Consider the following 144,179-nt stretch of genomic DNA (forward strand, 5'->3'; position numbering starts at 1 on the left):
AGAGGTGGGGCAAGAGGGGTAAAGATGGTGTTGCCTGGGTAAATATGAAGGGTAGCTAAATGGAGTCACCCTCCAATAATTGACCAGTGGCCATGGCAAAGCTACTGGAGTAAAAAGGTAACTACAGAAGGTTGTGGTAAATTTTTTAGCTCAAGGGTAATAGTGGAAGGGGCCAAAGTAGCCACTTTGGTGAGTGCACACAAGGTGTTTGATGAGTGTCAGGGCTACCAGCTGGACTTCAATTGATATGAAACTTAACATGATCAAATATGTCACACCCTGTTTTTACCTCACTTCAAATGTAGTTTCAAAATCTGAGTTTATTAAAAAAAATCAAAGCAATGTTCTGAGTGCCATGATTGTCATTGTGTGTTTGTATGCTTGAATGAGAGGATTCAAAACCATATATTTTTATAACATGATTATTCTCAAAAGATTATTTTCTTGTTTTGGCTATTTTAGAACCTTGCTTTGGGTTGCACTACAAGTCCTTGATGACAAGGGAGTGCCTTTACCCAAAGATGGTAATCTGGTTTTCTAACTATTTCAACTCCCCAATATCATAAAATAATTATTTTCCTATTTTATATGCATGTCCATTTCTACCGCCAGGAATGATATTTCTATATGAAAAAATATTTTTCTACCTTAGAAAAATCTGCAAAAATTTGGAGATACTGAGAGGACATATATTTTCCATACATAAGATTTTGAACCCCTATTTATGTTCAAAATATTTAAGCAAACCCTTGAAAACCAACTATGTTTGTTTTCACCTTTTGAAATATTTCCAATAAATTCCTAGAAAATTCTAGCAACCTTCCCAAGCTATATTTGGTGGCCAGACCAAGTTTCACCTGATTCCAAGCTGGTTTGGTTCACTAAATAATCCTAAAACCCTCTTTGTCCAGAATCATGTTGAAGCAACTCTACATAGCAAAGTTTATCCAAATGGCTTGAAACTTTGCAGGAGTGCTCAACACCCCAAATGAGGATTCTCTGCGAAAAATTGTATTTGCACGGGGGTGATCTACCCACATTCTCTTTGGAAGGGCCAGATCTACCTATTTGGGGTGATTTGAAGTTTGCATTGCCAAACATGTCCAATGAAGCTCAAATTTGGTGGAGCATCCTATTTTTGCATCAAACTTAATCCTATTAACTTTCATCACGAGTGGTGAAGTGTAGCTACCCCAAACACATGTCGAACACCTTCTGTCAGATTAGTAAAACAGCTCCTACCTCACTCCACACCCATACACTTTCCACCAAACTCATTGACCAAACAGCCAGCACCACTCCCCAACTGCAGGTGAGTGGCCTCTCCTTGAATCCAAGGAGAAGAGCCAAAAACCCCATTCTAATTTCTGGTTCAAGTCTGGCATCACCTCTTTAATCACTTCCCTTGACCAGCAGGGAGTCTCTCGGCTCACAAACGGCTAGGGATCTTCCAACCAAACCATGGGACACACCAGACACGGCCAAGGCGCCCCAGAGCGCGCCAGCATGCCGTGGCATGCCAAAACTGCGCTCTGGTCATGCTACAGGGCGCACCTGAGGCGAAGGTGGCCAGCCCCGGCCGGTTCAAGCCTCCCCCCATTTCCCATTCATGTCCCCAACAACCCTTCTACATCAGGGCAGCCTCAGGGCCCCTCCGCCCTCGCTCTGTTGACTGGAGCGACACATGCCCGCGCGCGCCAGATTCGGCCAGAAGACCATGGCCACACATCCACGCTCCACCTCTCTCTCTCTCTCCCTGTCAGTGAGTCACAGGGGTCCTAAACCACGTCTGGAATAGCATTGTTTCAACCCCAAGCTCTCAATGCCCCTCCTGCAAGCCACGATGAAACCACCGGATTCCCGCTCGGTGCACCGTCGAGGGCCTATAAATTGGCCTCCCCCTTGCTCCAGCACCCTCATCCCACTTCTTCAGAGCCTAAATTGAACCCCTAGACACGCCATTGGAGCATAGCGAGCTCCAATGCTCGAGATCGATCGGGGCCCCGCCGCTTTGGAGTTCCATCGATCTCGGGCTACAGGCCAGCTCTGACTCTCCTTTCTCCTTCTCCGTGACCGTAGTGCGCTCAGGAAGCTTTCGTCTCACTTCCCCGAGCTAATACCTGCCCGTAGCACCCATTTCATCCATCTCCTTAATCGGCTCCGCCGCAGCCAACACGTCGCCGGCGAACTAGGGCCTCCCTGTCGTTCCCTCGACCACCATCAGGTACGCGACGATGTGCTTGTTCCATTCCTGCCATCAGTTGGGCTCGAGGGTGTCGGTATCACCACCGACATGCCTCCCCTCCCCTCTGTCCAGAGGTGGAAGACGACCCCGACAGTTGTGCCCCACCTGTCGGTGGCTCTTATTTCTTCCCCTCTCTCCTCTGTGCTGTTGACGGCAGGGGCCCGCGCGTCAGGTTTGAACCTCGCGGCACGCGCGCCTAGGCTAGCTGGTTGGCTGGCCAGTTGGGCCGGCCCAAGCTACAGGCCGAGCCAGGCCTGGGCAAAACCCCCTTTTTCTTTTTCTGTTTAATCTTGTTTTATAAGATTTTTGTAAAATTTGTTATCCAATATAATTTGTTTAGTTTTCCACCATAATTCTTCTAAAAATGAGTAGAGTTTAATAAAGCCATTTCACAAATTTCTAAGACAATTTTTCTGTATAGTAATAATTAAAAAGGCTATTTTGAATACTTTAGCTTTTCTTAAAATTATTTTTAAAATTATATTTTCACCAAAACCAGAGACAAATGTTTTCAAAATAGTAACGTAGATTTATCACAATAGGGAAACATTTTAAAAGTGAGTTTGTGCTTTGTTTTTGAGTTAGCTACTTATTATTTTATTATTTACTACGATAATAAATACCACGTTTGACGAAGGAGTTGGACTCGAAGACCCCGGATACTTAGTCGATCAAGGCATGCAGCCCTTTGACCATGTTTGAGCAAATATGATATTGCATGCTAATAGAGAAATTATTCCTGTTGCATATGAAGATGAGTATTCGGTCAACCATCGATATGATGTTTCCAATGGCTCCTCCGGAGAGCTTGCATTTTGAGCATGACCCTACCACCTATGAGGGTCACGCTAATATCATGTTGACAAGTTGATCTAAGCATAGTAGAAGCATGAGCATGATGATGGTAAATATCAAAGGTTTATGAAAACCCCGTAGGGTGCCACTAATGCCCAAGGGTGATGATGAGTTAGGTGGCCACTTGTGAAGGAGTGGTGCGCCGGGTATATTTTCGTGTGAGTGGTTTCGGAAACAGGAATAGATTTATGATGTGCCGACCGTCGCAACCTTACATGTGCGACCACATTACCCCCTTTCTGGGACCAGGCTTTGTTGATTACTTTGGTTGGTGCTAGCAAAGAGCCACATTACTAGTGGCGGGACTGATGTGTGGTCACTCTCATGATGGGGTCGTGCCAGGTAGGACGACTATGCTGTTTTTACGTGTTTCGGGCACACCGTTGGTCCCCACATGGATGATATTATCCAGAGTTGGTGCTCGTAAGACGTACATCATGTGGGCTGGGTACCAATCGAGTGGAACTATTTGTCTAGTATCGTTAGGGGAAAGGCAATGATCGGGTACTTACCTCGGGTATGTTATATATCGCGAGTCGTGGATGACATGGAAGTTTCTCGGATCTTGTGGGTACATCGTACAACCTCTGTTGAGTGTAAAACTATTCGAATAGCCACGTCTACGGTCAGGGACACTTGAGTAATCCTGCTTAAACTACGTCCAGTCGTTTCCGCTTAAACCAAGAGTGTGTGTGTTCAAGGAGTTATCTGAGCAAGAGTGGATATGACCAAGTTTGGTGAATTGGCATATCGGGTGGACCGGAGTGTTCAGCCCTTACAAATATGTTGATATCTGTGACCTGTTCTTCTAAATACCATCTAGCTTATGTTGCACATCCATCTATGATCATGTTTATTTACAAACAAATTGCTATCCACCAATACTACATATTACTTGTTACCATACATAATGCATTATCCATATCATGGGCTGTTTGCGAGTACATTCAAAGTACTCATTGGCTTGCCACTTGTTATGTTATTGACCAGACATGGAAGGACCGGAGTTTGGGGAAGAATACGTCATCAGAGACGGACTTGCGTACTAGGACGCTTCCCAGTCAGAATGCGTGTTGGTGTAGCCTGATGGCATGGGAACCCGCTTAGCCCCAAGATTTCCGCTAGTAGATGTATCAGTGTGATTTGGCCTTATAGGCCCTACCTATATGAACTTGACCTTGTTGGTCATTTGTTGTATCATTGTGGGTGTGTTGGATGTAAGACTCTTAATATTCAGTACATGTGTGTTTGGTGAGCATTGATCCCTGGGATCACTAAGCATGTTCATCTGGCGATCTTGACTCGTAAGTAGGGGTCCCCACAAAATAATAGATGAAAAAAGTTTGGACACCAAATTTGGGATTTGGTGGAGAAGGTTTCCAATGTGGACTTGGGAAACCTATGAAATGGGCAGAGATGGCCTTCTGCTTACAAAACTATTCAAATCAAAACCCACAAATCCAATATTTGGTGTGGGGCTTTATTCGAGCATTAAAGCATGCCCAAAAAGTTTGGGATCAATTGGAGAAACTTTATAATGTAAAGTTTCCCAAAGTCAAAAACCAACAAAGAGGGTTTTGAGGGGCTTGGGACAAGTTGTTCTATGCTCCTTGATGAACCACTTGGTGTGGATGCATTATTGGAGTACCAGAACATGTCCACCAAATTTGAACACAATTGGAGACACTTGGCAATGTAGGGTTGCTCAAATTTGGATCTCGATAGATAGGGTTTTAGAATAATTAAGTGATTCAAATCAACTTGGATTGATATGAAACTTGGCAAGATCATCACATATATCATATGTGACAAGCTAAAATTTTACATGGATTTATGGAGAATATTTCTTATAGATATATTCCAAAAGCTTGAAATAGGCAGGAAGGGTTTTCAAGGGGGTTTTCCCAATATTTTGAACATGACCATGTGTTGAAACTAATATATATGGAATTTATATGTCCACTGAGTTTCCATAAATATTCTGAAATATTTTGAAAGCAATAAAAATATCTTTCCTTCATAAGAGACCATTTCAATCCTCACAGGAAGGTATTTAAATAAAATAGTAAAATAACTTTTAATATAATAATACTGTGGTTTTTGGAAGCCATTTTGATAATCGGTTTTAAATAAAATAATTGGTGCAAAATTAATTCCCTAGTTTGAGGACTTGTAGTACAAATCCCAACTCAGGGGTTTCTTGAGAGCTTAAATCAAAGAAATGTTTTTGGTGAAAATAAGGTTTGGTAGAAATAGTTTCTGGTCCTAAACACATAGCATGATCATTAGGCAAGGGTTTGAGTCAAGGAGGTGAGTTTGGAGAGTAGGAGGAGCATTGGATTCAAACACAAGCAATAGGTTAGCAAGCAAACATCACATCAAGCATCACAAGCATTCACCAAAATTTTAATTGGTCCTAATTTTTGAAATGAGTTAATTTAGTCAGGAAGGCTAAACACAGGGTGTTACAGAAGATCGAGAGAAGGCGGCTTTTATAACCCATTTTGGTGGTTTCTGATATGTGTCTATGCCTTTTGGGCTTAAGAACACGGCATTGACTTACCAGAAATGTGTGCAGAAATACCTTCACTCGCTGATTGGCTGCAATGCTCACGCTTATGTTGATGACATTGTGGTGAAGTCTCAAAAAAGGAAACACTATTAGATGATCTCAAAGAAACTTTTCATAACCTTCGAGTGTACCAGATGAAACTGAACCCCGTGAAATGTGTCTTTGGGTTCCCTACCGACAAACTACTAGGCTTCTTAGTTTCTGAAAGGGGCATTGAGGCCAACCCTGACAAGATAAAGGCGGTAACCTCGTTGTGTAAGCCGGCTAACATAAACCAGGTTCAATGCCTGGCGGGGTGTATTGCAGCTTTGAGCCAGTTTATAAGCCATTTGGGGAATAAGGTGATCCCTCTCTATCAGTTGCTGAGGAAAACAGACAACTTTGTTTGAACTGATGCATCCAATGAAGCCTTTGAAGTGCTCAAGAAGCAGTTTGCTGAGCCACCGGTTCTAGCTGCCCTGACTAAGAAAGAGCCCATGCTCCCATACGTTGCTGCCAGTTTAAAGGAGGTAAGCATTGCATTTGTCATCGAACAGAAGGAGGAAGGAAAGGAATATCCAGTCCAATGGTCGGTTTATTTCAGCAGTGAAGTCTTGACCCTATCCAAGCAACGATACCCACATTGGACGAAATTGGTTTTTGAGGTCTTTATGGCAAGTTGGAAGCTGAAACACTATTTCAAGAGCACCGAATCACGATGGTTTGTTCAGCACCGCTTGGCGATATCATACAAAATCGGGAGGCGAGTGGACGGATTACTAAATGGGAAATTGAGCTTGGCCCACATCACGTAAAATACATGCCACAAACGTCTATCAACTGTCAAGCGTTGGTAGATTTCATCAATGACTAGATAGGATTACAAATTCCAGAGGACATGCCAGATAACACGTACTGGACCTTGCACTTTGATGGGTCCACACAGCTCGAAGGATCCGAGGATGGGGTTGTGTTAACCTCTCCGCAAGGTGATAAGTTGTGCTATGTTCTATGGATCCTATTTCCCTTTACCAACAACGCGGCTGAGTACGAGGCTTTGTTGCATGGGCCAACGATGGATGAGCCTCATCCGTGTCAGGTGTTTGGGCGAATCATACTTAGGGGCACAACAGTTTCAGGAACTTGGGATTCTAAATAAACTTTGATGTTGGCTTATTGACAAATGGTTACTCAGGTGGCGGGTTACTTTCATGGATACCAAGTTGATCACAAAGATCGCCGCCTCAATGAGGCGGCAGATGCTTTGTCACGACTTGGCTCTCAACGGAAGCCTGTACCTCCAAATGTTTTTCTCGATGTCCTTCACAATCCTTCGGTGAAATTACCATCTGAAGAGGATGTAGCTATTCCAGACCTGTAATCACAGTTGGTGGCGGCTCTTCATGCTACCGCAAATTGAGGGTGCCATACCTAACATGTCTCCCTCGAGGAGAACTCCCAATCGAAGAAGTTGAGGCCCTCCAAATAGTTCGTCGATCTAAGTCAATGACCATCATGAGAGGCGAGTTACATCGGCGGAGCAGCACTAGCATTTTCCAACGATGTGTTTCTCCTGAAGAGGGGCAATAAATTATCAATGAAATCCAGGGTGGTCCTTGTGGGCATCACGCCGACTCAAGATATTTTGTGGCGAAAGTGTTTTGAGATGGGTTTTACTGGTTGACGGCTCATGCACATGCCGAAGAAATTGTACGCAGGTGCGATGGTTGTCAAAAATTTGCTCGGTAGGCTAATGTGTCGGCTCAAGAGTTGTGCATGATCATAGTCACATCGCTGTTTGTGGTATGGGGACTTTTTATGGTTGGTCCATTCAAAATGTCTTCGGATAAAAAGACCCACCTACTGGTGGCGGTTGATAAGTTCAACAAGTGGGTTGAAGCGGAACCCGTCAACAATTTTGACGCCGAAATAGAGCTAAAATTCTTGAAGAAGTTGATCTACCATTTTGGTTATCCTCATAGCATTATCGTGGATAACGCTGCCAATTTATCAAAAGGAGCTATGGATCAATTCTGTCAAAAAGAGCATATCCGGCTCGACTTGGCGGCCATGGCACATACGCAATCCAACGGGCAAGCCAAAAGGAAAAATCAAGGGATTTTAAGAGGGATAAAGCCCCGGCTCATGGTCCCATCACACCGTAGTCCGGGTTGTTGGGTTGAGGAGCTTCCTTCATTTCTTTGGAGTATCAATATAACCCCAAACAGTTCCACTGGGTACACGATGTTCTTTCTGGTCTATGCAAAGCTGGCAGAATCACGATTCTCAATCGGATCGGAGCTCCATTGCTAGGATCGTGAATCGTAGACAACTATCAGGATCGTAGAAACTTAGATTCTATGAGAAAAATCGTAGAATCGTACGGGGTAGTTTGGATCGTAAGATCATAAGGTTCTAAGACTTTAGTCGCGATTCTGACAACAATGGGTCTATGGTGCTGAGGCGGTACCGCCAAGTGATATTTTTCATGACTCTCCTAGAGTCTCTACGCACGTTAAGAACAATAATGAACAAGCAAGACAAGATTCTTTGGATGCTTTGGAGGAGGAGCGAGACTTAGCAGCAGCTAGGTCAGCCATATAACAACAAGACCTATGTCGCTATCATAGTCGTAGGATTAAAAGCCGCACCTTTCAAGAGGGTGACTTGGTCCTCCAGCTAATCCAAGATCAAACAGGGATGCATAAACTCTCACTGTCGTGGGACGGCCCGTTTATCATCAGCATAAATTTCAATAATGGTTCATATTACCTGATCGACCTATGACCTCGTAAGAGCACATCTGAAGCAGAAACAAACTGGCCTTGGAACATTGCTCAGATGCGACCTTATTATACATAGAGCCACTGGCTCATTAATTCTTGTACCTCCACTAAATTTCTATACATAATTTTGTGATATTTTGTATCTCATAAAGCTCGTTCTTAGACATAAATTGAGCATGAGCCTGTATAATTGATGTTGCCTGGCCGCTAGAAGTCCAAATAAATTATCATGGTCAATGGAATCAAGCCGACTTATCTGAGGACAAATGGTCCCCGGGTTGTTTAGCAGTAATAGCATTATCTTCTGCAATCCTGCGCTGAGCTTTTCTACTTGATCATTGGTCACTTGGGGGCTTCCAACTCACTGAGTTTCGCTTTCTCATCCTCTTGATCCGGCAAAGATGCCCTAAAATGGTTAAACATGTCGGTATGTTTGATGTGACTCCGATCAGGTGACTCCAGATACTCTTGACTATTCAATGCATTCTGGACCCTGAATCAGCAAGGTTAAAATGTTTGTTTCTCATGTGAGAGCCGGCGTACTGAAAGCCAGGATAAACCATGGGTTATCACACCTGCTTCATTGAAGCAAGACTTGAGCTTCGAAAGTCGGTCTCTTTTCCGCCTCTCAGTGAGCCGGATTATTGTTATTGTGTATTACCAACACTTGATTCTTTCAGGTACAAATATTGTTTCTTTCGGGCTCATAAAGAGTTCCCGTGTTATTAAGTTATAATACTGTGATAACTCAGTAGAGAAAGAATCATGGAGAAAATTACAAGAGCCAAGCTACAACAACTTGCCTCATGTTGGGTCAAGCAACCAGATTTTTGAGTAAGGATGAGTTGAAAGAAAACAGATTAAAAGTTTAAGGCCTATGTGACTCATATGCATGAAGGGTTAAAAGTGAGTTGACAAAGACTCGGCCAGACATGGATTCTTTGCTATTACGACTAGATCAAAGAGTTTCAAAGCGTGCGCGAAGGCACGATACATACAAATAGTTGCTGATTCAAATATATTACAAGGCGCTTCAGGACCAAACAATGGAAATCAGAGTTTTCTTTTATATGACCCGGCTTTGCATTTTTTGGGTTAAGGTTTTTCTTGATCTTTGGTTTGATCCACCTTCGGCTGTTCTTCCACTCGAGTCACCGGTTCCACAATCTAAAGATCGTCAAAATTCCAATTGTAGTGGTCCAAGGCTTCAAACATGTTTCCTCGTTGAAGATAGGTGATGGGTCAACATCAGGGGCAAAGAGTTGCTTACGGTGCTGCAGAGTCAGACTAAATGGTTTAAATTGGGGCAGTTGAATTTGGGCATTTTGTGAATCATAGGCGGGATGATAGACATTCAAGGACATGTCACTTACTAGCTGACTCGAAAATTTACGAGCCGCTTAGACACGTCGACGGTAATCATCAACATTGAAAGATGATCCATATGCCTTCAGTTCTGGAAACCTTCCAGACATTACTGTCAGGTCAAGCTCAAACGAGTAAGTGAGAGCACGACTTGAAACATATGTGGCTCCAGCATGATCGTCTGATCTCTTAAGTTCTCCAATCTATTTGGGGATTGTGGAAAGGAACACCATCACATCTTTTATAAGCTTAATCGGTTCTTGGTTCCCCGTGATGGCTTTGATTGTGCATAAGCTCCCAGTATAGAGTTGCTCTGTTAATACATATACGACTTTAAGTTTTAGCAAGCAATTATCTTGAAGATTGTGTGTACGGGGGCGTGCAAAGAATCAAGCACATAAGTCGCCACATAATTGGCCTTGGCAAATAGGAGTTAAGTGGATTAATGAAGGATCTCGAGACACTTACCAAAGATAGCATAAGTCAGCTAATCAATATGCCTTTTTAACCCAGATAGCTCTTCACAGACAAATTTTAGTTTGTCTTCGGCATCATTGGAGCATTTGTTCAACATGGTTTTCTCACTTTCAAAGGATTCCCTATCTAGTGCAAAACCTGCCTTGATTTTGTTCGTTTGCGCCAAAGATAAACGAAGTTTTTGTTCAAGTTCTGCTCGAGCATGTTGCCCTATTTCAAGAGCTTTTATAAAGTCAACGACTTTCGATTCGGTGGACTTCAAAGTTTCCTATACAAAAATTGAGATGAAGATAAGCTAGAGGCTGAGAAAGATAATGAACAAGTCCCGAGCAGATTTCAAGCAATATACTTAGCACTTGTGGGCTAATGCATGCCAATTTTTTCATTATGACATGATAGAAAAATACATGTCTCATCTCAAGAAGATGAGCCTACCCTTGGGGGCTATAGGTCGAATTCATATTCAAAAAAAATAAAAGATTCGACTCATCTCAAGAAGATGAGCGGGCCCTTGTGAGCTACAGCTCGAATTTATATTCAAAATATAAAAGACCTAGCTCATCTCAAGAAGATAAGCCGGCCCTTGGGGGCTGCAGTTTGAATTCGCCTTCAAACGATAAAGGTTCCGACTCATCTCCAGAAGACGAGCCGACCCTTGGGGGCTACAGGAGGATACATGTATATGGAATACATAGCTTACCTCATATTCCATTTTGATTGTATTTACAAGGCTAGCTTTCGTTTCCTTGCTTGAAGAAAGACGCTCAAGATAACAAGTGTGCAATTCTTCAATGCTAAACGCATCATGCTGCAGAGACTTCAGTTTAGCTTTTCCTTTGTCAGATTGGACAAATTCCTCTTTCATCGTTTCTTTTCCCAATACGTCAGAAGGTCTAGGGTAATATAACTTGACACAAGGATGACCACTTCTACGTTCTTGTCACAAGAAACACATTCACACGGTTTTTGAGGAACTATCGTCTTAATACCCATCGCGGGGTCATTTCCAACACCCGTAGGCGAGACAACAACTTTTTCTACTTCGGGCTGAGGTAGATCAACTTCAATAGCTTGATAATCTTTGATTCCCCTATTGCTCCGGAAGCCACCGTATCTAGGTTTTTTGGATCGGGAGTGACAAAAGAAATGCCAAGATTCCTCTTCTTGGCCCTGGCCCTACAGTATAAGAAGACATGATAAAGTTTCAGAAGTCTCAACAAGCAAACATATGCTACAACAAAACTTACCCTTGATTAATAACAAAAGGTGGCAACTTCGAGGTAGATGCGTCACGAGATGAGGAGAGTGATTCTTGGTAATTTGAGTCAGCAGGATTGAGAGGTTATTTAAAAGGACCAGCCTGGGAACGAGATGGAGTTGGACTATGTGGCAGCTCATCTTGAAGTTTGCGAGTAGCTGACTGGCCAGATACACTCGCTGATGGAGACTAACCCCGAAATGTCGAAGTAGTGGTGACAGCCATACTATTCTTCTTGGAAGGAGCAGCTTTAGATTTGCTAGCCGAGACTTTCCTCTTATTTTTCCAAAATGAAGAAGAAGCCTCCGAGATTTGGGTGAATTAAAATAAAAACAAAGTACCTATAGCTTGGAAAGGTTGTCAAAAATATAATCATGTAATAGCTGAGTAAGTTTCATACAGGAGGAGCCGGGTTGAGAGCATTGAAAGGCTTCAAGCCAACTTGGCTATAGGCTGCTTGAGTCTCCCCAAGCAATTTCTTCACAACCTTGTTTATGTCGTCTTCTGTCAAAATCACTATGCTATATCTTTGAGGGTCGTCCGCAGGACCAGAATACTTGCACATAAGAGCATTTCGACGGCTCAGCAGGAGAATCATCCAGGATGTCAATCAATGGGTCAAGTCCACTCTAGTGAGACCTTGAGACTAGAGAGTTGCCAATTTATGGAATACAAAAGCAAACTTATCACCCCTCCTCTAGAGAAATTTGGCCAGGAAGTTCAAAATCCACTGGAAGGCGACTTGGTCTATAACACGGTAGGGGAAGTTCCTTTGCTGGGGCAGTATTTTGACAATAGAACCAAGTTTTGTTCCACCCTTTGGGATGACATGGCAAAGCAATAGAAGGAAAGCCGCCACTTTTGTGTATCTAAATTGAAATACCACCTTGTTCCTGGCTAGGGCCATCTGTGTACTCAGTCTGGCAGTTCAGATAAAAGAATTCCATGAAAAGTGATATGGTGGGTTCCATTTGCAAGTACACCTGATACAAGACTTGAAATTGACAAAGGTTCGATATAGAAGAACTTTGACCCAGGAGGAGAAAAACCTCTGAGAAGGTGATCTATGAAAACCACAACTTCTCCTTCCTTAGGATTTGGGCGTGCCTCCCCTTGAGGAACCTGCCAACTAATTACTTCTTTGGAGGACAATAGACCTTGATCTACATAGCCTTGGAGTAGCTCTTATGAATCTTGTGAAGGCACCCAATTGCAGATGGAAGTCTTCGACATAATGACGCGCGTGACATCGGTGATGAGATTCCAAAAAACACCCATGTTATGGTCAAATATAGCATAGTACAGACGTTTATAACACAAGAGTCGCCACAGAGATCAGCCGGTACTAAAAAAAACTAGCAATATTTACATGTGGCTGTTTGTGACCATTTATACAAGTCGGCGATGATAAAAGGTGACTTACACCAGAGAGAGGTTTTTTTGATTCTCTTGAGTAAAGGATAATCAGGTTCCTTTGAAAATTGCTACAACTACGGATCAGAAAAAAGGGTCGGAAAGGAAAAATAATTGTTGAGCCTAGAACATAGAAATGGCAGTGGTTTGTGTCGCGAGTTCTTAAGAAAGGATCTGAGCTTGCTACATGTGAAAAGAAATCGATGTGTTCAATACCCTGTTTATAAACATTCAAATCATGCACATACCAACAATGGTGACGAATAGATGGGGTACCCTCGTTTTCTCTGATGAACTTTGAAGGCAACTTTGACAAAGATTTACACGGTAATAGAAATGACATACCTTTGCTGATTGGCGGAGATGCTAAAGACGCTTGAATGAACCCGGGAGGAGGCGGGGAATCACTGCAATCCAAGGCAATGGTCGAAAGCAAGTAGATGAAGCGGCAGGCAATGCCGCAACCGGATGTTCGGGCGAGAGGAAGAAGAAGACGAGGAGAGGCGGTAAAGGTGAAACAGAGGGACCCTCCACCCATATTTATAGTGTTTGAGGTGACAACGGCATAGTGCAAAAATAGAGGAGTTGCGGTAAAAACTTTGAAGGAAATGTCGCCTCGATTTTCAGGATAAACACAGAGTTTGGTCGTGTTGCATCGTGTCCACATTAATTTCTGGCAGTTGATGTCATAGGCGCACGATATAAAGAAGAATTATTGAAGGGAGACGAAACTATAAGTCGGTAATTGAAGCAGTTGAGTAAACACAAACACAAGATAAAAGTTAAACCGCCTGATGAGGGAAAGAAAGATTGACGTGATGAGGGATCGATAGAAGATGTGTCTAGAGGGGGGGTGTATACACTACTTTTCATGATAAAAATTCTAGCCTAACCTAATTTCTAGGAGGGCAGAAATCTAGCATTTTTAACAAGTCTAGGACACCATACACATGAAGTTCTAATAGTGTAGCCGCGGAAAGTAAAACATACAAGTGAAATGCAGAGGAGTAAGGTAGGGAGCTCAAATGCATGAGGTTGACACGGCGATTTTTGGCATGGTTCCGATAAGTGGCACTATCATACGTCCATGTTAGTGGAGACTTCAACCCACAGAGGGTAACAGCTGCAAGAGTCCATGGAGGGCTCCAGACATGGAGGATCCACAAAGAAACGGCCTTGTCTATCCCACCATGGCTTCCGTCCACGAAAGACTAGCCATACTCACAGTAGATCTTCACGAAGTAGGATATCACATTGCCCTTACAAACATCTTGGTTCAACTCTACAATGTGAAGTAGGAGGCTCCCAAGCGACACCTAACCAATCTAGGAGGCACCACCCTCCAAAAGGTAATAGCCGGAGAAGATCAATGAACTCCTTGCTCTTGTTCTTCTAAAGATAGTCTCCTCAACACAAATCGCTCTCTCGCAGAATATGCATGGGTAAGAGAGGTTGATTTGGTGGAAAGCAGTTTGGGGAGGCTAGAGATCAAGTTTCGAATGATTGGATTGGAATATCTTGGTCTCAACACATGAGTAGGTGGTTCTCTCTCAGAAAATGGATCTGGAAATCAAGTGTCTGTTCTGAGTGCTTCTCCCATGAATGAGAGGTGGGTGAAGGGGTATATATAGGCAGCAGCCAAAATCCAACCATTACACACAAAAGAGCAAACTCGGTGAAACCGAAGTTGGAAACTCGGTGGTACTGACTAGCACTAAAGGTGTGAACTTTTGAATCTCGGCGAGACCGATATATATAAATCGGTGGCATCGAAAAGGTGACTAACGGTCAGATGGGCAAACTCGGTGGCACCGATACTCAAACTCGGAAATTTTGATTTTGTGTATCTTGGCAACAGAATGTTGGTCACACTGAAGTCGGTAGCACCGATGCAATTTCGGCTGCACCAATTTGGTGGGAATGGGTAGAGTTCTGTGTGAGGTTGAAACTCGGTGGCTTCAATGTGGAAATGTTGGTGACACCGAATTTGTGAATGTCGAACTTGACAGAGTGGATATGTGGGAAAAATGACTGAGTGTTTTGGTGGCTAACTTTGAGCATTTGAGCAATCAGTTCATTTTACTACCTTACCCTCTTTTAATAGTATTGTCCTTCCTATGGACTCAAAAGTGATTTATCACAAATATAAAATGAAGAGTCTTCTAGCTTGAATCTTGAGCCAATATTATTCCTTTCTTGCATCCAGGGGTATCTCCACATAAACCTTAAGCCATAGCTCTCCATGGACTAATCCTAAAATATCTAGGTAAAAGTGTTAGTCCAAGAGACAATGTATGTTGTCATGAATTATCAAAATCATCAAGGTTGCATATGTGCTTTCAATCTTCCCTTTTTTGGTAATTGATGACAACATACAATCAAAGCTTCAAATAAAGATAATCATCAGGATATGACAGCTTTGAAGGATATATGACTAGTACAAGCTCCCCCTAAATGTGTGCAATCCCTTTAAAGGACAGTTGCTTTGGAATGCATGGGCACACACAAGGTAGAAGGACAAGACAAGTCATAGGAATCTTGGCTATATGCATCAAACATATGTGAATGAAAGACTTCCATGTTTAAGACTCCCTCTTGCAAACAATATGTGCAAGAAACAAGAGGTTGTCATGAACAAGGATATGATGCATATACTTACCTTGAGGATCTTGAGCATCTTGACATAGGAGTACACTTGGGAAAACAAATGTTAGATAACACAAGAGTACCCTATTGTAAAGATGCAAAAGAAATTCAAAAGTACCAAGAAACTGAAGACATAGTTAAGATAGGATTTGATTAAAGAATATGTCTCCAAGGAACAAGAACTTTTTCTCCCCTAAAAATGAGTATGTAAAGATTCCTCTCGCCCTGAATCATGGCATGTAGATATTGGGAGTAGGTAGGTAAAATAAGTTCAAACTAGTAAAGCCAATTTAAACGGTATTTATGTCTCTCCCCCTTAATGTGTAGGGTTTGATACAAATATCTCCCCTTAGTGTTGTTGCTTCCTCTTTTGTATAAGCTTCTTGATAGTATTTGATAGTATTTCTCCCCTATAAATAGGTTCCCTGACTGGAAGCTTTGATTATATTTCTCCCCCTTTGGCACAATTACCAAAAAGGAAAGGTCATAGGGTAAGGGGCCAGTGAGAGAAAAAACAAGGATCCTGGATACTTCTCTCTATTATAAGGGTTCCTGGAATTTGTCTTATCTCCACCTTAGATATTTTGTAATGTTCATTGAATGTTCTCCCCCTTAGGTATGGATAAGAGTTGCTTGAATTATCTCCCCCTAAGTTAGGGATCCTAGAGGATTCTCACTCTTATATTGAATGGGATCACTGAGATTTTTCTCCCCCTAGAGAAGTTGTCTCCCCTTAAGACAATAGTTCCAAAGAAATTATCAGAGCAACAAAGTCAGAAAAATCAGAGTCATCGAGGCATAATGATTCGGTAGATAGAACCGAGATTGATATTTAGGCCTCTTGGAGAAATCAGTTGGACCAAGTTTCCCAATTCGGTGAAACTGAGTTGCAATGATAGTCAACTCTTTAACAGAAAATAGGTTGATTGAAAGATTTGTTTCAGAAAGGTCAAGAGTCCAAAACAATGATAATTCCAACTGAGACAGTTAAACAAAAGTAAGAAGAATAATAGACTTTTTTTTATACACACATATAGATCAGAGTTGAATGATTCCAAAATGTGAAAGCTCAAATGTGAACCATACAATATTCTCCATATATATGTGGGCGGTGACTAGATCACCTACATTAGAGTATTTGACTTGAGGAGTCAAGCAAGGATGCTTAAGCATTTCAATATCTTGATATCACTTAAGTTGCTATACAACATGAATTAGTGTAGAGATTTATCAAGGATATGAGTACATACCTTCGAATGATGTTGATGAGGTGGCATGTAGGTGAACTAGTTTTGGATGCTCAATGTTGATGATGATCATATTGAGTTGGGAGCTATCCATGATGTTTTGGCTCACTTTTCAACTACAATGGTTAGTCATGCAAGGAAGAACATAATATATCCAAATGACATGAGTGAAACTTAATATCATAGAATTGTCAAGGATATGATTTTGTTGTCTTCTTCCTTCATCTCCGAAGAAAAGGTTGTTGATACTTGGCCATGTCAAGATTGCTTTTGATGAGAGTTGATTGCAATCTTGTGGAGTGTATTTCCTCCAAGTATTTACAAAATGTTATATGAAATACAAGGGAGCATAGTTTCCAAGACATAAGATAGTCATATCATTGGCATCAAAGAACATTCAGTCAAGCTCATGCCCTTCCATGCATCCGAGTGAGTCTAGCTCAAGTTTGAAGCATCAATGATGTTCAAGTCACTCCTAAAATGACAGAACACTTTCTCATCAAGTGGAAAATTTCAGCTAATTGTCTGTTAGTACGAACATACCTGAGATCGATATCTCCTTTGGCAACATGACCACGGATGAAATGATGTCACACTTGGATGTGCTTGGTTCTAGAATGTTGCACAGGATTATATGCAATCTTAATAGCACTTTCATTGTCACTCAAAAATGGGACTTTTCTAACAGGAATGCCATAATCCTTAAGCGTTTGAGACATCCATAGTAATTGAGCACCACATGATCCAGTGGCAATGTATTCAGCTTCGGCACTTGATAAGGATACTGAGTTTTTTTCTTGGATGTCCAAGAGACAAGAGATCACCCAAGAAATTGACATGTACACGAGGTGGATTTTCTATCAACCTTGTCTCCAGCATAGTCTGAGTGGGAATAACCAACAAGATCAAATGAAGATCCCTTGGGATACCATATGCCAAAGTTTGGTTTATGTATAAGATATCTCACTATCCTTTTCATAGAAAATAGATGACACTCTTGAGGTGCTGCTTGATAGCAGGGCACACATGCAAACACTTAGTGTGATATCAGGATGAGAGGCACAAAGATATAACAATAATTCAATCATTGATCGATAAAACTTTCGATCAACGGGTGCATCATCCTTAGTGAGGTCAAGATGTCCACTAGTAGGCATGGGTGTTATCATACCTTTGCATTATTGCATGTTGATCTTCCTGATCAAGTCCTTGTTGTACTTCATTTGAGTGATGAATGTACCTTCTCTCGATTGTTTGATTTGCAATCCAAGGAAGAACTCCAGTTCACTCATCATGGACATCTCGTACCTCTCTCACATCAGCTTTCCAAACTTTTCACTAAAATGTGGGTTAGTAAAGCCAAAGATAATATCATCCAGATATATTTGAAAAACAAATAGTTCACCATTTATTCTTTTAGTGAATAAGGTTGCATCAATTTTGCCAATGTTAAAACACTTTTGAATGAGAAACTTCGTTAGGCATTTATACCAAGCTCTACGTGCTTGTTTAGGACCATATAAAGCTTTACGAAGTTTGTAACATGATCAAGTTTCTTAGGGTTCACAAAACCAGGAGGTTGTTTAACATAAACTTCCTCTTCAATTTATCCATTGAGAAAGGCACTTTTAATATCCATTTGGTAGAGAGTTATATCATGTTGATTGGCATAAGCTAGAAGAATACGAATGGCTTCAAGTCTACCAACAGGAGCATAAGTCTCACCATAGTCCATACCTTCGACTTGCGTGTATCCTTGGGCTATGAGACGTGCTTTATTGCGTACAAATTGTCCGTATTCATCTTTCTTGTTCCAAAACACCCATCTTGTACCAATGATATTTTGCTCGCCTTCTGATTTTTCAACAAATGTCCATACTTGGTTCCTCTCGAAGTTGTGTAGATCTTCATGCATGGCATTCACCCAAGCTCGATCTTGGAGAGCTTCTTCTACCTTCCAGGGTTCAATGCCAGATATGAAAGAATAATGCTCACAAAATTATGTAAACGAGATTTACAGCGAGTGATTCTCCTGTTGTTTATGTCGCTGTAGATTTGTTTCAGTGGATGATCTCTATCTACTCTTTCTCTAACTCTTAACCAAAGTTGTCAGAATCGTGACTCAAGTCTTAGAATCTTACAATCTTACAATCCAAACTACCCCCTCCGATTCTACGATTTTTCTCATAGAATCTAGGTTTCTACGATCCTGATAGTTATGATTCTACGATTCACGATCCTAGCAACAGAACTCGGATCCGATTCAAAATTGCAATTCTGACAACTTTGCTCTTGAGAGATTCTTCTAGATGGAGGAGCTTCTTCTTCATCATCGTCATCTTGAGCATTGTCGTTGGCGTCATATTCTCCTTGAGGCGGTGATACGTCTCCAACGTATCTATAATTTTTTATGGTTCCATGCTATTATCTTGTCAAACTTTAGATGTTTTGTATGCCTTTTATATCTTTTTTGGGACTAACTTATTAACTCAGTGCCAAGTGCCAGTTCCTGTTTTTTCCGTGTTTTTGACCCTTTTCAAAGGATAATTTTAAACGGTGTGCATAATTTATATACTGGGCCAATACTTGGCCAATACTGGGGTTGTGCATAATTTAAATTAGTTGTGTGGGGGTGATGGAGCATAGCCAGACTATATGATTTTGTAGGGATAACTTTCTTTGACCTTGTTATTTCGAAAGTTCATGATTACCTTGCTAGTTTGCTTGAAATATTATTGTTTTCATGTCAATAGCAAACTATTGTTTTGAATCTTACGGATCTGAACATTCATGTCACATGAAAGAAGTTACAAACGACAACTATGCTAGGTAGCATTCCACATCAAAAATTCAGTCTTTATCACTTCCCTACTCAAGGATGAGCAGGAGTTAAGCTTGGGGATGCTTGATACGTCTCCAACATATCTATAATTTTTGATGCTTCCATGCTATTATCTTGTCAAACGTTGGATGTTTTGTATGCCTTTTATATCTTTTTTGGGACTAACTTATTAACTCAGTGCCAAGTGCGAGTTCCTGTTTTTTCCGTGTTTTTTACCCTTTTCAGAGGAGAATTTGAAATGGTGTCCAAACGGAATAAAACTTCCGAAAACATTTTTTCCGGAACAGAAGATACGCAGGGGACGTGACAACCAAGGCAGAGGCCACCAGGGGAGGCCACAAGCCCCCTAGGCGCGGCCAGTGGGCCCGCGCCTAGCAGGCTTGTGGCCCCCCTATGGCTCATCTGCCCTACCTCTTCTGCCTAAAATTTCCTGAAAATCCAAAACTGCGCCAGAGATCCACGAAAATACTTTTCTACCGCCGCAAGCTTCTGTCTCCGCAAGATCCCATCTCGGGCACATTCTTGTGCCCTGCTGGAGGGGGGACGTGATAACCAAGGCAAAGGCCACCAGGGGAGGCCACAAGCCCCCTAGGCGCGACCAGGGGGGGCCCGCGCCTAGCAGGCTTGTGGGCCCCCTGTGGCTCGTCTGCCCTACCTCTTCCGCCTACAAATTCCTGAAAAATCCAAAACTGCGCCAGAGATCCACGAAAATACTTTTCCGCCGCCGCAAGCTTCTGTCTCCGCAAGATCCCATCTGGGGCACATTCTGGTGCCCTGCTGGAGGTGGAATTTGGATACGGTGGGCTTCTTCATCAACACCACGGCTTCTCCATTGATGCGTGACTAGTTCACCATAGACCTTTGGGTCCATAGCTAGTAGCTATAGGGCTTCTTCTCTCTCTTGGATCTTCAATACAAAGTTCCCCATGATCTTCATGGAGATCTATCTGATGTAATCTTCTTTTGCGGTGTGTTTGTCGAGATCCGATGAATTGTGGATTTATGATCAGATTATCTATGAATCTTATTTGAGTTTCTTCTGATCTCTTATATGCATGATTTCTTATCCTTGTAATTCTCTTCGAGTTGTGGGTTTTGTTTGGCCAACTTGATCTATGATTCTTGCAATGGGAGAAGTGCTTGGTTTTGGGTTCATACCGTGCGGTGACCTTACTCAGTGACAGAAGGGGTAGCGAGGCATGCATTGTGTTGTTGCCATCAAGGGTAAAAAGATGGCGTTTACATCATTGGTTTGAGTTTATCCCTCTACATCATGTCATCTTGCTTAAGGCGTTACTCTGCTTGTCATGAACTCAATACACTAGATGCATGTTGGATAGCGGTTGATGTGTGGAGTAATAGTAGTAGATGTAGAAAGTATCGGTCTACTTGTCTCGGACGTGATGCCTATATGTATGATCATTGCCTTAGATATCGTCATGACTTGGCGCGGTTCTATCAATTGCTCGACAGTAATTTGTTCATCCACCGTAATATTTGCTATTTTGAGAGAAGCCTCTAGTGAACACTATGGCCCCCAGATCTACTTCACATCATATTTTCAGCCTTACACTTTTACTTCGTTGCACTTTCCGCCTTCAGATCTCACATTGCAATCAATCTTGAAGGGATAGACAACCCCTTTATAGCGTTGGGTGCAAGCTTGTTTGTCTTTGCGCACGTACTCTGGACACTTGGCTTGATTTTCCTAATGGATTGATACCTTGGTTCTCACACTGAGAGAAATTCTTACTGCTCCTCTGTTGCATCACCCTTTCCTCTTCAAGGGAAAAACCAACGCAAGCTCAAGAGGCAGCAGAAGGATTTCTGGCGCCGTTGCCGGGGATGATCAAGTCAAGAATAGTCTCCCGTCAACGTGCCAATTTCTGGCCCGTTGTCGGGGAGCATCAAGTCAGGAATAGTCTTCCTCCAACGTGTCAATTTCTGGCACCGAGGACTGTTCTAAGTGAAGCTTATCCAAGTAACTGTCGCAAACTCATCTCTTGCATTTACTTTTTCGCCTCTCGTTTTCCTCTCCCCCACTTGTGAAAAACAAAAATTTACAAAAATATTTGCCTTTTCCGTTCGCCCTTTTTCTTTCGTTTGCCTTTCCTTTGCTTGTGTGCTATGTGCCTTCAATATTCTTGCATCTTCGCTTGATGAAAATCTAGTGATATGGATCCTCACGCACTTGCTAATCTATTTAAGAGATCCAATAATGTTGAACCAATTGCTAGTGAGTTGAGTGCAGTTGACTTTCTCTATGGAGTTTTGCTTGAGATGCGTGAATCTGAAAATCATGATGAAGAATTTTATATAGTGCACAACATTGCATACATTATTTTTGATCTTGTTGCAATAATTGTGATTGGGGCGATGATTTTTCTTATGATCTTGAAAATTTGTTTAAGCCTCATGATGAATATGATATTTGCAATACTATTGAAAGTGGGTTGGAGAAGTCATGACTTTAGTTGATGATAATCCCACTATTTTTGAAGAGCGTCAACTTGGCATGCATGTGGATCATGAAAATAATATCCTATATGATAGTTATATTGTTGAATTTGATTATGATCCCACATGTAATTGCTATGAGAGAGGAAAATATTGTGGTAGAAACTTTCATGTTACCAATTTACCTCTCGTTATGTTGAGATTGCTATTGTCTCTTTCTTCTTCCTTGCATTTGGTAACTATTGGTAGTCTTGCCAATTTGTTTTCCTATAAAAGTCCTATGCATAGGAAGTATGTTAGACTTAGATGTTATTTTCACATGCTTTATGATGCTCTCGTTGTGCTTCAATTCTTCTCTTTTGTGTGAGCATCATTGAATTATCAATGCCTAGCTAAGGGCGTTAAACAATAGCGCTTGTTGGGAGGCAACCCAATGAATTTATATTTTTCTTTCTATTTTGTTGTGTCCACACCATCATAATTCTGTTATGATTGTGTCTTTTGTGTTTCTTTTTGTGTTTGAGCCAAGCAAAACCTTTATGACTAGTTTGGTGTTGGTTGTTTGATCCTGCTGGAAAAAGACAGAAACTTTCCGCTCACAAAATTATTATTCATTTTTATCCAGAAAGAGCTTTTGAGTTTATTCTTTTTTGCTTCTGGTTGATATGCCATTTTCCCAGGCAGTAATTTTTCAGAATTTTTGAGGTACCAGAAGTATACGAAGTATACAGATTGCTACAGATTGGCCAGTTTTTGACAGATTCTGTTTTTGTTGTGTTGGTTACTTGTTTTGATGAAACTATGGATAGTATCGGGGGGTATTAGCCATGGTAAAGTGAGAATACATTAATATAGCACAAATATAAATGTAAATCAATATTACTACAGTACCTAAAGAGGTGGCAGTTTGTTTTCTTGTGCTAATGATATCATGAGTTTCTGTTTAAGTTTTGTGTTGTGAAGTTTTGAAATTTTGGGTGATGTTCTCATGGACAAAGGATTAAAGAGTGGAAAGAACTCAAGCTTGGTGATGCCCAAGCCATCCCAAGCCAAATTCAAGGACACCAAAAATCCTAAGCTTGGGGATGCCCCGGGAAAGCATCCCCTCTTTCATCTTCAATCCATCGGTAACATTACTTGGAGCTATATTTTTATTCACCACATGATATGTGTTTTGCTTGGAGCGTCTTGTATCGTAGGAGTATTTTCTTTTTGTTGTGTCACAATCATCCTTGCTGCACACCTTTTGAGAGAGACATGCACTCATCGTGAATTTGCTAGAATACTCATTGTGCTTCACTTATTTCTTTTGAGCTAGACAATTTTCCTCTATGTGCTTCACTTAGATCTTTTAGAGCATGGCGGTGCGTAACTTACTAGTTGGCTTGTGCTATGAATGTATTCCCAAAGGTGATAGGCACCCAAAGAGGATACAATAAAACCTCCATCTTCATGTGCATTAAGAGAAGTTTGATTCCTCTCAATTAGTTTTGAGACGTGGATTTCGTCATATTAAGAGTTATGTTAGTAGGGTGTTGTGAATCTAGAAATACTTGTGTTGAAGTTCGTGATTCCCGTAACATGCACGTATGGTGAACCGCTATGTTAGGAAGTCGGAGCATAATTGATCTATTGATTGTCATCCTTTGTGTTGCGGTCGGGATCGCGCGATGGTTTATACCTACCAACCCTTCCCCTGGGAGTATGCGTTTAGCACTTTATTTCGATTACTAATAAAAACTTTCGCAATAAGTATGTGAGTTCTTCGTGACTAATGTGAGTCCATGGTATAGATGCACTTTCACCTTCCACCATTGCTAGCCTCTCTAGTACCGCGCAATTTTCGCCGGTTCACAAACCCACCATATGCCTTCCTCAAAACAGCCACCATACCTACCTACTATGGCATTTTCATAGCCATTCCGAGATATATTGCCATGCAACTCCCACCGTTCCGTCTCATGACTTGTACTGTCACTCTCATATTGACATTGCATGATCGTAAGATAGCTAGCGAGATGTTTCATCGTCATACGCCAAGCTAGATCGTTGCACATCCCGGTACACTGCCGGAGGCATTTCCTACGCAGACATCATTGTTCTGAGCTTTGAGCTGTGAGTAAATAAAAGTGTGATGTCATCATTATTAGATCATTGTCCCATGTGAGGAAATAAAAAAAAAGAGGCCAAAGTTTCCCACACAAAAAAAAGAGAGATATGGAAAGAGGCCAAAGTTGCCCACAAAAAAAAAGAGATATGGAAAGAGGCCAAAGAGCCCAAACAAAAAAATTAAAAAAGAGGAAAAGAGAGAAGGGACAATGCTACTATCTCTTTCCACACTTGTTCTTCATATTAGCACCATGTTCTTCATGATTGAGAGCCTCTCGTTTTGTCACCACCATATACTAGTGGGAATCTTTATTATATAACTTGGCTTGTATATTCCAATGATGGGCTTCCTCAAAATTGCCCTAGGTCTTCGTGAGCAAGCAAGTTGGATGCACACCCACTAGTTCTCCTTTTGAGCTTTCACATACTTATAGATCTAGTGCATCCTTTGTATGGCAATCCCTACTCATTCACATTGATATCTATTAATGGGCATCTCCATAGTCCTTTGATAGGCCGAGTCAATGTGACCATCTCCTCCTTTTTGTCTCACAACCTCCACCACGGTCTATTCCACCGTAGTGCTATATCCATGGCTCACGCTCATGTATTGCGTTAGAGTTGAAAAAGGTTTGACAAAGTAAGAGTGCGAAAACAATTAATTGGCCAATACTGGGGTTGTGCATGATTTAAATTAGTTGTGTGGGGATGATGGAGCATAGCCAGACTATATGATTTTGTAGGGATAACTTTCTTTGACCTTGTTATTTCGAAAGTTCATGATTACCTTGCTAGTTTGCTTGAAGTATTATTGTTTTCATGTCAATAGAAAACTATTGTTTTGAATCTTACGGATCTGAACATTCATGTCACATGAAAGAAGTTACAAAGGACAACTATGCTAGGTAGCATTCCACATCAAAAATTCAGTCTTTATCACTTCCCTACTCGAGGACGAGCAGGAGTTAAGCTTGGGGATGCTTGATACGTCTCCAACGTATAATTTTTGATGGTTCCATGCTATTATGTTGTCAAACTTTGGATGTTTTGTATGACTTTTATATCATTTTTTGGGACTAACTTATTAACTCAGTGCCAAGTGTGAGTTCCTGTTTTTTCCGTGTTTTTGACCCTTTTCAGAGGAGAATTTTGAACGGTGTCCAAATAGAATAAAACATCCGAAAAGATTTTTTCCGGAACAGAAGATACGCAGGGGACGTGAGAACCAAGGTAGAGGCCACTAGGGGAGGCCACAAGCCCCCTAGGCGCGGCAAGGGCTGCCACGCCTAGGAGGCTTGTGGACCCCCTGTGGCTCGTCTGCCCTACCTCTTCCGCCTATAAATTCCTGAAAAATCCAAAACTACACGAGAGATCCACGAAAATACTTTTCCGCCCCCGCAAGCTTTTGTCTCCGCAAGATCCCATCTGGGGCACGTACTGGTGCCCTGCCGTAGGGGGGATTCGGATACGGAGGGCTTCTTCATCTACACCATGGCCTCTCCGATGATGCGTGAGTAGTTCACCATAGACCTTCGGGTCCATAGCTAGTAGCTAGAGGGCTTCTTCTCTCTCTTGGATCTTCAATACAAAGTTCTCCATGATCTTCATGGAGATCTATCTGATGTAATATTCTTTTGCGGTGTGTTTGTCGAGATCCGATGAATTGTGGATTTGTGATCAGATTATCTATGAATCTTATTTGAGTTTCTTTTGATCTCTTATATGCATGATTTCTTATCCTTGTAATTCTCTTCGAGTTGTGGGTTTTGTTTGGCCAACTTGATTTATGATTCTTGCAATGGGAGAAGTGCTTGGTTTTGGGTTCATACGGTGCGGTGACCTTACTCAGTGACAGAAGGGGTAGCGAGGCACGCATCATGTTGTTGCCATCAAGATTAAAAATATGGGGTTTACATCATTGGTTTGAGTTTATCCCTCTACATCATGTCATCTTGCTTAAGGCGTTACTCTGTTTGTCATGAACTCAATGCACTAGATGCATGCTGTATAGCGGTCGATGTGTGGAGTAATAGTAGTAGATGCAGAAACTATCGGTCTACTTGTCTCGGACGTGATGCCTATATGTATGATCATTGCCTTAGATATCGTCATGACTTTGCGCGGTTCCATCAATTGCTCGACAGTAATTTTCTCACCCGCCATAATATTTTCTATTTTGAGAGAAGCCTCTAGTGAACACTATTGCCCCCAGGTCTACCTCACATCATATTTTCAGCCTTACACTTTTACTTCGTTGCACTTTCCGACTTCAGATGTCACTTTGCAATCAATATTGAAGGGAATGAAAACACCTTTATAGCGTTGGGTGCAAGCTTGTTTGTGTTTGCGCAGGTACTCTGGACACTTGGCTTGATTCTCCTACTGGATTGATACCTTGGTTCTCAAACTAAGGGAAATACTTACTGCTCATGTGCTGCATCACCCTTTCCTCTTCAAGGGAAAAACTAACGCAATCTCAAGAGGCAGCAGGTTGTGGTGAGGAAGGTTGAGCAGGATCATCAAGATGTTTCTCTTCCTCTTCTTCATCATGTCGTGTACCGCCTGTGTATGCTTCCAACTCATTTTGTGGTTTGCCTTGAGGCGAAGTAGGAGCTTCCAATTGAGTTGATGTAGTGCTTTCCTTCACATCCATGGGACGAATCTTGCCAATGAACAAATCTTTGATAGATTCTGAAGGTTCCTTATCTCCTATATCAATTGGCAATTGTTCAACTTGCGAACCGTTAGTCTCATCAAACTTCACATCTACTGTCTCTTCAACTTTTCGAGTGAAGTTGTTGTAGACACGGTAAGCATGAGAGTTTGATCTATAACCAAGAAGGAAACCATAATAAGATTTAGGTGCAAATTTAGACCGACGATGCTTATCAAGAATATAGCACTTAGAGTCGAATACTCGAAAGTATCCAACTTGGGGTTTGTTACTGGTGAGTAGCTCGTATGCCCTTTTACCGAGAAGCGTGTGCAGGTAGAGTCGGTTTATGGCATGGCAAGTTGTTTCCACGACTTTTGCCCAAAAGTGTCTTGGATTCTTGTATTCATCAAGCATCATTCTCGCCATCTCTGAGCATCTGGTTCTTCCTCTCAACAACTCCATTTTGTTGAGGTGTGTGCGTCACCGAGAACTCATGTAAGATACCTTCTTCGTCAAGAAAAGTATCCACATTAGTGTTCTTGAGCTCCGTTCCGTTGTCGCTCTCAACCTTCTTGATCTTCACTTCAAATTGTTTTTGAGCTTTTCGAGCAAAGTTCATGAAGATCATTTGTTCCCGCGACTTATCATTGAGAAAGAACACACACGTAAATCTGGACAAAAAACAACAATAACTAGACCATAATAATTTCCACCGAGGCTCATATAAGCGTTGGGACCAAAGATATCCATGTGAAGAAGCTCGAGGGGTCTTCTTGTGGTCATGATGTTCTTCACGGGATGACTTCCTACAACTTGTTTTCCTTCTCGACAAGCACTGCAAAGTCTGTCTTTGTCAAAGATAACATCTTTAACACCAAGAATATGATCACCTTTGTTGAGTTTGTCAAGATTACACATACCAACATGTCCAAGCCTTCTATGCCATAACCAACCTTTAGAAGATTCTGCAATAAGGCATGTACAGGGTTTGGATATCTTAGAGAAATCAACAATGTATAGATCACCTCTACGTAAACCAGTAAAGACGATGTTATTATTGTCGCTACGAAACACTCGGCATTCAACTTTCGTAAATTGCACATCGAAACCAAAGTCTGCTAGTCTAGATACGGAAAGTAGATTGTAGCCAAGGGATTCATCAAGCATGAAATTCTGAATGGAACTGTCATGAGATGGTGCCACCTTACCAAGACCAAGTACCTTACCTTTGGAGTTGTCACAAAAAGTCACATACTTACAAGGTCCACAGATTGATGTAATCTTATGGAACATATCTTTATCGCCGGTCATTTTATCAGTGCATCCACTGTCGAGAACCCATTCCTTACCACCGGCCATGTAGTCTTTAAGGTTAGCCATAAGACTAGGGTTCTTCATGGTCTTCTCATAATCGATGTCAAAGTTCTCATCATCATCATACTAGCCACGTTCCGCATAGTCATCATCGGATGAAGTTTCCTCGTAAGAGACAAAAGTCCCATCAGAAATTTAATTATTACAGTGTTCAAGTTTACGCATTCGAATGGCTTCAACAATGATGTTGTTGATGGTAATGACATTTCCTTTGGCACGCATGAAATCATGAAGCTCAAATAGGCATTTATCGAAGTTAGAATCGGTTGGCTTCATTTTGTTAAAAGCAATGTACTTGTGAACAATGATATCAATATTTTTCAAGGAATAATTTGGATATCTTTTCTCTAAGTCTTTCCACAAGGTATGAGCACACTCAAAATTTTGCAAGTGATTAAGCACATTTCTTGGTAAACCCCTAATGATAAGATTGACGGTGTTGAGGTTACCAAGCATGTTAACATCATCATCATGAGAAGGATGTATGGGGTCAATGCGAGGCGCATAGGGATATTCAATATACTTGCACAAATGGAACTCATCGAATATATGAAGCATTTCGTGTTTCCATTGTCTAAAGTACCCCCCATCAAGAATAGGGACTCTACAACTAAAAAACTCGGAACTGGTCACATTCATCTTCCTCCAATGGCGGTAAAATGGAGGTTTTGGAGACCTTGCTTTGATACCAATTGATGGATCGATAGAAGATGTGTCTAGAGGGGGGTGAGTAGACTACTTGTCAAGATATAAGTTCTAGCCTAACCTAATTTCTAGGAGGGGCAGAAATCTAGCAGTTGTAACAAGTCTAGGTCACCCAACACATGCAGTTCTAAGAGTATAGCAGCGGAAAGTAAAACATGCAAGTGTAATGTAGAGGAGTAAGGTAGGGATATCAAACGCATGAGGTTGACATGACGATTTTTGGCATGGTTCTCATAGGTGGCACTATCATACGTCCATGTTAGTGGAGATTTCAACCCACGGAGGATAACTACCGTGAGAGTCCACGGAAGGCTCCACCCACAGAGGGTCCACAAAGAAGCGGCCTTGTCTATCCCACCACGACTTCCATCCACCGAGGATTAGCCTTACTCACGGTAGATCTTCACGAAGTAGGCGATCTCATTGCCCTTAGAAACATCTTGGGTCAACTCCACAACAGGAAGTAGGAGGCTCCCAAGAAATACCTAACCAATCTAGGAGGCACCACCCTCCAAAAGGAAAAGAGATGGGGTAGATCAATGAACTCCTTGCTCTTGTGCTTCTAAAGATAGTCTCCTCAACACAAATTACTCTCTCATAGAATAAGCATGGGTAGGAGAGGTTGATTTGGTGGAAAGTAGTTTCGGGAGGCTAGACATCAAGTTTCAAATGATTGGTTTGGAATATCTTGGTCTCAACACGTGAGTAGGTGGTTCTCTCTTAGAAAATGGATTTGGAAATGAAGTGTGTGTTCTGAGTGTTGAAGGGGTATACATATGCAGCAGCTAAAATCCAACCGCTACACACAAAAAAGCTAACTCGGTGACACCAAAGTTGGAAACTCGGTGGTACCGACTAGCATTAAAGGTCTGAACTTTTGAATCTCTGTGAGACTGATATATACAACTCAGTGGCACCAAAAAGGTGACTAACATTAAGATGGCCAAACTCGGTGGCACCGATACTCAAACTCGGAAATTTCAATTTTGTGTATCTTGGCAATAGAATGTTGGTCACACTCAACTCCGTAGAACCTATGCAGTTTTGGTTGCACCGATTTGGTGGGAATGTCTAGGGTTCTGTCTGAGGTTCAAACTCGGTGGGTCCGATGTGGAAATGTTCATGACACCGAATTTGTGAATGTGGAACTTGAGAAAGTGGATATGTGGGAAAAATGACTGAGTGCTTTGGTGGCTAACTTTGAGCATTTGAGCAATCATCTCATTTTACTACCTCACCCCTTTTAATAGTATTTTCTTTCATATGGACTCAAAATTGATTTCTCACAAATATAAAATGAAGAGTCTTCTAGATTGAAGCTTGAGCCAATATTATTCCTTTCTTGCATCGAGGGGTATCTCCACATAAACCTTAAGCCATAGCTCTCCATAGACTAATCCTGAAATATCCAGCTATAAGTATTATTCCAAGAGACTATGTATGTTGTCATCAATTATCAAAATCACCAAGGGAGCATATGTGCTTTCACGTGACCAAGTTCAAGTCAAGCTGGGGCCTAGTATCGGGGATATAACACCAAGGTGTAACCCACCATATTGGGCCAGGTCAAACCGTAAGACAAGACAGGAAGATGACCTCAAAGACTTATCCACTGAGCTGCGTGACGGCCCAACACCAGGAAAAGGCGACTCAAGGCCGAGAAGGCAGGAGACGCCAGACACTTTCCTAACTTGGGAAGCAAGATGAACTAGAATTGTAGTAAGTCATGATTGCTTATTCCACACGGACTCTGTTGTAAACTCAACGCTTCCACCTATATATAAAGGAGAACCCTCGAGACAGAAAAATCAAGTAAGAAACCCTCTAAAGCTAGGTTAACGATTCATTATCCTTGTAATCAAGATTACCATCAATATAGACACCAAAGCAGGATGTAGGCTCTACCTCCATTGGAGGGGCCGAACCAGGGTAAACTCGTCTCTCGTTCCCGATAAACGTCTTTAGTCGCCACACCACAACTATGGCCTCGCCATTAAGTTCGTTCATGATGACATCGGTCGTGACAAAACCACGACAGTAACCGCGATGACACTCTTGTTTATACCCTTGCCATTGCATTGTTCCACAAAGCTTACTTGTGTAACTTGCCTATCAAGACTAGCGACTGAGTATTTACGGGCTAAACTACTTGTGCACTTTAGTGATACATACTCCGCATAGCTTTTGTTGCGTGCATATATCATTGTATCGTCTCTTGTGTTACAATAGTACCTGTATATACACAATTGTTATCTTGGTGTGCACGTCCTACATTGTGACCATACAAAATATCATTGCCAAAAGAAAAGTGAAGCGAAACTTTTAAGCAAAAAAGCAAAAGCAATAGCTTCGCGAAATTGCATAGCATACTTGGTCATCTTGGATCACTTGATCAAGGGACATCGTGCCTCATACATACATAGCAAAGTCGGGATAGAAAGACTACATGTTTTCTTTCTTATAGGTTATGCAGAAGTTTGTATCATGCCCATTTGAGCAATCGTGATAGCCTCTCCCTTGTGTTGTGCAATACGAACTTTTTCATAGATTCCACATTTTGTGTTCATTCCTTGGTTGCACGACCCCACTTATTTGTTCGTGTGTGTGTGTTAATGTGTATACTCATTGTTATTGATATATTTGTCGTAGTTGTGAATTTGTGAATCTTTTTCAATGTTATTTAACCATGCTTAATGGATTGCTTGAATGTTTTGCCACTATCCTAAGCAATCTACTCCATAAGCCTTCATTGTGTAGGTGTTAGAGGTACCAATTATACTATTTCCATATTTGCACATTGAGTGATCTTCGATCCATTTTAAATATATAGAATGCCAACTTTGTGTTTTTCTTATCACTCTTACACTTACGTCTACTTTGAATGATATGGATAGGTCAAGCATACCCAACCGGAATTTGAAGAACAAGACGGCAATGCAAAAAACTACGTCTCCAGGTTCCACTTTTTGGCGCACAAAAAGCTATGGATGAATAGCAAGATGTATTGAATGACCGCATCGAGCAACTCACCATCGACTTGCACGAATCTGAGGAGTGTATGAGGGACTACCTCGACACCAAGTTATCAATCCAAATGGACGAGTTTCGTGCCTTGATGGTCAACCACGATTCCTCAATATCCACATCACCAAGGTGGCGCCACTCACGTCGCCACTCATCTAAGTCCTCCTCCGATGCAAGTCCACCTCGAGCTCGACATCATGAACGTCACAAACATCATGACCATCATGATTTGGACAATGCTTTCCATGCAAATGGATCACTTAGTTGACTTCACGAGCGTCAACGTGGTCACCGAGAAAGACAAGAAGATTTCGAACAAGAACGACGATGCTTTGAAGTCGAACATCACCGGGAGGAACAAGCGCTTGAAGCACAATGTGACCTTAGTGATGTAGCAATAATGCAACTTCCAATCACGCAAACAACAAGAAGAACTCTAGCGTGAACAGCAAGAAGATGTCGGTCGCCATGAGGAGCTCTAAGAACAGAGGAACCGGGTGTGTGTGCCTCATCAACTCCCTCAAGCAAATCAAGACGAGCCTATGAAGAAGAAGACCAAGGATAACAACATCGTCATCATCATGACAACCACAATGATGCACCTCTTACAATACAAGGGCATCGTCTTCAACATCAAAATAAAGAACATCATTTTGGCAACCTCAAGTTCATCATGCCTAAGTTTTTCAAAAGCAATGATCCCGAACACTATCTCTCATGGGCACCTAAGGTTGACAAGATCTTCCATCTACACACTATGAAGAGGAAAATAAGATCTCCTTGGCTTTACTTGAGTTCCAAGATTATGTTCTCATCTGGTGGGGGCAAGTGATTGAACAAAGAAAATAAAAGGGTGGACCTCCTTTCATTACTTGGACTCAACTAAAGGACCTTGATACTTGTGATCTATGTTGGGTTTTTACTTAAAGAGGAGGGGATGATGTAGCATAGTATATATAAGCATTTTTCTCAGTGAGAACGAAGATTATCGAACCATTAGGAGAACCACGCAATTTCCCGTCTTCAGCGCCTACACACAAAAGGGCACCCACTTGCACCCAATGCGGGCAAGAGGGTTGTCAATCTCCTTGAACTCCTTACTTGCAAGAAATAAGTAATGATAGATACATAGGTGAAATATATTCAATATAAAAGGTAAATACAAATGATAAAAGGCAGCAAGGTATTCAGAGTTTTTGTAAATATACTTGTGAATAGACTCGGGGGGCATAGTTTTCTCTAGAGGCTTCTCTCTCGTACAAAACCTTACGGTGGGCACACAAATTATTATCGGGAAATTAATAGAAAAGCGCATAGTTATGCAATATTTATTCATGGAAATGATCATTACATATAGGCAGCACATCCGTAAGCAAGTAGACCGTCTCATGTGTGCATCTACTACTATTACTCCCTGCATGGACCGCTATCCAACATTCATCTATAGTTTTAAGTAAAACATAGTAATGGTTGGAGAACAATGACATGATATAGAAAAAGAAAATCCAATTAATATGAATCAACCCCATCATTTTATCCTTAGTGGCAGCAATAAAAATACGTGTCTTGTCCCCTACTTTGTCACTGGTATATAGAGTACCACAAGATTGAACCCACTACAACACACGTCTTTCACTGAAGATAGATCAATCTATTAGGAAAACAAAATCACTAGATTGAAGAGAGTTATGAAGCTATCAGAATAATACATATGATAATTCACAGCAGACGCAAATATATTTTGTGAATAATCAGGATATAAACCTACAATTCATTGGCTCACAACAAACTAACTACACAAAGTGATCACATAAGAAAGATCACCGGAAGAATCGCGGTGATCATGGCAATGAAGAGCATACAGAGAGATAGCCATATAGGTACTAACTATGGACCCATAGGTTTGTGGTGAATTACTCACACATCACCATGGGAGCAGCAAGGTTGATGTCGAGGTCATCCATGATCGACCCCCCCTGATAGGTCACCGGAATAGGCCTTCACATGGGCACACGATGGAACAGAGACTTGTAGCAACGGAAAAAGAGCTTTGGGAGGCTCCTAAGGGGCACCACAGTCCAAGGGAGGTTCCCCAAGCCATGAAGGCGTTGCCACCTCCTAGGCACGGCCTATTGGCTTGGCGCCACCCCGTTAGGCCTCCGAGCTCCTTCTGTAGCTTCTATGTCCGTATTTTGTCGAGAAAAAATCACCAAAAACTTTCGGGGTATTTGTAGTTTGTTTGGTATAGTATTCCTCAAAAGCCAAAAACAATGTAGAAAACAACAACTAGCACTTGGCACTGGGTTAATAGGTTAGTGCTCAAAAATAATATAATAGAACAAGTAAATGCCTAAAAAGCATCCTAGAATGATAATATAATAGCATGTAACAATAAAAAATTATAGATACATTGGAGACGTATCAACATCCCCAAGCTTAATTCCTACTCATCCTCGAGTAGGTAAATGATAAAAACAGAATTTTTGATGTGACATGCTACCCAACATGTAATCTCTTGCAGGTATGATCACTAACAAACAATGAATTAGCAAACATAAACATAATAATGTCTGTGAACATAAGTAACATAATCATCAATGTTCAAAATATATGATCCTTAAAGAATCTTTACCCCCATTCGCTTTCTCATATTAACATGGAATGGCTCGATCTTCACCACATAAATACAAATGTAAAGCACCACGGTGTTAAGCTAGGCAATTGTATTGTACTTTTAAACGCACTTTAGATTTTTATTAATTACCCACTCAATACATGAGTGTGAACCAAGGAAATAGCATATACATGGAATAGAATATGGTGGTAGGCTTCAAAGGGGTAAAAGTGGAGAAGAAGAAAGTCTCGCATCAACTAGGTGGATCAACAAGCTATGGATATGCCCATTAATCGATACCAATGCAAGGAGTAGGGATTTCCATGCAACGGATGCACTAGAGCTATACGTGTATGAAAGCTTGACTAAAGCTAAGTGGGTGAGCATCCAACTTGCGTGCTAATGAAGACCTCGGGCATTTGAGGAAGCCCGTCATCAGAATATACAAGCCAAGTTCTATAATGAAAAAATCCCACTAGCATATGAAAGTGACAAAACATAAGACTTAATGAAAAACTTGGTGCTACTTTGAAGCACAAGTGTGGAAAAAAAGGTAGTAGCACTGTCCCTTTTCTCTTTCTCTCATTTATTTTTTTACTATTTTTTTTCCTTTTCATTTACTATATTTGTTTCTTTTTTTGTTTCTCTTTTTATTCTTTATTTTGCATTTTTTATTTTATTTTTATTTTTTGTCTGGAATCTCATCCCGACTTGTGGGGGAATCATTGTCTCTATCATCCTTTCTTCACTGAGACATTGCCCTAATAATGAATAGCATCACAATTTATTTACTTAAAACTTGATATAAAAAACTACTGAACATTATGACACTATATGAATGGCTCTGGCAGAGCACGAGGATGTGCAATGATCTAGCATAACATATATAATTATGATGAATGGTGGCTTTGCCACAAATATTATTTCAGCTACACGATCATGCAAAGCAATATGACAATCAGTGTACTATCCTGAAGGAAGGAGGTTGGTATGATGTGACAGTAGAAGTTTCATGGCCATATATCTTGGAATGGTTATGGAAATTTCATGATATGTAGGTATGGTGTCTATTTTGAGGAAGATATAAGCTGGCTACAACAGAGAGTATCATGTCGCGAGGTTTGGATGCACCGAGGAAATTCACACCTATCCTTGAGGTGAGAATGGGAAATGCATGGTACCGAAGAGGCTAGCATATATGAGGTGGTCAGAGTGCATACATCCATGGATACAAATTAGTCATAAAGAACTCACATACTTATTGCAAGGTTTTATTAGCTCTCTCAAAGCAAAGTAGTACTTGCATGCCCCTAGGAAGGAGGTTGGTAGGAGTTAACCATCATGCACCCCGGGCCTATACAATACTAGGATTTCAACGAAGAATAAGAACGCTCACACATCATCACCATGCCATAACCAATATTTAGATTAACAACAAGTTAATATCCTTTAAGCATAGATATTTTTACTAACCAACAACCATGCACTCATGCCCTTTCATATTACCACATCAATATCATTAACTCACAATTTTTATTTTATGTGCTACATGTGGTTTTGATTATGCACTCCTTGAATACCTATTATTATTGGAATAGAATTATTACCCATGCAAATTACCATCACTTTTTGTTAATTCTCAAACAAATTGAAGTGAAGAACGAGAGTCCAAATATTTCTATAAAATCTATAGCCCACATGCTCTAAAAGATATAAGTGAAGCATTAGAGCACTTGCTTAGCTTAAAAGATATAAGTGGAGCACATAGAGTATTCTAACGAATCATGGTGAACAGGTGTATTTATCAAGTGGGTGTTTCCATCAAACAATGATTGTGGAAAACTAAAATAAAAGAAAACTATAATACACGACTCTCCAAGCAAAACTTGTATCATCTTATGAATAAAAATATAGCTCGAAGTGACATAACGATGGATTGAGACGAAAGAGGGGATGCCTTGCGGGGTATTCCCAAGATTAGACGCTTGAGTCTTCCAACAATTTTATTTGGTGTGCCTTGGACATCCCCAATATTAGGAATGTTTCTACTCCTTATTCGTTCATCCATCATGATAACACCCAAAACTTGAAAACTTCAGCACACTAAGCTCAAAGAAAACTCGTGTGATTCGTTAGTAGGATAGGAGAACCATAAATGTTAATAATATTTTAAGTTGATTCATATTTTATTATTACATAAGGTACTATATTATAACTTCTCCATGACTTATACCCCCCCCCGATAGTCCATACTATCATCACAACAAGCAAACTATGTGAGAAAAACAGAATTTCTCTAAAACACAGAAGTCTATAGTGAATAGCAAAGACACCGTACTTATGTAATTCCGAAACTTATTTAACATTTCGAATATCTGAGGAAATTTTATACAAATATTGTGTCAAAAACTCAGATAAAAAAGACGTTCCGTTAAAATCAGAGAAATTCTCCACTTGACGCAAAAGTTTTTGTTTTTCCACCGTATCAATTCCACTCATCATTCAAATCATCCCAAAGGCTTTACTTGGAAGAAACATTAATTTAAACATAATAAAACAATAACTACAGTAACTATAATCTTGTTATCTCACAAAAATATATAGTAGAACAAGAAAAAAAAGATAACTATTGGGTTTCTTCCCAACAAACACTATAGTTTTATGTCCCTAGCTAGGCATATTGCATACTTCCAAGTGTTGTCATCCTTCTTGTCAAGATCATCAATAACACAACCATGCTTCTTAGGAAAAATAGGAGGCTTGAAAATAGAGTTTATTATCAATTTTATAAAATTTGGATGCACACTAATCATTTTAAGATCTTCGTTTGTTTTGGTAGGAGTGATACTAGTGTTCTTGGGGACATATATAATCTTGGAATTTTTATTCTGAGAGATAGTAGCATTACTTTGGAGGGAGTGAAAGGAAAACCCACTTTAACAATGACTTCCTCCATTTTATCAGTTCTATTGAAGCCTTGCTCAACCCTCTCATTAATAGTTGTATCTTTCTCCTTGAATGCTTTCAAAGTAATTCTCACCTTGATCCACACAGAGTGATATGATTATTAAGCTTTTTATCCAACTCCTAATTTTTTTCTCTGGTATTCATTTTATTTTCATTAACATCAAGCCTTTCCATTACATGCTCCAAGGTCAAAATAGTTTCATTAATGATAATAGGTGGTGATCGAACTATATTTTCCATGGCTTTGAAAGCATCCGAATGGTGACTCTTGAAGAAATTACCACCGGTAATGGTATCAAGTACAAATCAATACCAAGTAGTAATACCCACATAGAAATTATGATGAAAGATGTTCGGGGATTTATTAATAATAGATTAATTTTAAGAGTTGGAATTCCTATGCCAAGCATTTTTTAAACGTTCTCCTCCCATTTGTTTAAAATTAAGCACCTCATCATCGGGAGTAAAAGGAGCAAAGGAAGAACTAGCCATAGTAACAAGCGAACAAGTAAAATACCAAAGATAAATATTTTTGTACTTTTCATTTTTATAGAAATAAAAATATAACAACAAATCAAAAGTATAACAAGTGAATGATGATTTATGAGAATGTACTTGATAAGAAATTGATGATACTCCCGAGCAGCGGCGCCAGAAATCCTTCCTGATACTTGTGATCTGTGTTGGGTTTTTCCCCAAAGAGCGGGGGGTGATGTAGCACAATATAGATAAGTATTTACCTCAATTATAACTAAGTTTATCAAACCAATACAAGAACCACACAACTTCCCTCCTTCAGTGCCTACACAAAAAAGAGTACACACTCGCACTAAACGCGGGCAAGAGGGTTGTCAATCCCCTTGAACTCATTACTTGCAAGAAATAAGTAGTGATAGATAGATAACTGAAATATATTAAATATAAAAAGTAAATACAAATAATAAAGGCAGCAATGTATTTAGAGTTTTTGTAAGTATATTTGTGAATAGACCTGGGGGCCATAGTTTTCGATAGAGGCTTGTCTCTAGTAGAAAGCTTACGGTGGATATTAAAGCGCATAGTTGTGGAATACTTATTCATGGAAATGAGCATTACATATAGGCATGACGTCTGTAAGCAAGTAGACTGACTCCTACCTACATCTACTACTATTACTCCAGCCATTGACCGCTATCAAGCATGCATCCAGACTGTTAGGTAAAATAGAGTAATGCTTGGAGAACAATGACATGACTTAGACAAATAAAATGCAACTAATATGAATCAAGCCATCATTTTATTCTTAGTGGAAGCAATACAAATACGTGCCTTGTCCCCTACTTCATCACTGGTATATAGAGCACCGCAAGATTGAACCCACTACAATGCACCTCTATCACTGAAGATAGATCAATCTAGTTGGCCCAACAAAATCAATAGATGAGAGAGAATTACGAAGCTATCATAATCATGGATATAAGAATTCAGAGAATACTCAAATGTATTTCATGAATAACCTGAACATAAACCCACAATTCATCGGATCCCAACAAACGCACTGCACAAACTGATTACATAAAATAGATCACTGCAAGAATCGCAATGATCATGGGAATGAAGAACATATAGAGATAGATAGACATCTAGGTACTAACTATGGACCCATAGGTCTGTGGTGAACTACTCACACTCACCGTGGGAGAAACAAGGTTGATGTAGAGGCCCTCCATGATTGATCCCCCCTCCGACAAGACACTGGAACAGGGCTCTAGGTGGGCACATGGAAGAACAGAGACTTGTCGTGGCGGACAAACAGTTTTGGGAGGCTCCTCGAGGTTTTGGGATAAATGAGAATTTATAGGATAGAGAGCGGCACCACAGGCCAAGGGAGGTGGCCCCAAGCCATGAGGGCATGTCCACCCCCTAGGCATGTCCTGTTGACTTAGCACCAACCCATGGGGCCTCCGGTCTCCTTGTGAAGCTTCCAGGTCCTTATTTTCTCATGAAAAACATCAAAAAGTTTCGGGGTGTTTGCACTTCATTTGGTATAGTATTCCTGAAAAGCTAAAAATGTGTAGAAAACAACAAATCGCACTTGGCACTTGGTTAATAGGTTAGTGATCAAAAATAATAAAACAAGTAAATGACTAAAAAGCATCCTAGAATGATAATATAATAGCATGGAACAATAAAGAATTATAGATATGAGAGGTATCAGACCTCATGAGAGATCGCTTTGTGCTGACCCACTATATTCAAGGTATCTTCAAGAAGTTACAACTCCAACAAGTCAGTAGAAGAGTACTACCAATAAATGGAAATATCCATGATTCGAGCCAATGACAAGGAAGATGATAAGAAAACAATGGCACGTTTCTTGAATGGGCTAAACTACCCAATCAAGAAAACTGCGGACTTCCAACCATACTCCAACGTACTCAAGCTAGTGCATCAAGCATCAAAGGCGGAACGCCAAGTGCAAGATGACTTCAAGTACTCCAAGTTATCTTCAAATACCTATTGCTAAAGTACACAAGCTTTTGCAACTTGGGCAACTTCAACTCCAAGAACTCCAATGACTACCGATGACAAGTCAAGTTTCAAGAAAATGATGGCTTCATTGACTTGCCCTCCTTCTATAAGCAAGTACAAGCCAAGAGCTTCATCCTCTACACCATCAGCAGATGCTTCACCTAAATAAGGCTCCATCAAATGCTTCACATATCAAGGTTGAGGCCACAAGACTTTTGAGTGCCCAATAAAACATAAATGATCTTCAATAGTATGGCACCTATGACTCTATGAGTGATGAAGAGATGGAAGCTTTCAAGCATGTGGCCATGCACCGACAAGTCAATGAAGATGAAGATGCACAAATATATTCAACAAAGATTCGAGCCCCACTCTCATCATTTCCAAGGTTTTGACACTTCAACAACAACCAGACAAAGACCAACATTGCCACATATTCCATACTAAAGCCGGCATCCAAGAAAAATCTGTCAATGTCATCATCGACGGTGGAAGTTGCCACAATTTTGCAAGTGAAGACCTTTTTTTTATGCTACAATTGGTCAAGAAGAAACATCCAAGTCCCTACAAGGTCCAACGACTAAGTAATTCTGGCACTCTCCAAGTCGAACACACCGTGCAAGTCTCCTTCAAGATTGGCGCATATGAACACTCTTTGGAGTGTCATGTGGTTCCAATGTGTGTGTGCCATCTCCTTCTTGGAATACCTTGGCAAATCAACCATGGCGACATCCACAACAATCAGACCAATCACTATAGCTTCAAGATGAAGGGCAAGGAGTACATTCTTTGAACAATGCCTCCAAGTCAAGTGACCGGCGATAAACAAAATACAACTCATCATGGATACAAAAGTAAGAGAGTGATCCATCTAAAAGAGAGTGAGCGCCACAAGCCATACTTGAGTGACTCCACGGTGAGGGACAAGAAAGATCTAGTTTGGTAAGCCACCAATAGAGACTTAAGGAATGTGAGTGAGAGCTCATCAAGCGTGCTTCACTTTGTGCTTGTGTGCAAAAATGTGGTCGTGAGGACTAATGCTTCATAACATCTACCTTTGGTTTTGTCTTGTTTGTTGCAATAATTTCAAGATGTATTTCCCGATGAGCTACCTTTGGCACTGCCACCTAAATGCGGAATCGAGCACGACATCAACCTCATACCCAGCGCACCATTTCGAACAAGGCACCCTACTACATCAACCCCGACAAAACTAAGGAGATACAAATGCAAGTGCAAAAACTCCTAGATAACACACATATTCGCCAGAGATTAAGTCCATGTGTGGTTCCGATGATAGTAGTGCCTAAAAAAGATGGTAGTATGTGTATGCATTTGGATTATCACCCTATAAATTCTATAACCGTTAGGTATCGCTAAGGTTGTCAGAATCGTGATTCTGTTGTATGATTCTACGACTTTACGGTCCAAACTAGCCCCTTTGATTCTACGATTTTGATTCATAGGATCTACGTTTTTTACAATCTTGATAGTGAAGATTCTACGATCATGTCATTGGAGCTCTGATCCGATTAAGAATCATGATTCTGACAACCTTGGGTATCACCATCCAATTCCAGGCCGTGATGACATGCTTGATGAACTTAGTGGAACCACTATATTTTCTAAATTAGATAATAAAAGTGGTTATTATGAAATTCGCATGCAAGAGGGCGATGAGTGGGAAACGGACTTCAAAACTGAATTTGGTCTCTATGAATGGTTGGTTATGCCTATGGGTCAATCACGAGAACTAGCACATTTATGTATGTTATGTATTTTGTTTTATGTCATCTCATTGGATATTGTGTTATTTTATGCTTTGCTGACATTCTAGTTTTTCGCAAAACTCTAAAGCAGCATGTTGCACATGTTAGGAAAGTATTGCAAGTTCTTCAGAAAGAGCAACATTATGCACACATGGAAAATGCACTTTTTGTATTGACAAGTTTGTTTCCTAGGATTTGGGGTATCTTCTAAGTGTTTCAACTTGATGAAACTAAAATTGATGCTATTAAAACTTGGGCCACACATACAAATTTGCAACAAGTGCGTAGTTTCCTTCTACTAGCCATATTTTATTGTTGCTTTGTTAAGGACTTTAGCACAATTGCATCTCCTTTACATTCTTTGAGCAAGAAGAATTTACCTTTTGTTTGGCGACCGTGGCAAGACACCATTTTCCATGAGCTTAAAAACTTGCTTACACATGCACCGTTGCTCGCATTACCCAATTTTGATCAAACTTTTGAAGTGCATTGTGACTCTAGTGGTAATGGTATAGGTGGCATGTTAATGCAAGAGAAACGCCCAATTGCGTACTTTAGTGAGAAACTCTCTCGTCCTCAACTTAGTTACCCCATTTATGATAAATAATTGTATGCTTTGGTGAGAGTCTTACGTGGGGGAATTATCTCCATCCATTTGAATTTGTCATTCATACCGATCATGAAACTCTCAAGTATCTTAAGGCTCAAACCAAGTTGAATAGGTGGCACGCTAAATCGAGTGAATTCATTAAATCTTTTACATGTGTCATTAAATAAATTAAGGGTAAAGAGAATGTTGTGTTGGATGCTCGTTCCTCAAATGTATGCTATTTACTCAACTTGGATTTAATGTCACTGGCTTTGAGAATATTAAAGAGTTGTATGAGAATGATGTTACTTTTGCTACTACTTATGAGAAATATAAAACTAAGAATTGTTGGGAGCAATATTACATGAAAGATGGCTATCTTATGTGTGCTAACAAACTTTGTATACCCGAGTCTTCTCTTTTTTTGTTGCTCTTGCAAGAGTCTCACTCTCGAGGACTTATGAGTGACTTTGGACGCGACAAGACACACATAACGCCCTCCAACCAGTATTTTTGGCCCAAGATGTTCTGTCATGTTGCACGCTTCAACAACCTATCATCTACATGTCGTAAAGCTAAGTCCAAATCTCAGTGTCATGGTTGATACATCAACCTTGGAACATATAAGCTTGGACTTTGTGCTTCGGTTGCCACGAACTAAAACTGGCCATGATTCTAGTTTTGTTGTTGTAGATCATTTTTCCAAAATGGTTCATTTTGTTACATGTCACAAGATCGACAATACTTCACATGTGGCAAATCTCTTTTTTAGGGACATCTTACGACTACATGGAGTCCCTAAATCCATTGTGTTGGACCAAGACTTCAAGTTTCTCAGCCACTTTTAGAAGATGCTACACACCAAGCTTGGAATCAAGCTTTTATTCTCTTTGTCCTATCATCCACAATCCAAAGGCTAAACTAAGGTCACCAACTGGACGCTATCCATTCTTCTCTGTGTGTTGATCAATAATAATCTCAAGGAATGGGAAGAATGTCTCCCCATTGCCGAGGACGCCTACAATCACGCTTGCCACTTCACCACCAACAAATATCCATTAGAGGTGGTCTATGGCTTCAATTCATCATGTACATTGAACATACTCCTGCTACAACTCCAAGAGCGTGTGAACATGTTCGCAAGTGCAATGGCAAGATATATCAAGAAGATGCATGAAGATACCAAGCGCATGATCGAACATCAAGTGGAATGAGTCACCACCAAGCGCAACACCAACAAGCACCCCATGGTGTTCAAGACCATTGATCTTGTGTGGCTACACCTTTGCAAGGATCGTTTCCCCGCCAAGCTCAATTCCAATCTACTTCCTGACAGCAATAGACCTTTCAAGGTGTTGGAAAGCTACAACGACAATGCCTACAAGATCAACATTCCACGTGACAAGTACATTGTGAGCGACATCTTCAACATCAAGGACTTATGCCCTTTCCATGGTGACGAGGATCTTGATCCAAGGATGGATATTTCTCAAGAAGGGAGATGATGCAGAGCATCCCACGGTCATCCTCATGGATCCCTCACCAACACCTCAAGCTCCAAGTAGTCTGCTACTTGTAAACTGAGTTGGGAATTTGCCCAAAGAGGAGGGGAGATGCAGCACAGTCGATTTAAGTATTTCCCTCAGTGAGAACCAAGGGTATCGAACCAATAGGAGGATCACTCAAACACCCGTCTTCAGCGCCTATACACAAAAGAGCGCACACTTTCACCCAACACGGGCAAGAGAGTTGTCAATCCCCTTGAACTCGTTATTTGCGAGCAATAAGTAGTGATTGATAGATAATACAAATATAAAATAAAATAACAGTAAATAAAACATAGCAATATTCTAGTCTTTCAAATATATTTGAGAAGACCCAGGGGCATAGTTTTCGCTAGAGGATCCTCTCTTGTAGAAAGCATATGATGGGCAAAGAAATTATTGTTGGGAAATTGATAGAAAAGTGCATAGCTATGCAATATTTATTCATGGCAATGATCATATATATAGGCATCATATTGGTAAGCAAGAAGACTAACTCATGTATGTATCTACTACTATTACGCCACTCAGCGACCGCTATCCAGCATGCATCTAAAGTATTAAGTAAACCAGAGTAACACTTTAAGCAAGATGACATGATGTAGACAAAGTAAACTCAACTAATATGAATAAACCCATTGTTTTATCCTTAATGGCAGCAATAAAAATATGTGTCGTTTCCTTTATTTCACTGGAATTGAGCACCTCAAGATTGAACCCATTACAATGCACCACTCACGATGAAGATATATCAATCTAGTTGGCCAACCAAACCGGTAGATCAGAGATAAATATGAAGCTATCATAATCATGCATATATATATAACCAGAAACGATTAAATGTACTTTCATGAAAAATATGAATATAAACCCAAAAATTATCAGGTCGCAACAAACACATCGCAAAGATGATTACATACGGTAGATCACCTTGGACGTCACGGTGATCTTTTGTAAGTGCATCTAGTGCCCCTTAGTGACTTTGGTGTATTGAATACTTATAGGTTAAGAGACTAATGTGTTTGTGAGTGTGCACAGGCTCTATAAAGTCGCGGAGGAGTTTGAGTTATTTGAAGAATATGGACGCCTAAAAATGAATGTCTTCAACTGAATACTTTGATACTTTCATGGAGATTCTGAAAGTGAGGAAATTGGAACACCATACTATTAAAGTGGGTCGAGGTAAAACTGGGGAAAAGTTCCCAAGTGATGCTCATCTCAAAGCCTACACATACCCAATCCTTCGAGTGAGGCCTTTGGAAATCTTTTACAGTTTGTTCAATTTCTTCAGTGATAGAGACGAAGATCTTATGGTATTTGAGGAAATTTCTCTAACTGAGAAGTTAGGATTTCGTTAGTGTGAATTGGCTATATGTGAGGAACATGAGAGACATGAGGACTTTCATAGCTTGAAAGTTCCGACCGTTGTTGCGCCGCATGCCACCTGTCCCTAAACCTTATCCACATAATAGGCATATCATTGGGGTATTTATGTAAAATCATGTAGGGATTGCTCCCCAGCTATAAATAGCCGCCCCCCATAACCACTAGTTGGTTGGCTGCTCTGAGAGAAATTGACACTTGTCATTTGGGAGGTTCCCATCCTCTAAAGACTTGGAGAGAAAATCATCAATGAGGAAAAACCCAAACACCCAAACCAAAACCCGAAAACCCAAAGTGATTGAGCATCACTAAAGAGACTGTTAGTGTGTGGAACCAATGCTTGTTACCTTTGAAGACTGTCCATCTTCCATATGGTTCAACATCACTGGTCTAGAACATCTAGCAGTAAATTGTGGATGGCCAGGTGACCGAGTTTGTGAGGGTTTGGAAGTATGTCCTGAAGACTTACCACAAGTGTTTGGCAAGGACTTTGTGTCCTTACCTCAAGGAGAATATGGTAAGGACTAAGTGTCCTAGGATTGTGTGCCATTTGGTTTAAATACCAAGCCGCTCCAAACCATACATACGATTGTCATAGCAGTTGGAACTCAGTCATGAAATCACAGTCTTCACCAAGTACCTGGTTCTATTTCCTCAACTCTTCTATTTCCTCATTTGTGTGTTGACGAAATTGATCATTACTGTTTGAAGAATTTGACTGAAGACTTTCTCAATTTTCTCATCTCTAATTTTTCACATCACTTATTCTTAACCATGCTTTTCTTATCTTGAACATGCGTGCTTTTTTCCATGTTACACTTACACTTGAGTATTCATTCCGCTGCAAGCTATTTGTGACTTAGCAATTTTCTCACAGGGAAATTCCTCGGTGACGAATTCATAAAAATCGCCTATTCACCCCCCTCTAGTCAATATAACGCACTTTCAATTGGTATCCGAGCAAGGTACTCCCTTGTTCTGTGTGATTTTGGTATAACCACCTGGAGTGTTAGTTATGTCAATTGCAGGTACGGCCAAGGTATCTGCAGGGTGTCCTACCTTTGAAGGGACGGCCTACCCTACTAGAAGAACAAGATGTGCATGCATCTTGAAGAAATTGACAATGATCTCTAGTATGTTGTGGAAAATAGTGTTCCCACTGACACCCCAACCATCAACGCTATTGATGTGGAGAGATTCAAGCAACTCGACTCTCAAGCGAAGAATATCTTATGTGACCGTCTAAGAAAAGGTTGGTATGGCCGAGTAAGTGCGTTGGGATCTACAAAGCTCATCTGGGACAAGTTGTCATAGTTAACGAAGGTGCCTCTACTCAACGTGACTCTCGGTTTGATGTTCGTTGCAATCTCTTAAATCGCTTCAAAAGACTCGATAATGAAAAATTTCAGCAAAACTTTGATCGCCTCACCAATATCTCCAATGAGCTAGAGGCTCTTGGGGCCACTGACATCACCAACCATGAGGTGGTGATGATATTGTTGAGATCTCTTGATTCCTCATCCGATACACTGGTTCTCATGATTCAATAGCGTGGAGACCACAAGTCCCTAGATCCTGCTGATATTCTTGAGAGACACAATACTCATGAATTCCAAAAAACTGCGAAGAGAGATCTCTATGGCCCATGCTATGGAAGATCTCGTGCGCTGAAGGCAAAGGTTGTTTCCTCATCTGAAGAAGAAGAATCTGATTGCAGTCTTGATGATCCTAAAGAGCTTGGTCAAGAACTTGCAATGGTTCTGAGGAAATTCCTCAAGTTCTCTAGACGGGGTCAGTTCGGAAAATCTTCAAGAAGAGATGTAAGGAAATCAGAATCTTCGGCTGACGACTACAAGAAAAGATCTTGCCATAAATGCAAGAAGTCTAGTTGTCCTTGCTGGGTAAAGGAATCAAAGAAGAAGAAATACAAGGATGATAGTTCTAATGACTCGAAGAAAAATAAGAAATCTTCAAAATCCTCATAATCAAAGTCCTCATCGCACAAGAAGAACAATTTCAGAAAGTCCCGAGCACTTATTGGCAAGGAAATGGGTTCTGAGGAAGAATATGAGGAATGTGATGAACAGGAAGGATGTGAGGAGGAGTCAGAGTCTGGTGTGGCAAGTCCAGCCCTTACTACCACATTCCTCAGCAAGTCCATCTTCAACCTCGAACAAAATGACTACGTCAACAACACTGATGACTGCAACGACAGCTTTGCTACCACTTGTTGCTTTATGGCAAAAGGTGGCAAGGTACCCAAACACACTTCCTCTTTTGAATCAAGTGATACTGAACCCGATATTTATCAGAAACCTAGTAACTACAAACTTGCTAACATTGCCACTAAGCAACAGAATGCTCTTGAAAAGCTTCAGAAACTGCTAGACAAAAGCGATGACTTGTTGAACGAGGAAATGGATCGGACTCAAACTCTAGCTGGTGATATTCAAAGTCTTTAGTCTAAGTTTGATAGTCTTCAAGAACGTCATGACACTCTCTTGGATAATCATGGGAAGCTTTCTTATGAATTTGTTCAAAGTAAGCAATATCTTGAGAAACTAAGAGCGTCTCATGATGATCTTCGAAGTGAAAATGATTCTTTGCTCGCTCAACAGATCAGTTCCGCTCAAGAAGAATCCATTCCACCATGCATGAAATGCATCGAACGTGAAACTGCTAATTCCTCACCTGAAAGTTCAAATGCTTCTATTGCTACAAATTCTTCAACTGTATCTGTGGTCACAAATTCCTCACTTGAAGAACCCACAAATGTCACTAACAAAAATGTAGGTTTGAAGGAATTGTATGTGACAGGCATATACAGAAGTCTCAAAGGGCATCAAACCCTTTGCGATGTGCTCAAAAAGAAAATTCTAAACAGAAACCCTAGGAAAGAGGGTATTGCATTTGAGAGGAAACCTAAGTAGTATCCCAAAAACTCATGGGTTGCTACGAAAGGACCTCTTGTAGATCCATTTACATTATCGTGCTTTGCATGTGAAACTTCATAATCCTCTGATGAGTCATTTGACTCCAATTATAACCTGTTTAAAAATTAGAATGGTGAAGTATTTGCTAGATATGTTGGCACTAACTATAGGAATGGACCACGCTTGAGGAAACTCTGGGTTTCCAGAAGTATCTTGAAAAATCTTCATGTGAATGTCCTCATGAAACCTCCCTTGCAGAACAGGAACCCCCAGATCAAGTTCCTCAAGTCGACCAAACTCTTCACAAGGATCAAAATCCTCATATTGTCAAAATTCTTCTCATACTCGTGCTAATGCTTCCAGTATGCAGGGAAACTACAAGGGTCATGAATAGGTACAGTATTCCTCAAATCATTATGTTCGTAACTCCTCGAAGAATTTCTCTGCATATGCATTCGAGTACACTAAACCCCCCCTCGTGTGAAACAAACTACATTAGCTTCAATGCCTACATTATCCTATGGTGCTCGCAGGATGATGAACTCTTTGCCACCTCTTCAGATGTGGGTGGTGAAGAAATTAAACTAACCATTTATGCAGGTCAGATCTCCACATGAACTTGATCCTCTAATAAATTTGCTGGAGACCTGAGGAAATGCTTGAAAGGATGCGAGCTAATCATGATGAAATGAATATCATTTCACACTTGCTCATATTACCTTAACTCTACACTATGTGATGAAATTCAAGTCTCGTCAATTTAATATCATAATCTTCACTCTCAAGCATATGAGATGGTAAGCTGTACTAATTTGTCTACAGGATGACACCCCCAAAGCCACTTTGTGGGTTCTTGACAGTGGATGTAGTAATCACATGACTCGTGACAAGAGTCTATTGATGAACATTCCATCAACTCCATCACCACTGAAGCATATCACCTACGCATACAAAGGAAAAAATCAAGGTATTGGATCTTGGTAAGGTTGCTATCTGCAAGGACCGACACATGGACAAAGTCATGCTTGTTGAATCCCTTGGGTTCAACCTGATGCCAGTCTCAATGCTTTGTGATCTTGATATAATTGTCATCTTTGGAAAATATCGTTTCATAGTCATCATGGAATGTAACAAATCCAATTATTCGAAGGATTTAGGACAGGAGATTTGTACATTGTTGATTTCTCTACAGGTAAACAGTCGGACACGTGTCAACTTGCAAAAGCTTCAGAGTGCTAGGTATGGCATCGACGACTTGGTCATGCTGGCATGAGGAACTTGCACACTCTCGTGAAGAAGAAGCATGCCATTGGCATCGAGGGTGTCAAATTCCTCAAGGATCGTTCGTGTGAGGCTTGTGAGTCTAAAAAGATGACCAGATCCAAGAACCCCTCAAAGACTATCATTACTACCAGTCGTCCTTTTGAATTGATTCACATGGAGATTTTGGACCTACTCATTATGCCACACTAACCAACGCAACATCTCTATATGGCTTTGTTATTGTTGATGATTATTCACATTACACTTGGGTGCATATTATTTGTTACAAAACTGAAGTGAAGGAAGTCTTCAAACGATTTTTATCAAGGGCCTCTACGAACTTCGATGTCAAGATCAAGCACATTAGGAGTCATAATGGGACAGAGTTCAAAACACTAGTCTCGATGATTATCTTTATGAACTTGGTATAACTCATGAGCTCTCTGCCGCATACACTCCTCGGCAGAATGGTGTCATGGAGCGCAAGAATAGGACTCTTGGTGAGATGGATCGCTCAATTCTTGAAGAATATGAGACCCCTCGCCGCTTCTGGCCTGAGGCAATTAACACCGCTTGCCACATCATCAAGACGGTATATCTTCAAAAATTCCTCAATAAGACCTCATATGAACTCCTCACTAACAAGAAACCCAATGTAAGTTATTTCAAAGTCTTCACTGCAAGATGCTGGATTAGAGATCCTCGGTGCAGTTCTATATTTGCACCAAAAGCACAAGAGGGTTTTAAGATTTGTTACAGAAAGGACTCACATACCTACAGAGTCTTCAACAACTATCACAACAAAGTTGTTGAAACTGTAGATGTGCGGTTTGATGAAACTAACGGCTTGCAGAGAGAGCGCCTGGCTCCTGTGATAGATGAAATGCCTCCTCCATTAGGTTCAAGGCTACTTAAGATATCATCCCCATTGAAGAACCTCTACCCATTGAAGAAGTCATCCCAAACGACGAAGAAATTCGTGATGGTGCACCTCAGGAAATTCCTCCTCATCAAATTCCTCAACCCCAACAATGTCATCAACCTCCGCATGCAAGGGTTGCATATGAAGTGCAAACTGAAAAATCCTCGATGATATCAATGCACTCGGTCCCCTCACTTGCTCAAAAGCTTCACATTTAACTATCTTTTGTGGGCACTCTTCCTTCGTGTCTATCACAGAGCCCTGAAAGGTTGATGAAGCCTTTATGGAGCCTGAGTGGATTTAATCAATGCAAGAGGAACTACATCAATTGAAGATTAATAATGTGTCGGAACTTTTTAAGCGGTCCAAGTGGATCTACCGGAACAAGCAAGATGAAGATGGTCAGGTAGTGAGGAATAAGGCTCGTCTTGTGGCACAAGGCTACACACAGGTTGAGGGAATTGACTTTGGTGAAACTTTTGCACATGTTGCTAGACTATTGCACATTTATTCGTATATTGCTTGCTTATGCTAACCATCACAATATCACCTTATATTAAATGGATGTGAAAAGTCCATTCCTCAATGGTAAGCTTGAGGAAGAAGTATATGTTGCTCAGCCCCCAGGTTTTGAGGACCCAAAGCATAATGACAAAGTCTTCAGACTCAACAAGGCTATCTATGGCCTCAAGCAAGCCCCTTGGGCGTGGTATGACACGTTGAAGGGATTCCTCATGAAGAAAGGCTTCAAACACGGTTCACTTGACCCAACTTTTTTTACAAAATCCTATGACAATGAACTATTCATGTGCCAAATATATGTAGACAATATTATGTGTCACAATATCCATGATGGGGAGTTGAAATTCTTCCTAGGTCTTCAAATTCGTCAACAATGCAATGTCATATTTATCTATCAAGAGAAATACCTCAAGGATGTCCTGAAGAAATTCGGCATGCAAGACTGCAAATGTGTCAAGATTCTAATGCCTACCAATGGCCACCTCTGCACTGACGAAAATGGTAAAGATTTTGATCAGAAGGTATATCATTCCATGATTGGCTCTTTATTGTACCTATGTGCATCTCGGCCACATATTATGCTTAGTGTTTGCATGTCTACCCATTTCAGTGCAACACCGAAGGAATCACACCATAAGGTTGTGAAGCATATTCTTTGATATCTTTCTCACACACCAATGCTTGGACTATGGTACCCCAAGGGCTCGAATCTTCATCTCATTGGATATTCTGATTCTGACTATGCTGGTGACCGTGTGGATCCAAGTTAGCATCAGGCACATGCCATTTCCTTGGACGATCCTTAGTTTGTTGGTCCATGAAGAAACAGAGCAACGTCTCACTTTCCACTACTGAAGGTTAGTATATTCCTGCTGGTTCGTCTTGTGCTCAACTACTGTGGATGAAGCAACCACTCAAGGACTACGGAATCAGTGTGAAGAATGTGCCACTCTAGTATGACAATGAGAGTGTAATCAAGATTAGAAACAATCTAGTAGAACACTCGAAGACCAAACACATCCAGATTCATCATCATTTTCTTCGTGATCATGTACTCAAGGGCAACATCTTCCTCGACCACGTGAAGACTGAAGAAAAACTGGCATATATCTTCACTAAGACCTTGGATGAAAATAGATTTTGCAAGTTGCGGTGTGAGGTAAATATCTTAGAATCTTTGAATGTTCTGTGAAAGGACACACATCCTAACACTTATGCAAAATTGATGACTTAGATTTGTAACACACAAAGTAACATTTTTCTTCAATCACACTACTGGAAAACAGTTTTTTGCCATCTACCTAGTCTTTGCCGTCTGCTAGCTGACGGCAAAGACACTCTTTGCCATCAACTTCAGAAAAACTGACGGCAAAGAACTGGCTGATGGCAAAGAAGGAGAAGGAGAAGAAGAAAATAAGAAGAAAATAAGAAGAGATGAAGAAGAGAAGAAGAGAAGAAGAATACCTTCTCCTCCTTCTCCTTCTTCTCCTCCTTCTTCTCCTCCTCCTCCTTCTCCTTCTTCTTGATTTCTTCTTCTTCTTCTCCTCCTCCTCTTTCTTCTCCTCTATCTTATTCTCCTTACCTTATTTTCCCCAACAATGAGATAATTAGCCCATTTAGCTAAAAAAAATGGCCATTCTTCTCCTCTTTCATATTATCCTTGCTTTAACTAACCCAACAATTACATAATTAGCCCATTTAGCTCGAAAATACCATAATAAGCTCAAAATGGCATAAGAACCTTGGTTAGCTCAGTAATATTATATACTTAGCTAGTTTTCCTCTAAAATGGGATACTTATCCCATTTAGCTCAAAAAATACATAATTAGGTAATTTAGCTCCAACAAGAGGAGAAGAGGAGAAGAAATAGGCAAAATGAAAAGAAAGAAGAAGAAGAAGAGAAGAAGAAGAAGAAGGAGGAGGAGGAGGAGGAGGAGAAGGCCAAGGACCTTATATCCTTCTCCTCCTCCTCCTTCTCTTCCTCCTCCTCCTTCTTCTTGATTTCTTCTTCTTCTCCTCCTCCTCCTCTTTCTTCTCCTCTTTCATATTATCCTTGCTTTAATTAACCAAACAATGACATAATTAGCCCATTTAGCTCAAAAATACCATAATAAGCTCAAAATGGCATAAGAACCTTGGTTAGCTCATTAATATTATATACTTAGCTTATTTTCCTCTAAAATGGGATAATTAGCCCATTTAGCTCAAAAAAGACATAATTAGGTAATTTAGCTCCAACGAGAGGAGAAAAGGGGAAGAAATAGGCAAAATGAAAAGAAAGAAGAAGAAGAAGAAGAGAAGAAGAAGGAGGAGGAGGAGGAGAAGGAGGAGGAGGAGGAGGAGGAGAAGGCCAAGGACCTTCTATCCTTCTCCTCCTTCTCCTCCTTCTTCTTGATTTCTTCTTATTCTCCTCCTCCTCATTTTTCTTCTCCTCTTTCATATTATCCTTGCTTTAATTAACCCAACAATGACATAATTAGCCCATTTAGCTCGAAAATACCATAATAAGCTCAAAATGGCATAAGAACCTTGGTTAGCTCATTAATATTATATACTTAGCTTGTTTTCCTCTAAAATGGGATAATTAGCCCATTTAGCTCAGAAAATACATAATTAGGTAATTTAGCTCCAACAATAGGAGAAAAGGAGAAGAAATAGGCAAAATGAAAAGAAAGAAGAAGAAGAAGAAGAAGAAGAAGAAGAAGAAGAAGAGAAGAAGAAGAAGAGAAGAAGGAGAAGGAGGAGGAGGACGAGGAGGACGAGGAGGAGAAGGCCAAGGACCTTCTAGTCCTTCTCCTCCTCCTCCTTCTCCTCCTTCTCCTCCTTCTTCTTGATTTCTTCTTCTTCTCCTCCTCCTCCTCTTTCTTCTCCTCTTTCATATTATCCTTGCTTTAATTAACCCAACAATGACATAATTAGCCCATTTAGCTCCAAAATGGCATAATAACCTCAAAATGGCATAAGAACCTTGGTTAGCTCATGAATATTATATACTTATTTCATTTTCCTCTGAAATGGGATAATTAGCCCATTTAGTTCAAAAAAGACATAATTAGGTAATTTAGCTCCAACAAATGATATATAGTTCACCACACATATACTTAGCTTGTTTTCCACTAAAAATGACATAATTAGCTGAAAAACATCGTATTTTGTTCTTCTTCTAACTTTCTTATTCACATTTTTGCAGATTGGATATACTACATGCATCGAAGCTGGTATTCATGGAGTTGAACAATGTCAATGGATGAACTTTATATGTATATCATCTAGTTTTCATTTGAGTTGATGAACAATGTCGAACTATATGTATATGTATATATGGATAAACAGTGCAATACTTGGTATGTTAGTTCTTTGGATATATGGGGATGTACATTGGTGAATCATATATGTGTGGTGAATTATATATATGTGTTGGCAAGTATATGTGTGGTGAACTATATATCGTATATGTGTGGTGAATTATATAAATGTGCTATCAAATATATATATATATATATGTGTGTTGTGAAATAATATAAAACAAAAAAACAGGTACTATATGGGCTCTTTGCCGTCTGCCAGCTGATGGCAAAGACCTGTGCCATCAGCTGGCAGATGGCAAAGGTGCCACATGGCACCCAGCTGTGCATCCTGGGGTGTCTATGTAGGCTCTTTGCCGTCTGCCTCTAGGGTGGGCAGACGACAAAGAAGAGGGAACAGAGGAGGGGGGAGGAGGAGGCAGACGGCAAAGAGTGGAGAGAGGGGGAGGGGAGGAGCAGGCAGACGGCAAAGATGGACGGGGAGGCAGACGACAAAGATGGAGGGGGAGGGGAGGGGAGGAGAAGGCAGACGGCAAAGAGGGACGGGGAGGCAGATGGCAAAGATGGAGGGGGAGGCAGACGGCAAAGCCTCCGTTAACCCCTAATGGAGGCAACGCGTGTCGGCTGCCGTCTCGAGCACTTTGCCTACTGCTCCTAAGGAAAGCCGACGGCAAAGAACTTTGCCTGGGCAGACGGCAAAGAAGGTCCTATGCCATCGTAGGCTGACGCAGAAATTTTGCCGGCCGTGAGAATCTTTGCCGTCTACGATACTGTCTTTGCCGTCCGGGATATTGTCTTTGCCGTCTGTGATGGCAGACGGCAAAGAAGCTGATTCCTGTAGTGTCAATGAATACAAACACGCTTAGTGTGAAGAAATTAATGAAGAATTTGATTCTGAGGACCCTATGACAATTTTACATGCTATCTGAAACCATCATTCTTGTACGGTTGGTTACGCCACCAACCATAGTTGAAATTCTTCAAAATTGAGATTTTTGCAAATTCTTCAAATTTTCAAATTCTTCAAATTTTCACATTCCTCAAGATTGCAAATTCCTCAAAAGTTCAAATTCTTCAAACTTTTTTAGCACATGTTCTTCATGGGCAATATACATATATATATATTTATGTTTAAGCTTTCACAGTCCTTAACAGCATTCACTTATTGCTAAGTCTTCAAGTTGGTTTTTCTTCTAACTGAATGTGATCGGACCCGTTCCCGCACTATGCTAAGCTCAACCCAGTATTTTCTAAAATTCTTCATATGCGTTCTACTTGAAACTCGTTCGGAGTATCCACTGAGTCCTTGTCAGCTGAAGAATTTGATAACAAAATCTTCAAAAATATGTTACCAAAATTTACAGTCGTTGCATCTCAAACCACTCCCACTAACCATGTCTTGATAACCCACGATCCCCCAATAACTCCACCTATTTATACGTGGGTGACACATGTCGAGCACAGAGGAAGAGTCAAGGGCAGTTTGTTCTGAAATCTTTGGACTTGACTGTTTTCACATGCGCTATAAATACCCCTTCACCCCCTTTTAGTAACTCTCTTCTTCTCGATCTATCTCTTCATCGCTCGAAGCTTAGACCTAGAGCCTCTAGTGGAAATCATCACCGCCGGAGAGGAAGAGATTCACTGCCTCGACCTCCTCATTGTCGTACTCGTGCCGGCCGCGAACATCTTTACTTCCATGTTGCCGTAACTGTCTTCTGTCGCCGAGTTAGGGAGCAGAAGATCTAAACTGACAAGCTTCTTCTCCACTTCTTCATGTTCATCATGTTCTTCAGCAAGCGTAATTAAAATCTAATTTTACTGCCCATGTAGATCCTTGTGTTTCCATAAAATCTTCAAAAAGTGTTTATTCCTCAATATGTTCATCATATGAACACCTCCTAACCTAAGTTCACTTGATCTATTTTACTAAATTATATTATTCTTCAAAATATTCCTTAATTGTGTGATATTACGGATCTGCAGAGCTCTAGAACCTAAGTCAAGAACACTTAGCGAATTTATTCAAGACATATTTGGTCAAATTCCTCAACTTGATTTACTTTTGAAAATCTTCTGAGAATGCATATGACCTCTTCAAATTTTCGCACATATACTCTGTTCACACATACAAAATGTTATCTGACGAATCTCTAAGTTCTCATCAACATAACTCATTTGCATCATTTCTTGAAGAATATTTACGTACCTCACCAGAATCATCAAAAGCTCAAATTCCTCAAGTGAAGAAAATGGCTGAAGGGAAGAGACCTCATAAAGGAGGCAAGAAGCCAGAGACAAACATTGCCTTTGAAATCCCTGAGGACATATATGATGAATACTGCACACGAGATGAAGAAATATATGGCAGCGAAACCAAAGAAAAGTGCAGAACGCACATACAAAAAATTGAGAGGAGATGGGCCAAAGAGTGGAAGGAGTATAGATATGTGACTCCAAAATACATGAAGAAATTCGCACTTAATCCTCCATGGCCAAGACCTCCACTTGTTGAAGGCCAAGTCGTTCATCCCACAAGCATCATCAGTGTTGAGTAATTTCCTACAAAATGAGCTAAACGCCAAGCAAAGCTACATGAGATTGCAAAAGATGTCGTGAGGAAATTCAACCTGGAGACTACCGCTGCAGCTGTTGCTGGCAGCTCCTGTGCCGCTAGAGCTTCTCATAGTGAAATAGATCTAAAGCAAGCTCTGGTGAAGAAATAAGATGTGCAGACTCAAATTCACAACCCTCAAAGCAAAATCCCGAACCACTTCCAACTACGGCTGCAACTTCCTCAACGACCACCGCAAAGTCCTGAACACCAGTGCAACTGGAAACAAGTCCGCGAATAATGGAAACTGCAATTCCCTCAGGACCCTGTGCATCTGGCTCTGCATATACTTCTTCAATTGCAACCATGAAGAAAAATACGACTTCTAGGTGAGGAAAAATACCAAGCCCTAACAAAGTGGTCTTCAATATTCCCTCATGGTCTGAAGATGATGATGAAGAACTTGCTGAAATAATCAGAAACAAACAAGAGAGGTTTGCTCAGGCCAAAGGCACAAATATTCCTCTGATGCTGGATCCTCGGGTGGTGCTAGACTTCATCAACACATGGTATCAAAATCCTCAAAATTCGCTTGATGATTTGTAGCTTCCACCTAGGCCAAGCCATGTGCTAACGACCTTCATTACCCAACAAAATGGGAAGCTTGAGAAAATCAAGATGGCCAAAAAGGAATAGACTCAGAAGGAAAGGTTTCTAGAGAACGACATCCTCTCTTTGTCTCCTGAACAACTCATTTCCACTCAAGTTGAGATCAAAAACCTTTAGTGAAGAAGACAATCACTATCATGCTTACTAGAAAGGTGCCAAGGTCAGATTCGTCAACGTGGTGACCAAGGCCATCTCACATCATAACACCAAGATTGCAGCTCCAAGGAAACCGTAAATTCCTTAGGCTAGCTCCTCTGCTCAGCCTGCTGAAGAAATAGCCATGCCTGCTGAAGAAATTCATGCGCCCGAGGAAATTTCACGTGGAGAAACTACAAAGCTAGTTGAAGAAACTATTATGCCTCAAGAAAATGCTCCTGGCAGGTCGACTGCATGAGTCGTGCCTAAACATTCTGCACCAACCACAAAATCTTCAAAAGTGAAGAACTTGACACTTCCTTTTGCATCAGAAGTGAAGAAAACTAAGGTTGCTAAAAAGGAAGCCGCTAAGAAGCGGAAAGCGTCAACTAGCACACATTCCTCAGAAGCCAAACGCTTGAGGACTTTGAGAAGTTCCTTAAGTGCACCAATAGATGCTACTCCTATCAGTACGGTACCCTCTTACGAGATGGTGTCATTTGGTGAACAACATGTCATCCTTGAAGTGGATGAAGAAAATTGATCTGCTGCTTCCATAGAGGCAATCGATGAAGAAATTGAAGTGGAACCAAATACTTCAATCCCTCAAGCATCATCACCCCTGCCTCAGTTCTCTAATGAAGAGGCAGACGTTGAAGAAAGGGAAGAAGAAGTGGATATTGGCTGCCACACACCAGTCATCAATGATGAATATTGGGAAGCAGCACATCCCAATTTGCCACTAGCCACACCACTTCCTCAAAATCCTCAGTCCCCTGCTATTACTGAGGAAATTCATACTAGATCTAATGAATGTCACACTCCGACGAAGTCCATTCCGGAGGAAATACCAGCTGCGTCATCTCAAGAAACTATGGATCAAACTATGATTGAGGATATTGTTGCATCTGATCCTCACACTACTACAAGCCAGATTGTCATTGAAGAATCTGTAAAGCTCATTCCTCAGACTGAATAACTTGTGGCTGAAGAAACTACACCTCATGTTGAGGCTGCTCCTGATGAGCCCATAGTTCAAAATCCTCACTCGGCAGTTGTTGTGGCTCAAGCTCCTCAAACTAAAGAAGAGCTGAGAGAACTTCTTCGAAGATATAAGCCAAATCTTCAACCCAAGATTCATCAGCCATTTAGAGGTACAAATAGACCCAAATTCCTCAAGGACAACTTTTATGATGAACATCATTTCTTCGCGGGTGCAAATCCATATGACTCTCCGAGCATATGGCGCAAGAGGTTCTGGACTACTACGCAAATGAATGTCTACGATGATGTGTTGTTTGGGAAGAACAAGCTTTTCCAGCACCGACAAATTCCTAATATATACATGGAGTTCATTCCTTGCTTCATGCTAGTCCTCGGTGTTCTTCATGATGCTGGCCTATTGCTGTTGTGCATGGATATATGTAATTGGAATGGAGAGTTGATTCTTCAATTATATGCAACCTTGCATCTGTATGGTGATGCACAAGACATAAACACATGGGTTCTTGACTGCATGATAGAAGGCACACACTACACTACTCCCTGCAACAGAATTGCTTCATGTGGTCTCAATTGGAATCCCCTAAGATGGAGCTAGATGCATCTATGATGAACCTGAGCTGCCCAATCACATGATGTAAGTGTTGATGAAGCCTTTGGCTCCAGCAAAGCCACCAAAAACCACATTCCTCGTCAAGGACCTGCTGTATGTGCTAATGACAGTGTACCTCATTTTGATCAAAACCCTCAGTCACATCAAGGGTCACAACTCCTAACAAGAAGACATGGTGGGAATCATGAAGAATTTGCTATTCAACATCATTCATGGGATTCCCGTAAATCTTCATGATTTCTTCATGAGGACTTTGGCCATTATTACTATGTCACCTTTTGAACTGAAGCCTTATGCACCATGGATCATGAAATTCGTCAGGGCCACATCCTAAATTCCTTACAATACTGATTTCCAGAATCACTTCAATTATCTACCACCACTTAAAGGCCTCAAGAAAACCTTCAAGTAAATTGAAGACAAGGGCAAAACTGCTATTGATGAAGGATCTTGACCCCTTGATGGACAATTTCGTAAAGCTACATCCTACTCCACCAATGATGACATTGCATCACAAGACTCTATTGCAAAAGCCTCGGCTCAAATTCCTCGTGAAACTGCCCCACACGTCATGACAGACCATGAACTTCTGGTAAGTCTTCATCAGAAAGTCGATCGCAATCACAGGTGGGTAAAGCGTCAGTTTGGTGCAATTTTGCGTGATCTGATTGTGACGCATAATGTTGTGTGGAAGAAGCACTACTATCTTCATGAAATTTTCGATTGCACATGGGCCATTTTGTCAAACCTCAAGACTCCTGAAGAACCAAAGGAGATGGAATTTCAGCAGGACTTTGATTGGTCGTGGCCGCCTAAGAAGAAATTCAAGAAGGTTCAAGTTCCTCTGCTAGTGATCAGTTCATTTTGTTCCTAGCGCTCGACTGATGAAGCTAAGGATCTTGATGACATTGCTGTCAACCCTTCATCAAGAAACGACCCCGACAACGATGGCGCTCCTCCACCACCAACAAGTTGAAATTCTTCAGGGGCGTTAGTCCTCAATTTCGTCACTTGATGACAAAGGGGGAGAAAATTGAGTTAGTATTCAAGCGGGTCTACCTTATGGGTTATATTTTTGTTAAGTTCCAAATCTCGTTCTTCTGAGGTGTTTGGTTGCATGAGGTGTAAACTGAAGTCTGGTGGTGCTTTGACACTTTTGAACCGTTTTCCTCGCATGCTTATTCCTTACGTTGATTAATGCACGAATGTTGAAATTCTTCAGACGCCACTTTCCATCATGCATTTCAACTTCCTCATGATATATGTTAAATGTGTCTATGGATTACAAAATATAGGGGGAAATCTTCATGGTATAAACCTACAATGTGCATTTAAAGTCCAAAGCAAATTCTTCAAATATGCACATCTTTAGGGGGAGTTTCTCTATATCTTGCAATCAAATTCCTAAAACATAAACTTACACTTCATATATTTATCCTCGTTGAAAACTTAACATATGTGTCATCAATCACCAAAAAGGGGAGATTGTAAGTGCATCTAGTTCCCCTTAGTGATTTTGGTGTATTGAAGATTTATAGCTTAAGAGACTAATGTGTTTGTGAGTGTACATAGGTTTTATAAGAAGCTGATGAGTTTGAGTTATTCGAAGAATATCGGCCCCTAATAATGAATGTATTCAACTGAAGACTTTGATAATTTCTTGAAGATTTTGAAAGTGAGGAAATTGGTGTGTCCTTGAAGATATTGATGCAAGGACTTTGAAGCATGAAGACTTTTTTTCATAGTTTCATTTCCTTTCTTTTGATTCATAGGAACATTGTATTGTTAAAGGGGGTCGAGGTAAAACTAAGGAAAATTTTCCAAGTGATGCTCATCTCAAAGCCTACACATTCCCAATCCATCAAGTGAGGCCTTTGGAAATCTTTCATAGTTTAGTCAATTTCTTCAGCGACGGAGACGGCGATCTTCTGGTCTCTCAGGAAATACACTAACTAAAAAGTTAGGATTTCACTAGTGTGAATCGCCTACAAGTGAGGAACATGAGAGACATGAGGACTTTCACAGCTTGAAAGTTCCGACCGTTGTTGCGCCACGCGTCAGCTGTCCCAAACCTTATCCACATAACGGTAATAACATTGAGGCATTTATGTGAAATCATGTCGGTATTGTTCCCGGACTATAATTAGCTGCCCCCATAACCACTAGGCGGTAGGATACTTTGAGAGTGAACTTAACAATTGTCATTTGAGAGCATACCATCCTTTGAAGACTTCTAGAGAAAATTGTCAGTAAGGAAAAACCCAAACACCCAAACCAAAACCCAAAAACCCAAAGTGATTGAGCATCACTGAAGAGATTTTTCTTCTGTGGAACCGATGCGTGTTATCTTTGAAGACAATGTATCTTCGAGACGGTTCAGCGTCACTGCTCTAGAGCATCCAGCAGTAAATTGTGGATTGCTAGACGAACGAGTTTGTGAGGGTTTGTAAGTCTGCCCTGAAGACTTACCACGAGTGTTGGGCGAGGACTGTGTGTCCATAGATCAAGGAGAATACAATAAGGACTAAGTTTCCTAGGACTGTGTATCCTTTGGTTTATATACCAAGACGCTCCAAACCAGACGTACGACTGTCATAGCAGTTGGAACTGGCTCATCAAATCACTGTCTTCACCGAGTACCTCATTCTATTTCCTCATTTACGTGTTCATGAAATTGATTGGTATTGTTTGAAGAATTTGACTAAAGACTTTCTAACTTTCCTCATCTCAAATTCTACACAACACTTGTTCTTCATGTTCTTATCATGAACACGCTACTCGTCCTAAGTGTGTGTTTAATTTCATCATGATTACCATGCATTTGCCATGTTACACTTACATTTGAGTATTTATTCCGCTGCAAGCCATTCATGACTTAGCAATTTCCTCACAAGGAAATTCTTGAGTGATGAATTCATAAAAATCGCCAATTTACGCCCCCCTCTAGTCGATATAACGCACTTTCATCTTTGGATTCAAGAACATAGAGAGAAAGATAGCCATCTAGGTACTAACTACGGACCCATAGGTCTATGGAAAACTACTCAAACATCGCCATAGAAGTAGCAAGGTTGATGAAGAGGACCTCCATGGTTGATCCCCCTCCGACGGGGCACCGAAATAGGGCTCCAGATGGGATCACGAAGGAATAGAGACTTCTAGCAGCACATAAAGTGTTTCCGGTGGCTCCCTGGTGTTTCCCCATGAAATAGAATTTATAGGAGCAGAGTTAAGTCAGGAGGAGCTGGGAGGTGGACCCAGGCCAACAGGGCGCGGCCACCCCCTGGACGCACCCTATTAGCTTGGGGACACCTCATGTGTCCTCCAGTCTTTCCTTCAAGCTTCCATGTCTTATTTTTGTCCAAACAAATCATCAAAAGTTGCTTTGCGTTTGGACTCCATTTGGTACTGTTTTCCTGAAAAGCCAAAAACACGTAGGGCACTCGTTTAATAAGTTAGTGCTCAAAAATAATATAAAACATTGTATAAATGCATATAAAGCATCCAAGATTGGTAATATAACAACATGGAACAAACAAAAATTATAGCTATGTCGGAGACGTATCAGCATCCCCAAGATTAATTCCTTCTTGTCCTTGGGTAGGTAAATGATAAAAATAGATTTTTTTTGATGTGACATGCTACCTATCATGTAGTCTTATTCAGGTATGATCATTGATAAATGATGAGTCAATAAACATCAACATAGTAATATCCATAAACATAAGTAACATAATCATCAACTTTCAAAATATATGATCCCTAAAGAATGTTTATTCCCAATTCTTCTTATCATATTATCATGGCATGGCTCCGACTTCACAACATAAATACGAATGTCAAGCACCAAAGTGTTAAGAAAAGTAATTGGATCGTACTTTTTAACGTATTTCACAATTTTATACCTCAATCAATACATGAGCGTGAACCATGGACATAAGATATAGGTGGAATATAATATGGTGGTAGGCATCAAAGGAGTAAAACTGGAGAAGAATGTCCGCATCAATTAGGCAGGACAATAAACTATGGAGATGCCCATCCATCGATATAAATGCGAGGAGTTGGGATTTCCATGCATCAAATGCACTAGAGCTATAAGTGTATGAAAGCTCAATGAAAGAAGAGTTAGGGTGCATTGAACTTGCTTTCTCATGAAGACCTCGAGCATTTGAGGAAGCCCATCAACAGAATATGCAAGCCAAGTTCTATAATGCAAAGTATCCACTAGCATATGAAAATAACAAAACATGAGACTCTCTATATGGAAAACATGGAGCTTTTTCTAAGCACAAGTGTGGAAAAAGAAAGTAGTAGCACTCTCTTTTTTTTTCTTTTTTTTTCTTTTTTCTCCTTTTCCTCTTTCTTTTGTTTATTTCTTTTTTTCTCTCTTTCTCCTTTTCCTTCTCTTTTTTTATTTTTTGTCCAGAGTCTCATCCTGTCTTGTAGGGGAATCATTGTATCCATCATCCTTCCCTCACTCGGACAATGATCTAATAATGACAAACATCACACTTCTAGCTACTTGCGACTTGATATGAAAAGCTACTAGATGAGATGACTCTATATGAATACCTCTAGCAGTGTACCATGATGTGCAATCATCTATCATAACAGGTAAACAATGATGAACCGTAGCTTTGCCACAAATACTATGTCAGGTACATCATCATTCAAAGCAATATGATGATGAACACACAAGTCATGAGACGTAATGGTGGAAGTTGCAAGGCAATATATATCGAAATGTGTATGGAAATTTCATGATAGGTAGGTATGGTGGATATTTTGAGGAAGATATAAGGTGGCTTATGTGCAATAGAGCTTATCATGTTGCGGGGTTTGGATACACCTGTGAAGTTTGCACTGATCCTCGAGATAAGAATGGGCAATGCACGGTACCTAAGAGGATAGCAAATATGAAAAGGTAAGAGTGCATATATCCATGGATTAACATTTGTCATAAAGAACTCATATACTTATTGCAAATATTTATTAGCTTTCTCGAAGCAAAGTACTAGTCGCATGCCCCTAGGGAGGAGGTTGGCAGGAGTTAACCATCATCCCCCTTGACCTAAACAACACTAAGATTTAAACGAGGAATAAGAATGCTCACACATCATCACCATGCCATAACCAATATTTAGATGAAGAAGTTAACACCCTTTAACAATCGATATTTATACTAACCAACAACCATGTACTCACGCCCTTTCATATTACCACACCAATATCATTAACCCACAATTTCTCTTTTATGTGCTAAATAAAAGTTTTTATTATATCAAACTTGATACATATCCTTTTTGGACTAGTATTATAACCCATGCAAATTATCATCGCCCCCTATTGGGATCTCAAACAAATATAAGTGAAGAATAGTAGTGCAATCATTTCTATAAAATCTACATGCCACCCTTCTCAAAAGGATATAAGTGGAGTACTAGAGCAACTGCTTAGCTCAAAAGATATAAGTGAAGCACATAGAGTATTCTAACTAATCATGATGAACATGTTTATCTCTAAAGTAGGTGTGTCCAACAAACAATGATTGTGGAAAACTAAAACAAAATCAAACTATAATACCCCTGACGCTCCAAGCAGAACACATATCATGTGATGAATAAAAATATAGCTCCAAGTGACATCCGATGGAATGGATTTGAAAGAGAGGATGCCTTCCATGAAAGCAACATATGGTGGGAGCCATAGTGTTCTCTAGTGGCATCTCTCATGAAAGAAACATATGGTGGGTAAACAATTTATTGTTGGGCAATTTGACTAAACAGCGGATAGCTATGCGATTTTCACGGCTGTCGGGTCCATGGGACACGGGGTACCCAGGTCCGTTGGCCTACGTCCCGAGACGCGACGACGCTGCACAAGCCTGGCTTGGCCCATCGGCAAGTTGAAAGCAAAATTGCTCCCTAAGGTGGTTTTGGTAATTAATCACAACATATGCATCATAGGACTAATAATATTATCCAAGTATATTTAGAAAAGTTCAACGATGCCTTGGATATAGGATTGTCAGGAGATACCCCTTGATGCAAGGAAAGGAATATGATTGGCTCAAGCTTCAAGCAAGAAGACTTTACATTTTACATTTGTGAGAAATCACTTTGAGTCCATAGGAAAGCCATCAGGAAAGGAATAGGATTGGCTCCCTTTTTATGGTTTTTGGAATAAATGTGAATTTTTAGGCGAGAGAACGGAGCAAGAGTGGCCACCAGGGAGGTAAAAAGCCATCAGGCCCCCCTCCCCCTAGCCACGCCATGTTGGCTTGTTCCTACCTCGTGTGGCTTCAAGTCACCTCCCAAAGCTTCTGGGTCTTCTTTTTATCCACAAAAAATCATAAAAAAGTATCGTGCCAATTAGACTTAATTTGGTACTGAAAACCTGAAAAACAAGAAATACGTAGAAAACAACAACTCAGACTGGGAAACTTCTTAGCTCAAAAGATATAAGTGAAGCACATAGAGTATTCTAACAAATCCTGATGAACATGTTTATCTCTAAAGTACATGTGTCCACCAAACAATTATTGTGGAAAACTAAAACAAAAACAAATTATAATACACGACGCTCCAAGCAGAACACATATCATGTGATGACTAAAAATGTAGCTTCAACTCACATTCGATGGAATGGAGACGAAAGAGGGGATGCCTTCCGGGGCATCCCCAAGGTTAGACGCTTCAGTATTCCTATTAAATTACCTTGTGGTTCCTTGTTCATCCCCAAGCTTTGGGTCTTACTACTCCTTATTCCTCCATCCGTTGTGATCGCACCCAAAACTTGAAATCTTCAGCACACAAAACTTAACAGAAACCTCATGAGATCCATTAGTACAAGAGGGAAATCATAAATTTAGGTACTGTCATAAATTGATTCATATTTAATTATTGCATAATGTATTGTATTCTAACTTCTCCATGGATTATGCCCCTCGATACAATCCATAGCATCATCAAAACAAGCAAAATACGCAAGAAAAAAACATAATCTGTCTAAAACAGAATAGTCTTAGTGATCAACACTTAAACCATACTTATTTAACTAAAAAAAGCTGAAAAAATAGGAAAGCATGTATAATTTGTATACAAGTACTATGTAAAACATTCAGATCAAAAAGGCGTTCTACTAAAATCAAAGAAATTCTACACTAAACGTAAAAGTTTTTGTTTTCCACCGTATCAATTCTACTTATCATTCAAATCATCCCAAAGGTTGTACTTGGAACAAACACTAAATTAAACATAAAAACACAGTCATTATAGTAGCAATAGTCATGTCAACTCACACAAGCAGAAAGTAGAACACAAAAATTAAGATAACTATTGGGTTGCCTTCCAACAAGCGTTATCATTTTACACCCCTAGATAGGCATAATGTATGGTTTCAAGTGATATCATCCACCTTAGCTACTTTAGGGTGACCCATATCGGATCTCATAGGCTCCTTCTGTTTATCCATAACCTGTGAAAGTGAAGTCACCAATTTCTCAAGTGACTCAAGTTTTTTATTGGAAGTAGTGAGGAAAGAGTTCATATGATGAAGGCTAGGGCCTAGAGTTTTAATAGGTTCATTAACCTTTTTTATCGCACTAACATTTGGATCCCCTCAGGTGTAAAATAAGATATTTGAGGTATTGGAGGAGTTACTACCATCTGATACTTGTGATCTGCGTTGGGTTTTCCATGAAGAAGAACGGGTAATCACAACACAATGAGGGTAAGTATTTCCCTCGATTAAGAAACTGAGGTTTATTGGACCAATAGGAATATCAATCATCAACCTTGTTCAACGGCTGCACACAAAAGAGCAATCAACTTGCACCAAACGCGGGGAAGAGGATTGTTAATCCCCTTGATCTCGTTATTTGCAAACAAATGAGGCGTGTAGATAATTGTAACTTGCAAAATAAAATAAAAGACAAATAATAATAGCAAGGAAATTATTTGTTTTTCTAAATATATATAAGTGAATAGAACCGGGGGCCATAGTGTTCTCTAGTGGCATCTCTCATGAAAGCAACATACGGTGGGTAAACAAATTATTGTTGGGCAATTGACTAAACAGCGGATAGTTATGCGATTTTCATGGCTCTCGGGCCCATGGGACCGGGGGTACCCAGGTCTGTTGGCCTGCGGCCCGAGGCGCTACAATGCTACACAAGCCTGGCTTGGCCCATCGGCAAGTTGAAAGCACAATTGCTCCCTAAGGTGCTTTCGGTAATTAATCAAAACATATGCATCATTGATCTAATAATATTATCTAGGTATATTTAGAAAAGTTCAACGATGCCTTGCATATAGGATTGTGAGGAGATACCCCTTGATGCAAGGAAAGGAATAGGATTGGCTCAAGCTTCAAGCAAGAAGACTTTACATTTTACATTTGTGAGAAATCACTTTGTGTCCATAGGAAAGCCATCGGGAAAGGAATAGGATTGGCTCTCTTTTTTACGGTTTTTGGCATATATGTGAAATTTTAGGCGAGAGTATGAAGCAAGAGTGGCCACGAGGAAGGTACAAGCCATCAGGGCGCCCCCTCCCACTAGTCGCGCCATGTTGGCTTGTTCGTCCCTCGTGTGGCTTCAAGTCTCCTCCCAAAGCTTCCGGGTCTTATTTTGGTCCAGAAAAAATCACAAAAAAGTTTCGTGCCAACTAGACTTCATTTGGTAATGAAAACCTGAAAAACAAAAAACACGAAGAAAACAACAACTCGGACTGGGCACTCGGTTAATAGGTTAGTGGTCAAAAATAATATAAATTGGTGAATTATGACCGAAAAAGTATCCTAGGATGATAATACAACATCATGGAACATTTCAAAATTATAGATATATACATTAAAGGCATATCACCATCCCTTCTACTATTTCATAAGCCGCACTAGGGTGTGATTCGATACAATTTCCTTTTGTAGCAAAGTAAAGAACTTGTCTATTGGACATTCCTGGCCCTACATAAAAAATACGAAGAAGGATCTTCATATCATTTTTGTAGTGTCATTACAATGAGACTCAATTATACATTACCAAGCATCTTTCATATTGTCACCCTATTTTTGTTTAAACTAGAGTACTTCCAAATCATGGGAAACATTAACTAACGGTCCGGACATTATAACGACCAAAGCAAAGAAGTAAACTAGAAAAGATAAATATTTTTTGGTTTTTGATATTTTTGGGAAAGCAAAGATAAATACAAGTAAAAAGTAGAACAAGTGAACAATAATTTGTGTGAAGGTATTTGATAGGATTTTAGTGATACTCCTCGGCAACGGCGCCAGAAATTCTTCCTGGTACTTGTAAACTGTGTTGGGATTTTCTCCAAAGAGGAGGGGAGATGCAACAAAATAGAGATAAGTATTTCCCACAGTGAGAATCAAGGTTATTGAACCATTAGGAGGACCACACAAATGCCCGTCTTCAATGTCTACATATAAAAGAGCACACACTTGCACCCAACGCGGGCAAGAGGGTTGCCAATCCCCGTGAACTCGTTCCTTGTAAGCGCTAAGTAGTGATAGATAGTGCATATAAATATAAAACAAAACAACAGTAAATAAAAGGCACAAATATTTTTGGTGTTTTATATATATTTGCAAAGACCCCAGGGCCATAGTTTTCGCTAAAGGCTTCTCTCTCATAGAAAGCATACGGTGGGTAAACAAATTGCTGTTGAGAAATTGATAGAAAAGAGCATAGTTATGCTATATTCATTCATGTATATATATATATGGATGCATCAAGGTTGATGTAGAGGTTGTCCATGTTTGGTCCCCCTCCGACAGGGCGTCAGAACAAGGCTTTAGATGGGATCATGACGGAATAGAGACTTGCCGTAGCGAAAGAAGTGTATTCGGTAGCTCCATGGTGCTTTCTCCATGAAATAGAGTTCATAGGTGTGGAGTTAGGTCAGGAGGAGCTGGGAGGTGTCCCCAAGCCAACAGGGCACGGGCACCCCCCTAGGCGCGCCCTCTTGGCTTTGGGGCACCTTGTGTGTCCTCTAGTCTTCCCTCGAATCTTCCAAGTCTAATTTTTGTCCAAAAAATCATTACAAAGTTTAGTTGTGTTTCGACCCCGTTTGGTACTATTTTCTTGAAAAACCAAAAACACACAAAAAAATCAACAACTCGGACTGGGCACTGGGTTAATAGGTTAGTGCTCAAAAATGATACAAAACATCATATAAATACATATAAAGCATCCAAGATTGATAATATAATAGCATGGGACAATAAAAAATTATAGATATGTTGGAGACGTATCATGGTCCAATGCCAAGAGCCCGCGCATGTGCCATCAAAATCGAGGTGAAATCTCTCCTTAACGATTCACCATTTGATACCCTCTAGACATGGATAATGATGAGGACATCAATACCATTGTTACACCCACATCCCCTGCTGCTATACATAGTGGACAAATTACTAGAGCACGCACACGCCAATTGAATTACCAGGTACTTTCCTTTTTTGGAAATCCTTCTAACGTTCATGAATATATGTTGTTGCCTAACTTAGATGCTTTTGTTTTACTTATGAGTGAAGGACCTAGCATGGACAAGAAGGATGACCACTGGAGCGGGACCAGGCATGGAGAATAAGGTGCACACGTGGGAAAGAATAATGGAGTTTCTAGTGGTGATTTTCGCACAATAATGGAGTTTCTAGTGGTGATTTTCGCACTTTGAAGCCACCATAAGGAGAGCATGAAGGCTTGGACGAAATATACAATATGTCACTTCATAAATTTTGTCCATAGGATATTATAGGTGTTGTGTCACCTTATTTTTGGGCCAAGCCCATGTAATTTCGAAATACCACATTATAAGTTGTTTTAAGAGTCCGTATGTGTGAGGAAACTGAGTTAGGGTTGGTTTCGGGCCCCTCCTCCGAGGGGTCATGAAATTCCCCTCTATGCCCCCATATATACAACCCTTAGGGCGCCATTTAGACTTGAGTTTTGTTTAGATTACAAGTCCGCCATAGCTGCAACTTCGCGTTCATTGTTTGTGTTCTATAACCACACCAAGATGTCACACAACCCCACTTCATCAATAAAGCTTTCCTCTTATATTCGCAATATCCAGATTGCAATTTCAGTTTCTTTCTTATTCTTCATTTGCATGCAGGAAATAAACCTTCTTGCCCAGGTTGATAATGCTCCGACATGGTTAGTAACCTTTCAACGTTGGTTTAGTGATTACTAACACGCGATGTCCTCGCATGTTCATAATTGGATCGTCAAAGTCTACTCCACCAAAATGTTTAGCTACCATATGATACGTCTATTTTGCATCATGCTTTTATATCATTATTTATTTCATTATGGGATATTATTACACATTATGTTACAATACTTATGCCTTTTCTCTCTTATTTTACTAGATTTACATGAAGAGGGAGAATGCCGGCAGCTGGAATTCTGGACTAGAAAAGGAGCAATTTGAGAGATCTATTCTGCACAGCTCCAAAAGTACTGAAAACTTACAGAGAACAGTTTTGGAATTTATAAAAAATAATTGGTGAAAGAAATATCGGAGGAGATCCACCACGTGGCCACAAGCCCAAGGGACGCAGCCTACCCCCTGGCCATGCCCTACAGGCTTGTGGGCCCCCTGGAAGGCCTCTGATGCCCATCTTCTCCCATATCTAGGGTTTTGATCTAGAAAAAATCATATCAGGCCTTTCGGGATGCGACGCCGCCATCTCTAGGCGGAACTTCAATAGAACCAATCTAGAGCTCTGGCGGAGCGATTCTTCCGGGGAAACATCCTTCCCGGAGGGGGAAATCGAAGCCATCGTCATCACCAATGATCCTCTCACCGAAAAGGGGTCATTCTCCATCAACATCTTCATCAGCACCATCTCCTCTCCAAACCCTAGTTCATCTCTTGTATCCGATCTTTGTCTCAAAACCTCAGATTGGTACTTGTGGGTTGCTAGTAGTGTTGATTACTCCTTGTAGTTCATGCTAGTTGGTTTATTTGGTGGAAGATTATATGTTCAGATCCTTAATGATTATTAATACTGATCTTATCATGAATATGAATATTCTTTCTGAGTAGTTGTGTTTGTTCCTGGGGACATGGGATAAGTCTTGTTATAAGTAATCATGTGAATTTGGTATTCGTTCGATATTTTGAGAAGTTATATGTTGTCTCTCCTCTAATGATGTCATGTTAACATTGACTACATGACACATCACCATTATTTGGGCCTAGAGGAAGGCATTGGGAAGTAATAAGTAGATGATGGGTTGCTAGAGTGATAGAAGCTTAAACCCTAGTTTATGTGTTCCTTCGTAAGGGGCTGTTTTGAATCCATATGTTTAATCCTATGGTTAGATTTATCTTAATTCCTATTTCATAGTTGTGGATGCTTGCGAGAGGGGTTAATCATAAGTGGGAGGTTTTTCCAAGTAAGGGCAGAACCCAAGCACCGGTCCACCCACATATCAAATTATCAAAGTAATGAATGTGAATCATATGAGCATGATGAAAACTAGCTTGACAGAAATTCCCATGTGTCCTCGGGAGCGCTTTTCTTTATATAAGAGTTTGTCCAGGCTTGTCCTTTGCTACAAAAAGTATTGGGGCCACCATTTTGCACCTTAGTTAAAATTTTTACTTGTTACCCATTACAAATTACCTTATCATAAAACTATCTGTTACCAATAATTTCAGTGCTTGCACAGAATACCATACTGAAAACCGCTTGTCATTTCCTTCTGCTCCTCGTTGGGTTCGGCGGTCTTACTTATCGAAAGGACTACGATAGATCCCCTACACTTGTGGGTCATCAAGACTCTTTTCTGGTGTCGTTGCCAGGGAGTGAAGCGCCTTTGCTAAGTGGAACTTGGTAAGGAAAAAATTGTATATTGTGCTAAAATTTACTGTCAATTGTCATTATGGATTTTAATCCTTGGAGGATCTTGTTCGGGGTATCTTCACCCCAACCGGAAGCACACAAAGATGCTCCTTAACCTGCTGCACCTACTGAAAATATTTTTTATGAAATTCCTTCGTGTATGATAGAAAAAACTTCTAGCTAATCCTTATGTAGGAGATGGAACACTACATCCTGATTTGCACCTAATTTATGTGGATGAAGTTCACGGATTATTTAAGCTTGCAGGTCTGTCCGAGGATGATGTCAAGAAGAAGTTCTTTCCTTTATCTTTGAAGGAAAAAGCGTTGACATGGAATAGGCAATGTGATGATACTGGATCATGGAATTACAACCTATTGAAATTGGAATTTCATCAGAAGTTTTATCCTATGCATTTGGTTCATCGTGATCGGAATTATATCTACCATTTTTGGCCTCGTGAAGGAGAAAGAATCACTCAAGCTTGGGGAAGGCTTAAGTCAATGTTATATTTGTGCCCCAATCATGATCTCCCAAGAGAAATTATTATTCAACATTTTTATGCTCGGCTCTCTCGTAATGATCAATCCATGCTCGACACTTCTTGTGTTGGTTCTTTTATGAAGAAAGATATTGAATTCAAATGTGACTTATTGGAAAGAATTAAATGCAACTCCAAAGATTGGGAACTCGAGGAAGGTAATGAGTCAGGTATAAGCCTTAAGTTTGATTGTGTTAAATCCTTCACAGGCACCGATGCTTTTTGTGATTTTAGCACTAAATAAGGACTTGACTCTGAGGTAGTAGCTTCATTTCGTGAATCTTTTTGTACTCATGTTGATCTCCCCAAGGAGACACTACATGAATTAGCTTCTTTGCCGTCTGCCATCACAGATGGCAAAGAGGACTCCACCGACGGCAAACGTCTTTGTCATCTACCACCTGTCGGCAAAATTCTGCGTCAGCCTACAACGACGTTGTAGCTTCTTTGCCGTCAGCCTCACCGAAGAGGACGGCAAAGAGCTTTGCCGTCAGCTTTTCATAAGAGGAGTCGGCAATGAGGTCGAGACGGAAACCGACAGGCGTTGCCTCCGTTAGGGGCTAACAGAGGCTTTGTCGTCTGCCACGCCCTCTTCTTTGCCGTCTGCCTCCACTTCTTCCCCCCCCCCTCCACTCTTTGCCATCTGCCTCGCCATCTTCTTTGCCGTCTGCCTCCACCTCCTCCTCCCCCCTACAATCTCTGTCGTCTGCCTACCCCTCCTCCCCCCTGCTATGTGCCCTCTTCTTTGCCGTCTGCCCCCCAGGAAGCAAACGACAAAGAGACTATAAGGACAGCCAGGGAGCACAACTGGGTGCCATGTGGCACCTTTTCTGTTGGTCAGATGGCAAAGAGCCTATATTGTCACATTTTTGTTTATTTTTTCTATTTCACAGCACATATATATATAATTTATAGCACATATATGATAAATAGGTCACAACACATATATGATATACATATAAAGCTCATTAATGCCATTTGTTCATCAACGTACATCCCATATATCAAAAGAACCAACACATACAAAGTTTCATCCATATATACATACATATAGTTGCACATATATTGTTCATCCATATATACATATACATATAGTTCCACATTGTTCATCAACTCAAATAAAAACGGGAACTAAAGCACTCCAATGCCAGGTTCCTTGCATGTAGTACATCCAATCTGCAAAATGGGAATAAGTAAGTCAGAAGAAGAAGAAGAAGAACATATATATGACAAATAAGCTAAATTGAAGAAAAAAGAGAAGAAGCAAGAAGAGAAGAAGGAGAAGAAAAAACAAGAATAAGGAGGAGGAGGAGGAGGAGAAGGAGAAGGAGAAGGAGGAGGAGAATAGGAGAAGAAGAAGGAGAAGAAGAGGAGAAGAAGGAGGGAAGAATAAGGAGAATAAGGAGGGCTCCTTCTCCTCCTTCTCCTTATTCTTCCCTCCTTCTTCTCCTCTTCTTCTCCTTCTTCTCTTCCTCTTCTCCTCCTCCTTCTTCTCCTTCTCCTTCTCTTGTCTTTCTCTTCTTCTTTTTGTTCTTCCTTTTCATTTCTCCTCTTCTCCTCTTCTTGGAGCTAAATTAGCTAACTATGTCTTTTTGGAGCTAAATGGGCTAATTATGTCATTATAGAGGAAAACAAGCTAAGTATATAATATTAATGAGCTAACCAAGGTTCTTATGCCATTTTGAGCTTATAATGTCTTTTTGGAGCTAAATGGGCTAATGATGTCATTGTTGGGGAAATTAAGGCAAGGAGAATATGAAATAGGAGAAGAAAGAGGAGGAGGAGAAGAAGAAGAAAAAATAAAGAAGAAGGAGGAGAAGGACGAGGAGGAGGAGAAGGACTAGAAGGTCCTTGGCCTTCTCCTCATTCTTCTCCTCCTCCTCCTCCTCCTTCTCCTTCTTCTCTTCTTCCTCTTCTTCTTTCTTTTCATTTTTCCTATTTCTTCTCCTCTTCTCCTCTTCTTGGAGCTCAATTATCTAACTATATCTTTTTTAGAGCTAAATGGGCTAATTATCCCATTTTAGAGGAAAACATGCTAAGTATATAATATTAATGAGCTAACCTAGGTTCTTATGCCATTTTGAGCTTATAATATCATTTTGGAGCTAAATTGGCTAATCATGTCGTTGTTGGGGAAATTAAGGAAAGGAGAATATGAAAGAGGAGAATAAAGAGGAGGAGGAGGAGAAGAAGAAGAAATAAAGAATAAGGAGGAGAAGGAGGAGGAGGAGGAGAATGACTAGAAGATCCTTGGCCTTCTCCTCCTTCTCCTCCTCCTCCTCCTCCTCCTCCTCCTTCTCCTTCTTCTCCTTCTTCTCTTCTTCTTCTTTCTTTTCATTTTTCCTATTTCTTCTCCTCTTCTCCTCTTCTTGTATCTCAATTAGCTAACTATGTCTTTTTGAGCTATATGGGCTAATTATCCCATTTTAGAGAAAAACAAGCTAAGTATATAATATTAATGAGCTAACCAAGGTTCTTATGCCATTTTGAGCTTATAATGTCTTTTTGGAGCTAAATGGGCTAATTATGTCATTGTTGGGGAAATTAAGGCAAGGAGAATATGAAAGAGGATAAGAAAGAGGACGAGGAGAAGAAGAAGAAGAAATAAAGAAGAAGGAGGAGAAGGACCAGAAGGTCCTTGGCCTTCTCCTCCTTCTCCTGCTCCTCCTTCTCCTTCTTCTCTTCTTCTTCTTCTTTTTTCTTTTCATTTTTCCTATTTCTTCTCCTCTTCTCCTCTTCTTGGAGCTCAATTAGCTAACTATGTCTTTTTGGAGCTATATGGGCTAATTATCCCATTTTAGAGGAAAACAAGCTAAGTATATAATATTAATGAGCTAACCTAGGTTCTTATGCCATTTTGAGCTTATAATATCTTTTTGGAGCTAAATGGGCTAATTATGTCATTGTTGGGGAAATTAAGGAAAGGAGAATATGAAAGAGGAGAAGAAAGAGGAGGAGGAGGAGAAGAAGAAGAAATAAAGAATAAGGAGGAGAAGGAGGAGGAGAAGGACTAGAAGGTCCTTGGCCTTCTCCTCCTTCTCCTCCTCCTCCTCCTTCTCCTTCTTCTCTTCTTCTTCTTCTTCTTCTTATTTCTTTTCATTTTTCCTATTTCTTCTCCTGTTCTCCTCTTCTTCGAGCTCAATTAGCTAACTATGTCTTTTTGGAGCTCTATGGGCTAATTATCCCATTTTAGAGGAAAACAAGCTAAGTATATAATATTAATGAGCTAACCAAGGTTCTTATGCCATTTTGAGCTTATAATGTCTTTTTGGAACTAAATTGGCTAATTATGTCATTGTTGGGGAAATTAAGGCAAGGAGAATATGAAAGAGGAAAAGCAAGAGGACGAGGAGAAGAAGAAGAAGAAATAAAGAAGGAGGAGGAGGAGGAGGAGGAGGAGAAGGACTAGAAGGTCCTTGGCCTTCTCCTCCTTCTCCTCCTCCTCCTCCTCCTCCTTCTCCTTCTTCTCTTCTTCTTCTTCTTCTTCTTCTTTCTTTTCATTTTTCCTATTTCTTATCCTCTTCTCCTCTTCTTGGAGCTCAATTAGCTAACTATGTCTTTTTGGAGCTATATGGGCTAATTATGCCATTTTAGACGAAAACAAGCTAAGAATATAATATTCATGAGCTAACCAAGGTTCTTATGCCATTTTGAGCTTATAATGTCTTTTTGGAGCTAAATGGGCTAATTATGTCATTGTTGGGGAAATTAAGGCAAGGAGAATATGAAAGAGGAGAAGAAAGAGGAGGAGGATGAGAAGAAGAAGAAATCAAGAAGAAGTAGGAGAAGGAGGAGAAGGACTAGAAGGCCATTGGCCTTCTCCTCCTTCTCCTCCTCCTCCTCCTCGTTCTCCTCCTTCTCTTCTTCTTCTTCTTCTTCTTTCTTTTCATTTTTCCTATTTCTTCTCCTTTTCTCCTCTTGTTGGAGCTCAATTAGCTAACTATGTCTTTTTGGAGCTATATGGGCTAATTATGCCATTTTAGAGGAAAACAAGCTAAGAATGTAATATTCATGAGCTAACCAAGGTTCTTACGCCATTTTGAGGTTATTATGGCATTTTGGAGCTAAATGGGCTAATTATGTCATTTGTTGGGGAAATTAAGGCAAGGAGAATATGAAAGAGGAGAAGAGAAACTTACCGTAGTGGTCATCAAGGAGGAAAAACACCACGGTTGCTCGCGGCGTCTTCGTTTGGAGACGATTGCCGTGGAGACGGGTCGTGCGATGCTGCTCGGAAGTTATTCTGCACAAAAGATATTTTGCAATGTCTGAGTTAGCATGATGACACTCAATTATTAATACTAGTTTATAATGAAACTCACCGTGCCAATCGAAGAGAAGACGGGCATCGGCGGAGGGACCTGACCGCTCTTCTCGCACAGACCCTGAAGAGTGGGTCGTATTAGTTAGTAATGAAACGGACATTACACACATGATTTGGCTAATGTGGAAAAAAACTTACCACAAAAAGCTCGTACAAGGCCCGTTGAGCCGCCTCATTCTGGGCCCTCTCCTTGTCAAGCAATCGTGTCGTGGTGTGGTCCCTCTCATGAAGAGCAGCCTGAAGAGCAGCCTGGCTTGCCAATCTCTCTTTCTCAAGAGCAGCCTGGTTTGCCGCTCTCTCTTTCTGAAGAGCAGCCTGAAACACCATTCCTCGTTACCACAGTAATGAGCTATGGTGACACACATAATGAAATGGATGAAAGTTTTCTGAGTCCGTACAACTAACCTCGATGGCAAGATCGACTGGTCATGGACGATGCGTTATCTCAGGACAGCTGCTCGACTGGCGCGCCTTGATCTCTGGGAGAGTGAGTGGACAACGTATTATCCCATATCAAATGGCTATCGAGCCATGGGGCCTCCCGCCACCAGATATCATCACCAGCTCTGGATCCAAAGGTTCCTGGCTTGGGTTAAAGTCATCCCCTTTCGTAGCCTTCCCCGTGTCCCTGTATGTCACGAGCTTGTGGTGGGATGATATGTTGGTGAAGTTATTTGGATCATCCAGGTCAGACTCAGAGAATGCCTTCGCCTTCTTGTACGAGGAAGTATGGGCCATGCCATAAAGGTCGTACAAGTGTGGCATCTCCGTCTTATTGTGATGCGCCTAAAAGAGAAGAACAAAATATTAGCATGAAGAATGAATTGCATGAATCCTGAAGCAAATCACATACCCAGTTTCGTCCGAACTGAAGTAAGTTGGCGCTGCCTTGTTGGTGTGGCACACCAACCATTTGGCTACGCCGATCCTTTGCATTGTCGTGGATGGCTCGCCAGTTGCCTGTGCACCACTCATCAACCAACGCCTCCCAACAATCCATCTTACCCGCACACCATCTCGGGGGCACCTGTAAGTTATTAGAATGAATTTTGAGCGCTACGCCTATGAAAGAAATCGAGAAAACTATGTAGAAGGACTTAAGAATAGGTAATTACCTTCTTGTATTGCTCCTTCTTCAGAAACTTTCCGCGGCAATCCTTCTTCTTCTTCTTAATACCACGCGTGGCGTAGTAGTCTCGAATAGCCTGCGGCCGAGCCTCCTGGCGTAAGTTCTGTAGTAACCGCCTACACCCGGCCTCGAGAACCTTGGCCGCCTCCTCCTCATATCCATCCTCACACCTATAGAAGGTCTGCAATCAAACGTGAAAACATCGATTAGTACAATAATTAGCTATATTGTTAATTTTAGATTGTGTAAAAGGATAATTTACCCAAAAGCTCTTGATCACCATCTCGGCCCTCGTGTGGCACAAGACACCATCTATAATCTCCTCCGGCGGAGCCTGCGCAGCCTGGTAGTGCTCCCAGGAAAATCCTAGTGTAGGAACCTGACCCTCACCAGGCAACGTGACAAACCCCGGGAAATTTGTCCGGCAAAGAACACCAAGGACGGAGTTCGGCTTGCGGACTACACGAGGGTGTGCCCATCCCCTGCAGTATGATAAGGTCAACGCATTAGATATTTGAACAAACTTGAAGGACAAAGCTAAAAAAAGAGTAAATGTACTTACCTATCTCCTTCAGGTTTAATCACCGGCCTCTGCTCGCGGGTAGCCGGCACGACCGGGAGACGTGCACTACCACGCTTGTACACAGTGGCCCCGTCCACCTGCACATCGCCCTCACTATCTGTAAACTCATCCCCGCCATCCCCGCCCCGTGAGCCACCCGGACCTTCGGTCCAATCCGGCAACTCGGTCTGATCCGGCCAGGAATCCCATCCGAACCTCTCCACGTCGGGTGAAGCCTCCGGAACCGTAGTCTCGTGGGCCGAATGCACCTCGACCCGAGGCTGATCCTGGACCGGAGTCTCATGGGATGAATGCCCGTCAACACCAGGCTCCTGGACTGGAGTCCCTGTAGCCTCCTCCGCAAACGGTTCGACCATAGTAGTCCTATGCTCCGGTGAATGAGCTGGTGGTGGTGGCGAGGACGGCTCAACAGTCCTCCTGGATCTTCTGCGGCCACCACCTCTCCCTGTACCCTTCCCCTTCTTCCCTACCCGACCAGCACCTCTCCCAGTGGGCAATGCCGCCGACGAAGAAGAACCCACGGGTGGTGTCGACAGACTGTCTGCCAAGGCTCTACAGAGAGATAGGGGTGGAAGGGAAGTACCACCCCTCATGTGGGGCGCCTGGGAAGAACCCGTCGAGCGATCTGGACCAGCCCCCACCATCTTTCAACACCTGGTGACCTGCCATGATAAAGATTCAAATAAATTAGTACAACGTAAAAAAATTGAATAACTGACATGAATAATAATATGGACATGAATAATAAAGATTAAAATTATGTATAATTTAAGTTGTGAATCTTACAAACTAATAATCATCATCAATAAATGCATCATCATCATCACTATCACGCATGTCTTCATGAATGACGTGCTCGTCGGGTTCAACGGCGTGAAGTTGTGAAAGGCCTTTCTATAATCGGTGAAGCATTGACAGGTCATCCGCATCAGTAACCTCTACGAGTTTTCTGGTTCCGGCTCAGGGGTGGATTCAGATTCATTGTCGATGTCTACTTCCATGTTCTTGGGTGAAGCACGGCGGTTCTTGAAACGTTTCTTGGAAAGATGTGTTTCTTGGAAGAATTCATCATCATATGTGTCTGGGTTAATGTGAGGTTCATTATCCTGTTCATTTGGGAGAGGTGGTCTGACATGTGGTGGCACTTCATAAACAACATACCAACCTTCCAGATTCTTACCCGTTTGGCATGCCCACGGTAGATAGAAAACTTGGGTCGCCTGTTGAGTCGTAATATAGACATCGGGAACATCTAAATGGGTGTTTGGATTGATTTCGACTAGTCCTATATGTTCATGAGTCCTTCTAGTCTCCGTCGGCTGGAACCAATAACATTTGAAGACTACGACGTTCGGTGAGTTTTCACCATAGAATTGAAGTTCATAAATTGCTTCAACTCTTCCATAATACTCGATAACACCTTCGCCGATAGCAGAGACACCACAATTTGTAGATTTCTGGTCGGGCATAGATAGCTCTTTGCCAAAGGTACGAAAGAGATACCCGTTGATGTTGTATTTCTCAAATGAACGGAACTTATAGTCAAAACCATTAGCGACTTGTCTCAATTCGGCGTCCATAGACTATGAATTAGCCTACAAGTTTAATATGAAACGATTGTTGCATTAGCCGCAAGTTAGACCAATAAATGAAATGGTCCATTATTGATAATTACCGTTTGTTTGAACCAAGAGATGAAACCGGGATAGCCGCCTCCTATCTTTGACAGAAGCTCATACTCTTCGACGGAATCATTTTCGATCACCGCTCCATCCGAGAATTTGGCGACGTAACGGCTGTTTGAAATATCCGGGAATAAGAGCAGTTCAAAGGAATTAGAAGTTACGGGAAAATGTGTTGAGAACTCAATCGATGTACGGTCGCACTTCTGTTAGGTTGTTGAAGGTATACAACGAAATGTTCCGCCATTCTTCAACATCCAACGTTATTTGTTTCGAAGCACCGGCTGGTGCGAGCTTTCCTTCGAATAGGCTGAGGTTGGACCCATCTTTTTTAGGGTCTGCATCATTGTGTCGAGGCTTCGGATTATGCAAATGATGATTTTTGGCTTCCTAGTATGCTGTCACAAAGTTTGCCACCTCCTCAGTAATGAATGCCTCAGCCATCGATGCTTCAATTCTACGCTTATTTTTACATTTAGCTCGAAGGGTCTTCTGCATCCTCTTAGTTGCATAGCACCAACGATTTTGCACGGGCCCACCCAATCTTGCCTCGGTCGGTAGATGTAAAATCAAATGCTGCATTGGATTAAAGAAGCCCGGTGGAAAGATCTTCTCTAACTTGCACAACAACTCCGGTGCAAACTCCTCCATGTCTTCTACAACGCCAGGCGACAATTCTTTCGCACAAAGAACACGGAAGAAATAGCTCAGCTCCGCCAGTACTAGCCATTCATCCTCAGGAATAAAGCCACGTAACATCACTGGCATTACCCGCTCTAGCCATATGTGCCAATCATGACTCTTGAGACCAAAGATTTTTAATTTTTCAAGACTCGCTCCCCTCTTTAGATTCGCTCCATACCCATCGGGGAACATCAAGTGCATTTTGACCCACAAGATAATTTCCCTCATAGCTGGCCTTCCAAGATTGAACCAGGCCTTTGGCTTCGACCACTTCTGCTTTCCTTTGCCTTCTCGCATGTTTTGTAACGGTCTATGACATAGTGTCTCTTGATCGACTCTAGCCTTAGTATTATCCTTTGTCTTCCCATCTATGTCAAACAATGTACCAAAAATAGCTTCTCCGATATTCTTTTCAGTGTGCATCATGTCGATATTGAGTGGAAGAAGGAGGTCTTTGAAGTAAGGCAGATCCGAGAAGCATGGCTTGTGAGTCCAGGCGTGTTTTGAATTATACCCCTTGAAATACCCTGGACGCTCTGGATCAGGCTCGAGTGCGTTTAACTGATCCAGGATCTGTTGGCCTGTCAACGCAGGTGGTGCCATGTTTTTGACAACTTTACCTTTGGTAAAGTTCTTCTTGTATTTTCTGAACTGATGGTCAGGATCCAGGAACTGTGTATGCAAGTCAAAGCAAGAATACTTCCAACCCTCCTGCAACCAATGAAACTGAAGAGCTTCCTTGCATTGGGGGCACGGGAACCTTCCATGCACACACCATCGAGAGAATAGTGCATATGCCGGCAAGTCATGCATAGAGTACATGTACCACACATGCATTTTGAAGTTTTGTTTTCTAGCGGCATCGTATGTCTAGACCCCATTATCCCAAGCTTCTTCCAATTCATCCTTAAGCGGCTGCAGGTACACATTCATATTCTTCCCCGGATAATTGGGCCCTAGAATTATCAATGTCAGAAATATGTTCTTTCTTTGCATAATCTGTGTGGGGGGAGATTGAGTGGAATGACAAATACAGGCCAACAACTATATTTGGTTGCCGTCATGCCAAAGGGATTAAAACCATCCGTGGCGATGCAGACTCGAGGATTCCTTGGATCAGCCGCTTTATCCTAATGCAATCCATCGAAATGTTTCCATGCTTCCCCATCCGATGTGTGTACCACCATCTTATTCCCATCCGCATCTAGTTCGGTTATTTTTCCCAATTTGTGCCATCTCATATGTCTGGCTGTCTCTTCGACCATGAAAAGACGTTGAAGTCTTGGTACGATTGGCATATACCAAAGAACACTAACTGTGATTTTGGCCTACCTCTTCTCACCCATACCGTTGTCTACCACAAGATACCTGTAAAACTCGCAATTGGGACAATAGTCCGAGTGTGCATACTCCTTCCTAAATAAGACACATCCTTTCTCACATGCATCTATCTTCTCATAGGGCATCTTAAGTACATGAAGTATTTTGTTCGACTGGTACAGGTTTGCAGGCATGACATGGCCTTTGGGTAGGAAGCGTCCAAATAGTGTCATCATCGCGTCGTAGCATTCTCTTCCCAAGTTGAGCTAAGCCTTTAGAGCCATTACTTGTGCAATTGCATCCAGCTGACAGAGGTCAGTGTGCTCATGGAGAGGACATTTTGAAGACTCCAACATTTCATAAAAGGCCTTTGTAGATTCCTCCATCTCATCTTCCGAATCTCGAGCATCATCAAAGTCTTGCACCATGTCTTTGATCCCGGTACCATGCTCGTCGGTGCGACGATGGACCACCTGAGCTCTTGTGCGTTGTATAGACTCACCATGAAATGTCCACACCGTATAATTAGCCTTAAAACCCCTCCTCTGTAGGTGTTTAATCATTACAGCCTATGTCGTCTTTTTATAGTTGTCGCATCCAGGAGAGGGGCAATAGTTTCTTTCCTGGCCATTTGCGAATGTGGCTTTCACAAATTCCTTTATTTTTACAAACCATTCTTTCGTCATCTCTTTCTGACTAGGGTGACCGGTATACATCCACGCACGATCACTCATCTTGCCTAGCTACTAAAGACAGAAGAAATATATTTATATATAATTTAGCATTTATATTCATCGGTTAATCAGGTTCGCAATTTTTATTACGTCCAGGCAACCTACACGCTAATAGGTAAAGATAGGTCCTAATCCCACCCGAGTATGTGTAGATTGGGTTCATTTTCCCATGCTCTGCTCTGGATCCAACGCAAAATTTCGGCAACACCTCCCGTTGTTCTCCTGATACACGTCTCCGCAATAAACAGAGAGGATGTGCATCAGGAGAACAACAGGGAGGCACTGACGAAATTCCGCATCGGATCCAGACCACAGCATACGGGAAAACGAACCCAATAAACACATACTCGGGTTGTCCATGGATAATGTTGGACAATTCAAAAGGATGGCGGTTATAAATATGCAAAGACATGAATATTTATAGATGTTGCCCTTTCGAACGGGAGACGCATACTGGTCACGCATACTGATAAATTAATTTAATTACCTAAATCTAGAAAGTTTCATCCGGAAACCGAGCCACAGTAAATGAAGGGGCGAGGAGGAGATGAAATTTATACTGACCCACGAATGCAGGGGCGGAGCTCGTACAACGCACGGGGAGGTCTTCGCACAGCAGACCTCACAAGGACGAGACAACTATCACATGTAAATCCACCCGATCAACACAAATATTCTCATTATGTCTAATTATGTCATTTTTTTAGGAAAACAAACTAAGAATATAATATTCATGAGCTAACCAAGGTTTTTAGCTTATTATGTCATTTTGGAGGACAATTAGCTAAACAAACTAAAAAATAAGATGGAGGAGAGAAGAAGGAGAAGAAGGCGAAGAAGGAGGGCTCCTTCTCCTCCTCCTCCTCCTCCTCCTTCTTCTCTTCTTATTCTTTTCATTTTTCCTCTTTCTTCTCCTCTTCTCCTCTTCTTCTTCTTCTTCTTCTTCCTCTTATTTCTATTTCTATTTTTCTTTATCCGCTTCTTCTACTTATTCTTTTTTTTCTCTTCTTCTACTTCTTATTTTTTTTTCTTCTTCTCTTCTTCTCCTTCTTTTTTTTTCTTCTCTTCTTCTTCTTCTCCTCCTCCTCCTCCTCCTCCTCTCCTCCTCCTCCTCTTCTTCTTCTTCTTCCTCCAAAAAACTAAATAACAACAAGTTAATTTCCCATGGGGGGGTGGGGTGTGGGGGCTCACCGGCAAGGGCGGCTGTGGCATCGTGGGCGGCGGGGCCGGGGGTGTTGGGGCGGCGGCGGCGGTGTTGGGGCTGCGGGGCGGCGCCGGGGGTGGTGGGGCGGCCGCGTCGGGGGGCTGTGGGGAACCGGGGCGGCGACGGTGGGGCTGTGGGGCACCGGGGTGGCGTCGGGGGTGTAGGGGTGGCGGCGTGACGGTGGTGGCAGCGGTGGGGGTCGGGGGAGAGGAGGGGAAAGAGTGGACGTTTGAGAGAGAGAGAGAGGGTCCGGGTTGATCGGGACGGATGTTAGTAAATTCAGTAGCTTTGCCGTCTAACGGCGGACGGCAAAGGGTCTAGACTCTTTGTCGTCTGCCTCAAGACTCTTTCTTGTCCGCTAGGAGACGGCGAAGAAACGACTCTAGTTTGACCTACCCTTTCCTCGGCTAGGAGGGACCAGCCCAAAACTTTGTCTTCTATTGTCCTCATCTTTGCCGTCTACGGCTGACGGCAAAGAATTGACTGATGGCAAAGACCTTCTTTCCCATCAGCCAGTTCTTTGCCATCTGCTTTGTGGGAGCTGACGGCAAAGACACTCTTTGCCATCAGCTAGCAGACGGCAAAGATTTGGCATACGGCAAAAAACTGATTTCCAGTAGTGAGAAGTGGTTTAAATATCATCCTCCCATTGAAGTTAAAGTAGCTGAACCTATGAAAGTTGAAAAAGAAACTATTAGTTATAATGTTGATCATGTTATTCCTACTGATTGAAGATATCTTGGTTGATAATATATATGGGCATGTCATTCACTTAGTTGATGAAGCTGCTAGAATTGCTAGACCTGATACTAAGGGTAAACTTAGACCTATTGTTGGCGTGCATGTTGTTTCTGTTAAGATAGGAGATCATTGTTATCATGGCTTATGTGATGTGGGTGCTAGTGTGAGTGCAACTCCCTTTACCTTATACAAAGAAATTACGAATGATATTGCACTAGCCGAATTAGATGAAATTGAGGTTACCATCAAGCTTGCTAATAGAGATACTATTTCACCAATTGGGATTGTAAGACATGTTGAAGTGTTGTGTGGGAAAAAATATCCTACCGATTTTCTTGTTCTTGGTTCCCCAAAATATGATTTTTGTCCCATTATATTCGATAGATCCTTCTTGAATACTGTTAATGCTAAGATTGATTGTGGAAAATAAACGGTTACCGTAAGTTTTGGGGATGCATCTCATGAGTTCAATTTCTCCAAATTTCGTAGACAGCCCCATGACAAATAATTGCCTAGTAAAGATGAAATTATCGATCTCACTTCTATTGTTGTGCCTCCTACCAATCCATTGGAACAATATTTTCTAGACCATGAAAATGATATGTATATGAATGAAAGGAATGAAATAGATTGGATTTTCTTTGATCAGCAGCCTATTCTAAAACACAGCCTATCTATTGATATACTCGGGGATCCTCCTCCACCCAAGGGTATCCCGTGTTTGAGCTTAAACAATTACCTGACACTCTGAAATATGCTTATCTTGATGAAAAACAGATATATCATGTTATTATTCGTGCTAACCTTTCAGAGCATGAAGAAAAAAGAATATTGATAACTCTGAGGAAGCACCATGCTGCATTTGGATATACTCTTGATGATCTTAAGGGCATTAGTCCCACTATATGTGAGCACAAAATCAACCCAGAACCTGATGCTAAACCAGTTGTTGGTCACCAATGAATGTTAAATCCTAAAATGAAGGAATTGGTAAGAAATGAAATACTAAAGCTTCTGGTGGCAGGTATAATTTATCCTATTGCTGATAGTATATGGGTTAGTCCCGTTCATTGTGTCCCTAAGAAGGGAGGCACTACTGTTGTTCCTAATGATAAAGATGAATTGATCCCGCAAATAATTGTTACGGGATATAGAATGGTAATTGATTTCAGGAAATTAAATAAAACTACTAGGAAAGATCATTACCCTCTACCTTTTATTGATCTAATGCTAGAAATATTATACAAACATACACATTTTTGCTTTCTAGATGGTTATTCTGGTTTCTCTCAAATACATGTATCAAAAGAGGATCAAGAGAAGACCACTTTTACTTGCCCTTTCGGTACCATTTCTTATAGACGTATGCGTTTTGATTTATGCAATGCACCTGCTACCTTTCAAAGATGTATGATGTCTATATTGTCTGACTTTTTTGAAAAGATTATTGAGGTTGTCATGGATGATTTTTCCGTTCACGGAACTTCTTTTGATGATTGCTTGAGAAACCTTGATCGAGTTTTGCAGAGATGTGAAGAAACTAATCTTGTTTTGAATTGGGAAAAGTGCCACTTTATGGTTAATGAAGGCATTGTATTGGGACACAAAATCTCCAAAAGAGGTATTGAAGTTGATAAAACTAAAGTTGATGCTATTGAAAAAATGTCGTGTCCAACAAATATTAAAGGTATAAGAAGTTTCCTTGGTCATGTTGGATTCTATAGGAGATTTATTAAAGACTTCTCTAAAATTTCTAAGCATCTCACTAATATTTTGCAAAATTATATTCCATTCGTTTTTTATGATGATTGTGTACAAGCATTTGAAATTCTTAAGAAAGCCTTGATAACTATACATGTTTCTCAACCACGTGATTGGAACCTACCCTTTGAAATTATGTGTGATGCTAGTGATTATGTTGTTGGTGTTGTTCTATGACAAAGAGTTAACAAGAAATTAAATGTTATCCATTATGCTAGCAAAAATCTAGACAATGCTCAAAGAAACTATGCTACCACTGAAAACGAATTTTTAGCAGTTGTGTTCGCTTGCGATAAGTTTAGACCTTATATTGTTGATTCCAAAGTAACTGTTCACACTGATAATGTTGCTATTAAGTACCTTATGGAAAATAAAGATGTTAAATGTAGACTTATTAGATGGGTCCTTATGCTACAAGAATTTGATTTGCATATTATTGATAGAAAGGGCGCTGATAACCCCGAAGCAGATAACTTGTCTAGATTAGAAAATGTTCTTCATGACCCACTACCTATTCAGGATAGCTTTCCTGATGAACAACTAGCTATTGTAAATGCTTCACGCAATTCTCCTTGGTATGTTGATTATGATAATTACATTGTTGCTAAATTTATACTGCCTAGTTTGACATACCAACAAAAGAAAAAGTTCTTCTATGATTTAATACATTACTTTCGGGACGATCCACGCCTTTATAAGAAGGAATAGATGGTATTATTAGACTTCATGTACCTGAGCATGAACAAGGATAGATCCTTCACAAGTGTCACTCTGAGGCCTATGGAGGACACCACGCTGGAGATAGAACTGAACACAAGGTACTGCAATCTAGTTTTTATTGACCTACTCTCTTCAAGGATGCTCCTAAGTTTGTTTTGTCTTGTGATGAATGTCAAAGAATCGGTAATATTAGTAGACATCAGGAAATGCCTATGAATTACTCTTTAGTTATTGAACCATTTGATGTTTGGGGTTTTGATTATATGGGACCTTTTCCAAAAAACCAACGCATATAATCATATTCTAGTTGGTGTTGATTATGTTACTAAGTGGGTAGAAGTTGTTCCAACTAGTAGTGATGATCATAACACTTCTATTAAAATGCTAAAACAAGTTAGTTTCCCTAGATTTGGAGTCCCTAGATATTTAATGACTCATGGTGGTTCACATTTTATTCATGGTGCTTTCCGTAAATTAATTGCTAGGTATAATGTTAATCATAGAGTTGCATCTCCTTATCCTCCTGAGTCTAGTGGGCAAGTAGAACTGAGAAATTGAGAAGTTAAGTTGATCTTGCAAAAGACAGTTAATAGATCTAGAAAGAACTGGTCTAAGAAACTTGACGATGCGTTATGGGCTTATAGAACGGCTTACAAAAACCCTATGGGTAAGTCTCCTTACAAAATGGTTTATGGTGAAGCATGTCACTTACCTCTAGAGCTAGAACATAAAGCCTATCGGACAATTAAAGAGTTTAATTATTATATTAAACTTGCCGATGAGAAGAGGTTATTTGACATTAGCTCACTTGATGAATGGAGAACCCACGCCTATGAGAATGCTACGTTGTTTAAAGAAAAAGTTAAGAGATGGCATGATAGAAGGATACAAAAGCGTGAATTTAATGTAGGTGATCATGTCCTGCTATACAACTCTCGTTTCAGATTTATTGCAGGAAAACTTCTCTCTAAATGGGAAGGGCCTTACAGTATTGAGGAAGTATATCGTTCTGGTGCCATCAAGATCAACAATGTCGGAGGCACAAATCCGAAGGTGTTAAATGGGCAAAGAATCAAACATTATATCTCAGGCACTCCCATAAATGTTGAAACTAATGTTATCAATACCATAACTCCGAAAGAGTACATTAGGGAGACCTATCAGAATGCCTCGGACCCCGAAAAGGAATAGGTATGTGCTATGGTAAGCAAACTGACTCCAAAACGTTTTCAATGGCAATTTTTACCAGCCTTGGAAAATTTAAAAAATTAGGAAAATTTAAAGTAGTCTGAAGCGTGCACAAGGAGGCGACAAGCTCGGGGGCGCGGCCTACCCCCCTGGTTGCACCCTGTAGGCTTGTGGCGACCCCGTGCACCCTCCGCACTCCGTTTTCTTGTGGAATACTCCCTCGGGTCGGCAAAAATTCATTATATAATCTCCGAAGATTTTGACCTCTGTATCTTAACCATATCTCATGTTTTCTTTCGAGCTGTTTCCGTAACAGATTTAGACCAACATGACGTATTCAAGTTCCCTGAAGGACAAGTTCTTTGAGAGGGTCATCAGCCCCTACCTTTCAGAGGTGCTGCAACACCCTGAAACCATTGATATGCATGAGGGGGTGCTTCACATTCGTGAAGTTAAGGGGCCCAAGAAGACCGGAAGCATGGAGACAAGGCTCGAAGCGATGGAGCAACAAGTCTCCAAGTGCCAAGGGATGGTGGAACGAGGACTTAATGCCATTGACCTGATGATCATGGAGTTTACCCATAAGCACAAGCTGGACACCAAGGACCTCTGGGATCACAACTTCAAGATTTATGATAAAATCGAGCACCTGCAATCCCAGAGCTATGACGTGCAAAACCAAAACTATGAGTATGAATACAGATTTAAGAAAATGAATTTGGCTGCAGGCTTGAGGATCCCAGAGACTAGTTCATCTTTTCACGATGGTGCACCCATGCCTTGAAAGGCGGAGGACAAACCTTAAACCTCACCAGCAACTCCAACATCACTACCTCCGAAGGAAGACAACTGAACACATGGGTATGGGCACTCCCTTTGGCTTGTGCCAATCTTGGGGGAGGTGCCCCAGTATCGTATCACCATCACACCATTTTCCTTTTTTATTTTCTTTTGTTTTTCTTCATTTGATCTTTTTAGTTATATCTTGATCTAGTAGAATAAAGTTTAAGTGTGATCTAGTTTTTCTTTTTCTTTTTGTTCCCCCTATGTAAGCAAGTCCAAGAGTTATATAATAAAGAGTAGTTTTGAGTCAAGGGCTTTGCTTGCTTCCCATATGATCATAAGAAAAATAAATATAAATAAGTTTAGAATAAAAGCAAAAGAACATCCATAATGATCTTATGAGGAGTGATGACTTCACATATAAAAAGTATGTTGATTGAAATTTATTCTGAGTTGACAAACAAAGCTATTGGTCATTGTTGCAATTAAAAGGAAGTAATAAAGAAAGAGAGGTTGACATATAAATATATTATCTTAGACATCTTTTGTGATTGTGAGCACTCATTAAAATATCATATGCCAAAAGGTTGATGTTGGACAAGGAAGACAACATAATGAGTTCTGATTTCTTATTTCGAGATAGAAGTTATATGGTTATAGATCGTTCAACATGTGTCTCTTGCTTCCACCTCATATTAGCCAAAAGAAACTCCCGCACCAAGTAGAGATACTACTTGTGCATCCAAAAACCCTTACCCAGTTTTGTCGTGAGAGTCCACAATACCTACCTATGGATTGAGTAAGATCCTTCAAGTAAGTTTTCATCGGTGCAAGCAATAAAAATTGCTCCTTAAATATGTGTAGTTTATTGGTGGGAGGAAAATAAACTTTATACAAACTTGTGACATAGAAGACATAAAAGCGACGGACTGCATAATAAAGTTCTTTATCACAAGGGGCAATACAAAGTGATGTTCTTTTGCATTAAGAGATTGTGCATCCAACTATAAAAGCACATGACAACCTATGCTTCCCTCTGCGAATGGCCTATATTTTACTTTTACTTTCTAAGTATTTACCTTTATGTAAGAGTCATGGTGATCTTCACAATTTCCTTTATTTCGCCTTTATCTTTTGGCAAGCGTGATCTGCTGGGGATGATCTACACAAATATATCCACTCGGATGTGGGTGATCATGAGTTATTATTTTTGACATTACCCTTGAGGTAAATAGTTGGGAGGCAAAGCTATAAGCCATTATCTTTCTCTGAGTCCAATTGAAGCTTTGAGCTCATATGTACCGCGTGAGTGTTAGCAATTATGAAAGACTATAAGATGATTGAGTATGTGGATTTGATTTACAAGCTCTTATATTGACTCTTTCCTTCGTTGTGATAAATTGGAATTGTTTCAATGACTGAAATCATAGTTTGTCAGTTCTCAAAAGAGTTCTAGATTCATATTTTACCTTGTGAATGAATTGTTACTTCAGTATAAGATACTCTATGGCAATGTGTATTGATGTTCTAAAGATAATCATGATGCCCTCATGTCCGTATGTTATTTTACCGACACTTCTATCTCTAAACATGTCGGCATATTTATTGATCTCGGCTTTCGCTTGAGGACAAGCGAGGTCTAAGCTTGGGGTAGTTGATACGTCCATTTTGCATCATGCTTTTATAACATTATTTATTGCATTATGGGCTGTTATTACACATTATGGTACAATATTTATGCCTTTTCTCTCTTATTTTACAAGATTTACATGAAGAGGGAGAATGCCGACAGCTGAAATTCTGGACAGGAAAAGGAGAAAATCTGAGAGACCTATTCTGCATAGCTCCAAAAGTCTTGAAAAGTTACGGAGAACAATTTTCGAATTTATAAAAAAATGGGCGAAAGAAATACCGGTGGAGACCACCAGGTGGCCACAAGCCCAGGGGGCATGGCCTACTCCGTTGGCCGCACCCTGTAGGCTTGTGGGCCCCCTAGCAGGCCTCTGATTCCCATCTTCTCCTATATGAAGGGTTTTCAACTGGAAAAATCATATCAGACCTTTCGGGACGCGACGCTGCCGTCTCAAGGCAGAACTTTAACAGAACCAATCTAGAGCTTGGGCCGAGCGATTCCATCGAGGAAACTTCCTTCCCAGAGGGGGAAATTGAAGCCATCGCCATCACCAACGATCCCCTCATCGAGAGGGGGTCAATCTCCATCAACACCTTCCTCAGCACCATCTCCTCTCCAAACCCTAGTTGATCTCTTGTATCCGATCTTTGTCTCAAAAGCTCAGATTGGTACCTGTGGGTTGCTAGTAGTGTTGATTACTCCTTATAGTTCATGCTAGTTGGTTTATTTGGTGGAAGATTATATGTTGAGTTCCTTAATGATTATTAATAATCCCCTGATCCTGAATATGAATATGCTTTGTGCGTAGTTATGTTTGTTCCTGAGGACATGGGATAAGTCTGGTTATAAGTAATCATGTGAATTTGGTATTCGTTTGATATTTTGATAAGTTATATGTCTCTCATCCAGTGGTGTCATGTGAACGTCGACTACATGACACATCACCAATATTTGGGCCTAGAGGAAGGCATTGGGAAACAATAAGTAGATGATGGGTTGCTAGAGTGACAGAATCTTAAACCCTAGTTTATGTCTTGCTACATAAGGGGCTGTTTTGGATCCATATGTTTAATGCTATGGTTAGATTTATCTTAATTCCTATTTCGTAGTTGCGGATGCTTGCGAGAGGGGTTAATCATAAGTGGGAGGATTGTCCAAGTAAGGGAAGCACCGAAGTGCCGGTCCACCCACATATCAAATTATCAAAGTAACAAACGTGAATCATATGAGCATGATGAAAACTAGCTTGACAGAAATTCCCATGTGTCCTCAGGAGCGCTTTTCTTTATATAAGAGTTTGTCGAGGCTTGTCCTTTGCTATAAAAAGGATTGGGCCACCTTGCTACACCTTAGTTACAATTATTACTTGTTACCCATTACAAATTACCTTATCATAAAACTATTTGTTACCAATAATTTTAGTGCTTGCAGAGAATACCTTACTGAAAACCGCTTGTCATTTCCTTCTGCTCCTCGTTGGGTTCGACACTCTTACTTATCAAAAGGACTACGATGGATTCTCTACACTTGTGGGTCATCACCTTCTCATCAAAATACACTGACAACCTAGCCTCTATCAAGTTGTATCAAATTGCCAGGATTGCTCGGTGAGAATTTCCAGTTTTTGAAGTTCAGATCACATATGTTCTTCCTACCAACAGTCTACGAAAAAGAAAAAATGGTTAGTTCCTCATATCCGAGACAATCTAAGCCTTTCTAATTTTCTGTACGGTGTTTGCTTTGTTGAATGAATGCTTGCATCATCGTGTCAAGTTGCTGGTCTTAGCGTTTAGTTTTTAGGGTTTCGAGTCCTATTCATAAGTTGTCACACAACCGCCTTCATCACATTTGCCAGATACCACCACCACACCACCATCATTGTTGTGGTATACCTCCACCCACCACCTTGATCGCTGCTACTGTATACCACCACAACGCCACCTTTATTGCTGCTACCTTATACCACCACCACACCACCATCATCGCCACTGTCATATACCACCACCACACCATCGTCATCACCAATCCGACTACACCTATCCCACCACTTATCCGCCACCAATCCGAGTCCATCACATATCAGGTTTGTTTCTGAGTTCTTTCTCTCTTCAGTTTCGTATTTCCTTGCGTGAGTAGGTTTCTGAAGAAAAATAAAAAATTGTTTGGAGACCCCCACACAATTTTTAGGCCAAAATTTCGATGGGTGAAAATATTATTTTCCTATCCTGTTTTTAGGCTTTGCGGAGCGTTTTGAGACACTCTCCACCATAGTGATTTTTTGTCACAATATTTGGTCGTCGCGGTCCCTAATCTTTCCATAAAATAAAACAAGAAAATAGTCAACTTGTTTGCATGTCTTGTAGATACGTGTGGGGAATAGTTTTGAGACACTCACCATTCTAGCGATTTTTTGAAAAAAATAGCGCAAAAAAAAAGAAGCGTCAAAAACAAGATAAAAGAACGCAGAGTGTGCTCTTCCCTTGATTGAGTGTTGCGTCGTGATTTTGTTGGTGTTCTAGGCTCGCGTCTCCAATACAGTCTACCCTAGAACCAGCAGGGTACCGTCGTTGAGCGTTTATTCACCTTTGCATCTGTGAATTGATTTTTGTTCACCCTTTTTCAACCATATTATAAGCCATCCTAGCTACACATATTACTTCATGTGTTTGATACTACCTTGCAACCGCTTTATCCAAGATTTGAGAGTTTTCACTACAATGATTGTTCATCACCGCATGCTATGACGGATCTGTGACACACAACCACCACGACCACCACATCCTAGTAGTTTGTAGGTTCATATTCTTGTGTGTTCTTATTGCTGCTAACCATGCCAGGATCACAAGCTGATGAGATCTACTCGGAGGGCATGACCAACAAGGAGCTCCATGATAAATTTTAGCAAATGATGGCTACCAGGTACAAGACTATGTGACCAGCCTTGGAGAGTACATGGAGCATCTAGATGGTTTGGAGAAGACATTCGACACCAATATGGACGACAAGTTCAATGTGGTATTTGTCCGTCTACCACCACCAGTTGCGGCTACCGTGCCGCTCCAACAACAACAACACCCGAATTTCATGGGACGAGCGCAACGTGTGCCTCTCTACCAAAGCCAGAATTCTGGTGTCGTTGCTACTGTTGCGACTTATGTAGTTGTTTTTGCTTCTTTCATTGAACATAATACGGATTATGATGGTGATTACGATGATGAGGGGGAGATTGCTGCAAATGAGCACCAGGGGAAACCACCACCACAAGCACCAGGTTGTCCACATGGATACAATTGCAGTGGTAGGGCTCTACCATCCCTCAGGTATGGGATCATGACCATCTCCCTAAGCTTAATATAATATTCTGACTTTTTATGGTAGATACGTTCTCATACATCTTACTTGGGAGTCAGAAATACAACAACGTTTTACATGCTTACAATTTCCTGAGGATAGATGTGTTTCTCCAGTTGTTTGTGCATTTACTCGTTTTGCTTGTGTTTGGTGGTGTGAACATCGTAGAATACATCATGCGATTATCCCAACAACTTGGGATGCTTTCAAAACTGTTATGCATACTCGTTGTGTTCCACCATATTCTCATCATGAATTACTTCAAAAATTGCAGCGTTTAAGACAAGGAAAAAAAATTATGTTGAAGAATATTATCAGGAATTACAAACTAGCATGATTAGATGTGGTATTGTTGAGGATAATGAAGCTATGCTTGCACGTTTAATGAGTGGATTAAAGAGAGATATTCAGACTATTTTAGAGTATAAGCATTATAATATTATCACTCATTTATTCCATCTTGCTTGCAAAGCTGAACATGAAGTGCAGGATTGACATGCATTGGCCAAAACTAAATCTTCTACACGTCGCACTTCATCATGGATGTCACGTACCTCATCTACGTCCACACGTCCTACTATAGCATCGCCTACTTCAGCCACCAACTCCAACCGAGATACCAGGAAACAGGCCCCTACCCCACCCTCTGCCAGGAGCACACCTTTTGGGCCTGCACAGAGCTCTTCTTCATCCATGGCGTTCACATGGTGAACGCATGAGGTTATTTGTCGTTGTTGCCAGGGGAGGTTTCTATGCGAGAGACTGCCCATCCAAGCATGTGATTATTGTTACTGAGGATGGTGGATATGAGTCCGCTAGTGATTATGATGAGGAGAGACTGGCTCTTATTGCAAGTGAAGAGTAAGGTGTAGATGATACCGAACAAGAGACACAATACATGGTTGATGACTGTCAGTGTCAAAACCGGTCGATCTTGAGTAGGGGGGTCCAAACTATGGATCTAGGGTCCATGGGTAACAAGAGACTATGGGGATGGTGTTTTTACCTAGGTTCAGGCCCTCTTGATTGAGGTAAAACCCTACGTCCTACTCTTGTTGTTACTGATGAGATAGTACAGAGTACAAGGTTGATCTACTGCGAGATCGATATTGTGGTCTGAACCCTAATCGTAGTTAGCTTGATGTACCTTGCAAGCTATGACCCCCTGGATTATATAGACGTCAAGGGTGTCAATATTTACACAAGGTCGATTACAACAGAAAAGGAATATGTTGATGTCTATATCTCCTTGGATTGTACACCAAGTCTTCGGAAGAGTCCATCTAGAATAAAACACTTCTATCAACTGGTCGAACGACTAAGGAAGCCTGGCCCATATAGATAGGTAAGCGGCCAAAGGATCCCCTAGTCCTGGACCCCCTCGGTAGCCCCCAAACTAGCCTCCAATACCGAAATCCTCCTCCAGAGTCGACGTCATGGGATACGGGCTTGCGAGGAGAGTTCCTTCTTTCTCCTCCGACCAAAGATAGCTAGGCTCTTGATGACTCCTTCTCTTTCAAACATGAAGTTAAATATATCAATTTTTATCCCTCGGCTTACCGTTTTAACAACAGGTGGCATCTTTCCTAGTTTGTAAGGCCATAGTTTTTTGAGCGAGCGGCTCGAGACCGCTTTATTTGGCATGTCCCATCATGGAGATCGTGCCCCCTTTTCAGGGATATGGTTTATGGTTGGGCTTATCCCACACACCCATAATCGCAGGTTCATCGGGAAGTGGTGGAGTTTACGAGGCCTTCGGCATTCTAGCAAGTCATAAAAGGTAAAAAAAAACTATCATCTCAACCTCCTATCGCACCTCAGATCTCACTTGCCATCGCGATTCCCCTTTCTCCAAGCTCCAGCGCCCTAGTCCCTTCTTCTCCTCCCAATCTCTCGAACCCTCTTACGAGTCCGACAACAGTCAGTTCTGGTTCCAAGGGCAAGTGGGAGGTCTCCTCCGTCTTTGAAAAAGACATCTTGGAGGTGAAGACTTGAGGCTACCTCCCGGTAAACATAGCCCACCGTGTGTCGGAGGAGGACCAAATTATCCCCACCCTAAGGGATGGGGAAAGAGTGGTTTTTATCCCTCATTTCATTAGAGGTTTGAGCTTCCCACTTCACTCATTTATTTGGAGGATCATGTTTTACTATGGTCTCGACTTCCACGATCTCCCCCCAAACTCGATAACCCATCTTTCCGCCTTCATCGGGGTCTACGAAGCCTTCTTGCGGGTCCAACCACACTTTGTCGTGTGGTTGAAGGTCCTCAACGTCAAGCCCAAGGTCGTCAATGACAAGAAGGCTTGCTATGGAGGGGCAATGATAGGCAAGCTCAATGGGGCTACATGTCCAAAGGGCACATTCATCAACACTATCAAGTCATGGAAAAAGGAGTGGTTCTACAGCACGGAAACACGCAACACCGACGAGGTAGCTCCTCCTGTATTCAAATATGGCCCCCTACGCGCCTCACATCCTGGACGAAGAAGGCCCTAGATTCAGGGGAGGCAATTGATGTGAAGGAGCTCGCGAAGAGGATCTCCAATCTAATGGAGAAGATCGACCTTACCAATGTAGTATAGGTGATGCTACATCGCGTCCTGATACGTCCATTTTGCATCATGCTTTTGTGTTGATATTTATCACATTATGGGCTGTTATTACACATTACGGTACAATACTTATTCCTTTTCTCTCTTATTTTATAAGCTTTACATGAAGAGGAAGAATGCCGGCACCTGGAATTCCGGGCTGGAAAAGGAGCAAGTTTGAGATACCTATTCTGTACAACTCCAAAAGCCGTGAAAATCAACGAGGAAATATTTTGGATTTTATAAAAAATACTGGGTGGAAGAAGTACTCGAGGGGAGCCACCAGGAGGCCACAAGCCTGCCAGGCACGACCTAACCCCTGGCAGCGCCTGGGTGGCTTGTGGGCCCCCTGTTACCTCTCCGGCTCCCATCTTTCGCTATAAGGAGGGATTCATCCCAAAAAAATAAAGAGAAGGCTTTCGGGAGGAATCGCCGCCGCCACGAGGCGGAACTTGAGCATAACCAATCTAGAGCTCCGGCAGGGCCGTCCTGTTGGGGAAACTTCCCTCCCGGAGGGGGAAATCGTCACCCTCGTCATCACCAACACTCCTCTCATCGGAGGGGACTCATCTCCATCAACATATTCATCAGCACCATCTCATCTCCAAACCCTAGTTCATCTCTTGTAACCAATCTCCGTCTCGCGACTCCGATTGGTACTTGTAAGGTTGCTAGTAGTGTTAATTACTCTTTGTAGTTGATGCTAGTTGGATTACTCGGTGGAAGATCCTATGTTCAGATCCTTAATGCTATTCAATACCTCTCTGATCATGAACATAATTATGCTTTGTGAGTAGTCACTTTTGTTCCTGAGGACATGGGATAAGTCTTGCTATAAGTAGTCATGTGAATTTGGTATTCGTTCGATATTTTGATGCGTTGTATGTTGTATTTCCTCTAGTGGTGTTATGTGAATATCGACTACATGACACTTCACCATTATTTGGGCCTAGAGGAAAGCATTGGGAAGTAATAAGTAGATGATGGGTTGCTAGAGTGACAGAAGCTTAAACCCTAGTTTATGTGTTGCTTTGTAAGGGGCTGATTTGGATCCACTAGTTTAATGCTTTGGTTAGACTTTGTCTTAATTCTTCTTTCGTAGTTGCGGATGCTTGCGAGAGGGGTTAATCATAAGTGGGATGTTTGTCCAAGTAAGGACAACACCAAAGCACCGGTCCACCCACATATCAAACTATCAAAGTAGAGAACGCGAATCATATGAACATGATGAAAACTAGCTTGACAGAAATTCCCATGTGTCCTCATATAAGAATTCGTCCACGCTTGTCCCTGGCTACAAAAGGGATTGGGACATCTTGCTGCACCTTTGTTACTATTGTTACTTGCTACTCGCTATGAATTATCTTATCGCACAACTATGTGTTACCGATAATTTCACTGCCTGCAGAGAATACCTTGCTGAAAACCACTTGTCAGTTCCTTCTGCTCCTTGTTGGGTTCGACACACTTACTTATCGAAAGGACTACGATAGATCCCCTACACTTGTGGGTCATCACGGCCTTCTCCGCAGCCAGCATCGATCCATCCCGATGTGGGAAAACGATCCGGAGAACCTGGACAATACAACCGCTCAGTACAGAGTTTTTTCCGCACCTCTCTAGAGAAGTTGTGGAAGGCTCTGTTCAACTCGAAAAATACTTGGCCCGACGAGGAGGAGGATGAAGTCCTTGCCCGCCTCAATCCGGCAGGGCCGGTGATGTTTTTACTGAATTGTTTTAACTTCAATCGCTCCTTTAATAAGGCACTTACCCCTTCCTTCCTTGAAATCCTTGATCTGGCTGAAGAAATCCGGACGGATTAACTATGCGATGCCTCTACCCGAGGATGCCATGACACGTCTGCTGGCGGCCATGTTGGTCGAGAAGCCGTACACGGCTCCGAGGGAGAAGTATGAACACAAGAAGGGAAAGAAGAAGATCCAGGGGTCTTTGATCGAAGGGTCCCCCATATACTAAGTCTGAAGAGAGACTATCTCCCTCCCACATGGAGGGAGAAGAAGAGGAGGAGGAGGAGGAGGTAAGCGACTCCTCTCATACCAAAAAGAGAGCGGCCTCCGAAGACGCTGAGGGAGACCAAGCTCTTGTTGCTTTGAAGAGGCCATGTAGGCCCCTTACGGCCCTATTCGATGATATACCACACTCACGCGAGGAGTCTATGGATGAAGCACCAGTCCCTCGAAGGATCCTTAGTGTGAAGCCGCGAGCAAAAAGGTATGTATGGAAAATCCGAATAGACCATCTATCTAATTACAGCTGTTCTAATTAGGCTTGTTCTTTGTATTACAGACTGCAACACAATCTTCCCACCAATCAGATTTCGGAGGGGGGTTCCGTGTCAGCTAACGTGGATGAATGCCGGACCGGATCGCCCTACTCATCTCCCCCCACAGCTGAAGGGACCAGAGAGGCGGTATCCCAGGGGGGGCCCTGCACCGGATATGATAGTCAGGGGTGAAGATACTATGGTCGAGGCCAGGAGGATGAACTCCCCTTAGCAATGAAGGAGGGAAGTCCCGGACCCTCTAGGTGTCCTTCAAAGACTACTTTGGAGAATTCCCCGTCTCCGGTGGCAGCGGTAGTGGTCTCTCCAATAAGGGAGACTACTATGGCGCAGCTGGAGCCACCCACGACGGAGCCACTCCAAACTAGATGGACAAAGCTAAGATAGGAAGGTCTACATGACCCCTCCATTCCCGAAGAAGGTCGCACTCATCTGAGTGCAGTTTTTCAAAGTATTCAATCGATTGATAATAATTTGAAAGGAGATTTTGACGCACTCTTAGCGGGCAGAATAAAACAATGCGTGCAACCCCTATGGATCTGGTGGGTTACCCAGAGCACATCCTGGCAAAAAGGATATTTGAAAATGATCACAATATGTTCTTTTGCACGCCTCTGCGTCATCCGCGGCCCCCAACTCTCTGGAGTTGGCGGAAATGAATCGGAAATTAAGAGTTTTAGAAGAGGAGCTAGGTCGCATCAACAAGTGTTTTGAAGACGCTGAAAGTGAGTGCGTGAACCTTAGCATTTATATGGATTTATATATAATTTTGTCTCTAACTGAGTGCTTGTCAACTAATTATCACAGTTGTGTCTGTCAACGTCCATCGGCTCAATGACGAACTGAGCCAAGCCAAGCAAGAGGCCGCCGAACAAAGGGCGGCGACCGTACATGTTAAGGCCATTAGCAAGAAATCTGAAGCTTGGGTCAACGAAGTTCAGCAGGAACTTAAGGAGGCCATCACGTAGAATGAGGCTCTGAAGCAAAAATCAGAAACAAAAATCGACCGAACTGACAACGGCCACTACAACCCTCCAAGAAGTGCGGAAAGAGGCGCTTGATCTCTAGAAGGAGGTTCATTAGATCAAACAAATCGCGACTGGTAAGAAGTATTTATTGCAATGTACCTTTGGCGGGCGAAGATTTGTATCCCTTAACCGACTATGGAGCTATTCAGGTACGATGGTCGATTTGCCGAAGAGTGCGGTCGAGGTTGAGAAGTAATATGCTTCTCAGGAGCATGCGGCGTAGCAGAGGCTCTTCTGGGCACAGTTCCTCAATCTGGAGCATCCTCAAATGGCGTCAGGCCAGTTGAAGCAGCTAATGGAGGTGCACAAGATGACTGAGCGGGCCATGAAGGACTTGTGCATCAGGTTGTGGTCGGCCGAACCATTGCCCATTAACTATTTTGGCTTGATTCAGAAGCTAATTGTTGTGTCACCTCAAATAGACGTCGCGAAGTGCTCGGTCTACATCGAAGGAGCTCGCATGGCTTTTTGTGAAGACAATGATGCATTTGAATTGCAACTCTTGTATGACAATGCCTATCAGTTTTTGCATGGTAGATCATGGCTTTGAATTGCAACTCCTATTTTGGTTATTTCAGTACTGAAAATTTCCGGTCGTCGGGTTCAGCCCCCTACCTGATTATAGCGAGGGTGTTTTGAAATTCAACACAATTACCCTTAGCCAACGTCTTGGCACCATCAAGGTGGTAATGTGGGAGAAAACCTGGCAATTGCACCATCGGTCTTTGATACTTTTGTTTGACCACAAGAGCATGATCATGGGTGCTAACTAGAGACCTTTCGAAACTTTGTGATTTTCGGCTTATACCGTGGTGTGAAAAACTTGTAATCACTTGGTTTGAATGACTTCAGAACCTGTCGTGAAAAGCGATGAACCCATAACGGTTCCTTAGTTTGACACTTGTCTTTGGATCGTGGACTACTTCTTGCTTATCATGCTAGTCAGTTTTCGGCTTTCTTCACAAAGGTACTTCACTAGACGAACTGGAAATACAATAACAGTGGTTCTCCCATTACCCTTTTAGCCAAACTATCACAACGTAAATGGGTAAACACGGGAACGGGGCAACCCAACATTTGACCCAAGACACAATTCAGAACTTATGCATATAATGCAAATCCAAGACCCCACACTAGTGAAATAGCAACATAACAGACTGAAAAGGGGTGGTTGTCAAGACCAAGCCCCCATTAGTTCAGTCAATGTGTGCGTACAAAATCAAACTGCGTAAGTATTCGGGAAGCGGTTTGGTAAATGTAGGTGGCAAAAAATCATTGTGAAGCTCATATGTAACAAAGAGTGTTCTTTACTTCTGAAGAATTATGAATTGTATAATTCAGACTTCACAAGCAGTTGTATATTTATAGATGGATAATAGAGTACAGAGTAGAGGTTTACACAAGGTTGGATATGACTAGTTTGATGTTCGTGTAAGCACCTTGTTGCATGGTTGCGCCTTTACTCATTAGAGGACACCCCTTGAACAAGGGGGGGGTCTGTGATGAACAGCTCTTATGGTCAATGGTGGTCTTGAGAAGCCGCCGATGTGTATGTGTGCTTTACGCAGAGATTGGTCCTTGATGGCACCTGTATATGTTTAGAGACTATACTGTCCATCGTTTGGTTTATCGAAATAGTAAGTCGTGTCTTATTAGTCCTCATAGCTGCCCATGGTATCTTAAGCGCAAAGTTGTGTCTTCCGGGACGTACTTTGCTGGAGGCAAGAGGTGCTGCTATGAGGGGTGTATCCCTATTTATTCGTTGAGGTATAAGACTATGGCGGGGCGCGATCCCATTTATGTTCCTTAATGGATACTCTTGTGTTAGGAGTCGCGTCGCTAGTGTGTACTTTGGTTGCTAAGGCTGCAGTATGTTCCTTGGTCTAAAGGTATCGTTCGGTGTTACCATTGACAGTGATAACAGGCTTGGGTCCGGGCATTTTCATCTGGAGGTATGCATAATGGGAGACGACATTGAAGCGAGCAAACGCCATATGGCCGAGGACTGCATTGTGACATCCTCCGATTATGCTATAGTGATACTTGTAATTAAGCTACAGTAAACCGTGAGGTTTAAGCTAATGCTTTTGCTAAACCATGTTTTCTCACATTGGAATCATATCTCATTTGAATTTCCTAATGAGTTTCAAAATTCTTTTACAAAGTGGATTAGATAGTTTTGCGAACCTGAAACTAAAATCATGTTTGGGTTTCAAATATTCACCTAGTATTTATAAATTTGTAACAAAAATTTCATCAATCTTATAAGTGCCTCTAAAACAATAATAGCAGAGGCCAACACAAGCTAATAAATGACATTTTGAATTATAAAATTTCCAAGCTCTTTCAATTGGCCTCAAACTTTTTGGAGGCAGTGTATAAAATGCAATAGATTTAATGGGCCTAATGACTTATTTTACAAAAGTTCTTGTGCTTATGAAATTAAAGCAGAACAGGAATTACTTCAATTCTACAAGAGAGATTTCTTTAAAAAAAAGGGAAAGGCCCCCTTCCCATTATTTTCACTCGCCTTTGCCCAACCAGCCCACCTCCCACCTTGTTCCTCTGTTCACATGGGGCCCCTCGTCGCCACCGTTTGGCGAGCTCCAGTCCGCCAAGTCCTCCCGTACCTCACCCTCGCGCTCGTGGTGAACTGCTATTCCATTGCTCTTCTTTCCCCTTCCAAATCCATCATCGTACGGCATCCCCGAGCTCCTGATTGCCGTTGATGCACTGCCGCCCCGGATGTTCGCCCGTAGCTCCGGCCTCTGATGGTGCTGAACTCCTAGTGTTGCGCTAATGTTTGCCACTCCTGCAGCCCAGGCCCGCGTGGAGCTCGCGCACCCCGGCACGCCCCTTCCTGCACCGCTACGTGTTAGTGGAGGTGAGTGCCACCATTGCTTCCACTACTGTAGTGCTTCGTTGTTGTGCGTCGCCACGTCCGGCCGCGGCTGCTGCCACCCGGGGTCGCCAGAGCCGCACCGCCCACTCGTCTTTGGCCGCACCCTACGCCTCTCGCTCGCCCGACTACATCGCCGCTGATGTGTCGCACGCTCGCCATTGACGCGTTGCGTCTGTACGCGCTCACCCACGGGCCCCTGCTGTGACCAGGCGCCGCGCCCATGAACCGCCCGCGCCCGCCTCATCCTCATCCCGCGCTCGTCGTCGCCTTCCGTTCGTTGTCGCTGCTCGGCATGGTGTGTGCTTGCAGCTCCGCTTGCTGCTTGTCGTTGTTGTTGCTATTGTAACCATTCTTGTTGCCTTGTCGCGTCAGCTTTCGCCCCGTGTGTGTTGGGATCGACCGTAGGTGCACCACATGCGAAATAAAATTCCTACGCGTAGAACATCCAAGAACATGCTATGGAGATGGATCGCAGATCGTTACCACTACACACGTAGTGTCGTACTGCGGAAGTAGAGTTGGGGCAGTGCGTCCGCGTGGTTCGTCTCCTCCTTGTCCGTTCTCCCTCCTGCAGCCGATCCGATCTCCCTCGTGAGTCCGGTCGCTGGATCCCGCGTACAGGCTCACCGGAGCGGCGCAAGTGCACCGCCTGTAATGGTATCCGGACATGCAGGAGGAACACACCATGCGACAGACTGCTAAGTCCGATCACACAGTCGGCGGTGGGTGGAGGTGGCTATTCGCAACTCATGTGAGACCCTAATGACGGCGCCGAAATGATCAAATAAATAGGTGTGCCGTACCTCCAATACATATAGGCATCCGGCGCAGGCTCAACTCTTGGGCCTTGCACGGACCCTAAAGCCCACGTGTTCCTTCCCTTAAGCGCGCAACCCTTTAGGTTCTCGTTCACTTGGTCACGAGTCAGACCACGTCCGACTCGGCTAGAGAGTAGTGGTCTCTAGCAAGACGTATCGACTCCAAGTGTCCGATGAAGCTGGTTAGGCAAACTTGTACTTCATACTTATGTTCCCTTTGCCACACGATATACATTGTCGTGCTCAAGGCGATATGGTCATCCTTGTTGTTGCACGACCTCTTTCTCATTCCGGTGAATCCGACAAGAATTCGGATTATCTCATAATCCTCATTGCATGGCCATGCTTATCCAGGTTGGATCAACTGAGGGGACCAGAGTATATCTCTCGTAATCGGAGGAGCAAATCCCATCTTGCTCGACCATGTCTCGCAGCATGGGTCTGGACAAGCCCGAAACCTACCTTTGTAACTACCCAGTCACGGAGTAGCGTTTGGTCGGCCCAAAGCAAGTATGTCACCATCCCGAGTACATGCGATAGCTCAGGTCTTAGGACATAGAACGTATGTTGTCCTAGAGACTCACAGATGACCTATCACTGCGTCTCATAGTTGGGTTTATCTCATAGCCAAGATAATATCGGAGGGGAAAATCCAACTCAGACCTTATCTTGGCTTGGATTTGACGTACCTGATATTTCTGAGTCATATTATGCGGCTAGCATCCAATGTTACATGGCCAGTGAGGTCGGACCATCCACCGTGTCATATGCTAGTATAACTCGTTGCGCGTCCACATAACCCTTTCGACTAGGGACTCTTTAGGACAGTCATCATACAATGCATAGTCTCACAAACAAGTCACATACTTGTTAATTACACATCATTGATAATGTCCAAGGACTATCTTTATTCATAAAAATATAGGAAATATCATCATACATGATTGCCTAGAGTCTCCCACTTGCACTAGAGTCAATCAAATAGACATCGAATGCCCATAGCTCTAATGTGCCCCTCATGCTTGGGTTGTGGAAGTGGCTTAGTCAACAGATCAGCAATGTTTGCATCTGTATGAATCTTGCATAAATTAGTGTCACCTTTCGCTACGAGCTTTCGTATCAGGTGATACTTTCGGTCTATGTGCCTGGTCTTGTGGTATTGTCTCGGCTCCTTGGCATGTGTGATGGCACCTGAATTATCGCAATAAAGGTCCAACGGTTTTGACCAGCCCAGGAACACACCAACATCTTCCAGGAACTTCCGAATCCAAACACCTTCCTTTGCGGCTTCACAAGCCGCAATGTATTCGGCCTCTGTTGTGGAGTCGGCCACCGTATCTTGCTTGGAACTCGTCCAGCTCATTGCTCCTCCATTCATGACATACACGAATCCTGTTTGCGATTGACAATCATCCCTGTCGGTTTGGAAACTAGCATCAACGTAACCCTTTACATTGAGCTCCTCCTCACCTCCATAAACTAGGAACATCTCTTTAGTCCTTTTCAGGTACTTTAGAATAGCTTTCACCGCTGCCCAGTAATTCTCACCTGGGTTGGCTTGGTATCTTCTTGTTAATCTTATTGCAAAGGCAACATCTAGTCGAGTACATAGCATGGCATACATGATGGATCCTATTGCCGAAGCATATGGAACCCTACTCATGCGCTTTAGCTCATCATAAGTCAAACGACTCTGAGTCTTGCTTAGCCTTATACCATGTGAGACAGGCAAGAACCCTTTCTTGGCCTTACTCATGTTGAACCTCTTCAACACTTTGTCTATGTATGTAATCTGGCTCAAGTCGAGCAGCCTCCTCAACCTATTTCTATAGATCTTGATGCCTAAAATGTACACTGCCTCTCCAAGGTCATTCATTGAAAACTTGCCATTCAATGATTCCTTGACTGAGTTCAGCATCGAAACATCATTTTTGATCAGTAGTATGTCATCCACATACAAGATCAAAAATACTACCGAGCTCCCACTAGACTTCTTGTATAAACAATAGTCCTCTTCGTTCTTGCTGAAACCAAGGTCAACGATGACTTCATCAAAACGAATATTCCAACTCCGAGCTGCTTGCCTCAATCCATAAATGGATATCTTGAGCTTGCATATTTTACCAGCATTAGTTGGATCGAAAAAACCTTCGGGTTGTATCTTGTGTACATCCACCTTTAAATTTCCATAAAGGAAAGCCGTTTTGACATCCATCTGCCATATGTCATAATCAAAATATGCAGCTATAGCTAGTATGATCCTCACCGACTTCAGCATCGCTACCGGCGAGTAAGTCTCATCGTAGTCAATTCCTTGAACTTGTCCATAACCTTTAGTGACAAGCCGAGCTTTGTGGATCTGAACATTTCCATCCACATCGGTTTTCTTCTTGAAGGCCCATTTGGTACCAATGGCTACTATGCCAGGCGGTGGATCAACCAAGTCCCGGACTTGATTATCATCCATGGACTTTAACTCGTTTCTCGTGGCCTCAAGCCATGCCTCGGAATCTGGGCTCACCATCGCTTCTGCATACGTGGCTGGCTCGTCGCATTCTAGCAACAACACATCGCGCACTTTGCGCAATCTATCCGACCTCCGCGGCTCCAGTGCCGACTCCACTACGGGTTCCCTGACCAACTCCGGTATGATCTCATCACCAACCGAGTTGTCCCCGAGTGGCTCTCGAATTTCCTTGAGTCGCACCATTCGCCCACTACCTCCCGACTGAGAAACTCTTTCTCTAGGAAAATCCAGTTCCGAGCAGCAAACACTTTGTTCTCTTCTCGGTTGTAGAAGCTGTATCCCAAGGTTTCCCTCGGATATCGCACGAATATGCATTTATCCGACTTGGGTGTAAGCTTGTTCGACATGAGTCGCTTGACAAATGATTCACAGCCCCAAATCTTTAGAAAAGACAAACTTGGACTCTTCCGAGTTCATATCTCATGTGGTATCTTGTCTATGGATTTTGGTGGTACCCTGTTAAGTGTGAAAGTTGCAGTTTCTAGAGCGTTTCCCCAACATGACAAGGGTAAATCCGATTTGCTCATCATCGATCGGACCATGTCCAACAAGGTTCGATTTCTCTGTTCTGACACGTTGTTTCTTTGTGGTGTGCCTGAAGGTGCGAGCTGAGGTACTATACCTCGGCATTTCACATGATCATCAAACTCATGGCTCATGTACTCACCTCCACGATCTGATCGTAGAAGCTTTATCGTCTTGCCGAGCTGATTTTCCACCTCGTTGTGAAACTCTTTGAACTTTTCAAAAGTCTCTGACTTGTGCCTCATCAAATAGATATATCCATATCTACTCAAGTCGTCGATAAAATTCACGAAGTACTGATAGCCACCCTTGGCCGTTGTGCTCATTGGACCACACATATCACTATGTATAAGCTCCAACAGCTCGGACGCCCTCTCGCAACTCTTTGCAAAAGGAGACTTAGTCATCTTGCCTAGCAAGCATGATTCACATGTCTCGAATGACCCGGAGTCACACGAAGTTAGCAGTCCATCATCATGGAGCTTCTTCATGCGTTTCAGACTAATGTGTCCAAGCCGGCAATGCCAGAAGTATGTCGGATTTATCTCATTAGGCTTATGCCTCTTGACATTCATGTTATAGACTGGTTCCGTTTCTAGATTCAAAATAAATAGACCATCTACAATGGGTGCATAGCCGTGGAACATTCCATTCAAATAAAATGAACAACCATTGTCCTTTAAATTGAATTCATAACCTTCTCTCATCAAACATGAGGCAGAAATAATGTTCCGACTAAGTGGAGGAATGTAATAATAATTATTCAATTCCAAAATAAACCTAGACGAAAGTTGGAGCTGCATCGTGCCGACCTCCAACGCAGCAACTCTTGCTTTATTGTCGACCCTGATGTCAATCTTCCCTTGTGCCACACGCCTAGTTCTTACCAGCCCCTGGATCGAATTGCAAATATGAACAATCGATCCGGTATCAAATACCCAAGAGCTACGAGGTATGACAGCAAGGTAAATGTGATGACCATCAACACCATTGTTACACCCACAGCCCCAGCCGCTATACATACTGGACTAGTTACTAGAGCTCGTGCACGCCAGTTGAATTATGAGGTACTTTTGTTTCTTGGGAATACTTCTAATGTTCATGAACATATGATGTTGTCTAAGTTAGATACTTGTGTTGTGCTCATGAATGAAGCACCTAGCATGGACAAGAAGGATATCTGTTGGAGCGGGATCAAGCATGGAGAAGAAGGTGCACGCGCGGGAGAGAACAATGGAACTTCCACTCGTGATTTTCGCACTTTAAAGCCACCATAAGTAGAGCATGAATGATTTGGACGAAATATTGAAGACGCCAATCTATAAATTTCGTCCATAGGCTATTATAGGTGTTGCGCCACCTTATTTTTGGGTCAGGCCCATGTAATTTCTAAATACCATAATATAGGCTATTTTTAGAGTCCGTATGTGTGGGGAAACCGAGTTTAGGGCTGTTTTCGGACCCATCTTCCAAGGGTCACGAAATTGCCTCTCTATTCCCTCATATATACAGCCCTTAGGGCACTGTTTAGACTTGGGTTTTGTTTAGATTACAAGTTCACCATAGCTGCAACTTCGCGTTCTTCATTTTTGTTCTACGGCCAGACAAAGGCATCATAGAACCCCACCTTCATCAATAAAGCTTTTCCTCTTATATTTTGAGTATCTTGATTGCAATCTTAGTTTCTTGCTTATTCTTCGTTTGTGTGCAGGAAACAGACCTTCATGGTCAGGTTGATCGTGCTCCGGCATGGTCAATAACCTCTCGGAGTTGGTTTAGCGATTTCTAAGGTGCGACACACGTTTGTAGTCGGATTGGCAAAGTCGACTCTACCAAAACGATACTTGTGATCTCATCGAAAGACAGGGACAACTTCGCATCTATCAAAATGTCTATAACATATGTAACAAGTGTACCTTTGCCTGAAGAAGCATCTCCGGCCTTCTTCTCATGCTCAACAAGCCACTTGCTACAGTTCCTCTTCAAGTGACCAGTTTCCTTGCAATGATAGCAAATGGTCTTTGAGTTCGGTCCGGACTTCGGCTTAGCGGCGGAGACAACCTTCTCTGTGCCCTTTGCCTTAGCCTTTTTCTTGGACCAGCTCTTCTTGAAATTAGCCGAGTTCTGCACCATCAACACTTGATGCGTGCCTTTCTTAATATCCTGCTCTGCCACCTTCAGTATCCCATGCAATTCAGTGAGCTTCTTATCCATGCCGTGCATATGATAGTTCGAGATGAACGTCCCATAGCTGGCTGGAAGAGAACCGAGAACTGCATCAGTCGCCACCTCATCCAAGAGTGGGAAACCCAATCGATCCAAAGCTTGCACATATCTGATCATCTTGATCACATGCGTGCTCAGTGGATCACCTTCCTTCAGCTGACAATCCATCAAGGATCGCCAGACGTTGAACCTTTCAGTCCTAGCCTGCACCTGAAACATGCTCTTGAGACCCTCGATCATATCGCAATGTGTTCGAAATGTTGTTGCAAACCAGGCTCCATACAAGCCAGCATGAGGTAGCTGATCTCGTTTGATTCATCAACGAGTTTCTGATAGGCATTCTTGGTTGTGGCATTAGCATTATTGGCAGGTTCCTGTGGAAGTGGATCCTCTCGAACATGTTCCTTTTTATCATGCTTGAGAAGAATTCTCAGATTTCTATACCAGGTGGTAAAGTTTGTTCCATTTAGTTTATCCTTTTCCAGAATTGGTTTCAATGCAAAGTTTTGAGCATGTGGTGCCATTGAGTTACAACAAAAAGAAATATGCAATCACTAAGCAATGTGTTTATGTAAAGTAATTCAAGCCTTAAATATAACTACTCCCACTGAAGTGGGAATCCCTCCGCAAACTCTGAGTGATTCAGGATCCATCTAGAGCGAGCGACTAGTGAGCTTTAGCATCACTGCTAGACAACTTGCCTATTCGGTAAGCAACTCCTTGCTAATCGTATTTCTATACGACTCCTGTCGGTCGGGTAGGTATCTCATGCCCCGACTCACGACCTTATTTGCCACAAGGCCCAAAACCATTTTGATAGCCTTGTCAAGTTAACCTGATGCAGTGCATCTCCGTGTCTGACACGAACCCTCCAGTTCAATGACATCTAGCAGCACCTCAATTTTATGAGCCCACTACCAGACGTACTTGACGTGCGAAGGTGCAACATCCGGAATGGCAACGTGCTTGATATTAATGAGGGATCTTTCTACCATACTAACATGTATAGAAATAAGAAGCAATATCAATCACATATAAACAAAAAAAATTGTGAAATAGTATGGCTCCTTCATGGACATCCTTTCATGGCCGGCTCCAGCTCCGATGGCGAGGGTGATAATCCATCTTGTATGTCACGCCGGGACGCCAAAGACTCAAACTTGATCTCTGTTCTCCAACTACTACAACTAATAATGAATTTACACAGCATCACAAGTCGACACGCAGGTCGTTATACAATATAATGATAGCTCTTTGGCTCCTATCAGCTGACAATCATGACATGCAGGTCATGTTAAATTACACACATGCATCACATACATATGAGCCATACTATTCACATCAAAGTTGAAAAACAAACTCATCCATAGAGTCGCATTCTACCAGTTTGTGTGATCATGTATGAAATACAAGGTGCTACGCACACGGCGGTCCTGCAAGGCCCACCTCGTGAGCCCCCACCTCATGAGGCCCACCTCGTGAGTCCCAAGTTGCTATGCACACGGCGGTCCCCCTCGTGAGGTCTCCTCGTGAGGTCGCCTCGATGTGCGGTTGATCTCATCAACCATGCACATAGATGAACTCATGAACGACGACTGATCTCATCCACCGCCTCCACATATCAAATAGGCATTCGATCTGAATTTAAAACCACCAGCAGAGGCTATGATACCACTGTTGGGATCTACCGTAGGTGCATCGCATGCAAATTAAAATTCCTACGCCCATAACATCCAAGAACATGCTATGGAGATGGATCAAAGATCGTTACCACTAGACGCGCAGTGTCGTGTAGCGGAAGTAGAGTTGGGGCAGCGCATCCGCGTGGTTTGTCTCCTCCTTCTCCATTCTCCCTCGTGCAGCCGGTCCGATCTCCCTCATGAGGCCGATCGCTTGATCCCACATACAGGCTCGCCGGAGCGTCGCAAGTGCACCGCCTCTAATGGTATCCGCATGTGCACGAAGAACACACCGTGCGGCAGACTGCTGCGTCCGATCACACAGTCGGCAGCGGGTGGAGGTGGCTATTCGAAACTCATGCGAAACCCTAATGATGGCCCCGAAGCAATCAATTGAACAGGTGTGCCGCACCTCCACTATATATAGGCGTCCGGCGCACGCTCAACTCTTGGGCCTCACAAGGATCCTAAAGCCCACGTGTTCCTTCCCTTAACTATGCGACCCTTTAGATTCTCATTCACTTGGTCACGAGTCAGACCACATCCGACTCGGCTAGTGGGTAGCGTTCTCTAGCAAGATGTGCCGACTCCAAGTGTCTGATGAAGCTGGTTAGGTGAACCTGTACTTCATACATATGTTCCCTTTGCCACACGATATACGTTGTCGTGCTCAAGGCGATATGGTCATCCTTGTTGCCGCACGACCACTTTCTCATTCCGGTGAATATGACTAGCATTCATATTATCTCATAATCCTCATCGCATGGGCATGCTTATCCAGTTCAGATCACCTGAGGGGCCCAGAGTATATCTCTCCTTATCGGAGGGGCAAATCCCATCTTGCTCGACCATGTCTCACAGCATGGGTCTGGACTAGCCCGAAACCTACCTTTGTAACTACCCAGTCACGGAGTAGCGTTTCGTCGGCCCAAAGCAAGTTTGTCACCATCTCGAGTACATGCGACAGCTCAGGTCTTAGTACATAGAACGTATGTTGTATTAGAGACTCACAGATGACCTATCGTCGTGTCTCATAGTTGCGTCTCGTAGTCGAATCCAACCAGATCTTTCTGAGTCATATTATGTGGCTAGCATCCAATGCTACATGGCCAGTGAGACCGGACCATCCACCGTGTCATATGCTAGTCTAACTCGTTGCGCGTCCACACAACCCTTTCGACTAGTGACTCTTTAGGACAGTCATCATACAACGCATAGTCTCACAAACAAGTCACGTACTTGTTAATTACACATCATTGATAATGTCCAAGGACTATCTTTATTCATAAACACATAGGAAATATCATCATACATGATTGCCTCTAGGGCATATCTCCAACAGTGCGCACACTGCCACTCCACCTTTGGTCAGCGTCATGACTACCGCCGTTCCCCACCGCGCCCCCAGCCAGGCCATGGCTCGCGCGTGGCCTCTCCTCCCCCTCTCCGGTTGCTACTACATGTGTATGTGCGTTGTGTGTGGCCTTGTGCCACTACCGGTGGGCCTCGGCCAATTTAGTTTAGAGTTTAAGTTAGTGTATAATTAGTTAGGGGTTAGCTAGATAGTGTCACATGGGGCCTCCATCTTAATTAAAATGTTAAGTTCAATTATAAGTTCATGTGAGGATGACACGCAAGGCCCACATGCACTATTCAACCGTTGACCAGTCAAATATTGACTAGGTTAACCCAGTCGAGGGGCCCCAAATGTCATCGGTTGTGGCTCGCAATGGTTGTGTAGCAAAAGTATATTATGTCTCTATTCGAATTATTATTAATTTCATAATATTTTAAAAACTTTGAAAATCATATAAAATAAATCGTAAGTCCGATGAAAATATTTTATATATGAAGTTGCTCAGAAAAAACCAATGGATCTAAATACGCTGTCTATTTATCTCTCACATCCCTCTAGCATGATGAACATGGAACTTTTCCATCATTTTCATCTCTCCGGTAGTAGCTAGAGACCCGGGAAACATCGTCAGATATTTTCCAGGTTCGTCCATGATGTGTAGTACTACGTTAGATCAACCCTAGCACGGTGTATTACCTTGTCATGCTTTGTAATGCGTTTGATTGCTCTGTTATTTATAGTGTTTCCCTTCCGTTGCTTCTTTTTCGGTAGACCTCGAGATTGATGTTGATCGTTTGATCGACTACTTCACCATCGTGGATCTATATCCTTCTATAGAGCAACCAGGCAAGCAACCCCCCTTGATCATTCCTATATCTCCCATTCTTTCTCCCTCATGTTTGCATTAGATTTTGCCACTGTTGTAGATAGCTTCTATTCTCATGCATAGCATGTTTTTGATAAACTATTGCTATACTCTACTATACATTAAATGCTTAGTATAAGTGGAGCAGTGATCCCTATTAACACCCTGTTAGTCCTAGTTGCCTCCGCTTTATCATCGAAGACTCGATCAACTGATCGATGAGCCATGACCCATCACGTCACTCACACCTCCCCTTGTTGTACGACGTTGTAGAGAAGCTATCGAGTACCGTGGGTGACCCCTTGTTATGTACTCCTAGTGTTAGATCTATAGTCTAGTTAACTAGCGGTGGTTTATCTAGGGTGATTCCTCCTTCACAACCTCCGATAATGACTCTATCGTCCAGCCCCTCAAGCGTGGACCATCGAGGGTGATTCCTCCCTAGTCACCTTGATGGTTACATTGTTCGGAATCCATCGAGGGTGATACCTCGAATCCCTCTTATGTTATAGCCACACGATTACTTGACTTTACTACTAGGAATATGATGAAAGGTGTGTTGCGGGTGGATTCCCGCATGGAGGTGACGAGGCGTGGTCGGGCATTCTTGGCCCTTGCCGCACATCCTCAAGACGGGGCGACGGGACCACATATCATGGATTGTTGATCGATGTTGCAGTGTTAATTAATTTGCTAATGGGATTTGGGTATTTGATATGAGTTGGTCGTTGACCTTTTCGCACTAACCTTCACGTGGGAGAAGTTATGGGTACTCGACATCGTAGTATCAACCGAAGCTCTTCATACGTCAGGAATGGAGCGGCACGCGCCCGAGTGGTCCATGTAAGCATTGTTCTTGTATAAGAGGTGCTAGGACTGACCTCGGCCGCCCACGCATCATGCAGGAGTGCAAAGGGTGATGGGCCCATGACCCATGTGCACTTAGCATTTAGACCAGTGGGTTAGCCTCTCTGTTGAGCCTAGGTAGGGTTGCCACATGTTGATGTTCTGAGATCGGGCATGACCCACGAAAGTGTGCCAGGCCAGAGTTTATCAAGCGTGTTGAGTAATTTGGTGCACCCCTATAGGGATGACATTTAACTATTCGGATAGTCGTGTTCATGGTTATAGGACGACTTGGAATTGTATCCCGATCTAATACAACTAGAACTGTGAATTAAGTGGAAAGTTTGTTCCAAGATTGCTTTCTCACAGGGAGTCGAGGAATAATCTCTCGACATAACTTAATTAAATTTGCTACACCAATATGACTATATATGTGTTATTGTTCTACACTCTTCTAATGATGCAAGACTTTGAAGATGTTAGTCTTTGATAGGACTAGTACCCTCTCTCTGTTCTCGCATTGCTGCAGTCAGTCCAAATATAACCCCATTCCTCTGATACTGATGCATACTTAACATAGTTCTGATGTCAGTCTTGCGAATACTTTGTATGAGTACTTACAGTTGCTTTGCACCCCCTTTCCCCCTTGATATGATTGCCATGTTCAGATGATGGAGCCCAGGAGATGGCGTATCCCGCCGTAGACAACTAGTTCCCTGACGGTGCCTGCTACCACGTGGAGGCTGCTAACGACAAGGAGTAGTTCAGGTGGTTCCCAGGCAGGAGGCCTCGCCTCTTTCGGTCTATGTATCTTTTGTGCTAGCCTTCTCTAACACATAACCATGTTTCTCTGTATGTACTCAGATATTATTGCTTCCGCTAACTAGTGTGTTTTCCGAGCTTATGTATTTGAGTCCTCGAGGCCCCTAGCTTGTAATATGAAGCTTCTATGACTTTTATTTTGTGTCTAGAGTTGTGTTGTGATATCTTACCATGAGTCCCTAAACATGGTCGTATGCATTGCACATATGCTTCGCGTACGATCAAAATCGGGGGCGTCACAAGTTGGTATCAGAGCCGACTGTCTGTAGGTACCCCCCTTTCTAACTCCTTGGCCGAAGTTGAGTCTGGTACTTGAAAAACTTTCACTAACAATGTTGTGTGGCTTACGGACCCACATGTCAATCGGGTGGTATTAGTATATTTTACTCCTCTTCTATACTCTCGGTTGTGATATCTCTTCTCTTTTGGGTTAAAGGTTTTTCTAACTCTAACTCTAGGTTCACGTAACTACTTCCTCCCGGCAAGCCGCTCATTACAGACGATGGCTTGATTCATCAGAAGACTCCGAAGATAGTCTCGAAAGTTCTCCCGAGAACTTGTGCTAATCACTTTTGCGATTCCCTTCCTCCGTTAACCCCTATGGACGACTACATAAAAATGTCGTCCATACTTCATTTCCAGTTCCTCTTGTTTTTACAAGGTACAACGAATTATCTTACCGGGGAATCGTTTATCCTCACGTGTCATGGGTTTTGCAAGACCTTCGAATTGCTATTCGATCTTCTCAAATCCTCAGTAGCCTATTGTTACTGATCGTTCTCACCTGCTTCCATTATGGCTAATTCCATATGGCTAGCAACATTCATTAAAATCATTTGTGATTGTCCTTTGATTTTAGTGATTCTTCCCGCGTGTGAATGCACGCAATCATGAATTGATCCTCCCAAATTATCTATCTGGCTGAGATGTCTTTCCAAACATGAGTTGGTTCTCAACTAATCAACCTTCATTGATTGTCTATCTAATACTAATCAGCTTACCCATCCTTGATCACAACATCTGAATTTGATACACTAATATAGGAAGCATAAATCCTTTGCATTAACGCATCGAATTATTCTAATGTTCTATAATCTGATGCCCTTACATTCTTCCTTCCTCTCATTGGGTACCCATGCTCACATTAGGTCCCTTGTGGACTGCGAGAGCCATCGTTGGGTTATTATTCGACAACTTCCTTTACTTTCAAAAATTCTTGTGATATTCTTCCCCTGATACATGATGCCATTGGTAAATTATGTCTTCTCCCTCTCATAAGTTATATCCTATGCTTTTGTCAAACGTGCTCTATGGTCAAGCATGTGTTAATTACTCTTGAAGTTTGTGGTATATGTTCCTCACATGCCCCAATGGGTTGAACCTATGCCTTCCTAAATTCGTGTGATCCCAAGAGTTTTCATAGTCTTACTCTTCTCCTGTTTCACCAGATAATTTTTCCAAGCTACAACTTCATCAAAGGCATGGAGTAAATGGCAGGTGAAGCATTGATGAAGTGGGCCTCGACCTTGAAATTTGTGTTCATGCCCATGGAAACGATGTTGATCCTATCATAGAAGCTTCTCATATCAATAATCATTCATTGTATGATTTGATATTGTATCTATGATTTGGTACCTTGCAACCTTGCTTGCGACCATGATTGTTCTTCTTTGATCCCATATGTAGGCAAGTTAAAGCACTCGTCTTCTACACGTAATACATCGGTCCAAGCTTTAATGTTGATCTACCTCCGAGTATTATCCCTGATATCTTGAGAATGTCACGGAGCTATATAACTTCTTATGAGCTCCTCATCAACTATGATATTTTTCTCATTCCAGTTTCCTCGTGTTTTGACTTGTTGGACACTCAAGGAAATCGATAACTGAGTCAAGTATGCACTGCGATTCAACAACTCTTAGTAATATTCTTTCTTATGTGTTTGCACTCAATCGTGTCATTCCAAGCTGTTAGGCTGCATCATCATCGTCATGCTAGAGCTTGAACATGCTATCTCTGTCCTTCATCCCTAGAACACATTTCCAACTATACCTTAATCTTACATTGAGATTTCGACATCATGTTGGTTGTCTTGAAAGGCCATTTCAATTGTGAGAAATAAATCTTATTTGTGTTTGTGACAACCTTTCGCTTCACCATTCCTTTGATTGATGTTGTCGTTGTACAATTACATCTTCAAGAAACTTCTCGAAAAATGTGTCGACATCATCATCAGCATTGTGAGCTCTTCGAGGGTATCAATCGAATTCATGATGAGAAATACCATCCTTGTCCCTCGACAATTTATGGTAACATCACCAACGTTATTGCCTTCCCTCCAACACAAACTTGTTCATGTTTTGTGTTGACCCTTGAGGTCCTTGCTATCTAGCTTCTATTCTGTTCTACCTTGGAGTATTACCATATTTTATGTCAAGAGTGTTGAGAATTGGTGCACCTCTTAATAATTCTTGACATAGTGATATTTCTTGCCATCACCATTCATTTATTGGTCCTCGTGTTGTTTCTAATTGGAATACCGAAAAGTGAACTCTGATGTGTGATTCCAATACTTCTGGTAACCCTATTGCTTGGAAGGTTATATGTGATAGTTTCATCTTAGTGTGTTGGTCGTTCACTCACCATTTTAGCCGTTGGTCGTGCTACTCAGTTCGTATTTCTGAGTGCACCCTTCGATCAATGTTTAATTATTGATGTTTCCTCGAGCTTGCATCATTATATCATTTGATCTAACAAATGTTATGTCCTTATTGTTATGATTTTGGAAACTCATCCCTATTGAAATCTTGAGGGATTGGTGCTGAGCCCATAGGCCACACCCTCAACTTCTCCATGTTTCATGATGAAGCTTTTGGAAGCATTATCTTTGTGCCTTGCTCATGAAGGGTATTTCGATGGAAGAAGTGTTTCCCCAAAGTTCATGTGCATTCTTGCCGCCGTGAATGTGAGAAAGGTTTGTTTTCGCTTCCTCTAGGGTCATCCCAAATACTTCATGCATGTGTGAGGTGTAATATGTTTTGAAGATTTGCTATCTTCACTTCATATAACTTCTCTTAGCACCCCAAGCCAGTGAATTATTTGGTCAAGGAAAGGAAGTTCCTTCATAAAGTGTTAATCCATACTTACGCAAGGACCTTGATATCCTCGATGATTGTTCCCAAATCAGAACTCAATTGCATTTTGTTGTAAGAATTACATGTGGGCATGAATGTCTTGACATTGTGTTCATGTGTCTTACAATCCAACTCACGATTCAAGGCTTACTTCTGTAGTTCATATCCTCGGGATCTTGCATCATCATCTCATTGTTTTCTGTTGACCCCTTTTCTACTCATGCCGCCTGAGTCTGAGGTGTTTTGACACCAAACAGATCTGAATCTTGGGTAGATATGATGGTTGGAACATTTCCCAGTAATTATAACTTTGGTCTTTATGTAACCTGGTACGGTGATGTCTTGTCTATCGCACCTAGCCGGAGTACTGACGTCAGTTGTGCTTCCCTGGCAATGGCTCCAGAAAAGGGTTGATCCTGCAATCTCTGGCATTAGCTAGACGAATGCTTATGAGAACAAACCTTCCCCTGCAACAGCACCAGAAGAATGCTGAAAGCACTCCCCAGTAATGAGAATAGAAGAATGTTGTTGATGGCCCACAAGCGAGTGGGTTCGCAGCAGTTTTCGAGGGTAGAGTATTCGACCCAAATTTGTAGGTAAGCCAGTCAGGAGGTGAGAGTATACTCTCAAGTATTGGCAGCTGAATTTGTCGGATTCAACCACACCTGAAAGATTAGTATCTGCAAGCACAGTAGTAACATCAAAGTAGTATGATAACAACGGTGTCAGAAATGATCTGTTGACGGCAGACTATTCCTAACAATTGTATCAATGGCGCCTCCGTTGCCGCATCGACGGAAGTTGTCAATTCCCGTCAACGGTCTGGCGAATCAACAGTGTAGCAGGTAGTAGCAGTGTAACGAGCAATAGCAGTTGCAAGGAACAACATTAGTGACAGCAGTAGCAACTAGCAACTGTAGCAAGCGACAGTAGTAGCAACAGTAGCAGCAGCAGCAGAGCAAAACAAGTAACAGCTGTAGCAACAGTAGTAGCAGCAGCAGAGCAAGACAAGTAACAGTAGTAGAAGCAACAGAGAAAGACAAGTAACAGTAGTAGCAACAGTAGTAGCAGCAGTAGAGCAAGACAAGTAACAGTAGTAGGACAAACTCGTAGGCAATGGGTCGGTGATTTGTTTGGATGATACTCATCATGCAACAGCTATAACACGGAGAGATATGTGGCTAGCTCCCATTCGTCAATGTGATGTAGGCATGCATTCCGTGTGTCGTCATACGTGCTTAGGGAAAAGAACTTGCATGACATCTATTGTCCATCCATCCCGTGGCAGCGGGGTTCAAAAGGAAACTACGGGATATTAAGGTTCTCCTTTTAATAAAGAACTGGACCAATGCATTAGCACTTGGTGAACACATGAAATCCTCAAACTATGATCATCACCGGGAGTGGTTCCGGTTATTGTCACTCCGGGGTTGCCGGATCATAACACATAGTAGGTAACTACAACTTGGAAGATCGCATCTAAAACACACATATATTGGTGACAACATAATAATTTCAGATCTGAAATCACGGCACTCGGGCCCTAGTGACAAGCATTAAGCATGGCAAAGTAGTAGCAACATCAAATCTCAGAACATAGTGGATACTAGGAATCAATCCCCATCAAAACTAACTCGACTACATGATAGATCTTATCCTACTCATCGCCGCCCACCGAGCCTACGAATAGATTACTCACGAACGAAGAAGAGCTTCATGGAATTGGAGAGGGAAGAAGGTTGATGATGACAATGGCGACGATTTCCCCTCTCTCCGGAGCCCAAGACGGACTCCAGATCTACCCTCGAGATGAAGAACAGGTGGTGGCGGCGCCTCCGTATCGAAAACGCGACGAAAACTTCTCTTTTTATTTTTTCTGGGACGAAAGACAACTTATAGAGCCGGAGTTGGGGGCGGCAGGTGCCTGTGGGCCCCACAAGCCTGCCCACCGCCACCAGGGGGTGGTGGCGGAGCAGGGGCTTGTGGCCCACTAGCCCATCCCCTGAGGTGGAACTTGGCGCAGATATTTCCGATATTTTCCAAAACTGGTCCCCGTAAATTTTTAGGACATTTGGAGAACTTTGATTTCTGCACAAAAATAACACCAAGGCAATTCCATGCTTAAAACAGCATCACTCCAGGTTAGTTCCATTCAAATCATGCAAATTATAGTCCAAAACAAGGGCAAAAGAGTTTGGAAAAGTAGATACGTTGGAGACGTATCAACTCCCCCAAGCTTAAAACCTTGCTTGTCCTCAAGCAACTCAGTTGACAAACTGAGAGAGAAAGAAAAACTTTGACAAACTCTGTTTGATCATGTTGTTGCAACTATGTCTAACTCATAACCAGAATTTCAGCAAGATCACAAGTTAACCACATAAGCAAATGACACAAAGGTCTCACGGTAAACTAATATCAATGGCCTAATCAGCTAACGAGCAAATAATAATGAGTTTCAAATACCAACACTTCAATCAAAACAAGCATGAAGCAATATGAATAGGTGGTATCTCGCTAGCTCTTTCTGAGACCGCAAAACATAAATGCAGAGCACTTTCAAAGATCGAGGGCTGACTAAACATTGTAATTCATAGCAACAAAGATCCAGTCAAAATCATAATCAATATCAATCAAAAGCAAAGCATAAAAATGACAGAGGTGCTCTCTAATTGGTGCTTATAAAAGAGGAGGATGACTGAACAGGAAAATAAATAGACAGGCCCTTCGCAGAGGGAAGCATTGATTTGGAGAGGTGCCAGAGCTCAAGCTTTTGAAAACAAAGATAATAATTTTGGGTGGCATGCTTTCAGTGTCAATGCAATGACCAAGAGTTATCAATATCTTCCATGCTACTCATGCTATAGGCGGTTCCCAAATAGAAAAGTAAAGTTTTAACTCCCCCACCACCAATCAATCACACTCCACGGCTAGCCGAATCCTCGGGTACCGTCCATACTAACATCAATCCATGGGGAGTCTTGTTTTACAGTTATGTTTTCGATTTAAGCATGGAACTGGGCATCCCAAATACCGGCCCCTTTCTCGTGAATGACTGTGAATAAACACATGTCGAGGATAACACTCCTAGCATGGAAGATACCAATAGCTCTCTGTCACAACATGAGCGGTTCGGGCATGCAAAACAGATTTATTTCTTGAAGGTTTAGAGAATGGCACATGCAAATTTACTTGGAACGGCAGGTAGATACCGCAAATAGGTAGGTATGGTGGACTCTCATGGAAAAACTTTTGGGTTCATGGAAGTGGATGCACAAGCAGCATTCCCGCTTAGTACAAGTGAAGGCTAGCAAAAGATTGAGAAGCGACCAACTAGAGAGCGACAACAGTCATCATGATGCAATGAGTTTGACTAACATTAAATGCAAGCATGAACAGGATATAAATCACCATGAGTACGAACATCATAGAGGCTATGTTGATTTTGTTTCAACTACATGCATGAACATGCGCCAAGTCAAGCCACTTGGAACATTCAAAGGAGAATACCATCCTATCATACTACATCACAGTCATCTCAAAATCTATGTTGGCAATCAAGACAAACCATTATAAGCTCTCAACTAAATAAGCATGTCATCAGAAACTATGATCTCTAAGTTGTCATTGCAAACATGGTTCTCTCACAACAAAGCTAAATCTGGGTCGACAAGCTAGTCATATTTACAAAAACAAAATACATAGAGTTCATACCAGCTTTTCAGTCTCAGTCACTTCATCATATATCGTCATTGTTTCCTTTCATTTGCACGATCGAATGATGAAAACGATAATAAGCGCATTGGACTAAGCTGAATCTGCACGCAAACACAAAGGAGAAGACAAAATATTATGGCTCTTCGAAACTTAAACAGGCAAGCATGTAAGAACCACTAAGCATTGTAACCAATCTCTTCTACCTTGACACAAAGAAAAAGGAAGCTATTTACACAGGAAAGCTCCCAACAAGCAAAACAAGAAAGAAAAATCTTTTTGGGTTTTCTCAAAAGGAGACAAAACAAGAAAACAAGAAAACAAAAAGAAACTAGCATGGATAATACAGTGGCAAAGTGTAAACACCGGCTAACAAAGTGAAAGCATAAGCATGAATGTAAAGTCGGTGAGAACACATACTCCCCCAAGCTTAGGCTTTTGGCCTAGCTTGGTCTACTACCAAGGTGGGAAATAACCAGCTCCAGGATACTCCGGAGCAAACTGTGGATGCCACTGCTGTGTGAGCTCCTCTGGCTCCGACTGATAAACTGGCGTCTGGTACTCGACTGGCGACTCGGGCACGGGTGCCTGTGGTTGGGCCAAGCCCCAATATGCATAGATGTCCGCGGGCATAATAGTGTACCTTCCTGCATGAAGATCAAACAAAGAAGGAGCAGGCAAAGTAATAGTCTCTCGAGTACCCTGACTAAATACCAGGTTATAAATCATCCGTCTACTAGCATCTCTATCGAGAAAATCATGGCGAACCATGTTGTCATAATCCAGATATCTCTCAGGGAGAAGCATCTCTCCTTCCTCTCCCAGTCTAATGGGTATCTCAAAGTGTCTGGCAAGATGGGTAGCGTAGATACCTCCATAGACGATACCTTTAGAATGGTTCAGGTTCAACCGTTGAGCTACTATAGCGCCCAAGCTATAAGTCTTATCGTTATAAAGGTCTTCGTGCAAAACCGCAAGGTCTGGAGAACTAAGTGATCCAGCCTCCCCACGGCCAATTAAACATTTTCCCACAAATAGTGAGAAGTACCGAAGCACAGGAAAATGTATGCTAGCAATTCTAGCGCGAGACACTCCTCTCTCCTCTCCAACAGCAATAGAACCAATGAAATCCTCCAAGTCCCGTGGACGAGGGTCACGGATATCCCCAACATAAGGTAAATTGCATACATTGCAAAAATCCTGTAGCGTCATGCACTAGGAGATATCGTAAATCATGAACTCAACCATGGGAGGATTCTTCCTCGGATAAAAGTTGAAGCTTTGAACAAAAATATTGGTGAGGAGGAGATATTGTGGGCACTTATCTTCAACGAACGCAGTAAGACCTGCGTTCTCCACCAAGTAATAAAAGTCTTCATAAAGTCCGGCGGCGCGCAAAAATTCATCACTTGGCCACTCGCATGCTTGAACTTCTGTGACTCGAGGGACTACGTACGTGGGGTGGTTCTTCTCATCCTCCTTGTGGTTACGGCTTGAAGAGCCTCTCAAGAACCTCCTCATCTCTTCCTTTTTCTAGCTCTGAAAAATTCTGAAATTTTTAGAGACTTCGAAATAAAAGTGAATAAGGATTAACCCAACTTGTAGTAACTACTCCTACTAGTGCCTAGAGACCGTATCACGCGCTAAAACTACTTGGAACCAGCGAAAATCAACATTTATAGCTCAAGAACAGGGTCACCAAGGTAGCAAGAATTCGCGAAGGATAAAGCACTAGAGCAAAAACTAATTGGACAAATGGAGGAGTCACTTACCAAGGAGTAATTTCCCCAAAACGGTTCGGAGAATGGTGCTTTGAGCAAGGAGATCAAAAATCACAGCCAAATGAGCAAGAACACGGGTTTGAGCTGTGAAACAACTTTTTCTGGAGGTGGAAGAAGAGGCTGAGAGCTGGAATGAGTGGAGGGGGTGCCTGTGGGCCCCACAAGCTTGCACCCCCGCCACTAGGGGATAGGTGGCGGTGGGGGCTTGTGGCCCACTGGTCAGGCCCCCTGACCAGCTCTCACGGCCAGAAATTTTCAAAAAAATCCAGAAAAAATCATACTAAATTTTCAGGACCATCGGAGAACTTCTATTTTTGAGGTATTTTTCTCCGGGACGCTAAAACAGAAAACAGGAAAAGCTAACTAATTCTATCATTTTTCTTCTAAGCAACAGAAAAAGAAAACTCAAAACAGAGGTATGTGACTCTCTGATTCATCCGTTTCATGGTCATCGAAAGAAATCCGTCAATGGGATTGATCAAGTCCTCATGACAAAACCTTCTCGAATCTCAAGAGAGAACGGAGAATTTTCAAATAGCCACTAAGTCACCTCAATGGGGATATGGATCTCCCCAACAAGCAAACCATACTTCATCTTGACACGAGGAATAGGGCATTCAAAGCTCCCAATAAGAATCGATGAAGTTTTTTCGATAGCATTGATGCAATGCACTGGATATCGTTTCTTCGGAAAGTGCACGGTATGCTCATTACCGTTGACATGGAAAGTGACATTGCCTTTGTTGCAATCTATAACATCCCCCGCAGTGTTTAAAAAGGGTCTTCCGAGGATGATATCCATGGCATCGTCCTCGGGAATATCCAAGATAAGAAAGTCTGTTAAGATAGTGGTATTAGCAACCACAACTAGCACATCCTCGCAAATGCCGATAGGGAAAGCAGTTGATTTGTCGGCCGTTTGCAGAGAAATTTCAGTGGGTGTCAACTTATCCAACTCATGTCTACAATAAAGAGAGAGCGGCATAACACTAACACCGGCTCCAAGGTCACATAAGGCAGTTCTTACGTAGTTTCCTTTAATGGAGCAAGGTGTAGTGGGCACTCCGGGATCACCAAGTTTCTTAGGAGTTCCACCTTTGAAAGTGTAATTGGCAAGCATGGTGGAGATCTCAAGATCTGGTATCTTCCGTTTATTAGTCACGATATCTTTCATGTACTTGGCATACACAGACATCTTGAGCATATCAGTTAACCGCATCTGTAGAAAGACGGGTCTTATCATCTCAACGAAGAGCTCAAAATCCTCATCATCCTTTTTCTTGGATGGCTTAGGAGGAAAGGGCCTAGGTCTCTGAACCCATGGCTCTCTTTCTTTACCATGCTTCCTAGCAGTGAAGTCATTCTTGTCGTATCTCTTAGGTTGTGGGTTATCAGGATTACCTCTAGGTTCAATCTCCACATCCTCATTATTGCTAGGTTGAGCATTATTATGTTCATCACCTGATTGTGTTTCTGCATCAGACGCAGAAATAACATTAGGTTCTTCAGGTGTGACAGTATTTGGTGAACTGTCGTGCAGGTTTCTATCATCCTTCTTCTTCTCCTTAAGATGACTAGGGGTATCAGCATTGATTCCTTGAGAATCTTGATCAATTCTTTTAGGATGACCTTCAGGATACAAAGGTTCCTGAATCATTTTGCCTCCTCTAGTAATGACTCTGATAGAGTTGCCATTTAATTCATTGAGCAGGTCATTTTGAGCTTTAAGTACTTGTTCTACCTGAGTAGTAATAATAGAGGCATGTTTACTCAGAAGCTTCAGAGCATTGACATTTCTGTCTACACAAGCACTTAAATGCCTAAGCATACGAGCACTTTGTTCCAAATGTCTGCTAACATAATCATTCAAACTCTGTTGTTTGGCAACAAAGTTGTCAAATTCGTCAAAGCATAGGCTAGCAGGTTTATCAAAAGGAATATCACTCTCATCAAACCTACACAGAGAATTCACTTCTACTACCTGTATCGGGTAATCGAGACCGTGGATCTCTTCGATAGGTGGTAGATTTTTGACATCTTCAGATCTAATGCCTTTCTATTGCATAGATTTCTTGGCTTCTTGCCTATCTTCGAGACTGAGGAATAGAATACCTCTTTTCTTAGGAGTTTGCTTAGGTGGTGGTTCGGGAATAGTCCAAGCATTATCGTTGATCAAGATGTGATTCAGTAGGGTCTCAGCTTGTTCTATAGTTCGTTCCCTAAAAACACAATCGATACAACTATCTATGTAGTCTCTAGAAGCATCGGTAAGTTCGTTATAGAGGATATCAAGTATCTCGTTCTTCTTAAGAGGGTGATCAGGCAAAGCATTCTGTAGCTGGATGAGCCTCCCCCAAGCTTGTGGAAGACTCTCTTCTTGGAGTTGAGAAAATTGTATATTTCCTGCAAGGCAGCTTGCTTCTTATGGGCAGGGAAATATTTCTCACAGAAGTAATAGACCATCTCCTGGGTACTACGCACACATACAGGAGCAAGAGAGGTGAACCAGGCTTTAGCGTCATCCTTTAGAGAGAAAGGAAACAGCTTAAGGATATAGTAGTGGCGGATCTTCTCCTCATTAGTGAAAAGGTTGGCTATTTCGGATAGTTTGGCAAGATGGGCTATGACCGTCTTAGACTCATAACCGTGAAAGGGATCAGATTCGAAGAGAGATTATCTCAGGGTCGACAGAGAATTCATAATCCTTATCGATGACAAAGATAGGCGAAGTGGCAAACTTCGGATCATTTTTCATCCTAACTTCCCGAGAATTTTCCTTCCACTTGAGAATTAATTTCTCAGCGTCATAGGCAGCCTTACACGCAAGAAAATTCTCAGCTATTTCTCCCTCCATAACTTAACCCTCAGGTATATCAGGCAATTCATATCTAGGAGAGCTAGATCTAACAGGAGCAAAAGCAGGTTCTATCTCAATAGTATCGGTAGTTTTAGAAGCATCACGAGCATTGGCAGTAACTCTAGCAATATGAGCATCAAGGAACACTCCTAATGGAACATCAGGCAAAGGAGTATCTCTAGCAGTACCAAGCATAGCATCATCAGGCAAAATAGCATCTCTAGCATCATCAGGCAAAGCAGTATCAAGCATAGCATCTCTAGCAGTATCAAGCATAGTATCAAGCATAACATCATCAGGCATAGTATCAAGCATAGCATCTCTAGAAGTAGTATCAAGCATAGCATCATCAGGCATAGTATCACAAGCATCATCAAGCACATGCTACATATCAAGATTTCTAGCAGGAGGTGATGTCGCAAACTTACGCATAACTGAAGGTGAATCAAGCGCAGAGCTACATGGCAATTCCATACCTCCCCTCGTAGTTGAGGGCAAGACTTTGGTCTTCGGATCCTTCAGATTCTTCATAGTGATCAGCAGATATAAATCCCAAGTGACTCAGAGAATATAGCAATACCTCCCCGGCAACGGTGCCAGAAAAATGCTGACGTCAGTTGTGCTTCCCTGGCAATGGCTCCAGAAAAGGGTTGATCCTGCAATCTCTGGCATTAGCTAGACGAATGCTTATGACAACAAACCTTCCCCTGCAACAACACAGAAGAATGCTGAAAGCACTCCCCAGTAATGAGACTAGAAGAATGGTGTTGATGGCCCACCAGCGCATGGGTTCACAACAGTTTTGGAGTGTAGAGTATTCGACCCAAATTTGTAGGTAAGCCAGTCAGGAGGTGAGAGTATACTCTCAAGTATTAGCAGCTGAATTTGTCGGATTCAACCACACCAGAAAGATTAGTATCTGCAAGCACAGTAGTAACAACAAAGTAGTATGATAACAACGGTGTCACAAACGATCTGTTGACGGCAGACTATTCCTAACAATTGTATCAATGGCGCCTCCTTTGTCGCGTCCACGGAAGTTGTCAATTCCCGTCAACGGTCTGGCGAATCAATAGTGTAGCATGTAGTAGCAGTGTAACGATCAATAGCAGTGGCAAGGAACAGAAGTAGTGACAGCAGTAGCAAGTAGCAACAGTAGCAAGCGATAGTAGTAGCGACAGTAGCAGCAGCAACAGAGCAAAACAAGTAACAGCAGTAGCAACAGTAGTAGCAGCAGCAGAGCAAGACAAGTAAGAGTAGTAGCAACAATAGTAGCAGCAGCAGAGCAAGACAAGTAACACTAGTAGAAACAGTAGTAGCAGCACCAGAGCAAGACAAGTAACAGCAGTAGGACAAACTCGTAGCCAACGGGTCGGTGATTTGTTTGGATGATATTCATCATGCAACCGCTATAACACAGAGAGATATGTGGCTAGCTCCATTTCGTCAATCTGATGTAAGCATGCATTCCGTGTGTCATCATACATGCTTAGGGAAAAGAACTTGCATGCCATCTGTTGTCCATCCCACCCATGGCAGCGGGGTCCAAAAGGAAACTACGGGATATTAAGTTTCTCCTTAATTTTAATAAAGAACCGGACCAACGCAGTAGCACTTGGTGAACACATGAACTCCTCAAACTATGATCATCACCGGGAGTGGTTCCGGTTATTGTCACTCCGGGGCTGCCGGATCATAACACATAGTAAGTAACTACAACTTGCAAGATCGGATCTAAAACACACATATATTGGTGACAACATAATAATTTCAGATCTGAAATCATGGCACTCAGGCCCTAGTGACAAGCATTAATCATGGCAAAGTAGTAGCAACATCAAATCTCATAACATAGTGGATACTAGGGATCAATCCCCATCAAAACTAACTCGATTACATGATAGATCTCATCCTACTCGTCACCGCCCAGCGAGCCTACGAATAGATTACTCATGAACGACGAAGAGCTTGATGGAATTGGAGAGGGAAGAAGGTTGATGATGACGATGGCGATGATTTCCCCTCTCCGAAGCCCAAGGCAGACTCCGGATCTACCCTCCAGATGAAGAACAGGTGGTGGCGGCGCCTCCGTATCGAAAACGCGACGAAAACTTCTCTTTTTATTTTTCTGGGACGACAGACAACTTATAGAGCTGGAGTTGGGGGCAGCAGGTGCCTGTGGGCCCCACAAGCTTGCCCTCCGCCACCAGGGGGTGGTGGCAGAGCAGGGGCTTGTGGCCCACTGGCCCACCCCCTAAGGTGGAACTTGGCGCAGATATTTTTGATATTTTCCAAAACTGCTCCCCGTAAATTTTCACGACGTTTCGAGAACTTTGATTTCTGCACAAAAATAACACCAAGGCAATCCTGCTGAAAACAGCGCCAGTCCAGGTTAGTTCCATTCAAATCATGCAAATTATAGTCCAAAACAAGGGCAAAAGAGTTGGGAAAAGTAGATATGTTGGAGACGTATCAAGTACCTATTGTTATACTACCTTGTTCGGCAAGATTCGCCATTCTTCCATGAGGAAATTGTATAAATTATTTTGTAAGTCGTTCCTGATCGACCTTTTGTGTACCCAAAGTCCGAGTGTTATCTACTGACCATGTTGAGTCTACCCCAAAGCACGAATGCGTTACTTCAAATGTCTACACTAACATTGGAAGCACAATGTGAAATTGTTCTTGATCAATTATCCAAACTGTGTTGTATAGGTAAACATCATGATTCTCCTTGCCCTTTTATCTAAATGGATATGTACTTGATGACCTATCATGTATACCATGCTCTGTTTCCTTGGGAATGGTCTACTCTAATATTTGTCTGTTAACACATTTTCCTTTCCATTGGTCTGTTTAACCTTTCTTGAAATCTAAAGTTATCTCAGCAGTGGGAATTCCCTGTTTAGGTAAAAACCTCGGTGTACAACTCTGTCAATAAGACCATGTTACTATTGTGGATAACATTACGGTAGCCGCCGTCGACCGAGAACTTTGCCTATTGGTCCGCCTCGTTTCAACGAGCAGGAAAATGGTTATATTTGTCCCTCGCCCTTGGTACCGACGTTGTTGCCAACATAACTGTAGGCTATCCTCTTACATGTCTTGCTACCAAGACCGTGTACGATGTCACTACTCTGCCTACTCTTGGCCGCATGGTGGGCCCATAACCCAGAGTTTTATAGGATCGAAACCTCACTCTCATGTACATCCTTGACTCCAAAGTATCCTTTGCACTTGGCTTCGTGTAAGATTCCCGAGCCACCGTCCAATGGGACGATCTATTCTTGTATCTGACGCAATATTTTTTCATTGTTGTAAACCCCCTTCATTTGTGTTTAGCCAACAAACGATTGCCTAACCGTTTGAAACCTTTGTACCATCGCATATTACTCATAATGAATTTCGTGAGTTAGAACTTGAGGAATAATTCATGTCTTCTTCTCTGAGTACAGCGCCAGATTCTCAACTTTGCGTAGTTGCATTCTTCCAAATTTTCCCTATTATCGCAATCGTAGGATGATGAAGATACCTAAGGAAGGATGACGACTCCACCAGGTTGACATTAACCAGAGTAATGAATACCTCAACAATAAGGACCTACCTCTTCAATGAGAGCAACAAAGACAAGGAGACTCGTTAGAATTTCGTAACCAAACGTTTCCCCTTACCCCTACCTCTTAATTCTCGGGATGAGAAATTCTTTTAGTGGTGGAAAGTTGTGACATCCCCGGATTATGCTATATTGGTACTTGTAATTAAGCTACATTAAACCATGAGGTTAAAGCTAATGCTTTTGCTAAACCATGTTTGCTCACATTGGAATCATATATCATTTGAATTTCCTAATGATTTTCAAAGTTCTTTTTAAAAAGTGGAATAAATAGTTTTGCAAACCTGAAAACTAAAATAATGCATGGGTTTAAAATATTCACCTAGTATTTGTAAATTTGTAACCAACTTTTTATAAAGCTTTTAAGTGCCTCTAAAACAATAATAGCAAAGGCCGATACAAGTAAATAAATTCCTTTTTGAATTATAAAAATTCCAAACTGTTTCAATTGGTCCTCAAACTTTTTGGAGGCAATGTATAATAATGCAATAGAATTAATGGACCCAATGACTTATTTTACAAAATTTATTTTGCTTATGAAATTAAAGCAAAACAGGTATTACTTAAATTATTTAACAGAATTTCTTTAAAAAAAGGGAAAGGCCCCCTTCCCATTATTTTCACTTGGCCTTGGCCCAACCAACCCACCTTCCCAGGTTCTTCTTCCTTTGTTCACACCCGGCCTCGATCCACCTCTCCCTCTTGCATGTGCCTCATAGAGGACGGGCAACTGTCGCGGGCATCACCATCGCCGCCGTCCCACGAGCTCTGGTCCACCCCCGGCCTCTCGTACCTCGCCCTCGTGCTTGTGGTGAGCAGATCTTCCCTTTCGCTTCTTTCCCCTTCCAAATCCATCATCATATGGCCTCCCCCGAGCTCATGATTGTCGTTGATGTACTACTGCCCCGTGTTCGCCCGTAGTCGCCGCCTCTGATGCTGCTAAACTCCTACTGCTACGGTGTTGCTGGCCACCGCTGCGACCTACGCCTATGTGCAGCTCACGCGCCCTGGTACGCCCCTTGTCGTGGCGGTGCGTGTTACTGCAGATGCGTTCCACCGCCGCTGCCGCTATCATTCTCCTCTGTTTCTGCACTCCCCCATGTCCGGTTGTGGCTGCTGTCGGCTGGGGCCGCCGGAGCAGCACCCCCCCCCCCCCCCCCACTCGCCTCTGATCGCACCCTGTCCCCGAGGCCCACTCGACTGCATCGTTGTTGCTACATCGCGCGCTCGCCACGGCCGCGTCTTGTCTGTACGCCCTCACCCCCGGGGCCCTGCTATGACCAGGCCCTGCGACCACGCGCCGCCTGCGCCCACCTCGTCCGCAGCCTGCGCTCGTCGTCGCTTGTCCGCTTGCTGCAGATGCTCGCTGCGGCTTGCGCCAGCAGCTCCGCTCATTGCTTGCCACTGCTATTGTTACTGAAGTCGTTGTTGTTGTCTTGCCGCACCGGCATCCGCCCCATGCGCGCAGTACCGCTCCACCTCCGACCACCATCGGGACTACCGCCGCTCCCCATCATGTCGCCCGGCCAGGCCCCCGCCCACGCGTGGCCTCGCCTTTCCCCTCGTCGGCTGCTGTTGCTGACCATGGCCGAGCGTCCAGGCACGCGTGTGTGTGTGCGCGTTGTGTGTGTGGCCCTGTGCCACTACCGGTGGGCCCTGGCCAATTTAGTTTAGCGGTTAAGTTGGTGTATAATTAGTTAGGGGTTAGTTAGACACTTTCACGTGGGTCCCTCCATCTTAATTAAAATTTTAAGTTAAATTATAAGTTCATGTGAGGATGACACGCAGGGCCCACATGCATTTTTCATCCCTTGACCAATCAAACATTGACTAGGTCAACCCAGTCCAGGGGCCCCACATGTCATGGGGTGTGGTAGGCATTAGCTGTGTAGCAAAAGCATATTCTGTCTCTATTCAAATTATTATTAACTAGCAGGGTTACCCGCGCAAATGCACGGCTAGATTTATTTTATTGTTCTGTCTATTTCTTCAGATATTTCATATATTAATTATAATATTTCCATAGGCCGTTAGGTCCACTTTTAGAGATAAGACAAAAAATACATGATTTGGCAGATTTGTCGTTCGAAACATATATTCTCCCACACCTATTGTTTCTTGATATATTTCACCAATATATTAATATAATATCATCCAAAAAGGGATAAATTTGGTGATTATATCTTCATAAGAATTATTCAACTTCGGTGGAAACCCTATGAATCTAGTGGGGATCTCTTAATTATATGCAAATAGTGGACCAAAGGCATTGTAGTCTTTAACATTCGAGCGAAACAACATCTCCAATTTGTAGTGATGATTAAAAATTAACATTGATGGCTTAACTAAAATTAATGATTTGTAAGGAATTTTGACAATCAATTTTTGATGATACGATATGCATATTGTTTTTGTAAAACAAAAAAAAATTGCTATTATTTGTATTATTTCATGTTCATGTTTTCATATACGTAATAAATTTATCTAATGATCATGAAAAATTATTCTGAATTTACCTATTTGTTGACTCTATATGGATTTCATACAAAAAAAAATAGTTTACTTATTTCCTTTTTTTCATTTACCTATAAAACTTTAACTTTTCATTTAACAAATAATTTTGTACATAGTTATCCGCGTTAAGCCATTAGGATTTGCATATGCATCGTTTTACCAAATTTTGGTATTTATGGATGACACATGGAGTTCAACAATACTCGATTTTATTAATATTGCTATGGTGTGATATATGTGCTCATTTCGTTTGATCAAATTAGTATTAAGCAATATCTAAGCCAGTAGTTATAGGATCATATAAAATATGATCAAAGCCTCTACCCTCATAAATGAATGAGAGTCTTGTTCACGTGTATGGGCTAACTTCTTTATAAAAGAAGTACTTCCTCCGTCACGGTTTAGAAGACGTGCATGGAAATTCTCTAGAACCTAGGTGATTATTAATTGGTTGTGAAATGAGTTAAAAAATAGCATTCACACTATGCATGCATATATAAATACTACAACGAAGTACTAATTAGATGCAAGGAGTAAATGCAATGAGCTTTAAACCTTGTCTATTGTGGAAATGCACGTAAGTTTAACCGTGCCTTCTAAACCGTGACGGAGGTAGTAGGAGAAACATATTATCTCGTTTTCAGTTTAAGGGATATCATTAAATCATTTATTTGTATTTATTATCACAATAATAGCTATGTGTCATGAGCACCGTTAAAATTATTAATGTGATCCACTCCGGAAAAAATGCATGTGAAACTGATTTAACTGTGTTCGATTGAGTAGTAGTATTGCATGGGTGTGAGTTTGTAAGAACGTACACCGCTTTCTCCCTTTCTGGTTATAAACTTGTTTATATGTGAAGCTTTCCACCATGTAATCTTGATCCTTCTCTAGATCCATCGTTGTTCCAGGGTCCATTGTTTTTTTATATACACGTGACAGCTATGTTTTATTACTTCTTATTTCTCAAATAGGATGTTCCTATAGACTAAATCTTTTGCGTCAATATAAATTGCACCGATTCTCAAAAAAAAACTGCACCAAGCCGGAGCCTAATTGGAGTCCGCTACTAATACTCCCTTCGTTCCTTAATATAAGTCTTTTAAGAGATTTCATTAAAAGTTTACATACGGAACAAAATGAATGAATCTATACCCTAAAGTATGTCTATATACATCTCTATGTAGTCTATTAGTGAAATCTCTAAAAAAACTTATATTTAGCAACGGAGGAAGTATATAGCTTCTTTTCCTAGGCAACACATACGTGTGTACTTCTCTTTTGCAGCTTTAATCTTTTGGGTTAATATAAGCTGCATCCAAACAGAGCCTAATTGGAGTCTGATACTAATACATATAGCTTTTTTCTAGGAAACTCATATGCATGCACACCTCTTTTGCACCTTTTTTCTTCTCATTAACACATATGCCAAGTAAAGTATGTTGTATCTTTTGTGTTAATATAAGCTACACTGACCTTAAAAAAATGCACCAAGCCGGAGCCTAATTTGAGTCCGATACTAATCTATATAGCTTTTTTCTCTACGCAACACATATGGGTGCACACCTCTTTTGCAGCTTTTCTAAAACTATTGTGTTAATATAATTAAGCTGTTCTGCGCAAAAAAATATAATTAAGCTGCATCCAGCCGGAGTCTAATTGCAGTCCGATAATAATACATATAGCTTTTTATTCTAGGAAACCCATGTGCGTGCACCTCTCTTTTGCAACTTTTTTTCTTCTAAGCAACACATATATAAGTAAAGTCTGTTGTATCCCTACATGTCATAAGCTAAAACCTATACATATTTTTGTTGTACATAACATTGTGGATCATACATGTAGACTTTTGACCAGATAGATCCTAACCGTTCAACTAACATAACTTTTGACAGGTGAATCTTCGCCGTTCGTTTTCTATCATTTTGTACGTGAAGCTTTCCACCATGTAATCTTGATCCTTCTCTATATCCATCGTTGTCCCAGAGTCCATTGTTTGTTATATACACGTGATTGCTATCTTTTATTACTTCTTATTTTTCTAATAGGATTTTCTTATAGACTAAATCTTTTGCGTTAATATAAGTTGCACCGATCCTAAAAATACTGCACCAAACTAGAGCCTAATTGGAGTCCGCTACTAATATATAGCTTTTTTTCCTAGACAACACATACGTGTGTACATCTCTTTTGCAGCTTTAAACTTTTGTGTTAATATAAGTTGTACCCAAACGGAGCCTAATTGGAGTCTGATACTAATACATATAGCTTTTTTTTAGGAAACTCATGTGTGTGCACACCTCTTTTGCAGCTTTTTTTCTTCTCATTAACATATATGCCAAGTAAAATACTCCCTCCATCCTAAAATTCTTGTTTTATACAGTATTTATCTACATATGAATGTATCTAGTCACATTTTAATATTTAGATACATTCATTTTTAAACAAACTTAAGACAAGAATTTTGGGACGAAGGGAGTATGTTGTATCTTTTGTGTTAATATAAGCTGTACCGATCTTAAAAAGAACTGCACCAAGCCGGAGCCTAATTTGAGTCTGATACTAATCTATATAGCTTTTTTTCCAGGCAACACATATGGGTGCACACCTCTTTTGCAGCTTTTCCAAAACTATTGTGTTAATATAATTAAGCTGCATCCAGCCGGAGTCTAATTGCAGTTCGATAGTAATACATATAGCTTTTTATTCTAGGAAGCCCATATGCATGCACCTCTCTTTTACAGCTTTTTTTCTTCTAAGCAACACATGTATCAACTAAAGTCTGTTGTATCCAAACGTGTCATAAGCTAAAACCTATACATATTTTTGTTGTATGTAACATTATGGATTGTATACGTAGACTTTTGACCAGATAGATCCCAACCGTTTAAATAATATAAATTTTGATAGGTGAATCTTGGTCGTTCCGTTTCTATCGTTTTAAGTATATATAAATAATAATAGATTTCAAAATATTTTTAAAATTTTGAAAAATCATATAAAATAAACCGTAAGTCAGATGAAAATATTTTATATATGAAAGTTGCTCAAATAAATTCAACGAATATGAATACGTTGTCTGTTCATGTGTCACATGCCTCTAGCACTAGTAGAAAAAGGTTCTTTCGGCCGAGACCATTAGCCCATGTTCAAACGAAAACCGGGACCAATGCGAGGCATTGGTCCCGGTTCAGTTTGCCATGGCATTGGTCCCGGTTCGGTTCCCCTCATTAGTCCCAGTTCGGGGCAAAACCCAGGACTAAAGATCCAGCGACTGCCACGTGGCGTGCCGTGGAGCATTAGTCCCGGTTTGTGGCAAGAACCGGGACTAAAGGGTAGGCTATTAGTCCCGGTTTTAGAAAAAAACCGGGACTAAAGTGTTGCCTATATAAACCCTCGCCCCTCGCGACCCTCTTCTCTATTTTTTGGTTGTTGAAGTATGCCCATGCCATGCTCTTGCCACTCTAGTTCATGCACATGAGGTGTTCGATGAAATGCCCGAGCCACACTACTTAACCTTCCTGGGAGTGTATGGAAAGACAAAAGATACAACAGAAGCACGGGAGGAGCAGCAACGTATGAAAGACACATACGACAAGAAGACTGATAAAGTGCTTCAATACTTAAGCAGCTACGCTCTTACCAAAACAAAGAAGGAAATATTTTTTGAATGACTGAGCAGTATGAAGGTTACCGCTGGCTTCTCGTCTAATATAAAGGGAATAAGAAATATGGCAGAGAAAAAAATCCAGAACCTGAAGTCTCATGATTGCCACGTGATTATGACGCAGTTGCTTCCGGTTGCATTGAGGGGGCTTCTACCGGAAAATGTTCGATTACCCATTGTTAAGCTATGTGCATTCCTCAACGCAATATCTCAGAAGGTAACCGATCGAGAACGTCTAGAAAGGCTACAGAAGGATGTGGTCCAATGTCTTGTCAGTTTTGAGTTGGTGTTCCCCCCATCCTTCTTCAATATTATGACGCATCTCCTGGTTCACCTAGTCGACGAGATTTCCGTTCTCGGTCCTGTATTTCTACACAATATGTTCCCCTTCGAGAGGTTCATGGGAGTCTTAAAGAAATATGTTCATAACCGTGCTAGGCCAGAAGGAAGCATCACCAAGGGCTATGGAACAGAGGAGGTCATTGGGTTATGTGTAGACTTTCTTCCTGACCTTAAGCCGATTGGTGTTCCTGAATCGCGGCATGAGGGGAGAGTGAGTGGAAAAGGCACACTAGGAAAGAAATCAATGACATGTAGGGACGGGCATTCTTTCACTCAAGCACACTATACAGTTCTAAAAAGTTCCACCTTCGTGGCTTCGTATATCGAGGAGCACAAGAATTTTGTATGCTCCGAGTTCCCGGGGAAGGCTATCTCCTGGATTGAAGAAAAACACATGGATACTTTCGGTAGTTGGTTGCGAGCACGTCTCATGAATGACAACACTGTTGGAGATCAACTGTACTTGTTGGTCGCGTCACCTTCTTCGACTGTATTACATTTCCAAGGGTATGAGATAAACGGGAATACATTTTACATGACCGCCCAAGATAAAAAGAGCACCAACCAAAACAGTGGTGTCCGCTATGATGCGACAGACGAGAATGGGAAAAGGGACACATACTATGGTTACATAGAGGAGATATGGGAACTTGACTATGGACCTACTTTTAAGGTCCCTTTGTTTCGGTGTAGTTGGGTGAACATGAACGGAGAAGGGGTAAAGGTAGACAAGTTGTACGGAATGACAACAGTTTATCTCAAGAATATTGGTTACAAAGACGAGCCATTCGTCCTAGCCAATGATCTGGCTCAGGTTTTCTACGTGAAAGACATGTCCTCCAGACCGAAAAAAATAAAAAATAAGCAAATGAATACATCGGACGATGAGCCAAAGCGTCACATAGTTCTTTTAGGGAAAAGAAACATCGTGGGGATCGAGGACAAGACACACATGTCAGCAGATTTTAAAAAGTTTGATGAAATTCCGCCCTTCATAGTGATAATTGAACCAAGCATCCTGATAAATAATGAAGATGCTCCATGGTTACGGCCAAAGCGATCATAGGCAAGGGATCGAAATATAAATCTATGTAATGTATTAAACTTTATGTGATGTGTACTAATGTATTAAACTTTATGTGATGTGTATTAATGATACTTTGTGATGTGCCTTTGAATGGTGCATTTTGAAAACACAAAAAGTATGGAGTTCAAATAAGTTCAAAAAAATGAAATCCTTTTGTAACACATGAGTTCTCGTTCGAAACCCTCATGCTTCGAGAAAGATTGTCCATTTCGTACACAAAGTACATCCAGTTTTTGTCGTAACCCTCTCAACATTTTAGCACATGCTATGTGGGTGAAATGATGATACCATGCCAACTTTCAACATTTTCAAAGTTCATATGTAGTGCTTTTCAATTTCAGGGTCAACTAGCTCAAAAAAAATAAGTAAATGCACGGAAAATAACAAATGAAGTCAGAAATTGTTGAAAATTTGTGATGTGCCTTTGAATGGTGCATTTTGAACACACAAAAAGTATGGAGTTCAAATAAGTTCAAAAAATGAAATCCCTTTGTAACAAATGAGTTCTCGTTCGAAACCGTGATACTTCGAGAGAGATTGTCCGTTTTGTACATGAAGTGCATCCAGTTTTTGTTGTAACCCTCTCAACTTTTCAGCACATGCTATGTGGGTGAAATGATGATACCATGCCAAGTTTCAACATTTTCAGAGTTAACTTGTAGAGTTTTTCAATTTCACGGTCAACTAGCTCAAAATAAATAAGTAAATGCACGGAAAATACCAAATGAAGTCAGAAATTGTTGAAAATTTGTGATGTGTCTTTTAATGGTGCATTTTGATCATACAAAAAGTATGGAGTTTAAATAAGTTCAAAAAATGAAATCCCTTTTTAACAGATGAGTTCTTGTTCGAAATCCTCAAACTTCGAGAAAGATTGTCCGTTTTATACACGAAGTGCATCCAGTTTTTGTCGTGACCCTCTCAACTTTTTAGCACATTCTATGTGGTTGAAATGATGATACCATGCCAACTTTCAAAATTTTCAGAGTTCATTTGTAGTGCTTTTCGATTTCAGGGTGAACTAGCTCAAAAAAAAAAAAGTAAATGCACGGAAAATACCAAATGAAGTCAGAAATTGTTGAAAATTTATGATGTGCCTTTGAATGGTGGATTTTGAACACACAAAAAGTATGGACTTCAAATAAGTTCAAAAAATGAAATCCCTTTCTAAGAGATGAGTTCTCGTTCGAAACCCTCATACTTCGAGAGAGATTGTACGTTTTGTACACGAAGTGCATCCAGTTTTGTCGTAATCCTCTCAACTTTTTACCACATGCTATGTGGTTGAAATGATGATGCCATGCCAACTTTTCACATTTTCAGAGTTCATTTGTAGTGCTTTTCAATTTCAGGGTCAACTAGCTCAAAAAAATAAGTAAATGCACGGAAAATATCAAATGAAGTGAGAAATTGTTGAAAATTCGTGATGTGCCTTTGAATGGTGCATTTTGAACACACAAAAAGTTTGGAGTTCAAATAAGTTCAAAAAAATGAAATCCCTTTGTAACACATGAATTCTCGTTCGAAACCGTGATACTTCGAGAGAGATTGTCCGTTTTGTACACGAAGTGCATCCAATTTTGGTTGTAACCCTCTTAACATTTTAGCACATGCTATGTGGGTGAAATGATGATGCCATGCCAACTTTCAACATTTTCAGAGTTCATTTGTAGTGCTTTTCAATTTCTTTGTCAACTAGGTCAACAAAAATAAGTAAATGCACGTAAAATACCAAATGAAGTCAGAAATTGTTGAAAATTTGTGATGTGCCTTCGAATGGTGCATTTTGAACACTAAAAAATTATGGAGTTCAAATAAGTTCAAAAAATGAAATCCTTTTGTAACACATGAGTTCTCGTTCGAAACCCTGATACTTCGAGAGAGATTGTGTGTTATGTACACGAAGTGCTTCTAGTTTTTGTCGTAACCCTCTCAAGTTTTTAGCACATGCTATGTGGGTGAAATTATGATACCATGCCAACTTTCAACATTTTCAGAGTTCACTTGTAGTGCTTTTCAATTTCAGGGTTATCTAGCTCAAAAAAAGTAAATGCACGAAAAATACCAAATAAAGTCAGAAATTGTTGAAAATTTGTGATGTTCCTTTCAACGGTGCATTTTGAACACACAAACAGTATGGAGTTCAAATAAGTTCAAAAAATGAACTCCTTTTGTAATAGATGAGTTCTCGTTCGAAACCCCGATACTTCGAGAGAGATTGTCCATTTTGTACACGAAGTGCATCCAGTTTTTGTCGTAACCCTCTCAACTTTTCAGAACATGCTATGTGGGTGAAATGATGATACCATGCCAACTTTCTATATTTTCAGAGTTGATTTGTAGTGCTTTTCAATTTCAGGGTCAACAAGCTCAAAAAAATAAGTAAATGCACGGAAAATACCAAATGAAGTGAGAAAATGTTGAAAATTTGTGATGTGCCTTTGAATTGTGCATTTGGAACACACACAAAGTATGGAGTTCAAATAAGTTCAAAACATGAAATCCTTTTGTAACAGATGTGTTCTTGTTCGAAACACTCATACTTCGAGAGAGATTGTCCGTTTTGTACACGAAGTGTATCCAGTTTTTGTCGTAACCCTCTCAACTTTTTAGCACATGCTATGTGGGTGAAATGATGATACCATACCAACTTTCAACATTTGCAAAGTTCATTTGTAGTGCTTTTCAATTTTAGGGTCTACTAGCTCAAAAAAAAGTAAATGCACGAAAAATACCAAACGAAGTGAGAAATTTGAGGGTCAACTAGCTCAGAAAGTTTTTTTGTTAAAATATTTAATAGAAAAAAAGAGTCAACTAAAAATAATCAACTAAAACATTAACTAAAATGAATGAATTAAAAATAATCAACTAAAATTATCAAAGTGCCTATTTGTTAAAAAGAATGAAGTAAAACATTAATTAATAAGAAATAAAAGGAGATCAACTCAAAAGAATTTTCTTAAAGTTTTTTGGTTAAAACTTTAATAGAAAACTAAAATAAAAGAGAAAAAAATCAAAAGCAAAAAATGAAAGTAAAGTTATTCACAAATTTCAAAGAATTCAAATTTGAAAACTAAATATTTAGGTGTAAGTATTTAGCTGTAAGTAGAAAAAACAAAATAAATAAAGAAAAGAACAAAACAAAAATAATGGAAAAAAAATGAAATTATATGAGAATTTATAGAGAAAATTCAACCCAAATTCAAAGTGAGCTCAGTTTGAATTTAGGTTGAATTTTTTCTTTAAATTCACATATATTTCCAGTTTTGAAATTTAGGCAGAGAGAGTGCGTTTAGGCCCGTAAGGATGCTTTAGAGAGGAACTCGAAAGAGCTCGCGCAGCGGTGCTTATAAAGCACTGCGAGAGCCCCTCGCTCGACAAGGTGGGACTAAACGTTACGTTGCATTGCGCCGGAGCCAGCCTAGGTCTTTAGTCCCGGGTCGTGGCCCGAACCGGGACTAAAGACTCCCTTTAGTCCCGGGTCGAGCCACGACCCAGGACTAAAGGCCCTCACTTCCCGCCCCTCCGCCTGCCGAAAAGGGGTCTTTAGTCCCGGGTCGTGGCTCGAACCGGGACTAAAGACCTGGTCTAGCCACGACCTGGGACTAAGTCTCCGCCTATATAAGCAGGACTTGGAAATTTTCAACCCAAATCACCGTAGTTCCATCCTCTTCCTCTCGTCTCGCTCGCGTGCAACCGGACGAACTCGCGACGCCGCCAGGCTGCGCGCCATCACTGTCGCCCCTGTCGTCCTCCTCCTCGTCGTCGTCGCCCCTGTCGTCTTCCTCGTCGTCGTCGTCGCCCCTGTCGTCCTCCTCGATGTCGCCGTACACGCGCTGTTGCCCCTACTGTACCTCCTCGCCGTCGTTACCGTCACGCGCCCTACCGCCGTCCTCCTCGCCGTCGTTGTCGCCCTGCCGTCCTCCTCACCGGTGCAAGACCTCCCCGCCGGTGAGTTTCTCTCCTCTCCTCTCCTCTCCTCTCGATTGATCGTCAATCAACGTACACATGCATGTGTGCTTAATTGTTTTGTCTATAGATGTAATTGGTGTTTTTGTAGATTATTGCTTGATTTTTCTATTGTATATGCTTAAGTGTTATTTAGGGTTAGTGTTTTGTAGATTATTGCTTAATTAGTGTTTTGTAGAATATTTGGTGAATTTAGGGTTAGGTAGGTTAGTAGTGTTAAATAGGTTAATTAGTGTTAATTAGTGTTAAGTAGTTAGTTTAGGGCCTTTTAGTTTAGTTCTCCTTAGTGTTTAAGCATATACAAATCTACAATCTACAAATGTCACTTAAATCACTACAAATATCACTTAAGCATATAAATTCTTAAGTGATATTTGTAGTGATTTAAGTGATATTTGTAAATTGTAGAATATTTGTAGATTGTAGATTGTACATGTTTAAGTGAATTTTCTTTTAGGTGTAGGTTAAGCTAGAGAAAACAACAATGTTAGCTAGTGTTAATAATGGATTTATCAAGACTGCCACATTATGTATGTGCACAAAAGTTGATTCAATTTTTTTGATCTCATCTATGTAACCTAGCTAGCTAGATTCTATATGTCACATTGTCTGTCAAAGTATTGAAGAAATCCATAGCTTCATCATTACCTGGTAGTAACAAACGCATGTCGCTATCAAGCTCTCGAAAGTTTTTTTGGAACGGAGTTCCTGATAGAATAATTCACTTTCGGAGAGGTGCATATATATATTCATAAATTAATCCTCTGTTGTCTATATACATATATTAACGCTCTTTCTTTTAGCCCTCCGGATTGAGCAAATCTTCAGTACGGACGAAATGAAGACCAACCAAGAAGCTGGATGACGGTGAGAGATACAGGATCGAAATAGTCTCAAATGCCGGGAAACCAATTGCTCCCACATATGTAAAGCAGAAGTTTGTGAAGGCATGCGGAGTTGTTGTTAGGGACCACATCCCTATCACCACTCAATAATGGATTAAGCCAAGGGAGGAAGGAGTCTCATATGTCGGCACAGCAGCCAAAGAAAACCTTTGGAGAAAGCTCATGCTTCATTTCACCCTGTCGGCGCCAGAGGTGGATCCAGATGAGGAGGAGACAAATCAGGAGGTAATGAAGAGGCGAAAACAAGCCCTAGAGAAAAAAGTCAAGGAGTGGGCTCTTAAGAAGATGGCCGGTCTATTTAGGGGCTGGAAAAAAGATTGCACCAGGATTTTATCTTGAAAGATAAGACTCCAGATTTTGATCACGGCTATGAGAAGATTAAAGTCTACTGGGCCGAATTTGTGGCGTACAAGAAGTCGGAGGACGCCTTGAAAGTCTGCAACAAATAGGATGAATGCTGGTAAGAAGAAGTACCACCGTATTATGGGGCCTGGTGGCTACGACGGTAAGATGGCTAAGTGGGAAGAACTTGAGGCATCATTTATGGACAAAAATATCACTCCAGAGCCCTTAAGATGGCTCGAACGGGGAAGAAACATGTTTTACGGGCATGGGGGCTTGTTGGACGCATAAGGGAAGGCAATACATTACCAAAGGCACAAAGATAATCCCCTACCCATCGAGGAGATTAGACGTGCAGTACACGATGTTGAAGAGGGACGGTTCTTACCCGATAGAGAGAACGACGAGCTCAAACGCGCCCTTGGGAATAAGGAACACAAAGCGCGAGCACGAGGCTTACCAAGCTCCCCGCCGTGGATTCTTGCATTCTCCTAGGAAAGGAAGAGATTTCCTTATAGAAGGCATCAGAGGAGAAAGGAAAAGGAGGCGTGATAAAGCGGCTGAGGCAGACCGACTGCATAATCCAGAAGAAGCAGTAAAGCGACTGCAGCAGGATCAAATGGATAGACAACAAGGTAGTGGCCAATCTCAGCGGCTCATGATAGAAGCTGCATCGAATCGGAAAAGAAGGGTCGCTTCCACGCAGCTCCAGGATGATGGTGATGATGCACTAACGAAGGATCCTCCTCGTCGCTACCCAGTGGATGATATCACAGAGAGCACACCTTGTGAGCTAAAGGTGAAACTTGCTAACTTAAGGTTGACGGTGGCGGTCGGCATGGCCGTACCAATTGGACATAATCCAACTTGGCATTGCTCTCCCGTTCCACAAGGGTACGCTGTCGTCGCGGTGGATGAAGTGATGAAAGATTATGAGGAGCTGAAGCTCGACCACCCTGCATGTGAAGATAGGGATGTGACTCAACTTGGAGAAGTCAAGAAACAAACCGTTGTATGGCCAAAGGAGGACATCTTGGTTCCAAATTGGACGACAAGGCCACCGACTCCTCATAGCAGTAATCCTTCTTCGCCTCCACCTCACCAGTCTCCAGCGCAACCATCGCCTTCGCCGCCTCACCAATCTCCACCGCAACCGTCGTCTTTGCCGCCTCACGAGTCTCTAGCGCAGCAGTCTCCACT

Source organism: Hordeum vulgare, chromosome 7H (genome assembly GCF_904849725.1).
Source record: "Hordeum vulgare subsp. vulgare chromosome 7H, MorexV3_pseudomolecules_assembly, whole genome shotgun sequence".
NCBI classification, from domain to species: Eukaryota; Viridiplantae; Streptophyta; class Magnoliopsida; order Poales; family Poaceae; genus Hordeum; species Hordeum vulgare.